Source organism: Perca flavescens, chromosome 19 (genome assembly GCF_004354835.1).
Source record: "Perca flavescens isolate YP-PL-M2 chromosome 19, PFLA_1.0, whole genome shotgun sequence".
NCBI lineage: Eukaryota > Metazoa > Chordata > Actinopteri > Perciformes > Percidae > Perca > Perca flavescens.
In genome coordinates, this window is record NC_041349.1 from 22,757,506 (window position 1) to 22,900,889 (window position 143,384).

Consider the following 143,384-nt stretch of genomic DNA (forward strand, 5'->3'; position numbering starts at 1 on the left):
AGCTGGACACGTTTGATATTCAATCTAATGACTTTATCAGTTGAGTGGGGTTTGCAGCTTCCAAGCTTGTAAGTTCAGCTTGTGAGTCATTTAGAGTGGAAATCTGTGCAGTGTCAGACAGTTGTATTTCCTTGAAACAAAGTGGTAACGAAAGTGGAAGTTAAACAACGCTGCAAGTTATGAACTTTCCGGAAAATTCAGTTTATAGTATAGTATCGCTTCTTAATTTCATAGTTTTGCCAATTGATTTTTTTGGTTTTGATAAAACTTGTGTTTTGGCTTTACTGCTTGCAACTTTACCCTTTTGATTCAATCAGAGCTCTCATCAGCAGGCAGTTAAGTTCAGCAAAAAGCTCTGATAAACCCTCGTTTGACTTCTCGTGCTTCTTGAATTCGAGGATGATCTAAAGCACCACAGGTCAGTAAAGGTAACATAACTGGCTGGGTGCTTATGTTCAAACGGGCTGAACCCTCCTGACAAAAACCTTCTTTGCCCGCTGTCTGTGTCGACTGGCCAACGATCGAGCGGCTCGCATCCCCTCCGTGTTGACTTTAGTGGTTCACCTTCAAACAAAATGGATACCCACTGTCACGCCAGAGTTTTGGGAAGAAAATGAGTAAAAGGCTGAGAAATTAAGCTGACAAGCAGGGGAATGTTCACACGAGATATATATATATATATATATATATATATATATATATAATAAGAGAGAGAAGCCACAGTGGTGCGTTTGTCAGCCTTGTTCAGCCTGGCAGCTCATGTGCACTGAGAAAGGTGGCTGAATATGCGCTACTGAAACGAAACGAAAAAAGGGAGAAAAAACTCAAGGCAAGGCAAATAATTGGATTTGGCTCAGCCTGAACGTGAGTGTGTGCTCAGCAATGCGGCTGTGTTTGCACAGCTGGAGCGTGTGCCCAGGATCATCTCAGCAGGGAGCAGGGTTTGGCACTGTCGGGCACAGCTACAGTACAAGCCTGCTGGAGAAACGCTGGACGCCTCTCTCTCCCTGCCCTGCCCTTTTCAGAAACAAGCGAGTCCAAAACGCTTACAGAAAAGTACTGACAAAACACCATTTCCGCTATGGGAAGACATTTTTATTATTTTTATCTTTTCCCATCCCAACTCTGGGGCACACTGACCTGGCTCTTGTGCCATTCTGGCATCATAATGATAGGTTTAAAAAAAAAGTGGTTTCTATCATATCTTGTTACTAAGCTCTGTAAGCCTCTTCCATTGCGCACCAGTTAACGATGTTTGATTAGACAGCATGAGCGTGTAGCTCTAAAAATATAATAAATGTAATCATCACACTCCATCAAATGCATTAAAAACATTGCTGATGGCTTTCTTTTGAACTTTTAGTGACAGACAGAAACTGCACTGATGGTATTACAGTATTAATGCCTTCCCCAAAGAGCGACTACAGTTCTACTCTCAAAAGGACAAATTTGACAGGTTAGCCGGCTGAGGCAGGTAGGTATCACCCTGTGATATGAGGGATCTGTCTCTAAAAACTTGCTGGCAGTTGCTTCAGTTTGTGTAAGAAATGTTATTCTTTCAGAGTGAAGAGCAAACCCCTGGTGGCATGAAACCTAAGAGCATCCCATGTGGTTGGAAGCCGTCTCTCAGCAGCGCTAAAATCGGCACAAGCTGAGGCGAGGTTCATTGTAAGGAGGAACAGGTACTGTGTACGACATGAGTGTACGGTGTGTCTGCAAACTTGCAAGAATATGCAGTCTTGGGCCGATAGATCATGCTCGATTTACAGTGCTAACACACACAAAGACAGGAGAAAAATCACATAAATCATTTAGTTTAGCCTGTGTTACTTACACGCAATCAGAAGTGGAAAATCTCATGTTAATATACAGTACGAATGGGAACGAGGGAGATGTAGCTACCAGACCTTAAAAACTGAAAATCAGAGGGTCCATTAAGTTTTGGACAGTACTCAACGGCAAACCAGATAAAATGAATGGAATAGTATTACACCCCAACATAACAGCTCATCTACTTATGGAAATATAATACTATGCTTCTTATCAAAGACATTCACCTGAGTAGCTTTGTTACAGACAACCTCAGAGTTAAAGACATACTACTTTAAATGCGGGAGACATTTGAGACGCTAAAACTCAATAGTGGCATCCTCCACTCCATTGTGATCGGGATTCTCCGGCCATGAAAGGGTTTCTTTTTTTCGTACATTAAGAAAGTGGCTTTCAAATAGGCGCACACCCCTCTTAGAAATTCCTGACAGCATTGACTTGCCCTGGCATCTTGAGTTTCAATCTGATAGCTCCAAAATTGCCTCTGCAACCAAAACCTTCAAAATGTGGTCCTAGCAGCCCTTCCATTGTTGTTGGCGTGTGTAACAGAGATGGCTTTGCATTCTGCGGGTTTCACATTGGCTACAGATATCCAGGTGACACGGAGAGATCCTGAGGGTATATCTCAAGTCGGGGGGAAGATGAAACCAATGAAAGCTTCAAGTACATCTTTATAGCGATCTGGTGCCGCTACCAAACACCCCTGCGTGCCTTGGAACAAGGGCACGAATTCTACAAAAACATTTATTGCCACAAATCAGTGCACAAGCCAGCCCCAGTTTGTTTCTTTGTCTTTTCACTTGAACAAAAGTGCAAGACACAATCAAGGTAAAATCAAGACAACGTTCACATCTCAGTAATGCCAAGAAAACACGATATCCAATAAGTTGCATTTGGCACAGTAAATTCTGATATTGATACAGGTGGCCTCCAAAGCTGAACAATGGCAGTTGCAATAACAGATCCCCTTGGAAAGTGAACAGCCTGCCCATTGACAGGCTCTCCATTTCGGTTTCCAAGGATTAGAAAACCAACTGGACCCGTGAGATTACCCTGGTGCCTGTAAATGTGATGCCTCTAGCAGGTGGACAGGTAGTGAGCCCCCTGTTAATCTTTAAGAGTTAGGTGGGCAGGAAGAAGGGAATTATGGGTCACAGAAAGGACAGAGAAGTAAATACATGTGCTGGGCCGGTGGGGTGTGTTGTGAGTGACGGCAGCGCTACCAGCTACAGTTTAGTGATGACGGAGGGGGAATGCCTTTCATTGCCTTTCCTCTTTTGATCTTTTTGTTTTAATAATTTCTGAGACCATTACAGATCACACATGCTACAAGAACTGCAGTCTATTAACTGATCTGCCATTATCTGGAATTTCATCAATGAAATCTGCCATTGATGACAAATATTTTTGTCATAGTTTTTTATGATCCTGAGTCAAAAGGCCCCGCCATCTAGCTAATTTTCTTTATACCTTTGTTCTCTATCTGATTAATTCTAAATCTAAAATGTATGTTGTACATATTTTGCCTTTGCTGTAACACAACTACAACATTCAAATTTTCCAAATTATAACTTTAGCTTTTTGCACACTCAAAAATGATTTTGCAGGGTGTTTTGCTTTTAATTTCTCCACTCTTGTCCATTTCTATCAACAACTGAAATGTTAGTAGACCATTTATGGAGTGAAAACTTATTTAAAACTCATATTCAGTGGTCACATTCTCTTGGATCAAGAGCTTGATAAATTTCAGAGTAATACATGTTTTCCATCTGATGAAAAAAAAAAACACTTTAATAAAACTGTGGAGTGGTTTGGCACCACAAACTGATATTTTCTGGTTCTGCTTTCTGAATTTTTTAACTATTATTACTCTGGGAAACCTACTACTTTACAGATTTGCAATTTTAACACTGTGTGTTCAACATTGTATGTACGTTTTTTTAATTATTTCAGTTGTTTTTATTGCATTTTTGTCGCCTGAACCGTGGTACCAGAGTAAATGTTACTTTGCTCTTCTTTAAAAGAGGACAGAAGAATGATAATAAATCATCTTGAATATCAAAACTGTAAGCCTAACAGAGTACAAGGGTGGGACGGAAAGATAGTTACTGCCACTGAGCAGCTGACCAAGTGTTTCTGATGAAGTAGGAGAGGTTAGAAGCACAAAGGGCCGTGCACACAGCAGTATTATGACAACAGCTGGGTGTGCCTGATATTAATGAGAAACAAGTGGTGGATCTACCCTGATTTACTTGCGTCATCCAGATAACTGGGGCATGCAAGTTACAGTAGGTGAGTGTCCAGGAGCCAAGCTGGCTTCTTCTTACGTACAGTAAAAATCCTTGATTTTGATTGGGAGTTCTGCTGTTCTGTGCATGTGTGTATATGATTTGTGGATTCTAGGGCTGGGCGATATAGAGAAAATCAAATATCACGGTATTTTTGACCAAATACCTCGATATCAATACCGCAACGATATTGTAGTGTTGACTATTAGTGCTTTCGCAAAATATTTACACAATGAGATTTCTGATAAATAATCATCAGTAATGTGGATATAATGACTAAGTGGGTAAAGGCAAATAATAGAACAGTTATAACAGTCTGGTAAGTTCAGAAAATGACATCACTTTACTGTAATGCAGCGTTTAAAGCCAGAAAAAGACAACAGACAAGAAAATAGCTAGTCTCATATCAAGATATCGATATATTGCCCAGCTCTAGTGGGTTCATTTGCACTCTTAAATCTGCTAACTAACTGGCCAAGCCTCTGCAAAAACCTGGATTAGAGCAGCGGAAAGAAAAGCAATCCTTCCTTTGCCCTGGATCGTCGCATAAAAGCAAGGACATGTCCATCCAAATGTATCCCAACAGTTGGAAACTTTGTCAATAAAAAGCTTAACGCACGTAGGCTGTATGGCTCGAAACTTATTGCACAAACACACACTCAATAGATTAAGGGCCAGGTGTAAAATAAGCATGAGTGCTCCTCACCCTCTTAAAAAACAAACTTGACATGAGAATGTGCACACCCCTGGGCAAACCGCTACCATATTTCTATTTCTCTGTCTTTTTCGCTTTCTCACTGTGGTGGAGGAAATCATCTTACCCTCAGTGGCCTTTAACCACACCTTCACTCTGCACCGCACTGCAGAGGAAGAGGCAACCTAGAGGGTGGGGTCGCTGCAGTGCGAGCACACACACACACACACACACACCTATGGCCTATGCACAACGTGCATGCATTGGTCATCTGTCACCCTCTTTCTCGCCTACACTTCCGAGTTTGACCTGTGGGGAGCAGGAAGCCTGGGAGCTGAAGTAGGCAAGAGCCAGGAAAAGGGAGAGGCTGTGGATGAACCCCCAGAGCCAGGAGCAGGGCTCAGCAGGAGCTAAGTCAGCCAGTGGGCATGCAAGGCCACACTGTGGAGCTAAGCCTAAACTATGAGTTTACAAAGACTAGCATGAGGAAATGAAACGGGGATTTAGTATATAAGAATACCTTTACCCGGCTTGCTGGGCGTTCTTAATTAGCATAAACAAAAGGAGGACATAAATCAAATATGTCAAGTAGATAAAAAAAAGACATGTAAGCTCACACTTGCAGATATACCTTAGGAGCGACCCAAAAGATAGTGGCATGTTGGAGCACGAATCACCTAAGGTTGCATTACAGACACACATGGATGCACAGCTAAAAGTAAAAAAAAAAAAAATGTTTAAAGTTAGAGACAAGCGAGACAGTTTTGGCACACATTGTTGAACATGAACCTACATCCTCCGCTGCACCTCAAGGCAGTGTGTCTGCCTGACACACCTGCACACAGCAACAGATCCAGTTACTTAACAGCTGGTACAAATAATAACTTTATACCTCTGCTGTACCTGCTTTGATTCATTGCACTTTTACTTTTTAAGTCGCTAAAATACTATGAAGAATAGCTCCACTCTACTATATTGCAAAACGTGCATAGCTGTCTTTCAGTATCACAGATGTCTGTAAACCTAAAATGTTTTGTTAGCATTGCCCAATGCCACATCTGTTGTATAAATTAGCGGTCTGCAAGCTCAGTCTGGTTTTAAGGAAAATATTCCCCTGCAAAAATATTTGTTGTCAGCATAGATTAAGCCACTGCAATTACAACCACATATTGTAATATTAACGCTGGGTTAGTGAGCATCCTTCAATATGAGGTGAGAGACTGGCATTTTGTTAGCTGTGGGCAAGTGCAATAAATTCCAAACCTGTTATGCAAAAAGGCGGGTTGCCAGTTACATTTAGGTGGAACTACAATGCGCTCAGACAAAATGTTGAAGTGATTGATCGACCAACTGTCGTGAATTTGGCTTCTCATTAACAGGTCGTGTGCTATGGGAAAATTCACTGGCCAATTTTTAGAGATTTATTCCAGTTACATTATCCAGTTTGTGTTTTATGAAGGTTTTATGTCACCTCTTCTGGATACATGGGCCTATTTGTCTTCTCTCTGCAGTCTGCAGAGCCAGTTCAAGTAAAACACTTAGGGACTCAAAGACTAAAGTAAGATAGGTCCAATGTAGTATGAAAAATATCAACCGAATATGTAAAAACATTTGCAGCATTATCATTCATCACGTTTAACTTGACTGAACGATAGTAAATACAGTACATACACTGCTTCCATGACCATTATCAAGGTTAATAGGCATGCAGGAAATGTGCAGATCAATGGGCAATAAACTTCACCATGGTTTGACTTTCTTTTAGTGTGAAGATCGTAGATCAGATAAGATATGGACATTAGTCATCGCATTCTGTGGGTAAATGTTTAACCACTGAGTAAGGATGTGTATTAAACATTTGTTTCTCTCCTATGTAACATTTGTTGCGCAATTTTGCTATAATAAATTTCATTTAAGATTGCATCCCCTTTTTTCTTTGGTAATCCATTGACAGATTAGTTTTTATACCATGTCTGGTTCTGTAATGGTGATGAACTGTAATCTGATGTCTGTAATCTGCATTTAAGTATTGATAAGGGTGTAGACTAGGGGTGGGACAAAATAATCAATTCAGCAATATATCCTTGTCCCTCTATGTCCGATGCGAGAATTGATACACTGGCGTCAAATATCGATATTTTAATTAATAAAATAAGGCATTCTAAATAGGTTTTTCCTGCTCCTAGCGTCGCTACTTCATGGCTCCTCGAGGTGGTGCTCAACACATGAATGAGGGAAACCTGAACGGAAGTTAACTAGCCGAAGAGGAAGAAGTTTGGGATGGCGGACAGCAGTTTGAGGAAAATAACAGAGGCCCCAGCCATGTTTAAGTCCAAAGTCTGTACCCATAGTTGCTCTAAAGTTCTGAAAAACTTGTGCTGCAGAATTGTGCTGTTTTCTAACAGGTTGGACTTGCAATGAATAAGAAAACCTGCACTTAACCTTTTCACAGGCATTTTGTATTCATAGACCAATACTGTGATGTATCATTATAGGACTGTCTAGCAATATATTGATTACTGCAGAACTGCTGTATCGTGTCCTGTGATTCCCACCTCTGTAAATCAAAAAATGTATAATCATTTAAATTACACGCTTAAAAAGTATTTTCATTTCCTTAACTAAATACTGCAATGAGTTACAGTACCTGTTACATTACTTTTGTCACTCAGAAAGTTCCATCTAAGGATCCTTAAAACAACTATTGGACAAATCCTCCATACCCAGGTGTTGCATTTTCTCTACTTAACATGTGTTGAAATAGAAAAGAAGACACTGTGGGTTAACAAACCGCTACCCTTCGTTCATTAGACAACTCTGGGGTTAACGATAGCACCTCTCTTCTCTTTTGGTTGAGGCTAATCCCTTTCCCACACCCCCAGCTCCTGTGCCAAGCTACCACGCACTGGACACAGTCTGTCCACTCATCGCAGAGACCAAACTCATCTAGGTCACCCTCCCACCTCCAATCATACCCATCCCCAATCTTCATCCTGTTAGTATCAGACATTCTTTCTCTCCGATTATGATCTCCCTTTCTCTCGTCATTCCCTTACACACACACACACACACACACACACACACACACACACACACACACACACACACACACACACACACACACACACACACACACACACACACACACACACACACACACACACACACACACACACACACACACACACACACACACACACACACCTTGAATGTTGTGCATATTTGGCACAGACTTGGTTCCTTCTGATCATGTAATGATTTGCCCGTAACCATTACTCTCTCATGCGATGATAGAGCAGTTTGTACCTGTCCCGCAGAGAGCTGTAGACGGGCACATTCCTGCTGCGCCCTCCTGCCAATCAACGTCAGCTAACAGACTTGTCTTGCGTTGACACACGTGCATCTTTCACCAACTTAAAACATACAAACGTCTCTTGCGCTTTGTACTTATGCACACACACAGTCTGCCATTGTTTGTCAGTGACAACAACCCCGTTTTCTCACTGCGTCTGGCAAAATCCAGAAAGCCTCTCCCTCATTCCATCTTCCTCCCACATCAACAACAAAACTACACTACACTAAATGTCGTTGATGAATGGCAGACATTATGTCACCTTGTTTTGCACTTTAATGGCATGACTTCATGAGGTTTAATCAAAATCCATTTGGTATTGTGATGTTAAGATGATGTTGCGTGCACCTGGAGTAAATATTGTATGAAATATTGAGCGTGACAGATGAACAGACAGATATTTCCCTGCAGGAACTCCAAATGTCAGCAGGTTTATTAAATGAGATGTTATTTCTCGGGGGTCAGGAGTAAGAATTCACTGATCTTCCACTCTGGGCCAAAAGTTTTTATTTTGACCAAAATAATGTCCAAGAATTATTCCAAACAATGAGTCCCAGAATAGACTTTACTTAGAAACCACTTTAAGTTGAGTAGAGAAACTATTAAGACCCTTTTAACACTTGGGTTTAAAATGCATCTTGTGCAATTGGATAACGAGCGGACAGCGCTTAATACAAGTGAAAACAACAACCAAGATGCATTGCAATCCGATCACTCAAACCACTAGCCAAGGTGGTCTGGGACGCATTTGACCACATATCTTTAGAATTTTAAATGCTAATGCATCCCTGACAGGGACATAACAAGAAAATATGTTGAAAGGAAAATCATTCAGCAAATTTTTAAATAAAATTTGTAATTTCGCAAAAACAGGTGGTTTAAAGGCTCTTTGACTTTTCGGTTGGCAAAAGTAACTATTTTAAGATATTTTAAAAATCAAAACCATAAGATACTGATCAAAAATGATATTCATCAAGAATGAAAATAATCATTAGTTGCAGACTTACGGGACATGAATACAGTATATCATTAGATAATGCAATTGATCACAAGATAAATCTGAGGGGGCTACGAGATGATTAACAGGGCAGGAAAGAAGAAAAATCATGAAATTTTTCTTGTGAAATACTGGATTGCTTTACCTCTTCAATCCGCTAACGGTTATTTAGATAGAACAATCTAAGGAGGTATAATTATTTGTAAAAATATTATTCTATCTCTGATGAGGGATCACTGCTTAAAAAATAAATAAATAAATAAATAAATAAATAAATAAATATATATATATATATATATATATATATATATATATATATATATATATATATATATATATATATATATATATATATATTATATACACATATATACACACACACACACACACACCTTTACAGTAGCCTTTCAACAAGCTCTTTAGTGCATCATATTTTGATATGTCAATGCTCGACTGGTCCCAGATTTAGATGCCGAGTGCGTTTAGAGACTTTGTCAATAACTTATGCTAGGTTTTTTTTCGATGTCACGAGAACCGATACTACCGACACCTACCGGTTCTAAAATGACAAAACACCGACGATGCCCATTTTTTGAAGCACCGTAGGCACCGTTAGCGACAATGCCAGTGTTAGCAGCATCGGTGCTGCGCCTCTCCCAGATCTGATGGGGGCAGTATACGCTTCAGAGTGTTCCAGTCGATGCATTCAGAAGCATAGACAGTATATAAGAATGGACCAACAGAGCCCGTTCCTCTGGACAGAGACCAGTGAAGGATATTAGAAGCACTTTTCCGGTGAGCGCTGAGCGTTACTGCGCAGCCTCTAACTGAGAGAGACAACGAAAATGTGACGTGAGCAACCTGTCTGAAAGTTGGAAGTCTTCTGGTAGCTGTGCCAAGAGAAATCTCAATCATTCAGAATCTTGCAGAGACGAAGAGCGTAGGTATATGTAAGGAGATAACATAGGCACAGGCTAATTATTGATCCCTAACATACTAGTTAACATTAGTAATTAAACCTAAACAGCTAACGTAAGTCAAAACTGCCTGCAAGCTTCTCCTGTACTAGGTAATGGAGCCTTTTATACATTGCTGTGTTTCTTTAGAAATAAACACAGACAAATAGAGTCTTTAAACGCTTCAGATGTAAAGTTATTGACTGTCAAAGTGACGTCAAAATTAATGGCAGTCAATGGAATGCTAACAGGAGGTGATCGCTTTGTAGCATCAAAATGGCGCCATAGGAGCTACGCGTTCCGAAGCGAAGCTTACCCCCTTGATTCAGAAGTAGGAGGTCACGAACAAGTGGCCGAAGTCATGCCCTCCTACTTCCGGTACATATTTTTTGAAAAAATATGACCGAGAGTCAAAGGAGAAAAAAAACGGCATGTTCACTGCAAACTCACAGTCCTCTCTTCCTGATTTACAGCCCCCCTCTCTTGGCCGTGGCCCGCTTGCCTGGTCCTCCGGTAATGTTAGCTAGCAGTTAGCATGGCGTCGTCAGCCACGGTTAGCCAGGACCAGTCGGGATCACTTTACTGGCTGTGTCTCAATTGTTTTTGCAAGTAAACAACACGGGTACTCTAGCTATATAATTCAATGTGAGTACCCAAATGTTGAAATTACATAAAATGCCTGTCCCTTGCAGCCGTGATAAATTAGCCTGAAGCTAATACTTAGCTACCTGTTCAGGAGGAAATTAGCCAACTCTGCGTCCTTTTGGGCTCTAAGCTGTCTCCATCTTTCAAATACATCTCCAATATTCACCCGGGGTTTGTTACGTCACTGGTCACGCAACTGTTATAAACACGGTTGTTGTTTTTGCACAGTACCTTTTGAAAAGATGCCTGGAAGTCTGGAATGTGTCTGAAGACACTAGTTGTTGCACTACGACCATTAATTGCAGTTTATTATGTTGTTCTATGCTCTATTGCACATGTTTTGTATGTATTGTTATGACATTTTGATATGTTTTAAATATTTTAATAAAGAAGTTCATGTTTCAAGAGAAGTACATGGAATCTTAGAAAATCCTTTTTTTTTTACTGTCGAAATCGGCATCGAGTTATTTTACTGGTATTGGCACCGACTTCTGAATTTTTGGTATTGTGACACCCCTGACCTGCCCTGCATCTTACTCTCAGCTAGTTCACTGTCTGTCTGTCAGTCCATCCCTCAACATTGAGCTTATATGATCTCTTCTGAACACACAGTTTAGTATCTTTCATACGGAGCCGAGTATCCAGTATCTGTCATATCAGCTTGGTGGCTTCCCAGGCCACCTGGTTACCGCAATCCCAACTATTCCAGCTATGAAGCAAATCCCGCTGAGATGAGAAGAAACTGCACTGATAACACAAAAAGCCTCATTTAAAAAAAAAGAGCGTTACTGTATATCCTGCTGATGTGAAGGAGGAGTGGAGAAAATGAAGGGTGAGTGACATGCTCAATGTCAAATGTGCACTTTTCCAGGTCATGGTTGCCAAATACTTTGAGCTGCATACGTGTCAACAGGGAGACAGGAGGAGAGGATGGGGAGGGAGCGCTGAGAGGACTCGGACCACGCAGATTCAAACAAGCTGGGCGCATTTGAGACTGCATTTCTGAGCATCGTACACCCCCCCCCCCCCCGAGTGAGATCAGAGCGAGACACCATTGTGGATGATGTCACCGCACAGAGGTATGCTGGGACAGAATTCCACAGTGGCACTTCAAATGCAACGCCAGGGTGAGGCCATCAGCGAGCCAAAGACCGAAAACAACCACGACCTGCGGGTGCATTTTTCACATATAGGGGTAATTATTTTCACAGGTCAAACATCAATCATTGCACAACATACAAATAACAAGCCTGTACAGGCGTTTTGAAAGCATACAAATTTGAATAAAAGGTCATTTAAAGTTCACAGTGAAGTTCACTCTTAGTTCAGACCTGCCCCTAATGTATCTTTAACCAAAAATGTAATCTTTGTGTTTGAAAAAAAAAAAATGTAATCAATTAGCGAGAAATACAAACTGAAATTCAACACATCATGGTCATGCACATTTCTGCTTGCACTGTTACAGAAATCCCGACATCACTGTTATTTCCCATGACCTCACAATTTCCACCTCACACTCTTACAAATAACACATAAACACACTTAAGATACACTTTATACTTTACACAAACATGCTCCAAAAGACCACAGGTTTCCCAGGCAGTGTGCTCACTCAAAAAGGGGAGACCCAGGCCTCTTTACAGGGGCCAGAAAGTCTGTGCTGTGGCCCGCAACATCTGTGCTGTGTCACTGCTCACCACAGTGTGTGTGCTAGTGCATTTCATAGAGGGCACCGTAGTCCTAGGTAATCCCTGTGAGCAGCCTGGGTATGGACACACACACACACACACACACACACACACACACACACACACACACACACACACACACACACACACACACACACACACACACACACACACACACACACACACACACACACACACACACACACACACACACACACACACACACACACACACACACACACACCTTTGGTGGAAACAGCCAAGTATATTTACTCAATTACCGTACTCAATTTACGCAATTTCAGGTAGTTGTCCACTTAACGAGGCTAGCTGTATCCCTGTTTCCCGACTTTATGCTAAGCTAAGCTAAGTGACTGCTAGTGGTAGCTGTATATTTACCGGACAGATATAAGAGTGGTAGTGATCTTCTAATCTAACTCTCAGTAGGAAGGTAGACAAATGTATTTATGAGATTGGCGATACCTGTCACCAACAATGTCATTCAACACAGTAATAATAAAATCTTTTGTGTTAAAATAACATGCATGCAATGGCTTTTGTCTTGCACAGTCAGTATGTGCATGCATTGCTTCTGAGAATCCCCTTTATTTACACAATTTGAACCCCATACAGATAATGCAGACTCCACAAGCAACGATGAAAACTACCATGAAGCAAATACAGAATGAAAAATGGTCGACACTGAAGCGCGCAGATCCACATGCCAGACACACACCTACTTTGCGAGCATGCACGATTACATGCTCATCAATCTGCTTCTGTGGGCGTATGCATAGTAATCCTAATAGCACATCATTTGTAAAAAGGGGTCTCCAGTGTTTAGTCGTGGCGGCTCAACGTTTACTCAAAGCACATGTGGCCACGGGGGGAAGCAGATGTGAGAACAGCAGAAAGCGTCATTAGCCTCACAAACATTCGCCGCAGTCAGCCGTGGAGACCCTGTCAGACACCGGCACTGCAGACCCTCAGTCAATCATGTTCCCAATGAATTTAACCGTTCGTCCTTGTCATTTTTCACATAACCTGTCTCACACTCTTATGCAACCTCCTTTTTTTTTTCCTTGTCCAAAAGGAGTGAGGTCAGCGAGAGAGATAACTGGCATTTGTTTTTCATGCCTGTCAACCAGTCAGTGGATCTGGAATTACTGCATCTCCATTTTCTCCAAGAAGCTACAGTTGAATATTTATGCGTTTTACTTTTCAATTTGATGCCTGTGGCTTTGTTCTACATTACTCCAGCTTGGCCTTTTGCTCTCTGTGCACGCTTCATGCAACCCTTTCCCTCTCACTCCATCAATATTGCTCTTTTTTTCCTCCCATTTCTACAGACATCCTTGTGTCTGAGTGTGTCTCTGTCTCCTCTTGCTCTTTCCTAAATCCACATCAATATCACTCCATTAATATTCCAACCTTCCTTTCTATCTTTTAACGTGGCACTCACCTGTAAACATTTTTTGTTTTACTGCGTTTTATTTAACCCTATTCATTGACAAAGATGTTATTCAATTGTATTCTTTCGCACCTGCTACATCTGTGGAAGGACTTGGCTTTGACCTGCGGATTTTCATATTAACACATCAATTCCTTTAATACTTTAAGACCATTTTTCTTGTTTCCTCTTTGATTCAATTACTAAAGGGCTAAAACATAATCATTGTCTTGGACATTTCTCAGATACCTTTTCCTGTCCCTCTCTTTCTCTTCCATTCTAGACTTTTAGCCTCCAATATCTTCCCTCTTACTTTTGCCTTTCCTCTTTCAATCCCTCTTCACAGTCCTGTCTGGCTTCTTCCTCTCTCCTAACGATCCTCCTCAGTACTGTTTCAACACACACACCTCCTACCTGCCCTCCCTTCTAATTAGGCGTCAAAAGAGGGGCTTGAGTGCTCCCTCTCCCCTCTCGTTAGCACCACTCCCCGGCACTCCCGCTGCAATCCCACCCTGGGACGGATCTGAGGTCAAGGCCGGGGCAAAACAGAACAGACAGAACTAGACACATGCTCAAGCCATGGCAGAGCAGCTCGGCTGTTGCTTATGAGATTGGCTGTGTGTGAAAAATGTGCAAGCCAGATGATGCACGGAGGGCCCCGGCTGCGGCAAATGAAGTTTGAGCTGGCGTCCAGGAACACACAACAGGATAAAACAACAATGCTCAATCACGCTGACGGAAGGGACGTGGGCTCACTACAGATGGAGCCCAAGATGTTTCATAAGAGGAACAGGATGTCCGAGGCTCCGCTTTTCAGCCCGGCAATGACAAATACACCTCATGAAGGGGCGCCAGAGGAAACAGAGAGGGGACGGAGGGCAGCCACCTGCAAAATCACAATAGAGTTGACTATCCGTGATGGGCATGGGACCTACAGAGGCCATCGTTGCTGAACTGGACACAAAAAGTCCCTCTGCTGTAATGTTGCCATCTGCTGGAATCTTTCTATCAATGCGTGACTGCAGCAGCCCAATATAAAAAATGTTGCAGAGTTTTGCAGTGTGTGTGTGTGGTACAATAAGACATACCGAATTCCCTAAGAGCCACATGAAACCACAAAAACTCATTATGCTTTTTGATATTGTAGTCTGAACAACACGCCCTCTTCCATACACTTTGGCATTACACTGCAACATGACTCCAGCAAGGTATGCCATTTACTGGCACAGGCCGCTTTGGGCAGTCAGTCACAGCATTTTATTAGAACTTGGCATCAAGTGATTGAAAGGCAAGCAACACTATCAGGTTCCACAAGATTTTGGAGAGCAAAATCAGCAAAAAGCCATATTCTCCGTTCCACATCTTTTCAATTTTCAAAAGGCCTGGTTTGTTAATCAACTCCTGATGTAAAGGAAAAATTTGGACATTGTGGGAAATACTCTATTTTGCTTTCTTACCGAAAATTCAATGAGAATATTGATACAACTATCATGTCTGTACGCTAAATATGAAGCTATGTCCAGGGGACCGTTAGCTTAGCTTAGCATGAAGACTGGAAATGGAAGCGAAGAGCTAGCCTGGCTCTGTCCAAAGGCAGAACATTCTGCATACAAGCACCTCTACAGCTGACTGACTACCACATTTATCTTGTATGTAAAAACAACACGACGTAGCCAGGCTGCCGGTTTCCATTCTTTATGCTAAGCTAAGCTAAATGTCCCCTAGCCTTAGTTTCATATTTAGCATGGAGACATAGAAGTCCTCTCAATCTTCTCATCTAACTCTTCGCCACAAAGCGGATAAGCATATTTCCCAGGATATCAAAGAATTCATTTTACTAAATAGTTGGTTCTGGAGTCAAAGACAAATGCACTCGGTCAGGTCTGGCAAGTGTCTGTCAACACTGGGATTGCAAAGATAGGGGAAAACTGTCTTTTAAAAAATGCAATACCAGAGACAAGCTCATCATCTGGAACAGCTGGCCAGGTCTATTATATATTCTTCTCAGGCCATGCCCCATTTGTGAAATCTCTGATTGGGGATTTTGTATTTCTACAATAGCTTCTTTGAACTGAAAGATCTTCAGGAGGATTTTCAATAAAAGTAAAAGAAAAAAATACAAATTGGAGATGAGTGCTCGACCTTAGCCATTCTATTGTAAATACTGTTGAACTTTCTTTGGGACTTAACATCCAATAGAAGCTGCCATGTCTTGTTCTGTTCTGCAGTACTTTTCCTTCCTTGGACTGCTGAGAATGAAGTGAAGCTACTTCCTTTTGGCAGGGCTCTATAGGGATGAATGCCTGCTCTCTGGATTTCTAGTATTGGAAGAGAAGCATCCCGGCACACCTGAGTAGGACACACAGGAAATTGCTACTGTGCCAGGAACATCAAGAGCATTGAATGAAAAGTGAAAAATTTTGCAGCGGGTACCAATTTATGCAAACATGAGTACCAGTGAATTTTTGGCCTTGGAGTGAGAGTAACATTGCACACATACACTTCCACACTTAACAGCCCTCGGTCTCACTCCGCAGATTAAGCCCATATGGGAACAATGAGATGAGTATAAAGGCTTTTGCAACGTAACTAAAAACAGTCGCTTTTGTTAACACACTCCAAAAACTTGCTCCATCCATCACTGGCCAGATGTTCTCTGAAGCCCTTTCCTTTTCTCCTCAAGTGGGACCAATCCCTCTCAAAATTAATTCCCTTCCCATTCCACTTGCGTCCACAACAAAGGCCCTCATGAAAGCTAATTGGATAGTTTGTGGTCTTTACGATCAGGCAATCAAGCCGAGGAGCGTGTTTCAGAGAACAAGAGATGTTGTTGTTGACGGACGATCACTTGGGACCATTTGAACGCCGTGACCCCACTTAATCCTGCCATTAGACCCGAAAGCTTCCCCATCCTGAGGACTTCAATACACGCTGCTCGCTGCATTAAGACTCTGAGAGGGACCATTTCCTTGAATAAACATCAAAATCTGTTGCTTTTGTGGCTAATGTCCTTTTGAATTCCAGCTGATTGCGGCAGCCATAAAATGTGATGAAGCCTGGCAGCTGACTTAAATCCGTCATGTGTCGAAAACCACCATGTAGTTTAGCAATAACTCCCAAAAGGAGAGCAATTTTATCAACTGTAAAAGATATTATGGCAGCAGTCTGCTGCAGTGTTTTATTTGAAGCAATGATATCAAGAGGTTTAAACTAATAACTTCACCCGAATTTGTGTCGGAAAAAATGATTAAACAGAGAACACACCAAAAGTTTTATCTCTGTCTTTAAAGGTCTTTATAAGTATGGATGTAGATACTGACCTCATTACACCGATTGTCGCAACGCTACCGTTGATATTTCTCTACTTCCTCCTTATTATTCTCAAAAAATGCACTTGTGACGCAGTGGCCTTTACTGTGAAACTAGTTCACGTTAAGCTAAGCTGGCGAACATTTCCAAAACTGTGTGAATGTAGACAGTGTCTGCATGTTTTTTTCAGGAGATTGGTTTGAAACATTGCACGGACAACATAATAATAAGTTTAACAAAAGTTTATTATTACCAACAAACTTTTAACAACAGGAATTTAAAAAGCACTACGGGCTATGTTGTTTGTTTATGTTAGCTTACATAGATCTTGATATGTTGCACACAGGAAATTACATTGTGGTGAGTTTGGGTATTGGAAATGGTAACACCTGTAAAAATAAAATTAGAAAAACTGACAAATACAAAATTAAGATTCATCACTTAGGAAATATTAACCTTTTAACAATAAAAGCACAAACAGCAAAAGCAAGAGAGGCAAGACAAAAAATGAAAGCATACAAAAAGGTTTTGCTTTGCTCAATCACCATGGCAGGTGCCAAATCGTGATTTACGGGCACTAACCTTTGTGCTCAGAGAGATGCTTTTTGTGTCTTTTAAAAAAGGGCACAGACTCTTGCGCACACAAATACCCATCCAGCAGAAAAGGAAAAAACTGTTTCTGGAAGGTTCCACTTTGCTGCACAAATCAAGGGAATAGAGTGAAACCAACAAGACCCTCCAAGAATCACTCGAGGTATGTCATTATGTCACCCACAAAGGAAGGCCTATTCCATTTAGGGTTGGAGCCACAGGCCATTTGGCCCACACACACGTTACACAACTTCCAACAGCCATACACACAAATATAGAGTCTCATTCTTCAGTTAAATAGTAATGTCGAGACTCTGACCTAAGACCAAGGATGAAAAGAAACGACCACCGCATAGCAGAGACCCCGGGAGGCGGCACTTGTTGATCCCTGGTCTCTGAAGCAAAACACCCGGTCACCCTGGTGTGTGTGTGTGAATAAAGACAAATGTCCAGTGCGGACTCATGCTGCAGTCACTTCTTGCACCGTAGAAAAGCTTGTCACGACCACTTGAGCAAAAAAAACCTACCAAGTCATTATTCAGTCTCGATGTGCGACACGAAACAATCAAACTCAAATCAACTTGTTGTAACACAGAAGTCAACGCTCTAGACACTGAAATGAACAGCACATGGAGTGGAGTACAATCATTCATAATGGACGCTCATCACAGACAAATTTCTGTTAATGTGGAAAGTTAACGGTCATTTATACTTTTCAGATAATCATGAAAACATTTATATATCAAAAAGGTCTTACATCAGCAGCTTCACACTGATGCTCATACGCATACATTAATGTGCCAATTCATGATTTGTTTCCCAATGGGCCTATTTAAACTGTAACCTAATGAGGCCAGCACTGGACAGTGGCCTGGAAAGAGTTGCAAAGCCCCAAGTGCTTCTCTGTCACGGACATTCACTGATTACAGTGTGGACGTGCTCGGCGGTGCTATACGGCAGCCAGGGTGTCTAAAGCCTGAATCACCTTGAAGTGCTATTAGCACCTGTCGCGCTCATTTACACATTCTGACAGTGACATCCCACCCCTCTGTTGAGACCTAAAATCTGTCTGCAGGACAAACAACTGCTTTGGGTGCCACTTAAAAGTCTTGCTCGGCTCTTGACGTGCCGTTACGCAGCATGCGTCAGCTTGTACACAACTTTGCCTGCATTAATTAGGCCTTTAAGGGATACCATGTAATCCAGTAGTGATTAGTGTAAGCTGAGTGCACTGATTTAAGAAGTCTGTCCAATGCAGGACTGATAAGCTTTGACCTTTCGGAGGATGACCTATGCTCTCTCTCCATTTAAATTTCAGGTCTGCCATTGCAAGGTAATAGGAAACTATCACTCAATTCAACTCTATGTCCAACTCAAATGAACTGACGTTTTATTACAGTATCGGAGTATACTATTGCTTGCTGTTGATACCTTATTACAAGATATTTGATCAATTCAGATTTGCAGACAATAACACACTGTTCCTCCTCTCATCCACTGTGCAGCAGCATTGGACCTGCTTCAGCATCACTGGAGGAAGAGGATGACCACTTCATCACATCCCAAAATAAAAATAAAAACCATCATTGTCAATAACGGCTCCTGCATATAGATAAATACCCTGTATATACCTGTAGGATTAGAATAAACCCTGTTATGAATTCTATACAGTATATTGATATAATACAATAACCAAAGCGCCTGGGTCCCCATTGAGTTACAATAGTGAGTTTTCCTTTAGAGACGGAGGACAGGTCAAATCTAAAGCAGTTGTCTTTTTGTCTGATTCTTAAAAGTAAAATACAATAAAATAGATCCAAACAACAGCGGTCTCGTGGAGCGCCAACTTCACAAACGCATTTATGTCAGACTGAAGTGACGCGCTTTCCTCTCACATGTTAAATGACTGAATCAAACGTTGCGTTGAGTGTGAAACGTACCTTCACACAAGCAGCGAGAAGAACCAGTCCAGGCGTCCACCAGCAGCCCCCTGTCATCTCTGACGCTGGTAATTCAATGTAATTTCAAACTGTAGAGAGGTTGGGATTGCCCGCTCTGTCGCAGTCTGCCCAGTCGCTGCTCTCCTCTCCTCTCCTCTCCTCTCCGCGCTGCGCTCCGGCTCCAGTTCACACACAGAGAGAGAGAGAGAATAAAAAAAGGTAATGTCAGCCAAGAACTGCCGGAGACGACATGACACCTCACTGGTCGCTTCCAGATATTTTGTTCCCCCAGCAAACACGTTGCTGCTAAATTTATGTTTGCATACCAGGCGTGCGTCAGGAAAAGGGGCTCACCCACCTTACATTCTTAAAGAAACACACTCCTGGGCCGCTGCGCGCTGATAGGCTGCTTACTGCACAGACATGCGGAGTTTTAAGTGATGCTTGGTTCTCAACTCAAGTCCACACACTGAAAAGTCAGATTCTTTTGAAATGCGGTCCCATTTTTAGGCCCATGTGAGCTCAGGTGTATTCATGTCCATTCTTGTTTTTTGGGTAAAAAGAGTCTTTTTGAGCCAATGAAGACTTTTAGACCTACTATCATTAGGCTAAACTGTATAGCACAAATAACTACTTCGTTCCTTCAGTGCTTCATGTAGAAAGTTGGAACTTTTGACATGGTTTGTCCACAGATTTCCCATGAAACCACAGCAAAATATTTCTAGAAATCTTGGCGGGAATTTTGATCCTGAGTTGTCAATATCAACTAGGTCTAGTATATGTATCCTATTCCTGCAGAATTGAACTGAAAATTAAAAACATCAAAGTAGCTTAATTGTTTTACAAATACAATTTTGTATTTGCTATTTTAGCGAGCGTTAGATGAGATGATTTATACCACTCATAAATCTGTACGGTATATTTACAGTAGTTTGAGCCAGCAGCTGGTCAGCTTAATTTAGCACAAAGACTGGAAACTAGGGGGAAAAAGCTAGCCCGGCTCTGCCCAAAGCTAAAAACATCTGTACCTCTAACGCTCACAAATTAGCATGTTAATGTTGTTTTTTAAATCTTAACAAGTGTTGAAATCACAATTTGTTGTTTTACATCTTTAAGCTACACAAACGGGGCTAACGTTTCTGGCTGGTGAGAAGACCAATAAATTTCATGTCTATACAGTAAAAAATGTAGCTACAGCCAGCAGCCGGTTAGCTTAGCTAAGCACAAAAACTGGAAGGGAAACGGCTAGCCTGGCTCTGTCCAAAAGAACACAAACTCCACCCCTCTGCACCACTAAAACTCACAAATTAACATGTTACATTCCGACAGAGCCAAGCTCTGTTTTCACTTGCTTTCAGTCTTTATGCTAAGCTAACCGTCCAGCTACATATTTACCATACAGACACGAGAGTGTCATCCAAGAATTGTTCAACCTATTATATTTGCTTTTAGAAAGCAAGTTGAACAGTTTCTTTTTTCAGTTTCAGCTTCTTCTTTCAGCCGCCTGATTTACAACAGTTGCCAATAAATATGAATTGTTCCCTTTGTAATAACCCCCCTAAATATGTGTCAATGTAGATTTCATTCTCTCATATCAAGCTGGCTGTGGTTTCTCTCTTATCTGACAAATGTAATCAACCAAAATGAAGAGCTAAACATTGGATTCTAACGCTGCTTTGTTAACTACTCATTGTCCTGATGGTAAAACAACACACAAGAAAGGACTAATTCTCTTCTTTATGCCCCGCTCGCTACACCATGTGGACCCAAGTAACATGGGCTTCAGTTGGAACGTGGACCATGTGTTGTCAGCTGTGCACCAGTTGAGGATTTAGCCTACTTTTTCACAGCATTAGATTTAGTCACAAGTATGAAATGCATTAGTCTTTCAAGTTAGGCACCCAGCGCTGCCAACCTTGTGCCATTTAAGGTCAAGAGGAGTTTTATCTGGGATCAACTGGATAGAATGAAAGAGTTCATACTCTTGGCCTTTGCTGGCATATGATTGAAATCTGCTGTTGTTTCTGATTTACCTTGATGAAACCCATGTCATCCCTTTCCGGCTCCAATAAAAATAGCGGTTCCCTCTGTTTTTGTGAGGATTGTATTTTTCATGCAATTTAATGAAGGTCTGCATTGTATCTTTGGACTTGAATGCCTCCCACACCTCCTAGATGTGTGTCCAAAAACAGGTCAAATGCATGCCTGACCTGGCGTGTTTCACTTCTGTGAGTCCAGTAGCCTAAATGAACTGTACTCACACACTGTAACAGAAAACCTATTTTGTGGTGATTCTATCATATTTAGAAATAAACTATATTTCTCAGTGATTCAATAAGCACTACAACAAGAATGTTCCGCTTCAGTGAGAAAGGAATTTTGTATTACAGTATAATTGATGGCTGGGGTCGGCAACTCCCCTTCCTTTTGATCCTATACCTTCATTAAAGTAAGATAAATTAAGTTATTTGAAGCTCAGCCCACAGTGCTAGTGCATTAGGACTTGCTTGTCGCTTTTGAAGCTGTCCAGGGTCACCATAATAACAATGTTCCTAGAAAATGTCATCTGCCCTCAGCCAAGCTCAAAGAGCTGAGGGAGATGCCCTTTGAGAGCTACACAATAGTACAGGTATGTATGGTATGAGCTACCTGAATTGCTGCCTGACATGCAGGCTTAAATTCATCTTAATCTATATTAATACGCTGAGCACAGGAATGTAAAGGTTTATTTCACCAGGAGAGGAAAAGAAATCTTTAAGACTGAGGTGGGGGTTGAAATAATTTCCTTTTTCCGCCTCAGGGTTAAATTATCATCCTTAATAGCTCCTTGAAATTCAAAGCCTACCTGCTCATGCCACTCATCATGAAATATCCAGTGTCTTTGAAAGAGCAGAACAAGCCCCTTGTTGAACTTTGACCAACCCCGGCACCCCAAGAGCACCACAGACACCCCACAAAGCCAGAGCAAGCAGTAGATAATGCTTCAAGACATGAATAGTTTACATTCACTGTGACTGGCGGTGCACAGCTAAGCCACTTCCTCATGTTACAAATGCTGTTGCTCTTGTTGATGGACATGTTCAGCGGGACCATTCACTCAAGGCTCCTATCAGCAGAGTTGCAAAATCACTGCCCCGAGCACAAATGTATTTTTAGGGACTCTACAAGCTTAAATAGCATCTGTCAGTTGTTTGCCCAACAGATCTTACGGGGACTTTTCCGCGTGGGAAGACAAATAAGAGGTTGAGGCAGCAGCTAATGACAGTCTTTTTAGCTGAGATCTTTTGTTTGACTGCAATGTACGGGCTGGATGCAAGATGCTCAATGACACTGTTTTACGCTTAAGGGCCTTATTAGAGGCAGCTACCACCTTTTTTACTCTGCACTTCATATGCATGAACACACAAGCATGTCAGTATGACTTTACAAGTGCAAAATAGGGCCACAGTATGTACTGTACATGTACATGTGTGTGTTGGTTTCTTAGCTAAACATACTTGCAGTAGGTCAGTGCCCCCCATATGAGTAACCTAGTTGTGTCCCTTTGGCTGACACCAAACATAGCTGTTTGACCAGTGATATTTGGCCTCAGAGTCAAAGCGCTGCTTGTCACATGTGTTCAAAGAGAGGGCAGGAATTTGACATATACCAGCTAGAGAAAAATACCCTTCACAGGACACTAGCTACCTTGTTTATTTTGCATTAAAAAGGCAGCTAACAGATTTTTGAGACGCAGTTTTTTTTCTCTCAAAGCTACGAAAACTACATGAATAAATAAATACTTTTAGGAAATGGATTTTTTTGTACAAGAGTAAGATGAAAATATCGATACACATACTCATGTGTATCTGTTAAATATGAAGCTACAGCAAGGTAGTCTATATCCACGACGTACCACTTCCGGGATTGTTCCGTTGCCGCCGGAAATTCAGCCGGATGCATTCTTTTTGGCCCAGATGTCCGTTACCTTCCTCTTTCTTTGTGTTGGAATTTTAAACTCCGGTGGATTTCTGAGGACTATGGTTAACTGCTCCACAGATCTCTGCAGTAAATCCAGACAGCTAGCTAGACTATCTGTCCAATCTGAGTCTACTGTTGCACAACTCAAACAACCTTTGAACGTACACATGTTCCACCAAAACGAGATCCTTCCTGAGGCTATTTTGCAGTGGCACTGTGGCTCCGCTCGGCACTTAGAGCCGCCCATGACGATTGTGATTGGTTTAAAAATAAAAATGCCAATAAACCAGAGCACGTTTTTCTCCCATCCCGGAATGTTGTGTGGACTAGCCAGACTCTCCTCCGCAGCGCTGTGGAGGAAGGTCTGGCAAAGCGAGACTAGTCAAAAGGTAACAAAACAACACACCAGCACTTTCAAAGCTTACTACGGGTAATTCTGCCAGGCAAACAACACCTCTGCTGGTTTCACGGTGAAAACACGACTCTACGAAGTCACTGCACCCGGATAAAGAAATAATGTAAAAGCACATTTTTACACATTGGTTTTTATACAAATTAGATATATCGTGTTAACTAGAGGTGGTGGTAGGGGGATTTTGTTACCTTTGGACAGAGCCAGGCTAGCAGTTCCCCCCTGCTTCCAATCTCTATGCTAAGCTAAGCTAACTAGCTGTAGCTTGTATCTTCAGGGTACGAGAGTGGTATCAATCTTCTCATCTAACTCTTGGCATGAAAAGCAAATACGCATTTCCCAAAATGTCACATAGATGTCACATGTAACATAGAGCATGCAAACACCTCAGAGTGTTGTTGTTGCACCTTGTTATTATGGCTTCCAGTCCCCCGGCATGCAGTTTACCGCCACTTGGTTGCCTTTCTCATCTGCCCCTGATTGCCTTTACAGCTCTGTGGAATTTGGCACACTATCTGTGTGTGTGTGTGTGTGTGTGTGTGTGTGTGTGTGTGTGTGTGTGTGTGTGTGTGTGTGTGTTTGTACGTGTGTCTGCTCATGCTTGAGACTACGGAGGAATCGAAAGCTCTCGCCATAGCTGGGCCACAGTGTCCCTGGGAATGCCAGGCTTGCTAAGGGTACAGTAACCTGTGTGTCTGTCAGCGCAGATCTGTTTCAGCTGCAGGCATCGTGTTCCATCAGGCATGTCATATCCACTGCGTGCTGTCTGAGGGCATCATGCCACAAACCGCCAGTCAGAAATGTAGACAGTGGGCACAACACTCTTCACGCTGTTGCCAGTGATCAGTCAGCTTGTCTGAGAACCCAAGGGTATAGCTTCTTTTCTTTCTTTCTTAAGGGAAGTATCTAATTACATACAAATCCTAGCTTACAGCTAAAACCAAATATGCTGCTGGATGAATATTCATAAATTTGACTTAACCATTTAGTGATAAAAAACTTTCAATGAGTTCCAAGTAAGAAGATTAAGGCATCGTACTACACAAATCCAGGATTTCCTGTCATCTGGTGACAGATTTAACCTGAGATACAGTATCTGATGTATCCTCATTAGATTTTCCAGTGATATTACAGCTCAGCAAAGATCTGAAGAAAATAATCAAGCAGCTGTTAAAAAAGAGACAGAGCAGCAGAAAAGGACACTGTTGTGTTTTTGGATTAGGGTGTTATGTTTTCACTAAATCCGCTGCAGACTGATAGCTGGCAGAAGAGTTGAACGGCGTCATTGGGGGTAAAGAGGACTAAACATCCCCTGGGATGACTTTCATCTACGAGGATCCGGCAAATAAGTACCTAAGCACGTTTTTCACATTTTCCTTCACCTTAGGTCTTCATGCTATTTTTATTTTTTTTTAAATACCATCTTTTATTCTCTACTACAAAGGCTGAGCAGTACTACAGAAGCAGTGAAATTACCAGAATATGGTTTAACAGGTCTTTGCAGGGCAGCATCTAATTGTCATTAGATAATCTTTAACTTTTCCCCATGTTGTATGAATCTCATCAGTTAGGTAATACTTGCATTGTAATTAGTCAGGTGTTCTGTAAGACTTTTGGTGGATGCCCGAAAAACATGTGTGCTTGATATTGTGTAAGTACATCACAATTCATGACTCATCTCCTTTATTTCCTGGAATATGAAAAAGAAAACTAATTGCTGAATGGAGATGACAAGCATTGAGGGTCATGCAACAGTTAAGCATAGCAAGCCCGGACCTCACATTCTGCGAAATTCTGCTCCCGTCAGTGTGGTTGATTTAAATGTCAGCGTTTTGTACTGTGCTGCAGACCACTGGCTACCCATAGAGACCACCTGGGCAGAGGTCTGGTTGGGTGCGTGTCTTCTGTTGACAACGCATGTGTGTGAAAGAAAAAAAGACCCAGCTGCCACTTGGTTCCCATTACAACTTGCCCATGTCCAAGCCCCGCTCCCTTGGTTTCTCCAAACTTATGCAGGTCTGCACGCCTCAGGTACTGTTTCAGAGGCCAGCTGAATCTCCGTCTGACAGAGAGATTGCAAAGGAGAAGCCGGGAGAGAAAGCAGAAATGTAGCAAGGGCCCATTTCCCACGTTGTTCTTGGCTCCCGTCTGCCCCCGAAGACTTAAGTGAACACTTCCAAAACAAAGAGATTGTCTGTGTAGGTGCCCAAATAGCCAACCCACGCATGTATGCACACTTGCACACAGAAAGAGACACACTCACGCTGGGACATGAAAAATGTTATTCTAATTCCTTCTAAGTGCCTATTTAAGCAGCTGTTTTCTGTAAACACTGGCTCGGACAGCAAAGCTTGGACATTTGGTTTTAGATCATTCTCAATTATATCATAATTACCAGCACTCGGTCCGGTTGTCAGCAACAGCACCCAGAAAATATAGCTGTGAATTGCTGCCGCGTTGCCAGCACAAACAGCCGGCCTGCTAATCCCAGCACGGCTCTGTGAAAACGGGATATTGTCGAAACTTGTCGGGGTCATGTGGGGAGGTGTCCGACCCACACGACGGTTAGCCTTCTGTGGTCAATGTCTCACCTTCCGTCTGACCGGCTTAGCAATTATATCTGTGCCTCACAAGTCAGCGGCCAGTGCAATGCTTTTCCAACAAAGCAATGCAAGACTTTTTTGGAATTGGAAATTGGAATTGGAAATTGGAAATTGATTTATTTGAAATAGGGACAATGCACAAATAAACATTAAACTTGTTAAACAAGAGAATATGTCTTGGGCCAGGTTATAGCAACAATTGCTAATTTCCACCTGTAGTCCCTGGGCAGGTATGACAAATTTAAAACAAAACAATTTACAATTTTAAATAGAAATATCACAAAACTATATATAAATGACATGATGTGCATATTAATTAAGAACAAACAGTTTAGTAAAAACAGGGGCGCCATCAGCCCACTCACTCTCTCTTTTCTGTCCTTCCTGAAAAAAATCATTACTGAAAATCATCGAGGTGGAAGTGGGTTAGGGTGTGTACACAGAGAATCTCATTAATAAGCATATACTGACCTTTTCCCACAGTTTTCACCTCGGATAGTTGCTGACTCATTTTCTGTCTTGATCCTCTCAGTGGGAAATGTAGACCGTTAACTTGGATGTCTTAGCTAATGAGCCGGAGTCATTATCTGAGGATTACATCGGACAGGTGCGCAGAGCCCTGCTTAAATAGACCCTTCTCTTGTCTATTTATCCATACTGTAGCTATACATCTGCTGTTACTGCCACGCTAAACACACATTGCTGCGTAGATCCGTCGTTTATTAAAAGCTGAAGTAATGGTTATTTCAAGAGGGCAGGCATTAAGATGTAATTTATGTCTGCATGCACAACCTCTCCAGCTCAGAGGTTAGGTTGAAGCTGGGAGGAACAACAGTGCCAAATTTAGCAGCAGAGCTACAAAACGTTTTGTGTCTATTTTGGTCCCAGATGTTGAAATTCTGGTGTTAATTCACTCTGACAATAAGAATACAGCCAATATCGAGTCCACCCTTATTTTTACAGTCTATGGTCCACCCCTACTTGATCAAAATGACAGCCAGACATTTCTCGACGGTCGCAGCACTATTCATTTCATGTCCTTTTTCCATGTTGGTCTAGTAATATCGGCTATAATTATACTGTATCGTGTTTTTCCATTGCCTTGTTTGCTATTGTGCAAATGTAATAAAAAAATGTTTTAATTATAAACAGAACAGAAAATGCATTCTTTTACTTAACACATGCAGAGATAAAAACATAATGAGTGCCTTTCAGCAAACAGCTGCAATCATGACTGTGTCTGCAAAACATCAGTGATATTAATTAAGATTTTTTAATCTTTCATTTGTCTTATCATATAGGCTACAACTAAACAGAAAACACACACTGTTGCAAGAGACTGTCTGGCTTCGCTTAAGGCTGCTATATTCAATAGTTTTACATTATCAATAGATCACATCGTGAGTAGTGAGTTCCCTTCAGCTCTACAGAGCTTTAAAGCAACTTTTAGGTCATTGTTTGGTCTTTCTGGGCCACAACTTTCCTGTTTTGGTTCCCTCTCATAGCGAAATATTTGTCCTTTTTTGCACAATTGTATTTTTTTTTATTGCAGTTAGCTACAATAGCTAATTCGGGTGGCTGGTTCCTGTGTTAACTTTCAGTCAGGCTGATAGAAGTGGTTAGAATACATTTTTTAAATGTATTCCAAAAAAACTTACTATTACTTTTCTGTTTGTCCTGATGTGTTGTTTTACCATCCTCTGCGTTTACCGAATCTCTACAAAGGAGGTGGCGAGAGCAAAGTTAGCATGACCCACAGTCAGACTCAGAAGCCACAGTTATGAGGCTTAGGTTGTAAAAATACCAAAATGTAATTTAGTGTGACTCATAATCCCACTGTATTAATTGAATCCACAGTGCCCTGTTACAGATTTGATGGACAGTCCAGCAGACTAGTGGCCAGTGCTCAGGCTACACTGAGCAGCAGCATTTGAGGGTTGAGTTAACCAAAGCATACCGCTGCACCAAAGACATGTCACTTTCTTTCTCCTCTGCTCCAAAGCCACATCTCTGCCTCTTTCCTCATGATCTAAAGAGCATGAAAGGACAGCCACTCTCCCACTGTCTCTCTCTTTCTGTCTGCGCTCTTTCTTCATGCAGCGCCTCTTACTGTGTGTGATCCGGAGGTGTGACACTTTCCCAGTAGCCCACAGGTATCCGTTACCCAGCCGGGAGCCTTGGCACACTGCCCACTGCCCTACCTGTCTCGGAGGGCACAATAGAGGGATGCCGTGTCAGGATCTCCTCCCGGCCCGGCCAGACTCTGTAACCCCTGCTGCCACCTGCACACCAGCGGGCCCCTTGGGAAACAGGAGGGCAGAGCATCCAGGACTGATCTTTTTTTTATTTCTTTTTTTATCTTGACTCTCTGTAGAATGAGAAACTTGGATCACATCATTACCGCCTCTGTCCTGTTCTCCTGGATGCATGTTGCTTCATTGCTTTACTTAAACCAATGCATTCCTAATTGTGCATGGTCATTCGAACCAAATAAAAAACCTTTAAAAAAATGTGTATGATATACAATATCTATGACTAGACTGGCCACAATTCTTGACCTGAAAACCAAAAATGTATCACAAGAGGTGACAAATAATGGAAAGATTTGGAGAAGACAAAGGCTATAGTGCCAACTGCTTCTGATGAGTGAGAACTTTCTCTACTTTGGTGTCATCTAGTGGCCTAAATCTGCAAATACAAGAAAGTACGCTCAGTCAGACTACATCAGCAATGGGCACAGAACGATGACTGGTTTGGCGATCAGGTAACCAGTGATACTGTCATAACTGTACATTGTTATTTAATTTACTGTATTTGAATTATTATATATGATCTTAAAGTCAGTTGCATTTATCAGCACTGAACTGGGTCCTTTAATTTCAATAAAATGACTATTGCTAATAGGCGATGTCTTCTAATATATGGAGAATAAGGGAAAAGCTAGAACTAGCATGCAATCCAAAAGCTCAGTTAAATAGATGGAATAATTAGATTTGAATACATTTCAGTCTCTGTTTTCATGTAAAAGGAGTAGCAGCATATTCATTTTCAGTCTTACTTCATTCATAGACACTTGGCATCCTGCACACAAAATGGTTTGTGATTGTGTATAAATGTGAACAAAGAATGAATTCCAACGTCGAATGATTCTATTGCGAAAGGATCTTCCCTGAGAGCAGACTCAAAGTGTAGCTGTGGTCTGATTTTTTTTAACCTTTTCACTTTCTCTGATAGACTGCAAGATTGTCAGGTGATTTCAAACAAGGCAAGTTAGGACACTGAACCAAAATGACCCTGACTATGTCACTTTAAATTGTATTTACACAAGGTGGTGGATCAGAGTACCGCTCAGCCACGTGCATGGACATATTTCTTAACTAAACTGTAGTGGTTTCATTTAGTTGTGCTGTTCAAAAAGTATATGATAACATCTGAACTTTGACATTACAAATATATATATATAATGTGGCACAGGTTGGAAGTAGCTTCAATAAGGGGCTTGTGATGGTGGAATCAAATTATACTATCTTCTCGTGAACTGGGACTAGTCTTTTTCCATGAATGTGTACAAGTAACCCTAATGTGTGAACGTAATCTACCCCAAACTAGATTGGATAGGCTTAATCTGGGAATTTTGCTCAAACAATTAACATTAGATTTCTTCAAACCATTGAAGCAGAATCCAAGTGCTCTATAGAATGGTCGATTTAGGAGACAATGGAGTCCTGGGCACAGACATGCTAAATGCCCCACCATATTTCCTTCATAGGAGCAAGACACAGACTTGGCGGTTCTTTGGCCCCTTTGTTGTAATTTTGTGTCTCTTTGTGGTAATTTTGTCTCTCTTTGTAGGTGTTTTGTGTCTATTTGTGGTTGTTTTGCAATTTGCAGGTAAAGGCCAGGGAGGCCCCTGACACTGTGAGGATAGGCCTGATCAGTAATCCATCCAAGCTCTAAAGAGAGTGATTTTTCTATAAAACTTCTTTTAATCAGTTTGAAACTGATTTCAAACACTAAAAAAAATCCATCCATCCATCCATCTTCATCCGCTTATCCGGTATCGGGTCGCGGGGGGAGCAGCTCCAGCAGGGGACCCCAAACTTCCCTTTCCCGAGCAACATTAACCAGCTCCGATTGGGGGATCCCGAGGCGTTCCCAGGCCAGCTTGGAGATATAATCCCTCCACCTAGTCCTGGGTCTTCCCCGAGGCCTCCTCCCAGCTGGATGTGCCTGGAACACCTCCTTAGGGAGGCACCCAGGGAGCACCCTTACCAGATGCCCGAACCACCACAACTGGCTCCTTTCGACGCGAAGGAGCAGCGGCTCTACTCCGAGCTCCTCACGGATGACTGAGCTTCTCACCCTATCTCTAAGGGAGACGCCACCCACCCTCCTGAAGAAACCCATTTTGTCCGCTTGTACCCTGGATCTCGTTCTTTCGGTCATGACCCAGCCTTCATGACCATAGGTGAGGGTAGGAACGAAAACTGAGCGGTAGATCGAGAGCTTTGCCTTCTGGCTCAGCTCTCTTTTCGTCACAACGGTACGATAAATTGAATGTAATACCGCACCCGCTGCGCCGATTCTCCGACCAATCTCCCGCTCCATTGTCCCCTCACTCGCGAACAAAACCCCAAGGTACTTGAACTCCTTCACTTGGGGTAAGGACTCATTCCCTACCTGGAGTAGGCACTCCATCGGTTTCCTGCTGAGAACCATGGCCTCAGATTTAGAGGTGCTGATCCTCATCCCAACCGCTTCACACTCGGCTGCAAACCGATCCAGTGAGTGCTGAAGGTCACAGGCCGATGATGCCATCAGGACCACATCATCTGCAAAGAGCAGCGATGAGATCCCCAGCCCACCAAACTGCAACCCCTCTCCACCCCGACTACGCCTTGATATCCTGTCCATAAATGTTACAAACAGGATTGGTGACAAAGCGCAGCCCTGGCAGAGGCCAACCCTCACCTGAAACGAGTCCGACTTACTGCCGAGAACCCGGACACAGCTCTCGCTTTGGTTGTACAGAGATTGGATGGCCCTAAGAAGAGACCCCCTCACCCCATATTCCCGCAGCACCTCCCACAGTATCTCCCGGGGGACCCGGTCATACGCCTTTTCCAGATCCACAAAACACATGTAGACCGGTTGGGCATACTCCCAGGCTCCCTCCAGGATCCTTGCGAGAGTGAAGATCTGGTCCGTTGTTCCACGACCAGGACGGAATCCGCATTGTTCCTCCTCAACCCAAGGTTCGACTATTGGCCGAACCCTCCTTTCCAGCACCTTGGAGTAGACTTTACCAGGGAGGCTGAGAAGTGTGATACCCCTGTAATTGGCACACACCCTCTGGTCCCCCTTTTTAAGGGGAACCACCACCCCGGTCTGCCACTCCTTTGGCACCGTCCCAGACTTCCACGCAATGTTGAAGAGGCGTGTCAACCAGGACAGCCCCTCCACACCCAGAGCCTTGAGCATTTCTGGACGGATCTCATCAATCCCTGGGGCTTTGCCACTGTGTTGTGAGTTGAAAGTCTGTCGGACATGGGCCTCCTCCAGACGTTCCCAATTTACCCGCACTACCCGTTTGGGCTTACCAGGTCTGTCCAGAGTCTTCCCCCACCCCCTGACCCAACTCACCACCAGATGGTGATCAGTTGACAGCTCTGCCCCTCTCTTCACCCGAGTGTCCAAAACACACGGCCTCAGATCAGATGAAACGATTATAAAATCGATCATTGACCTTTGGCCTAGGGTGCTCTGGTACCAAGTACACTTATGAGCATCCTTATGTTCGAACATGGTGTTTGTTATAAACAATCCATGACTAGCACAGAAGTCCAACAACAAACAACCACTCTGGTTTAGATCAGGGAGGCCGTTCCTCCCAATCACGCCTCTCCAGGTGTCTCCATCATTGCCCACGTGCGCGTTGAAGTCCCACAGCAGAACAATGGAGTCCCCCACTGGAGCCCCATGCAGGACTCCAGTCAAGGTCTCCAAGAAGGCTGAATACTCCGAACTCCTGTTTGGTGCATATGCACAAACAACAGTCAGAGTTTTCCCCCCCCACAACCCGCAGGCGTAGGGAGGCGACCCTCTTGTCCACCGGGGTAAACTCCAACGTAGCGACTAAAAAAAATGTTTTTTTTTAAACACAATATGTTCCTCTCTCCCGGTTTAAACAATGTTGACCCTTGGGTGCTTGGGTGGCCTAGTGGTAGAGCGAGTGCCCATATGTAGAGGTTCAGTCCTCGTGCAGAGGTTCGGTTCTGATCTGCGCAGTTTCCGGCACGTCATTCCCCTTCTCCCTCCCCTTTCATGTCTAAGCTGTCCCTAGTAGAGGCCTAAATGCCAAAAAGATCATCTTAACCTTCACCTAACTGGCCCACCTGCTTCTCTTCATAATTGTTAGATTAATAATACATAAAGTAGAGGGAGGCAGGCCAGCCAAGCCCGATCCGGCAGGGGGAGAGTTCTAAGCCCGAAAAAGCTACCTCTCCTCATGACCTGTCTCTCTTAGTTACGCTGTTATAGTTACGCTGTTATAGTTCTAGACTGCCGGGGGACTTCCTTCCTTCCTTTGACACACTGAGCTGCTCTCTCCTCTCCCTTTCTATTACTATTACTATTACTATTTGTGTGTATCCCGTCCCAGAAATGCTTGTTACTAATCCTAGCTTCTGGGGAGTTTACTTCCCGGAGTCCTTATGTTTTTTCCCCCAGCGTATTTCCTTGGAGAACGTTGGCACCAAGATCCTGGTTCCAGCTGTCACCGTGGTCCTGCTGAACTCCCTGCTGAGCTCAGCGGTGCCCTGCAATGTTATGCTGCTTCCTGCTGAACCCTGCAGCTCCCCGCTACATCCAGTCACTGTTCCGTTATTAATGTGACTATTATTGCCACTGTTCATCACACCCCCAACCGGCCCGTCAGACACCGCCTACCAAGAGCCTGGGTCTGTCCGAGGTTTCTTCCCAAGAGGGAGTTTTTCCTCGCCACTGTCGCACTGCTTGCTCTTGAGGGAATTACTGGAATTGTTGGAATTGTTGGGGCTTTGTAAATTATAGAGTGTGGTCTAGACCTATTCTATCTGTAAAGTGTGTCAAGATAACCTATGTTATGATTTGATACTATAAATAAAATTGAATTGAATAAAAAAAAAAAATCATGTTGACTAATAACTGTAAACCAAATATTATACCCCTGAAAACCCAGTAGAAGTATTACAGATTTCAACATGCAATCCTGATGAGTCATACTTTTTGATGACCTGGTTGTACTTTGCTTGCCATCACGTCACATAAAGGCAGATCAAGGCAATTAAAAAATAAGACGTGTACAATAAACTATGAGCAGATCAATGTCCAGGACAATGTGGTATCTGTGTGTGTGTGTGTGTGTGTGTGTGTGTGTGTGTGTGCACGAGCGTTGGACTGGGGGGAAAAAGGGGACTGAGTACCCTGGGCCCTCATGTGAGGAGGGCCCAAAAAGATGCTACAATGAATAGCTGTGGATGTGGGGAGAGGCCCATAGAAAATGCCTTTCTACAGGGCCCAGAATTTTGAGCTACACCTGTGTGTGTGTGTGTGTGTGTGTGTGTGTGTGCGTGCGTGCGTGCGTGCGTGCGTGTGTGTGTGTGGAGTTAGAGGCCTTGATCCTTTATATTACAGTGGGTTGTATGAATCACAACTAATTAAACATCTTCTTCTGAGGATTTCCTTTCGACAGAATCTTATTAAAAATAAGAGTCTCTGGTTTACTGCAGCCAACATTTTCATATGGGGTCTATTTGACTTATATACAAAGGCTGATAAATCTACAGGATCCAGGACTTCAATGTGTTACACAACTGCAGAATCTGAGCTAAGCCCATGTTTCCTCATCTGGCTTCCAAATGTGTAGTATAAAAGAGAATGCCTTAACACTTAATATACATTTTAAATAAGGCACAAATTCTTTGCAGAAAAGATCACTGACACATCGGAAAAAATATTGAAGCGCTCTCAAATTTGAAACAGAGTCACGCATCTGGCTCTGATGAGCAACTGGCAAACAGACCTGTTCCTCTGTGGGTACACCACTGACGTAAGGTACTATTCAGGCCATTAAGTTAAGTAATCAGAAATGTATTAAAGGAGGTGTTAGGTTGGTCATGGTTAAGGGGATCATTTCTGACTTGCCCCCTGTAACTCCTAACTCTGTCTTTTCAGATACACCTTAGAGTTCTGGGGGGGGCGGGCATGCTGCGGGGCGATTGGTGGACGGGGAAACTTCACTGCTTCATTCATACTAGAGATGTTCTGATACCAGTATCGGTATCGGCTCCGATACTGTCTAAAACGCTGGTATCTGTATCGGGAAGTACTGGAGTTTATGTACTGATCCGATACCACGTAATAAAGCCCTGAAGAAACTCTACGTTAAAGTAGTTTTTTTATGTTCTTTTTCCGTTATAACTGACTGTCAAACTGGAGAATAAAAGAAAGTTCTGTGGCATTCATTGTTTGTATTTGTTCATGTTTCACAAAGAGTTTAACCTGAGCCAGATCGACAACAAGGGATAGTAGTATATACAGTTGTTAAAACATAATAAAATATATGACACACTGGTATCGGATCGGTACTCGGTATCGACCGATACGCAAGTTCAGGTATCGGAATCGGTATCGGGAAGCAAAAATGGTATCGGGCCATCTCTACTTCATACCACTTTCTTTTATTTGCATCCTATTTTCACCCCAACCCACCACACTTTACAAAGTGCTGCCCTCCCTTTGCGTTCTTTTGCTGTGCTGTTTGCCACCTTTATCTTTCTTCTCTTTCTCTCTCTCTCTCTCTCTCAAGATTTCTTGCAATCATTCCCATAATGGCATGACAGCAAGTATACGGCTACTAAGTTCAGCATTGTCCTCAACTAAACATTCAATATGTGGTAAAAAAAACAACCAAAAAAACCCAATTGCTGTGTTTAATCAAAAACATAAGTTTACTAAAATAGCCTACTATGTTAAGAAATCAGACTGCTGTTATGTGTCATAACTTGTTGACGAGACGGCTGGTCTGAGGAATTCCCCCGCTAAACTTTTACCCGTTTCACCTTTACCCTAGAAACAATTACCGTCGCTTACGTCAAAGTGTTGCGCTACATCTCGCGATAATGATAGAATATAAATACAGCTGCTGTCCCCCTCACACGTCGTATCGGTCAGCTCACTTACAGTTCGGATACGCTTGCAACTATCGGTGAGTCTTTACCTGTATCTCTTTAAAGTTACTTTGTAAACGGCGTTATAGTCAAGTTGTTTTTGTAACACATTTACGGGACCTTTTTATGATGCTATGAGGACAGACAATACGGAAGTAGACCTATTTTTTGTTAAATCCTCGTGTGGGTTTATCGAGAAAAAGTTGCCATGTTTGTGTTCATGGAAATAGAGACGTTACATGTTTTGTCTTGTCTTTCTATAGGTTTTGTTTCAGCAGACATGGCAGCAGCTGCAGTGATCTCTAATCAGGTGAGTTAAGTAGCACTCCGATCCAACTATTTAGCTAATATTTGTTGGAATGTGATATTTTAAAAGACAAACTACTAGGCTATAGAAAGTAATTATACCCAGTCAGAATTAAGAGAACGTGTTTTACCCTTTTACTTTTAAATGTTTGGCTCAAAAGTCCACACAATATTACGTGTCTCTATTATTTCTCTAATGTTATTTAAAAACGAATTGGAATAGCAACAGTCCTTATTTAACGGCACAGTCACGTAAATCTGAAAGTATTCTATACTCTTTATTTCCTAGCAGAATGTGGTGGAGAGGGTGACCAACCTTCCTCTGGTGAGCTCCACCTACGGCTTGGTGTCCAGCATGTACTCCACCACCAAGGACCACCACCCTTACATCAGGACCGTGTGTGAGGCGGCGGAGCAGGGAGTCCGGAGCATCACCTCTGTGGCCCTCACCACTGCCTCACCCATCATTGGCAAGCTGGAGCCTCAGAGTAAGGACCCTTGAGCGTGAGGTTTTTAGATATGCTGCTAAATCCGTCTGTAGACGTGACCTCAAAGTTGATAGGATGTCAAAACAATATCCAGTGACGTCGACGTGTGAGGGTAATTACTGTATGTGCTGACCAGCTGAGTCACACAGAGCTCAAAACAGGAATTTCATGTCATGCTGCTGGTCCTTACTCATCTTGATCTTTCACCTACTTTTCACGTTGAATCATAATAACCCTAATTTGAGCCACAAAAAAAGTTTGATGTACAATTATCTCACTCAAAGGAACATTTAATCACCTTTCTCCCTAATATTTTCTGATCTAATCTTTGTTTCAGCTTGCATTATAACAGCTAATTTATTTTATTTTTTATTTATTGTTGTGCCTATAGTTGCCATTGCCAATGACCTGGCCTGTAAAGGTTTGGACAGGATTGAGAATACCTTGCCAATTCTTAACCAGCCACCTGAACAGGTATGTACTGGATTAATGTCTAATAGCTAGCACAATCATATTCTGTCAAAGGGTCAGAGCAGTTATTCTCAAGCCAAATTGCACAATGCCGCAACAGACAGTTGATGTGTTAATCTCCTGAGGGTCTAGTCATCATGACCTATGTCCTGTCTTTCTCAACTTCTGTTTTCTCACCTACTTTAAAGTCCTACTTTGCCAGTCAGTTGTAAATGTATTTGCTCATGACTTTTTTCCCCTCCCCCTTCCTAGATTGTCTCCAGCGCCAAGGGTGTGGTAACCAACGCGAAAGATGCCGTGACAGGCAGAGTGTCCGGTGCCAAGGACACAGTCTCAGGCACTCTGAGCAGCGCTGTGGAAAAGACTCGGGGTGCGGTGCAGGATAGGATGTACAGGACCCAGGCTGTCGTCAGTTGGAGCGTCAGCACAGTGCTGGAAAGCAGAGTGGCCCAGCTGGTGAGCAGCGGAGTGGACACGGCCCTCAGCACCTCGGAGAGTCTGGTGGAGCAGTACCTGCCTCTGACAGAGGACGAGCTGGGTGAGTGGGGCCAAAAGTTACACCACCTACATCTTGTGTAACACGCAAAACACAGAAATCCCATTCATCACAGGACTCCATTTAACTGGTGTGGTGATCGGACCACAACTAACGATGCATCTTTTTAAAGAAATGCTTGCCGTTTTGGCTTCAAATGATGTTTAAATAACTAAAATAAAAATGGGAAAGGCCCGTGAGATTAGGCCTGTTTTTTGTAACAAGCTGTATCAAAGGTCAGTTAATAACAGGCGGCTGGAGTATGTTAATGATGGATTTTGTCCAGTTTCCAGGGAAAACAGGACTGATTATGCTCTTCTGAGAATCTAAATTTGCATCAGTGGCCAGTTTTCCTCCATCATTAAGAGTTGTTTAGAGAACTTTGGCGTGCAAGTGTATGACAAACAATCCACTATGATAGTTTAAATCTGTTTTTAAGGGATTAACTAGTGAATAACTACATTTGTCACAGAATTAAGGTCTCCAGCTACTTTAACATGCATAACTCTGCAGCAAGTATAGAAGCAAATCTCATAACAGAACTCAAGTAATCATACGTTGTTTGTCCTCATTTTTAACGTGACGTTTCATGTTTCCCTCCCTTGTGACAGAGCTGGAGGCAAAAACCGTGAAAGGCTTTGACAAGAACGAGCCGAGCTACTATGTCCGCCTGGGTTCTCTCTCCACCAAGCTCCGAAAGCGGGCGTACACCAGGGCCGTGACCAAAATCCAAGATGGCAAGCAGCGTAGCATGGAATTAATTTCTGAAGTGAACTCCACTGTTGACCTGGTGGGTCTCTTTAGTCAATATTAGTAGCAACTAACATAACTTTAGACCAGCTTTACAAGAAGGTTCCGGAACATGAATAGGGGACAAAACTAAACAACTGCATACTAGTAACGTAGAAAGAAACTGACATTTTCATTAACATTCTACCCTAAAGTGGCTTATAAAAAGCACATCATTCATTTTACCGGTTACAGACAGAAAACTTACATTTAAAATGTTTGTTTTTCTAGATTGAATATGGCAGGAAGAATATTGACGGGGCTAACCAGATGGTAAACAACAGGCTTAACTCCCTGTTGGCGTGGAAGTCCAGTGGTCCAAACCAGGAGAATGGTCACGAGGCAGAGGTAAGAAGGTGGACAACACAATGCATGTTGATGCAATGAAATAACTTGATCAATACGTCAAGGAAAGATGAATACGTGGGTTACAACTCGAGATGGTCCGATACCATTTTTTGTTTCCCGATTCCGATACCTGAACATGCGTATCGGCCGATACTGAGTACCGATCCGATACCAGTGTGTCACATATTTTATGTTTTAACAACTTTATACTACTATCCCTGTATGGATGTGATTTCTATCTTTGTTGTCGGTCTGGCTCAGGTTAAACTCTTTGTGAAACATGAACACAAACAGAACTTTCTTTTATTCTCCAGTTTGACAGTCAGTTAACGGAAAAAGAACAAACTATAACGTAGATTTTCTTTAGGCCTTTATTACATGGTATCGGATCAGTGCATAAACTCCAGTACTTCCCGATACCAGCGTTTAAGGCAGTATCGGACCATCTCTAGTTACAACACACGTTTCTTTGTACTGGAAGTTTGTCGGGTTATTTCTATTTTTTTTTTTTCCCCATCTCCTCCTGTTAGGTTATCGAATCTCGCACCTTGACCCTGGCCCATTCCCTCACCCAGCAGCTCCAGACCACGTGTCTGGTCCTCGCCTCCAGCCTGCACGGCCTCCCCAACCACATCCAGCAGGAGGTGTTCTCCCTCAGCCGATCTGCCGCACAGATCTACAGCAGTTTCAACAAAGCCATGGCCCTGGGAGATCTGCCAGACAGTGTGCTGAGCAGCAGCAAAGTCCAACTGGGCAAAATTAAAAATTCCCTCGACAACGTCATGGATTACCTGGTCAATAACACGCCGCTCAACTGGCTGGTAGGGCCTTTCTACCCGCGGATGGAGCCGACTGGCGCACCGGCTTCTGCTGCCTGCAGCACGCAAGCTACGTCCTCCAGCTCTCCCTCCACCCAGTCACACCGAGAGGAGCCCATGGAAGTAGAGATGAAGTCACTACATTCCCAGCAGTAAAAGTGATCCATCACAGCTTAATGTTAAAGTTTTTAAGTAATGCACTCTGCTTTGTCAAAGATTTGACTATAAAGTCTCTATTGTAGTTCCATGTCAGTCATGCCGTTTTATAATCTGATGAGTTATTCTTGCCGAAATCACTTTTGTTAGCCAGGCAAAGCCTAGTCCTGTACTTTCTACATAAACTACTGGAATTTAAGTTTGTGTTTACTGTCTTCCCCCACACACACTTTACAAACTGAATTTGCTTTAGTTTCTCTGAAAGTAACAGCTTTAAAAGTAATGACAGTTTACTAAAAAAATCTAAGTCATAAGACCTTAATGGTGTGGTACTCTTGAAGAGCAGACAATCTTGTCCAGTAGGATACAATGTATACCTGTGCTATGCCACAGGTAACAGATTTTACTGAATTCCATAACTATTACATTAGTAATGTTACAGGGACAAATTGTAATACAATGTCAATTCAATCCATTTTTAAGATGTGATTGGTATGTTATTTTATAGACTAGAAGCAATAAGTAAAATACAAATAAGCTTTATTATATATTTTTTAAACCTGGACAGCCAAAGCACAACTTTATAAAAAATATTCAACTTCTGTGAAATTCATTTCAAAATATATAAACAGTTTTCAATCCAAACGTAGCATCGTGGTCACAGTGGCTCTTTACTCATTGATTGCAGCGACTTCGGCTTGCTAGATAGTCCATCAGCCTCTGGAAATCCAAAAAGCAAATTGTACATTAAAAAAATAATGTTTAAATATATTTTAAAAAAGCTTTTGCCAAGTCCCTTGTTCTGAAAATGAGATGAATACACAAAAGTCAGTTTATGAAAAAACAAAAAAACTTTGTATTACCTTGAGCTTCTGCATCTGGCACATTGCCACATCATCCAGCAGGTCCAAGTTAATTTCATCCTTTGTCTCTTCAGAAAAAGACACAGTCTAGGAAGGAAGAGAACCATAAGTAGAACACATACACGTTCAGGGAAATCTGTTTTTTTTAAACCCTTTAATCTAAATATTAGCCATAAGACTTTTAAATCTACAAAACTTTAATTTTGCAGTGGGGAAACAGTGTCCTTGGGTCTGGAAGTGGTTCACCGTTTATTCAAATGCCTATTTTTTTTAAAAATTCCCTTGCTTTATTAAAATGAAACATTGCTTAAGCGCTGGGGCCAAGTGACAAGGATAAAACTATAGAAATAAAAATCATTCTAGGTCTATGGATTCTATGTCTACCAGTACCTGTCCCTGTGCTGTGGTAACCGTGACGTGTGCAGCAGAGCCTGCCATTGAACAGTGCAGATCACCAGCAGAGACGACAGACCTGGGACAGCACAATATTCACACATCAATAGTTAAATATGCTCGTACAAGTACAATTCTTCAAAAATAACCATCCTTATGCACCTATCATAGACAGTTTTGTTTTGCTGGAGGGAGTAACCGACCTGAGTTTAGGTTTGGTCGGTACGATCTGGTCATTGGCCTTGGTCAAGCGGCCCCGAGTTCTTTTGCCAGTGAGTAAGGGCCCCCTGTAGCAAATAAGTGCAATGTTAAGGCCTCCATACTAAATACATTTACCACATGGATTACAACAGCACTTCCAATCTTACCCGAGATTTCCAGTGCTGTTACTACTACCTAATGTTCTGGTCGATTTTGTCCCCTTTCCTCCCTAAAAATTAAACCAAAAAAAAATCCATAAACTGATAACCTTTGATTGGGCAAACATTAACTGAGATATACTTACCTTAGTGGTCTTGGATGAGGACTTCTGGGCTGGTTTAGAATCAGTTGATTTTACTTCAAAATAAAAAAGGAGATTTATCACAAAATAATTTCAAACAATGAAGTGCCATGCATGCATTTAAAACTGATTTTCATGGTCAAGATAAAATGCAGGCTACTATCACGGTTTAATAAGTTCACCTCTTTTACTGCGTGCCCTCGCGAGGGGCTGCTGCATCTCCAGGGACTCATTCTGCGAAAAGGTGAGAAGGACGCCCGTTATTATAGAAGCACCTCTGGGTGGCAGCAGTTAGGACTTCAGACAAAAGGACTCACCTTCATGGCAATGGACACGTCACTTGCTGAGATTTCCTCCTCTAACAGAGCGGACAGACCGGGTGATGAGAAATGAACACTATGAGAAGGTCAGACATCCTTGGACGAGTCCGTCATTTTAACTTGTCTAAAAAGAGGAGGACTCACCTCTTATCAAATCCCCTATTAACGTGCTCTGAAGTGAAGGAAGCATCTTCATCAGTTCCACTTTGAAGACTTTGTCCACGGTTGACAGCATGTTTTCCAGTTTGGCTTCTAGCTCGTTCATACGCTCTTGTGCTGTCAGGGAAACAAAGTCCGCCATTTATTTATTTTAGGACCAACTGGTCCAGATAGAGCACGGGGAACGGAACCTGACATTTGACCTGCAGTTACTATCAAACCTTCTTTCTCAAACTGTTGAATGAAGAGAGCCAGTCTGCACCGTCGCATCTCCCAGTCCAGTTGTTCTTTATCGTGGGCTTTTCCGGCGTTTCTCGTCCGCCTCGGTGGCATCTTGTCCACTCAAAGTCCGCAGCGGGGTGCAAAAACGACTCCGGGTCCCTTCCAACCTTTAAATGCTACCAAACCGCACCTGCGACCATTTAACGTTCAATTAAGATACGTGCAATGCATGCGCGATGAGATTCCCCCCCCCAAGTGCTACGTTGCTTGGCGGAAGGATCTAGCTCTTTATATGTTAACATAAGATATAAACATCTGTCAAATATTAGCTACAAGGTACTTTGAGATAAAGGTTTTACGTACAAACTATAGAATATAGTCAGTTATGTAAAAATATATAGGCCTAGGATCCATTAATTTGATTATTCATCAAATTGTTGTTAAACACATATGCCTAATGTGTATCAAATTATCTTATTTCTTCTTTCTGAATTGTCTGACAAGTCATTATAAAATGTTACTAATTAGAACTGATTATTTGCTGATAGTTTGTGAGTTTATGTCAACCATATAAAATAATATATAAACATAATGGATGTCATATATTGCACATATGCTACATGATTCATCTTCACTATCTTAATGAGGCACATATGACACACAATAGGTAAGGCCAATATCAGCAGGACCGGATTATTCACTATTCACTATTATTCACTAATTAATTTGTTCATTAGAATATGGCTATGTATAGGTGTAATTACAGTATGTACATTTGTAAAAATAGAACAGTATGGGTGGGAACAGTGAGATGAACTGGTAATTTCCCACAAGGCCTAGCCTAGCCTATCATAGGCCTACAACATATGAAGTTCCTCCCGTGTTTACAAGCATTACTGATGTAGGCCTAACTTTAACTTTGATCAGTGAGGGAGTTTTACAGATGCTGATCAGCCTTCAACTCTGCAGCTGCACGTTTTATTTTCGTCACTACATGCCGCTATTGAGTGTGCTCCCTGATGACGTCACATTTGTAAATCCCAAAACCTCTATGAATCAGGAGAGCTCTCGCCGGGTGCGGTGGCGCGCGCCTGTAATCCAAGTTACCGGGAGGCTGAGGCTGGCGGATCGTTTGAGCTCAGGAGCTCTGAGCTGCAGAGGACTATGCCGATCGGGTGTCCGCGCTAAGTTCGGTATCGATATGGTGCTCCTGGGGGAGCCCGGGACCACCAGGTCGTCTAAGGAGGGGTGCACCGGCCCAGGTCGGAGACGGAGCAGGCCAAAGCCCCCGTGCCGCTCAGTAGTGGGATCGCTCCTGTGAATAGACGCTGTAGTGCAGCCTGAGTAATACAGCGGGACCCAGTCTTTTTACACTCTCTCTACTCTTCTACACACAGCTGGGATAACACACGCGCTTAACAACAACGTTACAGTATGTTTCAGCAGCTTCTTTATGTCCTTGTTCCCATGGAAACCTCCAGAAACCAGTTGTGTTTGTGTGTCCTCCACCGCCTCCAGCTGGACGAGAGCAGCGATGACATCATCACGCCAATTCATTCTCCGCTTTTCTTAGACTCACGTTTCCATTTACCTTTCTCCTTTCTGTTGTCTCATTCAACGGACAAAGCAACTAAATCAACTAAATTATATTGTGATCATGTCTCCATGTCTAGCAGACACACAGCAAAGACAGTGCTATTTGAATTGGCTTGTATTACGATTTTTACATTTGTTTATATCTCAGGGGCAAATGTATCTTTTACTCCACTCTCTATTTGACAGCTTGGCTATAGAAGGCTACACATTTAACAGGATCCTAGTGTCATCTCTGTAAATGCCTGCTTTAAAACCATTGTAAAAGCAGAATATGGATTAATTTATGTGGAAAGTGGGCCCTCCATCATTTTGGGCAAATAAATGCCCTTATTTTGGAGGGTGTCATTAAGGAAAGGAAGAGTTGGGAGGATATGGAGAAAATAATGGAAGAACGAGAATTTACTTGGGAGGGAATTTGATGCTGACCAGAAGATCAAGGTTAGGAAGATACCAAAGGCTTCACAGCATGAAAGTTATGAGCAGACATCAGCCACCATAAAAAACAAAACAAAAAAAAAACGTATATGTAAAATAACATAAATCACAACAGCTTCTCACTCGTGACACTGAACAAATTCTCATCGTCACAGAGACAAAAAAATGACATTTCCTTTTCAATCAGTTCACAAACTCATTTATTGCAGCGCACTCGAGTGTAGACATTCAATTTCTTTCCACAGGACGGTAAGATATCGCTTATGTATATCATCTGTTAAACAACAGTCTCTTCTGTACATCCTCTGCCATCAGGTCAAATTTACAAATTCAGTACAGAGTGGGATCCCTTGGGAAAGATTAAAAGGGAAAGGGGGGGGGTTGTTATTCATGAAAATGCTAAGTTACACTGTCTGAAATCCAAATGTCAAATGATACAAAAATAAATAACTGAGACTTTTTGTTTTGGAGGAAAAACTACGGTTTGTTCCTAATATTAAGAGGTGGTCTGATCTCATCCTCACCCTGGGTTAAGGTTAGGTTTTAATCTATGCAGTGCAAATGAAATATTTCACAATATTATCGCTTCTGTACAAGTCACTCTCCCAAGTCTACAACTGGACCATCTACACCCATTTCCCAACAGTTCATCTCAGCACTTTGCTTTCTTGTCTGTTTCAGCATTTAGTGGAATGTCATGTTCTAAAATGATTTATTTCTCAACATTGTCAGCAGTACTGAAGAAGCCTTTTTGCAGTGTATAGCTCTAATTGATACCAAGACCATCCAAAGCTACTGTGTAAACCATAAAATCAACCTCGTCCACAAATAGTATAGCCAATTAAAAAAAGAAAAAAACTGGTTTGTTCTATGCTAGAGTAAGAAATAGCCCCAGACCAGTACATGTGAGTTACAGTTCTAATTTAACATTACAACAAGGCACATTAGCTGAACAAGTAAAGTATGTTACGGTTAAAAAAATGCAGATATTAAAAACACAAGTTGGACTGACTGCTCCGTCACTGAGGCACCGAGTTGTCTTATCCTGCACGAGAACGTGGCTCTTTGTTTTAAAGTGTGGGAATCAGTAGTGTGGCATGCCTTTTCACTTCCCATTGATGTATTGGTTTTATAATCCAATCGGCTGGTTTTAATCACACGCGGTTGAGTGTGGTCGCAGAGATCAATAATACTTCTTTAAGACCTGTTTTGACTGCAGCGCTTCTGGAATGTTGTAGAATCAACTTCAGTGATTGATAATTAGTGATTGTCCTCAGTCCTACATCATTTACATGTGTGCTTCCAATGCATATTTACACAGACAGCTCGGAACCTGTACATTTACAATGGAACAAACTTCAACATTCATTAAGACTTGGATCACACAAAAAGTCTAAGCATCAAGACGAGTTACCTCCCAAAAAAAAAAAAAAAAAAAAAAAAAAGGCAACCCCGGTTTCAGATTGAACCCCCTAGGTAAACAATATGTACAAAAAAACAGGTGGACTTGAGTCACTGGTATTTTCTTTTATATTTTTTTCTTCCTTTTTTTAAAAGAAAGTGCACAAACTAACAGTCCGGTTATGTACACTGATCTAATCTGTGGACAGATTTAAGCAAAATGGGCAAAAGGCTACAAGACAGAGAAATGAACATGAACATGCACACACACACACACACAAAAATAGGGGCAGTAAATACATTCTGTACAGTGATTAATCATTCTATACACCATCTGTAATGAAACACACCTCAACTAGTCCCAAAAGATTGACTGCAGCTGTCCGAGCCACTGACAGAAACAGTCCCACCTTTAAGTAGCCTAAGAAAAGCATCATTAGGTTTGTTAAAAAAAAAAAAAGCAGACGATGGGGATCTTCCCAGACAAGAGAGGAAGAAGAAGTACCATGTTTGGGCGATGAGAGGTGTTTAAATACAAAAATCATTTTTCGCACTTCTGTGTCTGTGGTCAGATGACGGGGGTCCCGAAGCATTTCAGACACCACTGGACGCTGGGGCTGGGCGGGCGATCAATGCGGTGCAAAGACTTGAGCTGCTCGGCGCTCAGTTCGTCGTAAGCCAGGCGGTACTCCCTGTCAAAGGCCTCTGCAGGTGAGCAGTAGAGGAAAGGAGGGAGGATTCACAAAGTCAGAAAAGGGAGCACAAGGGTGTCTTTGATTTTGCATGTACCTCTCTTTACCTTTTAAGGACCGTTAGTAAGACATATTAAACCAGCTTCACATTTAATAACCCCCAAAAATGTTTCGAAAATGCTGGGGGGGAAAAAAAACATCAAAAAGACAACGTGATAGCATGCCTTCCCGTAAACATACACGCCACTTTCTAAAGCCAAGTGGCGCGTGTTATCTGTAAGGCATTATGAGCTACGCGCGTGTATGTCTACGCCAGAACGGGACGTTGCATTTGAAAAGAAGAACGGGACGGTTGGATTTACGAAAACAATAACAGTGGCGGGACAACAACAGCACGGTTGGGTTTAGGTAAAGAACAACAGGGTTGGCTTTAGTAAAAGAAGAAAGCAACGGTTGGGTTTAGGAAGCGTGACACGCGGGACGCCATCCCCGGTCTCCTGGGTGAAAGTCCTGCGTTTGACCCATCTGCCACCCCGACCAACCTCCCTACGCAGATTTTTGACCTTTCATTTTTCATGCAATCGCAAGGTAATTCAAGTCAATGAAGGCCAAACGGCGTTGATAAAGACGCTAAAAAGCAATTATGCGTCTTGATAACGCGCCAAAATGGCATACGAATTGGCGTGTCATACATACGCCACTTCATAAAACCTTGATTGATTTCACTCACCTACGTCGATGTTCTCCTTCCCCAAGGCCACCAGTGAGAGGAACAATATTTCTCGATAAATACTCCTGAGAGAAATACAGGACACAGAGAAGAGACATAAGGGGTTTTCATTTACATTACAAGAATATAATTGTCCAAATGCTTTGCAGAAAAATCTTGAACCAATAAAAAGAAGGAAAACGTGAGAGTTTAAATCAGACACACGTCTGAGAGGGAGGACAAAAGTCTGACCTCTGCCGTTTGACGCCATCAGGACGCCGCTTGATCTCTCGGATCAGCAGGTTGATTGGCCCGTAGACGTCGTTGGTCTGGATGTTGCGAACAATTGTGTTGAGGAGGGTACGAATCTCCTGGTGGTCCGTCGGAGCCAACGTCCCCTTCTTCTCCACTAGAAAACATCACACGCAGCATCAGAAAGACGGTTATTCGAATCCTTTTAGTAAGAAACCTCAAGTCTGGCCAACAGTGACATTGTATCCAAAGAGGTAGAATGACTATTTTTATTATTATGTCATTTTCTTGACACAATTTCAGCTAATGTTAAATCCATTACAGCATGCCCTTCCTGAAACATTCATATTTAGCTCAATTTGCAATACCTCTGCACACTTCCTTTAGGACATTGAAAATACTTTTTGTCTTTGTCTCCCCCTAGTGGTAGAGAGGATTTCTACAAATAAAAATACATCAAGCCATCTGAAATTCACATTCGCAAATTTTTCACATAGTGGCAGTAAAAGTGTATAACTTTTTTATTTTTTATTTTTAATGGTGGGACCGCTAAAATAATGGCTAATACAGGAGGACACTCACGCAAAGTCCTCCAGAGCAGGTAGAGGGGCTCTCCATGTTCCTGGTGCAGGTTAATGTTGTCCCACAGGAGCTGGACGTATACCTGCTTACTGTCCTGGGACAGTGACGTCAGGGGCAGCTGCAAACATAGAACGTTTAGTTATATTCCTGCCAAAGAGACCACAAAGGAAACATAGGACAGGCTGAGTCACTTGCTTGAGACAGAATGAGTTCCCTGGCAAAGAGTGAATGACAAATAAGTAAATACGAAGAAAAGCCATAACAAAAGAGACAGAAAGAATAAGGATAGATGACACGTTAAGTCTTTAACCTGTACTCCTTTGTTGCAGTGTTCCGAGGTAAGGATGAGACCAGGTAGGTGCGTGTGCAGGTCCAGGCGACGGAAATACCAAACCAGGTTCCAGAAGATGATGGGGTGCTGGCTGAGGAACTTGTGGGTGTAGATTACCTGGTTGGACATGACGGAGTAGCTGAGTAGCTGCGTGACAGACGTTTTCTATAAAGCAGACTGTGAGATTGTGTGTGCGTCTGCTCATGCTCGAGACACTGGAGATAACAAAAGCTCCTGCCATAGCTGGGCCAAAGTGTCCTGGGGAAGGCCAGGCTTACTGAGGGTACAGTGGCATCTTTGTATGTGCGTTTGTGTGTGTGTGTGTGTGTGTACCTGATCTCCCTCGTTCTCCAACAGGGTCTCCAGCTCCTTGCGCAGCACCAAGGGGCTGAGGTACGGTACGGACACAGGCTTGGGGTTCGGCCGTTTAGTCCCCATGCCATCCTGACAAAACACGCACAATCATCATTTTCACTCACTGCAGCTACAGCAGTAACAGCAACACTTAAAACACAATGGGGTTAGTGTTGTGACGGACGGTAGCACTGACCGACACCTCCTGCAGGCTGCAGGGCAGGCTGGTGGTGGAGACGCCATGTCCAGGTCTCTGGGAGTAGTCCAGGCTCTGCAGCGGGCCGCCGACACTGTTGCTGCGCGTCAGTGACGTCCCGCTGCATCGCTGCTGCTTCCCCGCTGCCTCATGCTCCAGGAGACCAAGGGGGTCCGACTGCGCCGGCTCTGGAATCAGACTGGAAACGCAACAGACAGAGAGGGCTCAGGAAGAGATGGTGCTACAAGAATCTGGGCTAGTATTCCCTTGCGTAGCTCAGCTTGCTTTGGGTGTTTCACATGAAGTCGCTTGGTGTGTACCTCTTATGTGTTCCAGGCAGATTATCTGACGTCTCCCTTGGTTCCTCTTCAGGGAAAGAGATAAGGTCAGGGGTCTTAATATCAGCTGAGCTGCTGGCTGTGGGCTGGGTACTGTAGCTGTGGATACTGTCTCCTGAGGCACTGGGATTCATGTAGAACCTGAGAAAAAAAAAAAAAAAAAAAAAAAAGAAAATCACAGAATAGTCAGTTTGCCTTTGTAAGGAACTACGTTTTTTAAGCTTGCACTGCAAGAAGAAGTTTGTATGTTCCTCTCTCAGTTTTATAATTCACCTAGCCTAGAAATCTAGACCCAGCCTAGCGGCAGCAAATGTAATTTGCAGCCAGGGTCAGTCTGGCAACTCTCCGTTGGCTTGCAAGCTAGAAAAACCAAATTCCACCCCCTCGGATTGAGCCCTGCCAATGGTCAGTTCCCAGACCCAACATCTAGATGTGGGTCTGGCTTGTCACGCTATAATTCACCCTAACATTACTTCATTACAAAAATAAGGACACGTGGAGAAGTGAATTCTAAGACGACAGATTCTTACCCGGTCGCTGTGCGCAAGTCATGAAACTCGACGTGCAACAAGGGAAGAAAGGCTGTGCGACAGAAAGGACAGTTGGTATTCAGGTTGGAGTCGTCAGCTGTCCAGCCCGCCATTATCTCTTCGTCGTACACCAGGGCTTCACAGGAGCGGCACTGGGAGCAGCTGGACATCAGCACCTGTCAGCAGGGAAAACATGGCCAACCAGTTAGGAGCTGTTCCAGTGTTCGTGTTGGCAGTGAGAGCACAGCAGCAGCAGCAGCAGCAGCGGCAAAGGGCTTGTTTGTGTGTGTATGTACAGTATGTCTGACCTCCAGTGCACAGTTCTGGTAAATGCTGGAGGAGGAAGCGTGATGTGAGGAGCTTTGCTCAGAGTCTGGACCCCTGCCTGCTCGTCCTGGGGTCGGATCTACAGATTCAAAAAAAAAAAAAAAAAAAAAAAAAAAAAAAAAAAAAGAATTCTTTGAAAACTCAATTCATAGGACAACTAACCTCATTAGGCCATTCTCTTCCGTTTCCCCTCACATATTTGTCCGACAGAATGAGGGCTTACGTGTCTGGTGGGTCCCTCGGCCTGTGTCACTGCTGCCACTGCTGCTGCCCAGGCTGGTGCAGCTCTGGTTGAGGCCGTTGGCCACCAAGCCTGGGATGACCCCTCTCTCAGGGCTGTCATCTATGTCATGTGCAGCCAGCATGTGCTCATCCAGATGGGACGGGAAGCCGCCACCGCCCTGAGCTTGTTCATCCTGCAGAGTAAAGTTAGATGGTAGAGGGTTGCTCGGAATCATCAACTCTTCGACCAGAATTGATAGGATTATTAATAATAATACCTTTACTTTTATATACCACTTTTCAAAACAAAGTTACAGAGTGCTTAACAAGACAATAGCATAGCAGACCAACAATGATGAAAAACTATTTAAAACATTAAAAAGCAAGCATACGAAGCAACACAAGAGAATAAGTATACTATAGAACAATAAAAACTAATTAAAATAATCGAAAGAAGGTTAAGAGAATGCCATTACATATAAAATAGGTTTTAACAGATAAAAGTACCTTCAGGCCACAGACCCTGTGAAAGAGCACTTATAAAGACGCGTTTTAAAAAAAAAGGGATTTAAAAGAGGATAAGGAGCTTGACAGTCTGATCACCTCAGGGAGAGAGTTCTAGAGGGTGGGGGCCTTAACAGAACAGCCTGGTCACCCTTGGTCCTCAGCCTAGACCGCGGAACAGCTAGCAGAGCCTTGGCTGAGGACCTCAGGTCGCGACCGGGCTCGTAAGGTATCAGAAGATCTGAGATATACTCAGGTGCAAGTCTGGAGCGGGCCTTCAAAGTTATCAGTAATAGCTTCAAATCAATTCAAAAATGTACCGGTAGCCAATGGAGAGAAGCTAAAATTGTATTAGTTAATAAAGCTAATGAAATAGAAGTAAAAACAATTTCCAGTTTAAAATAACAGGTTTCCTTTAATAACACTAACCTCGTCATCGGAGTAGGAGTAAGCTGAAGCAACTGCTCCCCACACTTTGCTGGCTACATTTGCCGCCTGTTTCATGCTTGACTTAAACACATCGATTTTAGGTCCCGACAAGAGGGTGTCCATCTTGATGCCTGAAATGGAGTTGATGACTGAGCCCAACGACCCTCCCTGGGAGGACTTGACCAGCGCCGTCAGTGAGGACGATCTAATACCCGGGCTACCCACGGCGCTGCCGGGGGTCTTTGTCTTTGCTGCAAAAGTCTTAGAGCGAGTAACAGTGGTGGGGCTGCGTTTGGGCGTATCGCCTGGGGAGCCAGCTGGAGTTTTTACAGGAGGCACGGGGAGGCTAGACCTGCGTTCCAGAGACAGTTTGGGCTGTGGGGAGTCAGTGGAGTCTCCCTGGGCCTGCTGGAGCTCCATGCTGGAGGACTTCACACCCAGGGGGCTTCTCAGGCTCATGTACAGTTCGATCTCCTCGGCCAGGTTGCGGGACACCACAGCGGGCACGGAGCGTGGTGGCTCCTGGCTGGTAACCGAGGCTGACTCTTCGCTCTCAGTCACCAGGAGGGAAAGTGGGTCGGCACCCACCTTCACGTCCGCCCTCTCCAGGGTCGGCCCGCGCAACCCAGAGTCCTCCTCGTTTGTTTCAGTGTGCTTCCTTTCTCGTTTCTCCATTTTTAACTCAGTCCTTTCTACCTTTTCATCACCTCCCTTCTTTTCTTCTGGCGCTCCTGGCTCCTCTTCCTCTGGCAGCTTCACCAGCGTCAAGCCCCGATCATCTTCAGGCTCTTCCTGCAGGTCTTTAAAAAGGGCTTTGGGCACACTGTTAGGGGGTGGACTTTGGCCTGCACAGAGCGCTGCAGCCAGGATACGGGCATCGGCACCCATCTGACTGGCCATGTGGTCCACGCCTTTCTCTAGGAGCATCCCAGCACGGGTTTCAACGCTGAAGCTACAGCTGCGTTCAGCAAAGGATTTCTGCCGCTGCTGTTGAGGCAGGTTAGCTACATCTCCTGATGGCAGCGAGGCATCATCGTCAGGGAGCGACACATTATCAGTCTTGCTGTGTCTCCTGAACAGCTTCCCTGTACCTGCAAAATGTGTACAGTTATAATCAGAGTTGTCCTTTTCAATTTATGGTTGCAATAATCAAACTTAAATTTATATGTAAAACAAAAGAATCTATCCATCATGAAAAGTCATAGGAGTGGCAAAATCCCATCCAAATTTCTGATTGCACTCTAAAACCATTCAAAAAATTTTTTTTTTTTTTTTTTTTTTTTTTTTTTTTAAATTGAACTTAAAGGCCTTATCTTTCTCCTCACCTGTTTCCCTGCCACCATCAAAGCTCCCTGTGGACAGCTTCACAATACTGGGGACAGACGGGAGCCCATCGACAGGACTGGAGGGCTCTGCTAGTGCTACAACACTGTCCACCGAGCTAGCAATGTCACCTCCTTGTTAGAAAAGTACATAGTCAATTGACCAACATTAATGTGTGATGAGGAAATGGGGTATTTGTGGCACACATAACCTTTAAATTCAGAACTAGAACTGGAATGGAAGTAGCTTTTTGTTACCATTATGCTGTGCTTTGGAATTGTTTCTCTCTTCCACGGAAAGGACAGCTGTATGTGAAGGCTCTGCCAGCACCTGGTGTAACTCATCCTTGGAGCCGTAGCCTTGATCAGACTGCCTTCCTGTGGATCACCAAATCACACAAACTGTACAACTATGGCCACTGGTGTCGCAGTAGGGCTGGGCGATATGGCCCATTTTTTAAATTCGATTTCCGATTTTTTTCCAATTTCCCCCTACTGAAGTACTTGCGGCTGGGTAGCTCATATCTGGGATCGAAGGTTTTAATCAAATGAATAAACCCCGTCTTCTCCATGGTATATATGGGTACCATGTCTTTGGCTATGTGCAAAGCGACCGCTTCGGTGATTGTTCTCCACCGTGCCCCTTTCCTGTCATATGTGGTGCCTTGTGCAAAGGATTCGGCTACAGTTAGCTGTTTTTTAGCTAAGGTTTGTTGGTCACTGCGGATTTGTTCGTCTCGGAGAGACTGGCATTTTTCATATTCGGCTGGATGTCTCCGTTTCAGGTGTTGGAATAGGTTTGTGGTGCTGCTGCCTTTGACTGCGATGGGCTTTAGGCAAATTGTTGCAGCGTGGGGTCTCTTGCTCCACGTCTGTCGCAGCAAACCCATACCAGTTCCAAACAACAGATGATTTTATTCCTTTCTTGGGAACAAACTTCCCAATCTCACCGGTAGCCATGTTGTCACTTGCTGTTGCTGTTTTGTGTGTTATGATGTTGTTGTTGTCGCTTGCCAAACTCATAGACAGTTTGGCCATACTGCTATGTGAAACTAACGCTACGGAAGCTCCGGGGAGCCAAAAATGCTAGCCTCGCGAGACCGTCCCAGATGGATATGCCGAGCAAATGCAAAGCAATCCATCTGGCGGAGTCAGGTAAAAAAAATGTGCCATTACACAATAACTTGATTTACTTATTTTTTAAATCGCCCGCAACAAAAAATTTGAATTAATTAATTAATTAATTAATTAACTCCAGATCTCAGCAATGGTCAGAGTTTCAAATCCATATCAGCAAACGTCATTTCTGACCCTCAGGGTGTAGAGCTTTATACTTAAGAGGATGAGTACCTGTGCTACAGCTGTTGTCGGTTGTGTCTTCCGTGCCGGTGCTGTGCGCAAACAGGTTGTGTTCGTCGCCGTTGACCTCACTTGAGCTGTCGGCACTTCCATGACTCAAACGGTCAGAGTCGGTGACTGCTGACCCACCTATTGTTGCAGACAGAAGGACACAGAAAGAAGAAAAGTGGGTGAGAAACAAGGAAACAGTGTTTAAGTGTCTCCCATTAGCCAGCCCTATCATCACTGTGTATTCCACTCCCACCTGTGGCACTAAGTGTGGGGCTCTTCTTGGAAGATGTTCGGTCTGGAGCGTGCTTGAACTGGGTCACTCCACGAAGCACGTTACGAAGCTTGGTCCACATAAAGAGGCCACTGCGGTTCCTGCTCGGCCACGGGCTCTCTAAGACGGCCTGCAGAGGGAACAGACTGAAGGATGAGGACATGCGTAGGCAGAAGGTAAGTCTTCAAATTGCTGCTGCTGTCGGTTGCACTACTTTCAGTCCTTTGTGCTACAGTAGAGATATGTTTAAGCAATGTGAAAGGCTGTATGTGACCTTGTTGTAGTATCCATATGTGATGGCGTTCGGATGTACTCCGGCTTTCTTCATCTCAACCAGGACTCGCACAGCCATGACAGGAAGACCCCACAAACCGCAGAGCTGCATCACCACTCTGTAACACACCTGGAAGCCAGAGAGAGATAAAAAAATAAAAAAAAAACTAAACATGACGCATTCATTAATCTTGGATTAGAAAAAGGTATTAACAATAATAAAAGTAGTATCACACAATGAGACAAACAAGTCTAGACATGAAGAAATATGAAAAAAACTTGAGTAGAATCACATAAATGTAGTAGTAAAATCTCACTGTACCTCATCCAGCACCTCCACCTCAGTGGTCCTCATCTTCAGGAGGACGTTGTACGCCTGCTGCATGGCACGGCTTTTAGACTTGGAGAGTCGCACGGCTGCCGGTAGGCAGATAAACCACAGGCTGTAGCAGTGACTGAACAGACACCTGGCCCACTCCGGAGGACTGGAGTAGAAGCGCTTAGCCATCTTGTATGCTAGCTTGATCTCCTGTTGGATCAGGCAGACATTTAAAGATTATTTTTTGGGCATTTTTAGGCCTTCACTGTTGACAGGGCAGCCTAGAAATTAAAAGGGCCGCAGGTCGGAACCCAAACCCGCAGCCGCCGCTTCGAAGAGCAAGCCTCCGCACGTGGGCGCATGCTCCACCAGGTGAGCTACCCTGGCGCCCAGGATCAGGCAGACGTTTAAAGCACGAATGGATTAAGAGGTTGATGAGGACGGAGGATAAAGTGTCTGATTTTTAGACACAGGTTAGGGTTACAACAACATCTGGTCCTTTTAGGCATGTGTGTTCCAGTAACAGGGTGTTGCTGCTACTTCTGCGGAGCGTGACTGCGTGAATCTGTACACACCTGCTTCGTCCTCTTCGCCAGCAGTGCAGGGCTGCTGGACACGCTGGCCCCGGCTGTTCTGCTGCTGAGTGCTGGGAGTAACTCCCGAGGACGGTCAAACAGCTCCATCTGCAGCCTGGGGAAACCTTTGTAGCTGGAGGATGAAAAATAGGATTGTTGCAAGGTCACTTGCTCCCGACTTTTTCGGTTTTGTCGTCAATCTTTTTCGGTTTAAAAAAAAGTCATAATAAACTGCGGTTAAAAGACTTACATGTATCTGGGGGCAGGTTCAGTTCCATCGCCAACTGGAGGTTCAGCGGGCATGACAAAAACAGTGTGTTCGCTCTTCTGGGACTCGTCCAGCTCCAACAGCCTCGTGTCCTCAGATGACTCCCCTTCAACCTGCAGTGAGGATAGCATCCAGAGCCTTAGCGATACTAACAGCTATGATTTGAGTTTTACAAAAAAAACACACTCTGTAGGTAATTTCCTGTCTGATGGCAGAAAGTAAACAATAGGGGCATATTGCAATCTGTCATACTTTTCCAATTAGGCAGTACAACATTCTTATTTGATTGTTGATTTAAGGATAGAAGAAAAGAAGGGAATGTCCAATGGGTCAATTTAACTGCCTTTTAATGTTAGTCACAAACATGAGGAACATGCGATTACAGTGTAAGCCTAGTATTACCTTGGTGCCCTTGTCGGTGATTTTATCAGAGGGAAAAAGCTGCAAGAAGAGGAAAGAAAGCAAAGGGACCAGAATGAATCAGAGGAAACTTTGACTTCCTTGCTCACCCAGTGGACACATGTTATTTTGCCAATAAAACATAAAACAAAAGGCCTTTACATGGAAAGAAACTTCCGGTGGAAAGGAAATCCAAAACCCCATAAAATCAGTGTGCGGCGTGTACATATCTGAGACCTGCCTGACGCTGGTTTGGTAATCACTTCAGTGTTTCCTTTAGGATTTTTTTTAGCAGTGGGGGCAGGTCTGAACAACCCCCGGCCGCAAAATGTTTTACGTATGATACAGAACTGACACTGATTATTTTCCTCACGAAGTGTAATGTTTATTGCACACATGAACCATGACAAAACAAATTGGCAGTACCAAACCTAGATTTGTTTTTGGCACCTATAGCACATTGCGCTACACCACAAGCCTGTAAACCTAGAGGCTTCAATGAATAGAGAAAATAAAATACATACTGGCCATTTAAGTACAGTAGGCTACCAAAAATAGTGACATATAAACACAGTGAACTAAATATGGCCCTGATACAGGCTCTATCTGAACTCCTTGAACATGTCTTAACATAATTAAAATATGTCAATGTCAAATGCTTTCAATAAATTAATTGAAGGAGAAAAAAAAAAAAATCTAAGTCATTTAAAAATTAAATCGCGAACAGGGGTGAATCGAGATCGCGATTTTATCACGATTTATCGTGCAGGCGTAATTCACACACAATGACGCATATTTTCAGTTGTGATTGAACTGTATTTTTTGAGGAACTATAGGGCACTTAACATCTACAACAGGTCTGCACTTAGAACGGACACACCGCGGTGACGTTTTCGGTGGAGCTGTTCGTTTAATAGTCAACTCGGAAGAAAGTGAACGTTTTGACAATAAACTAAATCAACACAACAATATGTGGACGGGCCCAATAACCTCTGAATAGTTCTACTTGTTGTTAAATTGCAATGTGAGCAACCACGACTACATGTTTTGTACAGTCCTATTTCTGATACCGTGGTGGCAGAAATTCTGCCATGGTAGGCCGCCACTACAGAATCAACATAGAGGAAACACTGCACCTTCTCGACACAGTCGTCAAAAAAGGCCAGGCCAGTGTCCTTGTCACTGACAAAGGTGCACTCCTCAATGAAGCGTATGAAGATCTGGGTCTTGGTGAGCTGGGAGTAGAACTTCTGGTGGGCTCGGTCTCTGCTTTTGAGAAACCCTGCAGGAAGGACAGATTGGGGTATCACTTCTTTAGTTTAACTGAAAGCCACATTTCAAAATTCACATTTCCACAATCATTCTTGTATTGACTTCAGGGAGAAATACATCAGGTTTTAATGTATTTTCATCCCTCTTCAAAAAACTAATGTGTAGCTTTTAAGACAAAAGTGGTCAAATATGCTGCGTTACAAGCCCTTTCCATCACTCTCTGTATCTAAAATTGATCTCCAACAGGGACGGTAAATGGAAATGAGGACCATTTCCCAACAACAAGTCTTTTCACAGCCAATGAGAAAGGCAATCGATTCGTAAAAACACTTTGGTTGAGTGATAGTTGAGATGCTCCTTGAAATAGAAATGCCAATACCATTAGGTGAAGCTATCTAAATTAAGGCTGTAAATGATGCATAGGTAACAAAAGCCAGGAAGCTATCAACACATCCAGGTTCTGCTGCGTATAAACAAAACCATTATCTACATGTCATTATGGTTTTACACATCATCCGCATGATTTTCATTGCTACAAGACAACTTAAACCCCCGCTGGTTTCCACACATTTGAAAAGAGAGCCGTCAATCCCTTGTTTACCTTGCAGGTCGTAGAGGGAGTCTGCGGCCGTGGCCTTTTCGGAGGGCGCCTGGGTGATGGGTTTGAGGTAGGAGCGGTAGCCCTTCAGGATGGAGGCCATGAAGCGAAGGAAGGCCTCCTGGATTTCCATCTCCACGGCTGTCCTCTTCTTGTGCCAGGTGAAGTCTGCCTCGATGGGGGTCATGTCCACTGCGGAGTTCTCCTGTGCTGCTTGACGTACTGAAAAAACTAAAAACGCACAACAAATTACGAGGTTAATTTGAACAGTTTTTTTTGGGGGGCGGGGGGCTCTATTTATCTTTCACTTGCTTATTTTATGGTTTTAAACTCCTTCATGTCCCACTTGTTTTGGTCATGGCACACATTTAGTTATTTATCTATTCCTACACTCAAGACGATGAAGATAATGTTACGAAAAAAGAAGCAAGATGGGTGTGAAGTAACTTGTTTAGCATTAACTTGCTGGCTAAAATGCTATAAAAAACGGACTTCTACGAATGTGCTTTTATCGTTCAACTAGCTTAACTTACCTTACTTTACCTGATGATGCTCTTATGTTTTATTCCTTTATGTTGTAATTGTTTTGCATTTGAATAAGTTGTTTTAAGTGGTCCATTTACATTGGGTTTTTGTAAAGCACTTTGTAAACTATAAAAGTTTATGATTATTTCTTTTTACACTCATTTTAATGATTTGACTAACAATATACTATCTACATTTTGTCAGTTTTGGGGCTCCATATATAACGACATGGGGTGGATAATGATAATCTAACGCATAGCCAAAGATTTTTTTCAGCTGTGATACAGATTCAGCTCTATTTTGGTCCAAGTTTGTGGTGGTTGTTGTATTTAACTAAATTGTTCTTGAGATTTCATCCATTCCCAGTAAATTCATCTTCATCTTTTGAGAAACAAGTCATTCTCTAAAGTGAGGTTGTGCTACAAGAGGAGGTGAGATGCTGTGTGTACCCGTGGCCAGCTGGTGGTGCAAGTTGCTCAGGGAGTTAACCAGACTCTTGCAGGGCTTCTTTGGGAGGTTCTTCCAGTTGCTGTGTCTCTTTTCATCAGAACTGTAACACACAATACCACAAAGGCAGTTAGCTGAAAGTAAAAGGAGAGCTGCACAAAACTAATCTGCTATGTGCTCCTGCTTGTTACTGCAATAGTGGAGATGGTTCCACAATAGGAGAGCTGTAAATACACAGTACGAAGCAGGCAGCGATGTGGGTTTAGTATTAAAGCACAGCATACAGGTAGATAGTGTTGGTGTCCAGATCCACACAGACAACATCTGGCGGGGGGTCGTAAAGGTCAAAGTAGCGGGAGTCCACGCCCACTATGAATGGACAGGGAGCGTTGAGGACGCCTGCTAGAGAGAGCGGGCACAGGGGGATGTAGGGACACTGCCACTGGAAGGGGAAGATCATCTGAAGAGAGACCAGAGAGAGGCACGATTACTACAACCAGGCTGACAATGAACAGGAGTTTCACATCACAGCCTCTGAAGGTAGAAACATTTAAAGTGCCACCATTATACCAAAATCTTCCCGTATGTTCTTAAAAAGGCTCCACTTGAGTTTAAAAAAGAAAAAGAAGAAAAAAAACCTAAACCAAACTTCAGAATTAAATGTGGGCAATTAGGACACATTTTAGGGCATACAATTTGATTCTTTATCATCGCAACTGATTTATTGTGAGACTTCAAATGCATTCGAGGGACTTTTGAGGATTGTGACATCCTGTGTATTCAAAGAGACATGGTTGGTTAAGTTTAATTAAATTCAAGGAGCTGCAGAATCAACAACAAAGCTCAGTGAAAAATAAGTCAAAAGGTCAAATACCTGGAGGAGCGGCAATATATATTTTTTAATATTAACTATGATGTTGATTTGGAAATGGCGGCCCGCCACGCCAAAATATCTGCTGCCAGGGTATCAGAAATAGGCAGACGCACAATGTTGTTGCGGTTGCCTTTTAAATGAGCCTGCCTGTTGGAAAGCCTGTCCACGCCCCCCGCAGGTTGACGGCGATGTGGCACTGCGCTTTGATGTCTGTTTTTAGAGAGGCAGCGGACTTTAAATTATTCCTTTTCTTCATTCTGTCTGGTTTGTGCCTTCGTGAGGAAAACGTGAGTATTGTACATGTGGAGTGTGTTGTGCGACACCATACAGGACAAATATATCTGAATGGTTTCACCATTTAGATCGAAGTTATGGCAGGAGTTGTCATGAAAGCCTTATTTTCCTTTCTCCACGGCACACTCGTTAAGAGTCTACTTAGCTAATCAGCCGTTAATATGTGATAACGCTGCTTTATATCACACTCTGTGTGTGCTCTGAGTGTTCATCTGTTATCTGTTTGTGTTGCAGTGAAGAGTGTCATTTCCGTTTCAAACGTAAAACATTTGGCGGCGGTGGATGTTGTTCGGACAGACCTGCCCCCACTGCTAAAAAAAATCCTAAAGGAAAACACTCCACTGACTTTGAGATATAATGGTGGAGTGATGATAGGTATGACTATATAACTATAATGTTAGAAAGTGCATCTTCATGGCATTTCAATCTTTGTCATCTCCAATTCACTTTGAGGACTGTCAATTTATTTTTGAATAGTTATAATGAATTTTGGAATAAATAAATTCTCTGTACCATCTATTATGTGTGCATGTTGTGAGTGGCACATGACTAGGATGATCACTATGACTTGTGTAATTGTCTGTCTGAAGAAATGTAAACTCTGGATGACATAATGCATGTAAAACTGATCACGTTACTGTTGAACATCTAAAACATGTTTCTCCAAAAAACGCTTCCTCTTCTCACGGCTCGTTTTACTGTTACACCCCATTCTACCAGACTGTATATGAGTCTATACTATGAGTAAAGCAAGTCAACTGAATAGTCTTAATTATGTATATTATGTATTTAATGTAACATCTGTTTTAATATTTAAATCCTAAGCCGATCAAAACGCAGCAGATGTTGCCAGCAATACTACTGAAGAGGTTTGAGTATGGCTTGCATGGTGGAGCATTACTCACAGCCACCACAGCCTCGGCCACTCCGGTGAGCACAGCGGGCCGGAGCGAGTGCAGCAGGATCTTGCTCTCCAGCAGGACAAAGTGCAGCAGTGTGGCACAGTTCTCTGAGCCCAGATTCATCAGCAGAGTGCCGTAGTCGGCCCCGCTGAAAGGGAGGGAGAGCACACAGGAGATGAGTGAGTTGATGAGTTTGGGCAGAAGACGGAACACAAAACGGAAAGCAAAGGGAGAGGAGATATAAGGGATGGAGCAAGTGTGAAAAGAAGAGCTGATGGAGTAAAAGGCTTTATAGCCGGGTTTGTAACTAGAGACAGACACAAGTCGGGTTAGGGTGAAAACAAAAAGGTAATTCTAAACTTCTCCAAACAATGGTAGACAATGAAGATCCCAGAAGCAAAACATTAGGTTGAGTGCCATTTTAAACTTTTTTTGTAACAGTTTGAATTATTGGTGTTTTTATATCAACACCGAGATCTCTGGGCTACACAAATCACACCGAAAAACACTATCACCTTACAACAAGATACAACCCTGCATGTCATACTCGCTTTGTTAAGCTCATAATGGAAACCATGGAAACCATGTTGAGACTCAGGCTTTGATTCAATTTGACAGACATTTCTAAGGACCCACAGTAGTTTCTAATGAGGTTAAGACAATATGGCCATTAGGTTTCATTTAGTCAGTGTTGCCAAGAGACTTGATCTATTTGCTGATGCGGTTTTCCTGTGTTTACATATTCTGCCACGTTGTTGCTAACATGACCATTTTGATTCTTTGAAATTGTGACTGTAACAGCAGTGAGTCACATTAAAGTTGAATGCTAATTTGCGTTGGTTTAACAATCTGACAATCACCATTTTTGTGGGTTTTCAACATAAGGCAGCACGCAGAGGCACAAAGAAGCCAGACAGCCACTGCTTGAATTGCACACATTGAATGCAAACATGGCAAAATGATGCAACATAGTAGTGGAAAAAGTGTCAAATATGATGACGCCTGAGGCTGTTTCCAGTGTAAGGATTTGACCTGGAAAAAAACTAACATGAATGAATGCGTTATGCTTTTTCTTTCAGCCTGATCAGCTTCATTTAGACAAAAGCACACAATTTGTACTGAAGGACAAATACATTTAGCTTAAAATGGGAACAAAACTGTAAAGTACCACCCCAAATGATTTTAACAAAGTAACTGTACATATTATTTTGTTGTGAAACTATGACGTTAAGCATTGCAAAGCTCGTTGTACCTGAGGGGTAAGGGTGTACACACAGGCTGGGAGAGGATCAAGGTGTCATGTGCCGAGAGCTGAAAGGAAACATTTTATAATGTGAATATAAGGAACTACAAAAACAAAAGTATACATGTTAAAGTATATTTTTGATTGAATTATTACAAAATGTTAAGAAGAAGAAGAAGAAAAAAAAACATTTCACCTGGACCAATATTCTTGGCCTTTGAGGAGAAGGAAATGACACATTGTGCATGAAGTGTGAGATGTGCCTATTCAGAGAAATACACAAAATGTGGTCATATGTCGTCAAACAATGTTCAAACATATGCAGCAACTACGTTCCACCTATCATAATGTGAACTTTGAGATGTGCACAGTGCTCAGCATTAATGTCCCCAACAAATGATATAAAAATGTCAATCGTTGCAGGCAGATTCTTACTTTTCAATAGGCAGCGGGTGTGGGCCTGAGACGGAGAGCTTGTAGAGGAACATCAGGAACTTGAGGAAGGACTCAAAGAATGGCCAGCGGGAGAGCAGGCAGATGCATTTATTGGTGTTCACAGGACGGTTGGGGATCACCTTCTTCTCCACCGTGGTGAGCAGGCCCAGCTGGATCTTCTGCTTCTCGCTCAACTGATCCACCGGATGTGGCTCGTAGAACTGGATGGCTGCTCCATACACCTGGAACAAAATGGACCAATTCCTTTAGTACCGTTTTGGCTTCCTAGCCAGTTTAACCTTGAAGGAAATCTTTTCGACTGTAGCCCTCGTTTTTATTTTTTTCATCAATGCCAGCTTGCTCTTGGTTGCTGCATCTCACCTTTTCACCGGAAGAGATGGTTAAGACGAACGTGGAGAAGACGGGCAGAGGATCAGGTGTGTTTGGTGCCCAACACTCGATCTTAGCACCCATGGGTAAACAAAACAGAGGGACAGATTCTGACAGAGGAAATGACTCGTAGTCTTCTTCTGGGTAACGAAAGATGAGACCTGGAAACAAAGAATACAAACAAATAATAGTTATGTACCCAAGTGTCGTTATGACGTAGTAGTGTTAAACAAAATACATCCAAAAGTTTGACAATTTATATAATAACTCAAACTTCCAGACAGGCTACAAGTATGGCTTTATTTCTCTGCAAGGATTAAACAAAAGAGGCATTAAGAAAAGGGAGAGCAATGTTTTTTAATTGTGATGAAAAGTAGTATATTCTGGTTTCTTTTTTTTCTTTTTTTTAAAGGAAAAAACTGTTCTGCTTCACAGTGTAACTTGTTTGATGAGATTTCATTCTCACAAGACACACACATTCTTATGGGAACATGCCCATACACAAACAAGCCTGCAGTCACAATAATAATGGGCGTGGCAGGAAGTGCAGTTGTCTGAGATGAATAAACAGCCGCCTCACAGGAAAAAGGCCGGCCAAAAAGATAAAGCCAGCATGTGTGTCTCGTGGGTGTGTGTGTGTGTGTGTGTGTACACACATTCATATGAACATTTACTATATGCGTGTTACACAACGAATTGTTCCAAAGGCCAAGCTGTTGTGGAAGCATTCAGTCAGTGAAAATGTCACATAAACCGTTCAGAAATGCCAAATTCTGCTGTCTAGTGCAAGATCAGAAATACACTAAAGGTGCCGCTCGCCTAAAACAAAGACGTAACAGAGGCTGATTGCAATAGAAACACAAAGCTGCACCATTTCTAACGGCACTGCATTTATCATATCAAAACATTGCATCATTTAACAGAAAGACTAGTTCTTACTATTGCAAAACATTTTCAACACCAGAAGCCTATTTTCGCCAGGACAAAATAGATGACATTGTTAGAAAGAAAAGAAAAAAAAAAGAATACTCAACTCAAAATTATGAGGAAGTGGGTGAAAATTTTGAATTACTATATCATAACTCTGACTAAGCACCTCATAATGTTGATTTAGAAAGTAATAATGTTAACTTACCATCTTTTTCTGAATTTGTCTAACTTTACTTACTACTGACCATTTCATAATTTCACCTTAATTTAGGTCTTCTTATGTTGATCTTTTTAAATTCTTTTATTATGGCTTCTTGGCTTCAGACACAATATTCTACGTACTGCGAACTGTATACAGTTTTGCTTTAACTACTCGCTGTATCCTTTCTATACAATAGTGGCCTTAGAAACTCTTATTTTCACTCCACACCTTCATTTTCTTTTTACAAATTTAAAATAATAACTATTAATAAATACTCTATTATCTAACGTGCACAATAATAAAATCAGGGTAACTGCAGATCTCTGATGACACTGTGAGTTTCTAACATGGTAAACCATCAGAGACGTATACTCACCAGCTTTGTAACTGATGGAATTGGATGCAGAGACTGATTTCTTGTAGCACAGGAACACATTGGAGCCCCACTGAAAGGTTTAAAACAAATGTTCATGAAATGACTTATGATGCACAAGTGCTAGCTTAGGAATAGAAATCAGACTTACCATGCCACAGTTGAGGTTCTTGTCCACCTTGCAAAAGGTATGTGGTGGTATCTCGCCTTTGCTCGTGACAATAACGCAGATGTCGGTCACTGCGAGGGAGTTCTGAGGCTGGACGGGTGGCGCTCGGCGTAAGGTGATGAAGATGCGCTGCGAGGTGGCGGAGCTGTTGTTGACGTTGGCGCAGCGGCCGTACGGCGTGGCCTGAATGATCTCACAGCCCTGGATCAGACGCTCCTTACCCTCATACAGCACGCTGATGAATATAACAAACAGGACGTGTAGATATTAGCTTGGCCCTTAATGAAACGACCCATATTGCGTCTCCATCAAGAATCTTAATATATCATGTACAGCTGTCTTTAGCGGAATGAAAAAAGTGATCGAAATGGTGTGGAAATTAAGATGGCATCACAATGACTCATGCTCACACATCCTACAAAGCTCGCGTAGACAATGAAGTGGCTCAGAGAGTGCTGTCCTGGAATTTAGTTTTGCTGTCAGGCATGGCTTTCATTTCTTAAACAAGCCTCGCTGCCAACAGACACATAACTCACAATCTAATGACGCAACAGTTAACACTGCAGAACATAAGGACATTCAAGTTTGAAAGCTCCCAACCAATCAAGAGGATGAAATAGACATCAAGAAAGAAAGAAGACTGTAAAATTGAAAAATCCACCATTTCTGTAAGGTGCACAAGACAACAATGGACATATAGTAATAGACATTTTCTGCTGGCGTGGTTTTGCCAAAAGTGAAGTTGTCAACCACAAGCTGAGTAATGAGGTAAACACCCTCAAGCAAAGGCTTCCAGAGAATCCTCCAACAATATCAAAAGGAAAATATGCGTTCCTACTATGTCTAGTATATTTTTCATCAGCCATGGACCAAGTCATGCTTTCTGACAGTATGCAGACAATAGAATATTTGGGACAGTGACAAATACAACACTACAGTTTTTACATGTGCTGAAGTGGTTGATGTTTTTTTATAGACTATAAAGGTGTCCACCAACTCCTGAGGGAAATATCTGTCTCTTTAGCTGCCACATGCTTCGCTATACTAACTAGTCGCTGACTTTGTCCGTGTGCAGTTTTTTGCTGGGTAGGTAGTGTACAGTGGGTTCATCAGAACGTTCTTTTTGCTGAAAACAACAGTGATGAGAGATGTGAGACTCAAAACAGTAAAGTTGCAGGCACAAAGAAACAAAGAGCTGAAAAGCCACTGAAATGCTCCATAGAGCAGAGGGGAACCGCAGAGTCGGGTGATAATTATCTGTAGGTTCATCACTATGAGCGACTCCTAGTCATTTCATCTATTGTTAGTGTACAATTTGATTAATGCAGCTTTAAATAACATTATGTTCACAGAAAAAGACACACCTGAGCTCTCCCTTACGCAGACATGTGAAAGAAAACTTCAAGTATTCTTTAATTTCTCAAAAAACTATTTTATCCATATTAAATAATGTGCAAATCTGACAAACAAGTATGCATAATGCTGCCATATGAACATACAGATGCATATTCAGACTGATTTGGGGGAAAGTGCATTCTTGGGAGACAATAAGCAATATGCTGAAGTGAGGTTCCATGGTGAGATGAATCTCTGGTTCTGCTGTTTTACACAGTGGATCAAATGTACAAATGTACATGGTAAATTAATTAGTGGTATCTTTATGACCGATGTGAGTGATCATCTCCCTATATTCATAATTTATGAGAAACAATCTTATGATATTGTAGTACAAGATGAAATTACAACATTCATTCGAGATAAATCTATTAAGGCTTTAGAGGCCTATAGAGAAGATTTGAAAAAACAGAGTTGGGATAGAGTGTACACAGATAATGTAAATACTGCATATGAGGCTTTCATGGCAACATTAATTAGTCTATATGATAAAAATTGTAAAATAACCAAAGTAAATACTCTTATCAGGAAAAATACTGTTAACAACCCATGGATGACAAATGGACTGAAAAATGCCTGAAAGAAAAAAAAACTATTTGTACCGATTGTTCCTAAGATCAAGAACTAAAGATGCTGAAGATAGATATAAAAAATATAAAAACAAATTAGTGGGAATCATAAGAAAGCAAAAACTACTACTACTACTACTACACTAAATTGTTAGACAAAAATAAAAATAGTACAAAAGACACATGGAGCATTATAAATTCTGTTATGCAAAAAGGCAAGGTAAAAACGAAATTTCCAAATACGTTTACAAGGAATAATGTTGACATTTGTAATAAAACTGAAATTGTAAATGAATTTAATAATTACTTTGTAAATATTGGCCCTACTTTGTCACAACAAATTTTAGATGGAAACATCAATGGTGGAACAGTCCCAGACAATGTTAACAGTATTTTTCTAGAAAGTGTACAAGCGAGTGACATATTGACAATTGTCCAGAAGTGTGCCAACAAAAAATCAAATGATTATACTGATATGAATATGGCATTGATAAAGCAAATTATAGATGTAATTATTGAGCCTTTTACCTATATCTGTAATTTGTCATTTATTTCAGGGATATTTCCAGATTGTATGAAAAAAGTAATTCCATTGTTTAAAAAAGGAAATAAATCTGAATTCTCTAATTATAGACCAATATCATTACTTCCACAGTTCTCTAAAATTATGGAGAAGTTATTTGTGATTAGACTGAATAAATTTCTAAATTAATTTAAGATTTTAAGTAATAGCCAATATGGGTTTCGTCCTGATCACTCAACTGCTACAGCAATTATGGAACTAACTGAAGAAATCACCAATGCTATAGACAAAAAGCACTATTTAGTAAGTATCATTGTGGATCTTCAAAAAGCGTTTGATACGCTGGACCACAAGATATTGTTGCATAAATTATATAAATACGATATCAGAGGTGTGGCACACCAATGGGTTACCAGTTATTTAAAAAACAGAAGTCAGTTTGTTGAAATTGACAATATAAAATCAAAAAATTTTAATATAACTTGCGGGGTAACACAAGGATTGGTCTTAGGACCTATACTTTTTCTACTGTATGTAAATGACATTGTGTCTGTGTCACAGTTACTTAGGTGCATTCTGTTTGCGGACGATACCACTTTATTTTATTCAGGAAAAAATATAAAAGATGTCCTACAAATTGTAGAGAATGAATTTCAGAAAATTATGAAGTGGTTCAATGCTAATAGATTGTCCCTAAATATCAGCAAAACTAAATTTATGATATTTTGTAGTAAAGGGAAGTATGTTGAAACGTCATTGTTTATTAATGGATTAGAAATTGAAAGGGCAAATGCGATTAAGTTTCTAGGTATTATGATTGACGAACATTTGACATGGAAATCACATATTGATAATATCAAAGTAAAGGTATCCCAAATAGCAGCTGTGCTGTATAGAGTTAAAGATTCTCTAAATAAGAATGCATTGTTTTTGTTGTACAATTCATTGATTGTTCCATATCTGACTTATTGCATTGAAGTGTGGGGAAGTGCCTGCAAAACATACATTAATCCAATTATACTTTTACAGAAAAGAGTGATTAGAGTTATCAGTGGAAGTGGATACAGAGATCCAACTAATCCTTTATTCATACAACTAAAAACACTGAAATTTAATGAATTAGTAGAATATAACCTTCTAAAAACCATGTATAAAGCCCATCTGGAAAGTTTACCAAATAATTTGCAAAATAGATTATCTAAGAGGAAAAGTAGATATGAACTAAAAAGGTACTGAGGTTTTAAGAAAACCCAGGTTCCAATCGCCTGTAAAGGAAAAATGTGTCACAATCAAAAGGAGTCAGTTTGTGGAAGGGTCTTGATTGTAGAATTAAAACTTCAAAGTCCATCTATGTGTTTAAGAAGTGTGTTAAATTAGCAGGTCAAATTTATTGATGTATTTTGTGTTGATGTCGTAGAAAAAGAGACGGCTGCATGAGGCAGCTCAAATGACCTGGAACTGTAAATGATTTTGTGTTGATAAGGGGCAGATATTATAAGTTTTACTTCTTTCTGCTCCTTTTCATTCATGTTAAATGCTGTTGTTGCATTTGTTTTTAAATGAATGAAATAAATGAATAAATAAAATCAATGTGTGGTCATCTTCAGCACCACTGACTTTCTTCCTAAAGCTCTGGTTGCCCTTTGAAGCCTCGATGAGAAGCCCGTCTTTAATGGGTGATGTGATTCAGACATATTTTCCTGCCGACTCATTCAAATCCCAGACAGCAAGGCAAACTTTCATAATCAAGATTCTCATTACCAGCTTTGTACAATACAAACCCTTGAATGAAAATAATATATGAGTATTACTGGTCTCGGCTTCCTTATCACTCCTGCTGAGTATCACACAGCTAAAAGTTGCAGCCAGGAAAGCAATCAGTGTCCCACTGTGTTGATTTTTTTTTTGCATGACTGCAGGGCTTCTATGGCAGCATGCTCCAGGATCTCCCTTTCCATCTGGACAATACCATGTGGGAGGCCAAAAGCTGTGATTGCTGCCCTCTTTAAACTATTACAGAAAAACATTTTCTAATGTTGTGCAGACTACAGGGCAGCCATCGGGGATATAATAGTCCTGAAACACTCCGTTTCTTCTGAAAAGAATGCAGGACAAACCTAAAGAGGCCAGGAGAACAGTTGCCAGCAAATTCTCATTTAGGCAACAAAAACAGAGCCCTAATGGGCACAGTGAGTCGTGACGCTGTGGAGCCCCGGGCTGGGAATGCTGGCTTCACTGACAGCAGAGGTGGCAGAAGGAAGAATGAATGATTTACAGGTTGCACGTTTTTCCTTTATTTTTCCGGGAGATGAAGACTAGCAGGTGGAACAGAAAAAATAATGTGAAGGGAAGATACCGGTGTTGCAACGTGACCAAAAAATATTTACTGACGTTCTTTGTTGTAGCTCAACCAAAGAAGAACCATCAGGAAGGGAGCCATTGCTATATTGATATATACTGATTTGGTACTTCAACCTAGGGCTGGATGATATGGAGAAAATCAGATATCATAATATTTTTGACCAAATACCTCAATGTCGATGTTGTGACGATATTGCAGACACAATGTGACAATTGGTGCTTTAACAAAATATCTTCACAATGAGATTTTTGATAAATAATCATCAGTAATGTGGATATGATGAATAATGCAGCCTTTAAAACCAGGAAAAGACTAAACTTAAGCCATTTACGATATTATGATCTTAAATCTAAAACGAGGCCCGCTTGCCTGCTCCTATGGTAACGGTAATGTTAGCCGTTAGCAGGGTTAGCATGGCAGCGTTAGTCACGGTTAGCCAGGACCAGTCGGGATCACTTTACTGGCTGTGTCTCAATTGTTTTTGCGCGTAACCAACTCGGGTACTCTAGCTCTCAAAAATGTCTCTCAAGGTGAAATTAGCCAACTCAGCGTCAAACCTGTCTCCATCTTTCAAATACATCTCCAATATTCACCCCGGGTTTGTAACGTCTCTGGTCACACAACTGTTAGAAACACGGTTGTTGTTTTTGCACAGTACCTTTTGAAAAGATGCTTGGAAGTCTGGAATGTGTCTGGGGACACTAGCTAGTTGTTGCACTACGACCATTAATTGCACTTTATTATGTTGTTCTATGCTCTATTGCACATGTTGTGTATGTCTTGTTATGACATTTTGATATTTTTCAAATATTTTAATAAAGAAGTTCATGTTTCAAGTTAAAGTACAGGGAATCTTCTTTTTTTTTTTTACCGTGGTATCAAAATCGGCATCGAGAATTGTGTTATTTTACTGGTATTGGCACCGACTACTGAATTTTTGGTATCGTGACAGCCCTAATAACATCAATATATTGCACAGGTCTACTTCAACCTAAGAAAAAACAAACTATAAAGCAGCTTGACAATGACTATGAATCCTTGAATGTAAGTTTTCTTCCATTTTATCCACCCCATATGTCTGGTAGCATGCTAAGCAGGGTTGCGCAACCTCTAAAAGAAAACATCCCTTGACATCTGATCTTCTGTTTGTGACGGCTGCAGGGTTTCATAAGGGTTTTACGTTGTTCTACAGTTTTAAAGCTACAGTTAGCAGAAGGGACATGAATAACACGTGAAATTAACCAAATTCAGCACAGCGCAAGTGGAATACAGTCAATGTGTAGCAATTTTTATAGAGCAACACCAGCTTTAATGAAAATTTTGCAAGGGGATTCTTTCAGAGAGTGAGCACAGTGTCGTCTCATGTAACTGGAAACTCCAGTTTGTTAGTGGCATACACCAAAAGGCTTTGGACAAAGACTATTGGTACCGACACGTCAAGAACTAGTGGTGACAAAGGCCGACCGTGGCATCACCTGACGTCTCCTAGGTGACGCCACCTGTGTCTTGGCAAAAAAGTTGCACTTGAACACACCGCAAAGACTACAGTCGACAGCCAACTAGCACGAACGCTCTGCGCCTGCGTGAGAGGAAATAACTCTCCATGCCAGAATGAATGATGAGTGAAACATAGCATTGTTAACTTTTACTAATTTAGTCGTTTGCTTGCTCTCCTCACTTCCGTTTTGCTTCTTGTGCACTTATGCTTTTAACCTAAATTAGATGGATTCCTCTCACTGACGTCTCCAACACATGTTGAATTGGCCGGGAAAAAAAGCAGACCCAACTTGGACCGATCTCCTTGGTGTGTTGGCACATAAGGTATGTAAAGAACTGAAGTGCATCAGGCAATTGCATCATTGTTCTCAATAAGGCATAGTTAACACATACAAAGCACTGGGGATGTTTTTGGCTCCTCTGGGAATAAGTAAGAACAGTTGTAGCCTTACTCCGGATTTCCACAGGATGCAGAACGGCTGCGGACTGGCTCCAAAATTTTATTTTGAAAATCAACCGGATGTTTTATTTTGCTTCTGTGCTCGACTTCCTGTCCCGCACTATCTGCCGTGTGCTGAATTGCTGTGGAGCTCTCTGGCTTCTGGCAAAAATTGTCTGCGTGTCTGCTCCGGAGGGCTGCGGATCGCCGGAGCTGGGACACAGCCGTTATACAGTCAGTGGAAATACACACACTGACTTTAATGGAAACCTAATGACTCCGCCGCTGCCGTTTCGGAGCCGTTACGCAGCTGGTGGAGATTGGGGGTTAGGCTTACTGAACTGGAAGAAGTGAAACATGACGGAGTAACCTCTCTTATAAGATGATAGAAGAGAGCAATGGATAGGAGCCAAGAGGTGTGGCTGAGAGGGAGAACTCCGTGATGCAACATGGGTGAGTGAACGGAGTAGTCAACAACACACCTACTTCCTTTCACCTCTGATGGGTTGTTTTGTCATGCCATCAATGTTAAACTGAAAATGCCATGGGACATAAAAGGAAGACCAAAAATATTAGAAATACATTTCACTATAATACATCATAAAATATATTACTATATTACTACTGGGGATAAATAAAAGATTATCTTATCATAAAAGGTAGGAAGAGTGGTGTCTGCAAACTAGGCCTTTATAACAGCAGACATTTTGACCTGTCACAGTGATACAGCACACACAATACCAGGATCCTGTTACTAAAGCAGCTAAATGGAATTTACTCATTTTATAATTTACTGTGTCAATTTTTTTTCCATGAAAGACAATAATGAAAAGAATTTGCACGTTGTTTGGCTTATTTGAAGCTTGTGTACCTTTATGTGATTCTTGCTGTTCTTAGTTTGTACTTTAATGATTGAATGCATTGATTGGAAGTCGCTTTGGATAAAAGTGTCAGCTAAATAAATAAAATGTAATGCAAGTCAAAATATTTTGCGTGTGAAATTCCGTCGACATGGTGACTGGTGATTAGCCCTGCTGGAGGACACTTTGGGGATCTTTAATCATATCTGTAATTGCTGTAGTCATGCGCTTGATTGTTTTTTCCCCCTCAAAGTGTCTTCCTTCTTCCAACCTGTTTCCATCACAATAACGCAATGAGCCTCTGAATCTAATGTGGTAGTACAGAACAGCAGAAGAAAGGATTTAAGAGTTAACAGGCTAAATTAAAGCTAAATCCAGTATTAGCTCACTGACCAACTACACTACAATGTTGACTTTAACTTCTGCTGTCTGGATTAATGATTCAGACCAAGCCGTTATCAAAAACAGACTCTAAATTGGTTAATGAAGTTTTTGATGCACTCTTATGAAGAGTTTCAGTGGAATCCAGCTTCAGTAACTGATAAGTGAAGCCACTTATAATGAGTCTCTTTTTGTTGCAGGCATGTGAACATTCCAGATTACAAACACTGACATTTAAACAAACCGCTGACTCACCCAACGTCAATGAGAGGAGACTTCCCTCGACCCCTCTTGTAGCACAGAAACAGCTCGGGGCTCTTAAGACTGCCATGATTAAGGTTGGCTGGCTGGCCGCTGTAGGTGCTGTCGATGCAAGTGAAGCCCTCGGGCACGGTTTCTCCCGCCGACCTGTTAATGACGGCCAAGTCGGTGATGGGTGCTTTGGGCCCGCTGGACTTGGTCTCCGACAGGTCCTGCTCCAGGGGCGTGGACTTTTCTGTCAGCCCGGCCACCACAAAGTAGTCGGTCACACGGTGACCCTTGTCCTCGATCATGGCTGGACGTACCGGGAAGTAAGAAAATAGAGATGAGATACATTTGGAATGACATTCATATGGCATGCAGTCATTTTCTTTTGCCTAATAAACAATAACCCCTCCTGTACCACATTCGTAGAAGACATCAAGGTATTCTATTCTCAGCAGTGGTTAAACCCTTGCAAAGCAGTCTACTGCTTAACATTTGCTACATAATATACCGTATTTAGGCTATAGCCAAGGAGAACACTGCATGTTCGTGAAAGCTCTTGCATCTCACTATGGAACAGTGGAAAGGATTACACATGCAAGCATACACAGAATGTTAAGTAATACCGTGGCAAAGGCAATAATCGGATCCTTTAAGACTGAGGCACCACAACGAAGCAAACAAACTCGGGGAACACAGAGGGTAATGACAAACACTCTTGTCATTGTATATCACCGCACTGCTCCAACTATGTTGAGAGAGTTAAAGTTCTGGTGGCTACAGAGAGCCAAGGAAGAGCAGCCGGGCCCGGAGGAATGCTCAGAAATGCCACCGGGAGTGTAAATCAAGCAGACACCAAAGTCTATAAAACATGTGAAATATGGTCACTCGCGAGCGAGTGACCAGTATTCATAAATATGAAAAGTGACACCCAGTTTAACAGTTGGAGCTGCCAAAATCTGTCGCTTGTCATTTTTTGACTGAATATAGTATGTAAGGAATTTCTTTAAATTTTAAATGTTTGGTTTCTGTTTTCTAGTTCATGTTTGAGTCAGGACACCAAATCTAGCAGTTGACGACTCAGTTATCGGTTACATTGGAAATTGAGCTCTTATTTATGACATTAGGTTGCCCAGTTTCCATTAAGCATTTACAAGAAATCAAACTGCTGCTCATCATTTATACTCAGAAATCATCTTTCTGTGCATATAAAAAGCACTTGACTTATCAAGTCTCACCACAAACAACAGAAAGCAACTGATTGTCTGGAGAAACTTAAAGCAAACATCCACGTCGCCTTCAAAGGGCTGCTAGGGACCTACACAGGAAGTTCAATTTTTCCAGTGGTGAGTCAGCTGTGGCAGGAGTGGGAAAAAGCCTCTTTGTACAGCAACAGCCCTGGATTTCATGACGCAGAATACTGTTCATTGTATTGGTTTCATTTTTATTCTGGACTTTTCACCAATCAATATGATAACAGTATGTTGCTAAAAAAAAATAACCGTGAAGCCACAGTACAATCATCTTGAAAGGCAACAATGTTGTCCTGCAAGAAAAGGCTGAGAGAATCTAAAAGAAAACGTGTGAAGAGGTTTCTAGCAGTGTAGTTGGAGACAGGAGTGCATGCGAACGTCTACTGGCCGCAATACAGTGCAGGACATCCGTTGGCTTGTGTTGTGGAAGGAGTGGCAGGAGGCAGACTGACCCTGCCTGGGAGGAAAATTATTCAGCCGCTGCAAGACAGCAAACAGCTGACTGTCTGACACACGTTACACACATTTTCCACACTAGACTTTGAGCCTGCTTTTTATATTTTCATCAACCATACTGCACGTAGTCTTAGACAACAACGGCATGATGTGTGAAAAATAGTTGCATTAATGTTCATTCTTCTGAGTATATAAACCCTTATCTGATTGAATGATGAAGGCAGCTATGCTCTTTTAGTTAGAAACTTGGCATTTTGCCCATGCGAGCATGCCAAAATTCATTTGTTTCAAGTATATGGCCAGCCTTACAGTCCAGGTAGCTTTAAAGAATTTTAGCTGGATATTTGCCCAGAATATGGCCCGCTTTTTCTTTCCTTTTTAAACAATGTCGGGAAATCAAAGAGCAGAGTGTATGAACACAAGCCTCGAGCAGCAAAAACAATACAGTTTCATGTCATATCCAAGCAGAGGCTGAATGACTTCAACTTTTCCACAAACAAATAAAAGTGCATTAATGAAGATGGGATGGAATAGCAGGCACCCCTTCCACAATTCTTACAACAGAGTCAGCTGTTTAAGAAATGCAGGATGGAAAAACTGATGGGTTTCATAGGTAAGGCAAGGAAGATACAGTAAATATCCTGATACAGGATCAGCACTGTTTTGCTATAGGCCAGTGGGTTTTAAATGGAGACCAGACCTATGAATTCACATTATTTCAGTATTCTCCCTCCAATTTAGGACATTTACCCATTCTCATGAATGTCAGACCCTTTTGTTCTTCTAGATGAAGTTCATAAAAGCCTAAATTATTCCTCATGTGGTTTTTCACAACACAATGAATAATATTTGTCCTACTCCTTCAAAAAGCATGTTGGATTCAGCTCCTAATTTATGATGATGTACAACAGCAATCTAGAGACATAGAACTGTTTTAAGACTTATTGCTCTGAAGAGATTTACTGCACTGTATCCATGGTTACATACATCTCACTGGTCAAAACCCTATTCAAAAGCAAAATGCTGTTTTCAGACTTTATTTGCTTTCTAACAAACCACACTGTTAAATGTGTTCTCAGCTAAGGCTGGCCAGTAAATGTACTCAGATGCTCTTCATATGTGCGTACGTGTCGGTGAATGAATGTCCGTTTATAGCTACAACAAAGCTCTAATATTCCTCACAAAACTGAACACACCTGTTTTATTAAAATAGATTAATTAATCAATAAACTATTGCATTCATGTATCAGGGTCTTTATGAGATTTTGAAGCTGGTTGTTAAGTGCAGATGTCTATGCATGGAATATAGTCCAACACTTACTACATTACTGCAAATAGAGGAGCCCACAAACCAAACCATATGGTATATATGCCAGCCAGAAATGCACAACAATTGGCTAAATGTGGCTCAAAGCTGCGTATATCTCACAGCTACAGATGAGTAGAATGTTAAGTATCAGTGGTTTAACACAAGTGACCCTTTTAAATTACACAAAGCCATTTTAAAACATCAAATTTGTTTGCATACAATACAAATAGTTTTGAAGCAGTCAGCTACTCATTTGAGTTTTTGTTAGAAATGATCTCTTTTATCTCGTGGGAGTAACACCAGACTGTTAGACAGACAGACAGACAGACACACACACACACACACATAAATGAAACCCCAAGTTTTACAAAATCCATCCATCCATCCATCCATCCATCCATCTTCGTCCGCTTATCCGGTATCGGGTCGCGGGGGGAGCAGCTCCAGCAGGGGACCCCAAACTTCCCTTTCCCGAGCAACATTAACCAGCTCCGACTGGGGATCGGCGTTCCCAGGCCAGGTTGGAGATATAATCCCTCCACCTAGTCCTGGGTCTTCCCCGAGGCCTCCTCCCAGCTGGACGTGCCTGGAACACCTCCCTAGGGAGGCGCCCAGGGGGCATCCTTACCAGATGCCAGAACCACCTCAACTGACTCCTTTCGACGCGAAGGAGCAGCGGCTCTACTCCGAGCTCCTCTATGCAGGAAAAACCCTGCAAAGGTCAGCAGGAAAGGATTGGATGTGTGTGCACTCACGTCTCGCTTTCGTTGATCAGCAATGTTTGATCATTTCTTACTTTAACAACTCTGTTTTGCAAGAGTGTTTTCTTCTGAGTAACTTTCACATTTTAACTTTGTCACAAACATTAGCCTATACAATTCATCTGCTCCAAAATGATAAATCTGTATAAAACCATCAAGGCTGTGAGTCATGCAGCTTCCAGACAGCATGGGCACAGATCACCACAGTGTCACAGCAGGGAACAAAGCAATGTCGAGCTGAAATAAAAAATAAAAATAAAAATCAAACACAATCCTGGGCAACCAGCAGGTCTGTTAGGTACTGATTGGGCTTTGAGAACTGTCCCTTATATTAATTGGGATGAGGCTATTACTTGTGCTTTTAGATCATTCGTTGTTTTCAAAAAACATAATTTGAAAATTCTTCACTGATCCAGAAACTAGGCTGCCAGTGTACCACTTCAAGTCACACATACTGCACCTGCGGTCATCTTTTACACATAGCTGCTTTCATATAAAACCCCAACCAGAGAACAAAATCAACAGCTTTTTTTCGTCAAAATGTGTATTTTACTTACTTCACTTCTGTCTGAATGAGGATTGTGCTGTGATTCATGTGTGGGGTGCAGGGTTTAGTAGTGAAACTAAGTAGAGGAATATGACGTGTTGATATTTCAGGGACTTTACCATGAACACCAACAATAACTTTAATGCTGTCATATCATTTTCTGTTATTATTAAAAAACGCGGGGGTTGGTCACGATAGAAAGGCTATTTGTTGCAGATAGATTACCATTACAAGTTTGATTGGTCTGTAATGCTATATCACTTATGTGCAATAGAGAGGGAACTACAACAAAGTCATGATACACAAAGAAAATGGCCATTTTTATATATCATTGGTGATATCTGCCATATTCACATATTACCACCACTGATATTGAAATGAATAATCATATTTCCCTGCAAGGCCAACTAGCCCCTGATGTTAGGTCTGCACACAACTGCTGACACACTCTTAAGGCTAGAACCATTTGTGACAGTCCCCTCTGCCTCCACCACAACCATACAAATATCTCTTTGTGACAGTCCATGATAGACAAACACTGACGCTGCCATGGCAACCCAGGCCCAACAATGCCAGGCTGCACATCCCCTGAGCTGCGACTAGTGTTACCCTAGCTGAGGAAATTGATCTCTAAGTCTTTCAAGGTTACATTTAGTATAGCTGACATGTTTTCTGTAGATTGCTGTCAGCCTCGAAGCACGGGGAAATTAAGTCCACGGTCTCAGTTTGAGATCTAAAAATGCCAGAGAAGGCTTGTTTTATTGTGCACTTTTATGTCTGGCGGGCAAATAAAACATGGCAGTGGCCATAAACAGCAATGGTGTTGACAGTGAATTAGACTAAAAGCTTTAAAGCTATTGTAAACAGAAGTGAACATAGCATTTAGGATTTTCTTCTTCTGTACTTGTGACAGCATGCAGGGGTGGGGGAAAAAAACTTTTAAACCCCAAGGCATAAATTGTGAAGCTTCTCAGGACAAATGGTAAAATGACTGAGACAAACTGGTGCACTAAATTTCAACCGTATTAAGTCCTGTGTAACTCGAGCCCCTGCTTCTCTAAAGGTTGTGCTCTGCCCCTCCCGTCCCACGTGAAAACCTGTTCCTCTGTTACCCCTGAGCCCTGATGATCGAGTGTCACGCTCTTTGTCTGGGTTGCACTCAGGGTGTAGGGTCACTACGAACCATGACAAAAATACTATGACGCTTTAGAGGACACGTATTCGGACCAGTTACTAGCTGCAGTCTCCAGTACACTTTAACTTGTAATGTATAATGCACACAGTAGATTCTGTTCACTGTTTATTCATCACCAGAATTAGCTCAAGCTAGGTTTGGCACGTAATGAGCAGGACTATTTAAAGTTAACTAACTTGATCTGTAAGATATCCATTTTTCATGATATTGATCCACAATGCCCACTTCTGGCTCAAACCTTGGCCCTAACCCTTTGAACTGATCGATGTACTTTGCTTCAAAAATATGCACACCCTCTTTTCAGAACAATATTCTTAAAACACAAGAGGACATAACACTCTTGGAATTACAGTAGTGTGACTTCCTCTTTCCAGTGATAACAGTTTTGCTGATGTCCATATATTGCGGATAAATGTCCATTAATCCACTTATAATTTGAAGTTGACTCTTAGCTGATTCTGAAGTTGTGTAAAACGTCATTATTTCAGCAGGTTTACTAAAACCGACATACCAAATGACAGCATTTCTGAGTATAACTTTAAATAACAACATATGGCATGACTAGGTGCCACAAGCCTCTAAATAAAAGGGAGTGTAAGGTAAGCAAAAACAGCAGACGGTTCAGCTTGTTATAAAGTCCCCAATGTAAAACAGGTTTTGCCATTCAGGCCTCACTGATGTGATGGGACCACTCCCCACTTTTAAGTTAGTTTCTCTTGCCTGGGCTCATTGTCTTACCATGTTGAGAGCACTACAGATGCTCCAACAGGCTAACATTCATTCCAAATTACTTGAATGGTGGTAAAAAAAAAAAAAGACATTGATCAAATATCTCAGACAAATTAATAAAGCCATCAAAATCGCAATCTCCCTGCCTCATAATCCATCATTTTAATTTCAAATACGTGGAAATCTGTGGAAAGTTCATCGTTCACTGTTATTGTCAGTTGTGGGAAAGAAATGTACAAATAGCCAACCGATTTGTAATTTATGTAATTATCTGATCTTTGGAGCTGCTCTGTGATCATTCAGAGAGGCATGCAGCGGAGGAAAACCTATTCATATTTTTAAGATAAGAAAACAAACAAATTTTGGAAGGTGCAATAGAAAACAATGAGATGTAATGATTCACTGCCTCCAGTACAATACGAGTAACTAGTAACTACTGTAGTACTGAGGAATATATTAACAATTTAAATTAGCAAATCCAACTGATTGGATTAAGGGTATCTTATATAATAAAAGGGTTATGCTGGTTAAAAAAAAAAAAAAGAAAAAAAGAAAAGAAAAAAAGGACACAATTAAGGATCAAAACTAAATCCATGATCACTCTTAGTTCTAAAATCCTGAGTGGATCATTCCTTGAGGCCCCTAATTTCCCTGCACTGGAAAGTCCTGTTCTTTAACGGTGGCACTGGTCTTAACTTGCTTGCAAATGTGCCAAAGGTTGGCTATGCAGCCCAACAACCCCTGAGGGCAGAGGAAAACTCTTCTACTGCCATAAATAAAACTGGGGAGGTCCTAGTCCTCACATATGCCAAACCTGATGTTTGTTCACTTGTAGCACTGGTCCGGTGTTAATGGCATTCACCTGGCCAGCCCCTTCATTTCTAAAGTACCATATTCCACGGGAGACAAAAAGATGAAGAGACAGAAATCGAGACAGACATAGAAACAGAGATTTTTCTATTCAAGTACACAGAGTGGAACCCCTTCCTCCATCCCCCCGTGATCTGCCCCACAATGATCTCATCCCTTTCACACAAAAGAGCCTGGAGGCTTGTTCCCCAGGGGTGAAAGAGCCTGCCCGCGTGTCTGCGCATGCACAAGTCTGAGTGTTTGTGTGTAATGTGGGACAACAGACAGTGCTGTGTCTATCTTAGTTACAGTATTTAAGCGGTAGCCCCGCCATGCAGATCCGCTCATAGCTTGACTCAAACAGCAGCTGATCATCGTGACACACACTATTGTCATGTACTGAACCTTGAGCGCTGCAAATGAGCATAAAAAGCAATGTTTACAGAGGGTGTACAGGTGCAGTAATTACACGAGGGAGTGGGTGACCCTTGGTTATAAATAAGGACTGACCCTTCGCACCAACCCCTTCTGTTGTGACAAGTGCCCTTCTGTGCATGTTCTACTTATTCATCTGCACGCAACAGGACTGCTTAAGTGTACTTTAAATCCTTTCTGAAAACTCAGCTATGGCTCCTGACACAAAAGCAAAATACCTGCAAAGGAACAGGGAATTTTATTTCAGCTGTAGCTCCAGTGGCAGCCGGCTGAGCCACGGTTTGTCAGCTTCTACAGCATCGGTGTGTGCTTTAAGTGCCACTCTGTAGCTCTGGGCTCTGGATGATCTGAAAAGCAAAGTGGCCCTCCCTGCCATCTGTCATCACAGTGTGCTGTAGGTGGTGAAGGCCAGGCCGAGTATAAGGTGCCAATGAGCTGACGAAACTTCCACTTCACAAGGCGATGAAGACCGCAGGAACACAGCTAAAAGCTATGTTTTTTTTTCTGAGGGGGGGGAAGATGAACTCAAATTGAAGCCAGTTGAGTTGTTGTCTGATTGAATTCATATGGTGCAAGCCACAATGTGTATGTGTGCACATAGTTGGCGGCCTGTAAATACGTCCCCCTGCTAATTAATCTTAACATGAGTTGTGTTGCGATGAGAACAGTCTAACTGGGTGGAATAAGCCATCAGTATACGATACAGAAAATAAGTCAGAATGCTTCAAAAACATGCTCAAGTGCACTTGATAAAAAGGCAGGGAATATATTTAACTGTTCAATATTTGCTGTTCAGAGTGTGTGAGAGGTGGAGCATTCACAGTCTATCTGCTTTTTGGCTCCAGATAAGCCCGTGCGATAGCCTTGCATTATCATACGCATATGCCAACAACCTCTCTGTAGCGCCGCACGGCCTGCACAAAGCAAAAGACCAACGATGAACTCTGTTCCTCACTCGTGTTTGTTTAACTCTGGCAGCTGTTTTTTTTTTTTTTTTATACACAGAGGCAATACATAAAAATCCAATTTCATTTAAGGACTGACGATAGCCGTCAACACGCTTCTCAGAACAGGTATCTGACTGCCAAATCACACAGATAACAGATAATGTTTGTTTCCACAGGCTATTTTGTTCTTTTTAGGCACAGGCTGTTCTGCTTTACTTTTCTAAGCTCTCATTGAGCATTAATAATATGGCAGACATATTACTGAAATACTGTCCTGACATGTGCAAGGTGTAACTTCACTAAACAAAACACAGTGTTTCCGCTATGTTGATTTGACCGTGACGGCCCCCCCACGGCAACATTTCTGCCCCCCACGGTATAAGAAATAGGGCTGCATTGTTAGAGTGCATGTCGGAGAACGTTTGTATTTTAGGTGTATTTTTTTTTTACATGCTGAAGTAGTTACACTGCATTAAGATCATGTAATTAATAGTGGGTTTATTGTCATTTGCTACAGAATGCTTAGCCTATATGTCAAGATCAAAGTTGGCCTATATAGTAATGCCCATTTACCAAAGCCAAGAAAATGACTTCAAATTGCTTAGTAAATATGCTAGTCAAAAAAAGAACACAGTATTTTTTCACATTATAGGCGGTGTAATCAGCAAATGTCTTCTTTTTTTTTTTACTGGGTACTTAATTATCCAAACTGTCCATTAACTAACTGACCACCTGTTTCAGCACTATAACAGTCATCCACTAAAGCCTATTACAGAAGACTCAGGCAAACGGTATGTGGCCCTTTTAGTATTGTATCCCTGTGAATCTTTGTTTGTCAATCTATGTAATGTAATGTTTTATCAAGATAACATCAAAGTGACCGGTAGCAACCAGTGACTACTGTAATAACTGAAGCTGAAAGTTTCCCCTTTCTTCTTCCTGGCTCACCATGGGTGGTTAGTTACACTCTACAAAGACCTGAGCACATGATATAAGAGGCAGGTGTGCTTTCAAGAGAAAAAGGGACACACTTAAAGTGTTTGCCGAACTGTGTCAAACACAACTGTTGCCTGCACAGCCGACGGCAGCAGGTATGTCAAGCTTCCCACAACACGACACGAAAGGGTCGGACAAGGACAGCGGCAACGGTTATTCAAAGTTTGCCGTAACATGTGTCTTTGTACAACTAACAACAACCTGGGTGAGTTAAGACGACGAGAGGCAGCTCAGAGCGAGGCTAGGCTCTGCAGAACCCGTCACAAGACTGCCTCCCTCCTGGAGCGTGACACCCAGCGGACACAGAGCATTCTTTCCACTCTAAGGAGAAGGGAGAGAGGGCAAAGTCATTGCCTTTACTAACTAGCTCAGCTGGCCCTATTATAGCTCAGACCCCGAGGCCTATCAAAAGAAGTCAACTAAAACACTAACTGGCACATCACACCAAAGTACAAGGGTCAGAGGACGGAAATATGTTACCTGAGAGGGTTTTTGGCTGGCTTACAAGATCCTTGTTGCCCTTTGGCTCAAAACAACTATCTGGAGTTAATATGTCTTAAAACATGCAAACAGGCAGCTTAACAAAATGCACAGAAGTGTTTCAGGTAAGTATTGGCTCAAGAACTTGCATTGTCGGTATACTCTGCAGTTAGTTCTGGCAAATGAAGTAGAAAACACCAATTAAATACATTTGGAACAGCAAGAGCAATGGTGAGAAAGAAGATCAGGGTTGCTGAAGGGTTTCTTTTTTGTGACAGACAATGCCTCCCTACCAGCTATGTAGGGTTGCTATGTTTTTTTTGTTGCCAATGAGCCCAGACCTCTTTATGATGGAAGACCTCTTTTGCATTAATAATGAAAAAAAATATACAGTTAATAATTACTTACTAGAAAAGACTAGATTTACAATGTGAAAATTTCATGGCATGAAAATGTCACTTTGAGGTTTTTTTTTAACATTAATATGCGTTCCCCCAGCCTGCCTATGGTCCCCCCAGTGGCTAGAAATGGTGATAGGTGTAAACGGAGCCCTGGGTATCCTGCTCTACCTTTGAGAAAATGAAAGCTCAGATGGGTCGATCTGGAATCTTCTCCTTATGAGGTCATAAGGAGCAAGGTTACCTCCCCTTTCTCTGCCCAGAGAATTTGGCCAACCCATGAGAGAGAGACATCATGGCTTTCAAAGGAGCAAAGTGGCAGTTGGTGAAGCCCCCCCTCCTCAATAGGGTTAAAAGCTACAGACACAGAAATGGCACAATACTGAGGAAAGCTCATTGTGGGACTGGCTCTAGTGGCTGTAATTCTGCACCAAGGCTGAATTTTGTGAAATAGACTTCAGATACAGTATTAGGGGACCACTAAGGTCTATATAAAAGAGACTTCAGATACAGTATTAGGGGACCACTAAGGTCTATATAAAAGAGACTTCAGATACAGTATTAGGGGACCACTAAGGTCTATATAAAAGAGACTTCAGATACAGTATTAGGGGACCACTAAGGCCTATATAAAAGAGACTTTAGATACAGTATTAGGGGACCACTAAGGTCTATATAAAAGAGACTTCAGATACAGTATTAGGGGACCACTAAGGTCTATATAAAAGAGACTTCAGATACAGTATTAGGGGACCACTAAGGCCTATATAAAAGAGACTTCAGATACAGTATTAGGGGACCACTAAGGTCTATATAAAAGAGACTTCAGATACAGTATTAGGGGACCACTAAGGTCTATATAAAAGAGACTTCAGATACAGTATTAGGGGACCACTAAGGCCTATATAAAAGAGACTTCAGATACAGTATTAGGGGACCACTAAGGCCTATATAAAAGAGACTTCAGATACAGTATTAGGGGACCACTAAGGCCTATATAAAAGAGACTTTAGATACAGTATTAGGGGACCACTAAGGCCTATATAAAAGAGACTTCAGATACAGTATTAGGGGACCACTAAGGTCTATATAAAAGAGACTTCAGATACAGTATTAGGGGACCACTAAGGCCTATATAAAAGAGACTTTAGATACAGTATTAGGGGACCACTAAGGCCTATATAAAAGAGACTTCAGATACAGTATTAGGGGACCACTAAGGTCTATATAAAAGAGACTTCAGATACAGTATTAGGGGACCACTAAGGTCTATATAAAAGAGACTTCAGATACAGTATTAGGGGACCACTAAGGTCTATATAAAAGAGACTTCAGATACAGTATTAGGGGACCACTAAGGTCTATATAAAAGAGACTTCAGATACAGTATTAGGGGACCACTAAGGACTATATAAAAGAGACTTTAGATACAGTATTAGGGGACCACTAAGGTCTATATAAAAGAGACTTCAGATACAGTATTAGGGGACCACTAAGGTCTATATAAAGAGACTTCAGATACAGTATTAGGGGACCACTAAGGCCTATATAAAAGAGACTTCAGATACAGTATTAGGGGACCACTAAGGCCTATATAAAAGAGACTTCAGATACAGTATTAGGGGACCACTAAGGCCTATATAAAAGAGACTTCAGATACAGTATTAGGGGACCACTAAGGCCTATATAAAAGAGACTTCAGATACAGTATTAGGGGACCACTAAGGCCTATATAAAAGAGACTTCAGATACAGTATTAGGGGACCACTAAGGTCTATATAAAAGAGACTTCAGATACAGTATTAGGGGACCACTAAGGCCTATATAAAAAGAGACTTTAGATACAGTATTAGGGGACCACTAAGGCCTATATAAAAGAGACTTCAGATACAGTATTAGGGGACCACTAAGGTCTATATAAAAGAGACTTCAGATACAGTATTAGGGGACCACTAAGGTCTATATAAAAGAGACTTCAGATACAGTATTAGGGGACCACTAAGGTCTATATAAAAGAGACTTCAGATACAGTATTAGGGGACCACTAAGGCCTATATAAAAGAGACTTTAGATACAGTATTAGGGGACCACTAAGGTCTATATAAAAGAGACTTTAGATACAGTATTAGGGGACCACTAAGGTCTATATAAAAGAGACTTCAGATACAGTATTAGGGGACCACTAAGGCCTATATAAAAGAGACTTTAGATACAGTATTAGGGGACCACTAAGGCCTATATAAAAGAGACTTTAGATACAGTATTAGGGGACCACTAAGGTCTATATAAAAGAGACTTCAGATACAGTATTAGGGGACCACTAAGGCCTATATAAAAAGAGACTTTAGATACAGTATTAGGGGACCACTAAGGCCTATATAAAAGAGACTTCAGATACAGTATTAGGGGACCACTAAGGTCTATATAAAAGAGACTTCAGATACAGTATTAGGGGACCACTAAGGTCTATATAAAAGAGACTTCAGATACAGTATTAGGGGACCACTAAGGCCTATATAAAAGAGACTTCAGATACAGTATTAGGGGACCACTAAGGTCTATATAAAAGAGACTTCAGATACAGTATTAGGGGACCACTAAGGTCTATATAAAAGAGACTTCAGATACAGTATTAGGGGACCACTAAGGCCTATATAAAAGCATCCAAAAAGCAGCATGTCATGGCACCTTTAAGCTCTAAAAAGGGGTTGAAATGTCGCTCAGTGCGTAGATGATGAATTGAACAGAAAGTGTCAGTTAAAGTTTGAAATTCCTAAAAGACATTCAGTTCAAATATATACATTGAAAGACGATGTCAGTTAAAGTGTGTCGGTTGAAGAAGTGTGAAAGCACAGAAAGCAGTTGGAGTGTATGAACAGTCGAAGTTGTGGGAACTGAAAGCGATGGAATTTTTTTTGTTGTTGTTGTGGTTGTTCAAAAGGTAAAAACCTGAGACCTAAAAGAGTTTGTCAAAATGTAAGTCATAAATGAAGTTGACGTGTCAATTTAGGTGTACAGTGTTGAAAAGGGTTAACAATTCAGTGGAACTTCAAGTCGCAAAAGTAATAAGACAAGTCAGTCAAAGTGTGGGTGAAAATTGACCTGAAGGTGTCAGTTAGTGCTTAATGAAATTAGTGACAGTTCAATGATGGCAGTTGAAGTGTGAGCTAAGCAGTAGAGTCATTTGAAGAGTAAGAGATAAAAGCAGTTGAGATGGTAGTTGACTGGCTTCACTGAAAGAATCTGCACTGATGTATCACAGCAGACATTTCAGAAACGGTCACATTTGTTGCTCTTGGGAGAAATTCCTCTTACTGTACCACAGAATGAGTTACTGGATTTTCTCACACTCGTCGAAATCCAAATTTGACTTTTGCCTAGGCAACCACTGAGTCCTTCAACAGTCCGTTGCAGCTCCCTTGGCCAATCTACTTCCTTTCCTTAGTCACCTGACAGAGCCTTTGGAAGACCAGCGGTGACAAAGTGCAAGTTCAATGTACACAAAGCCACAGTGAAGCCATGACCTACTTTTATACCTGCTGCTGGCTGTAGCAGTTAGTAGGAGGCAACATTCACTCCACTCCCCTGCCTGTCAGGCCAAGGCAAGGTCAAGAAAGAGATTTTGCTCCTGCATTTACACTTGTCAACGGCTCAGGGATGATGCAATTATGCAGTAGCATTATTTCCATGATTTACTTCCTCCACAAGACTTGATTATTCCGTTTTAGTCCAACATTCCATCTCAGGTGGCAAACACATACAGTACAATCTGAATGCAAGAAGTACAAGAGGAAGTGCCATTCTCTGCTGTGCTGGGACTTGTGCTATGGCTGTCATAACAGGAACATCACATGCATGCCATGAATCACCAAAACGGTGTTGGGAAGCTGAAGCTGGGAGTACTCTGCTGCCCTTGGGGGGAGACTGCTGCTGACTGGCAGACTGTCAAATGCTGAGGCATAGATATGTGAGCATTTCCTTAGCAATGCATTCAATGGCATTTGTGCTCACCCAACACACACATCCACAATACCAACAGAGGCATCCAACACAACTTTACGTCCTAGGTTGAGGGTCACATAAATAGTGACATGGCATATTCTGAGAAAATGTCCCTTGATAAAAAGCAAGCCACATGCCTAAAAGGCAGTCAGGTTAACAGTTCCTTGTCTTAGGTACAGTTCTGTCTTAAACTGCAAAACTCCCTCGCTAAAGTCTTCTTTTTTTAATCAAATATATCTCATTTTTTAAGCAGGAAACGCATTTTTTGAGTGTGGCTGAGAGCAGACACCTGCAAGGTTAGACAGGCTCCAGGAGAGCAGCGTCTGTTTATCTGGCTTTAAGGAGGGCCCGGGAGGAGAGAGGAATAGGAGTGGTGTTATATTTCCAACTGTTGCATCCGACCGATAATTAGGTCAACTTTTATGCAGGAAATAAGCATCACCAACAACACATAACAAAAGAAATGTCCCCCTGTGATCCGCCTGTGCAGTGATACGTGGCTGACTCTCTTTCCGCGGTTGGAGAACACAAGATGAAAAGTGTAGAGGGCGACCGCAGAAGCACAACACCAGGACAATGTCTTTTCAGCGGGCGACCTTACTTCTACACAGCTAAAGTCACCTAAACATAGTTAAACTACTATTTCTAATTCCCACGACAAACTCCGCTAAGTAAATTGAAAAATAGAAGCACTTACCAGCTGTTTACACTGCAGCGAGAGACAATGTTGACATGTAGGCAACTTGCTGTTATTTACCCGCTTGATATAGTCCGTATTTCTATGTATGCAAACTGCTACAGGTTAAAAGAGGAAGGCGCGCAAAAAGAAATGCACTTCGAAATACTCCTTTGAGACTTTGCTGTCCACTTCTTCGCCACACTTTCATCTGAAGTTGTCAGCGAAGGCAGGCGCCATGTTTGTGTCTGCGCTGATAGTTTTGTTGCTGGGCTTTCTTCCTAAACGTTTCTTTGAGACTGGAACCGCCCAAAGAGGAGAGGCTACGGTCCCTGCTGCAACTGACATAGGCGAGGCTGGGCTGGCCTTGGGGAGCGGTATCAAGCTAGCTAATACACATAAAACCAGCACTTCCGGTGTGCTTTTTTTTCAAAGTAAAGCCCCTCAGTGGCGAACACGTGTTGCAGTTTTCAGAATAAAGCTATTTTCAATTGTGTCAATAAATTCTTAGTAACAGTAGCATATTTAACATGGTTAAGCATTATATATATATATTTTTGTTATAGTTTACGTTTATATTTATAGTGTATAGCATATATACACTATGCTGCTTTTGTATAGATTTTGTTTTAACTGTTATACACAACCATTTTACATATAAATGCCAACTTCAGTATTGAACGAGCCACAATTCTACCGTACATGGCAGGACCTCAGATCTAGTCAGGTCTTGTACAACCGATTGCACATTTAGAGTTTTATTGTGAAGGTTAAAGGATTTGACATCCCGACTTCGCAGAGTTTTTAATTACTGCCTTGACCCACTTCTTTCTTTTGCTCCATGGTTTTCCTTTGCCTCTGGCGCCCCCATCTTTACACCGAGAGCCGTTACATGGATAAAACAAAACCGCAACAGGTGTGTGTGGGGAAACATTTTATTGCTTTATCGGAAAATGAGTAGTGGCAGCAAAAACTGTCCTGTCCCGTTAGTAGTGTCCTGTGAAGTGTGCTGTGACTCCCAGACAGTCATGGAGTCACTGGAAAGTTTTTGTTGCCACCGCCGCTGGAGAAAACACTAGCAGCCCCAAACCTAGTCTGACTAATTTTACATTTTGAGACTCCCATAACTTATCAATGCATTGAAGGTAAGTTCGAAGTGATGAAAACAGGGGCTTGTGTTTAATATGCAAGTCATGAAAATAAAATTTAAAAAAAAATCCCTTTCAGACTCATTTGTTTCAGTCTGCAGTTAATTTATACACTATTTTTTTCAAACGTTTAATCCGACATTCAAGAAATTCTTCCACTTTATTCAACCTGACAGAACATTGTCGGTCACATACATAAAGACATTAACATCTTGTTCAAGACATTGTGTGGTTAGAAACCATGCTGATAATGCAATGCAGATGTTAGAGGCAGAAAAGCTTGTCATTGACAAACAGTTACCCAACCAATTTCTGGAAATTAAAGTTCCAAGGTGCTCTCCTATACAGGTATAACATTTATATACACAAGTAAACAAGGAAATAAGCAATATCTTACACATTTTATTAAGCAGTTCATGTCTTTCCATTTTAAATGTACAAAAAAAAAAAAAAAAAAAAAAAAAAAAAAAACAGTGACAAAAGTAGGTTCTTGTGCAAATTTGTTACAGGTCTATTACAATTAGGGAGAGTTTTGACAGTCAAGGATAAAAAGTAGTCTTGATATGAATGTAGTCAACACTTCATGTCATCTATCGGGGAGAATGTGATCAGTTTTGGAAGGCTGTACTCCTGCTTCTTTGGGGGTGAAGGAGTCTCCAGTGCATCTAGGTCCAGAGAGAAGACCTTGTCTGTAGCTTCCAATAATTTTGCAGGCTCCATTAGCCAGTCTTTGTCCAAACCAGAGACTGTGTGTCCCGACCGAGGACACTCAGGTGTCCTCTTCCTGCCTTCCATGAAGGAGCTGTCCTCGTACGCCTGCTGGATCTGACCCAGATGATGACGTGGGGTTAGTGCCGATTGCATCACCTCAGTCTTCAAAGAGGGGATTAGGAGCTCATCATCCTCCTCACTCTTCAAATCCACCGCTTCGTCGTCGAGGCTCAGCAGACTGTCGCAGCTCGACATTTCAGGGAGCGTTTCATGATCGAGGCTAAACTGGACCGCACTGCTGCCAGTGCCGCTATGGCTGTCGAGAGCCTCAGCATTAAAGGTGTCCCAGAACAGAGTGGATTTAAGAGAGACTCCCTGCTGGCTAACAGGGGGGCTGCTGTGGCTTGTTAAAGGAGGGGTGGTACGGCAAGAGACACTCTGGGAGGGAGCATCGGGGCTCAGCAACACACTGTGCTCACCGAGGGGAGTGAGCCGCCCTGCTATGCTGTCGTTAAACTTGGCCAACCGCCCCATTTTCTCAGCTTCGTCTTCCTCAACTGCCTTGCGCCAGGAGCTCTTCACATCCAGTACTTGAAAAAAAAAAAAAAAAAAAAAGTTAGTTTTATGAGGCCACATTCTTTGGTTTTAACCATCGTGCCATCCTAAATAAGCTCTGCCATTCAGGCATTTGCACAGAATTCACAAAAATGCAATAGCTCACGACTTACTCAAGCTCTCAGGTGTACGTGCCAGCTGCTTTCTAGCAGAGAAGGGACCTCTATGAAGAGTGCCCAGAAGGCCATCCAAGTCCATAACCTTGGCCCTGCCTTCCGGAGGACTGGTTGTAGTAACAGCATCTGCAAACTAACACACACACCCCCCTTTAGTCAGGACTGGGTCTCCAAGCCCATTTGTGCATCTCAAGGCCACTTTCCTCCTCATTCAAGACCGACAATTTGTACAGCTTTTAAAAAAAATAAAAAGCGCTCCAACGATTGTTAAAATAGTGTGTTATTCTGAATTATATAAACGAGACAAACCATAATTTTAAGCTCCTGCATTGCAGCCTTTGACACTTCCATTAGTTTGAAAGTCAGCACTATACCTGATCAGCGAGGTTATCACATTCCATGTCTAATATCTGAGTCTCGTTCCTCATGGGAGTCACCTTCTGATCAACATGGGCCGTCTTCCTCACACTAGCCTGAAAACAAGTAGAACTTCGTTACATACAGTTTATCAGAAGAACTGGTGCTCAAATTCAAAAAGGTGGTATTTATTCACTAAACAGGAGTTTAACTCAAAACAGGTTAGCTGAAATACACTAGCCTGAGGTGGTGGTACTGATGGAGCCCTCAGAGGAGGGGATGGTGTGTCAAAAAGCCAGTCCAGAGAAGTGTTTGCTTTTGACGACGCTTGCGTGTTTACAGGACTTTCAGGCCTTTTAGCCGTTGCAGGGCTAGAGCTGTTTCAAAGACAAATGGTTTGATTTATTATTCAAACAAGTTTGTATAGTGTAACCAATTACACTTTCCTCACAATGCAGTGGAGCTCAGGTACAGTGAAAGCAACGAGAGCATCTTAACGTAGCCAATAATGGCTCATGTACTTTTACCTAAGGTATTCTACAACACTTCCAAGTCAACTGTAGAAGCTTCTATAATTTTTATAACACATTTAATAATCAGTCCATGATAAGGTTGGTACTTTAGACAGTGTCTGCTCCGTATCTGTCCGTGGCGATTTCTCTCAATTCGCCGCGGTCATCAGAGAGCATGGATGCTTTAGGGAGGACTAGTGACGGACAGAGCACTGCTCGGGACTGCCCAGGTATCTGCCTCCCAGCAGAAGCCAATACACCAAACATTTCAAATAATTCATTTTGAAAAAGATATTGTTGACTTTAAGCTTACATTTCCCTCAAGAGCTGTTCAAATATAGGTTTCATTACCTCTTCGGTTTAGAATAACTAGGGGGGGCACCTTCCTGCGATTTACCCTCTGCAGGCTTCTTGTCTGAAAAAGTGTAAGAAGCATGATTAGAACAAAACTGCAATGTTGTGAATACATTGCCAACTATTTATGTAATCGAATTTTTCTCACCGAGAAGTTTTGCAGGGTAGTGAGAGAAGACACTACTCCTGTAACTAGCGTCAGCTGCCGGTTCAAAAGACAGTGGCGCCATTGGTGACAGGAAGCCAAGAGCCTAAAAAAAAAAATTAAATTAGGATATGAAACTACAGTGAAACATTTGATACTACCAAAACAATAACGTGACAAACATTTCTCGTTCCCCTTTAAAAGTACACAGACTATACTGTTATGGTAGCAAGCAAAGTTCAAAAATCCCAAGGACCACTCACAGGATCTTCACTCAGAAAAGATACTAGGGGTGTGTCTTTCAGGGTATCCATCCACTTCCTGTCCCATGCAGCTTCCAACTCTCTGATGGTACTCCTGACCTCAGGAATTTCTTCCTTGGATATCCTCTCTCTGGGACACGGCCACACACACCAAAATTAAAAACATTGTGATTAATATCAATACATCAAGTCATTGTGCTGAAGATCAGACAGGTTGGATAGAGTGCATTCTGTCAAGTGTGTGTGTGGGTTACTGTATACCTGAGTAGTTTGAGGTTCTGCAGCGCACGGCCCATCTGCTGACATTTCTCCTGCAGGTGCTGAGGACTGAGCTGAGGCTTGGGGGCATGAGAGACCTGACATTGCTCCTCCCTCAGGAGCTGCAGCGCGTGCTTCGTCAGCTCCAACACACACAGGATGTTCAACTGGCCAGCCTCATACACATTCCCTGAACTCAACTGGAAAACATGCATGAGGTTACAGTGGGGGGGAAAAAAAAAAAAAAAAAAAAAGACACTATGGACTCCGAGCCGAATGAATAAAAGTAATGTGCCTTGTATAGGAATTAACAGGCCACCAGCAACAGAGTGACCTGTCGCATTATCTTTACTCTCACCTCATGTGGGAGCAGTTCAATTCTCTCCAGCAGACTGCGAGGAATGTTGAGGGCTCGATCGGTACCGTCAAGGACATATTGATCCACTTCCCCCTTCAAAACACTTTCCACTGCATGCTGTTCCTCTTTGATAGTCAACAGCATTCTATCAATATCCGACCACAAGGAGCGCACCTTAAGACAAAAAGTACTAACGTGAGCTCTTAAAAATCTCAGTACAGTGCTTCTTTCCTAAACTCCTCTCAATATAAGAATGTCACCTAACCTCTGGCAAATTGGCAGAGAGGTATTGATTTTTTGTATTATTAGGCAGGAAACTTGCCATAAGCAGCACTGTTGAAATGTATTACCACAAGACGTACAAATCACATCTCATGTTTTACAAACAAAATGACATACCAGTCGAGTCTTCTCAGCTGAAGACTCTCCCTCCTGTGTAGATTCACAGCTGTGAAGCCTGGAAGTAGATAAGACAGAATGAACAATCTGGACTAAGAACATTGAAGTCAGAAGTACTGAGAGAAGAAAAAAAAAAAAAAAAAAAAAAAAAAAACACATACTTAAGTAGCTCATCATACTTGGGACCTTCTGCTCTGATGTCCCTCATGGACTTCACCAGGAGCCTTGAAAACAGGGATAACAAAAGACTTTGTACCAATAATAGTAGAAACTGACTTCCATGTGCAAAACAAAATACCATAAAATGACCTTAAGTTCAAAATGTAAATTTCTTTTCCACAGGAGACATTCTGTATTTGATAGCAGGAAAAGCCCAGGTCTTACTGGGACACTGCATGTAACAGAGCCATCGTTAACTAAATTTGTTTCACCTGTGGACACTGACTGAACATCCAATAGCTGCCAACTGGCCTCGTTAACCATAGGGTTACTAATTAGATCACTAGATACAGGTGGGACATGAAACAAATGGCCAATGAAACATGCAACATCAAGAGCAGTGATACAAGATTTATAAAAAAAAATAAAATAAAATAAAAAAAACTACAAGAACAGATGAAGAAATTGAAATAGTAAAAATATGTCCACATACTGAGAGCAACAGGCTACATAGCTAATACATTAAACATGCTTTATTAAATTCCCACAACATGTTAGGTCAGTGTGTGAAAAAAGTGACAAAATATTTTCCCTTAAGTGTCATCATGGACTACTGCTATTTACAGAGCTCAAACTATTATAATGAAAAGGTATAGGCAATGCACAACACATTTGCAGCATGGTTGCTACCTCTGAATCTAGAAAATAAGAGTAACAGTCACATTACTTTAATTAGAATTTCATAAAATGTTTTATTTACAATTTTATTAGTTTTAGTAACGGTTGTATTTACAAACTTACTACACACTTTTCATTTTTGGTAATGGCAGACTTGAATAAGTCAGTTGTTTAATTTTGTTGCCATAACTTCAGCTAACAAGTGGAATATTTATTAGGTTTACCATTGTAGTTTTGTAGAAAGCTTCCATATGCTGATATAAATGTAAAACATTTAATCCTGTCCAGCCTCCAAGATGAACTGCCAACAAAAGGACTTACTGTGCTTGTCTCTGGTACTCGTGAAGAAAGCGGTCTTGACTCACTCCAGCTTTCAAAAAACGGGTTGTAATCAGGTTGAGTCTCTTCACTGCCATGGCCAGGGAGGAAGCGGGATTTGCTGCAGCCTCAGGAACCCAGCTGTCATCTGACAATGTTCAAGAATATTTGATAGTCTTTTGAGTGCCAACTCCATGAAGAATTAAATTAAATTAAGTGGAACACCTGGCTATTGTGGTCTCATTCTACACTGTGGGATTGAAGTCAGATTGTGAATGTGAGGTATTGGTATAGAAAAAAATAAAAAAAATTCTAACTAGACTCACCTGTAGGGAATGTCTTCATTTCCTGCAGCATTACGTGACTGGCCAAATGAAGCATCAAGCTGATAAACTTGGGGCCTCCGGGTGAGAGGAACAAGGATGCTACCACTTTGGATCCTGAATTTGCAGTTTCATCCTACACATTTCAAAACAAGATGGGGATCACTATATTATGTAGTATACCACAGGACAGAAGCAGCACCTGTGACAAATTTATTCTCTTTATATATTTTAAGCATTTCATCAGTGATGCAAAAAAAAAAAAAAAAAAAAAGAACTATGTAAAATTCGACTGGAAGTTATTTGCTTTAAAAAAAAAAATAAAAAAATAAAAATATATATATATATATATATTTAAAAAATAAATAAAAATGGGGGGTATTTGTGAAATGCTGGACAGATGAAGATGAACATAATAGAAAAACACTCAAATTCTTACCATAATTTCTCGCAGCCAAGCGCAGGTAACTTTGCGAAACTCAGCATCTGCTTTGTGGTTCAAAACAGGCCAGCAGTGCCTAACCCAAAGCAAGTGTTTTATTGTTTTGACAATGAACCCTACACACTTCTACATATGAATGGCAAAAGTTGATCAGGTCTAACTTTACCTGTATGTCTCGTTAAATCGTGTCGGGTTGAGTCTCTCCAACAGGAAATGGGTTACTATGTAGAAGGCATCCTTGTTTGGTTTGTCGAACATATTCCTATTGCCAATAAAACATTTAACCTTGTTAGAATAAAGCTTAACGTCAAGAGTACTGTGAATGGCAACTTAAGGTTAAATGTTACTTCAACTGAAAGCAGCCACATTAACTAAGTAGCTAACATTATTCAGTATTAATAAGTTTTCCACGACAACAGCAGACTTACGGTCCCAGGTTGATGTGTTTAACGTTTATGTTGGTTTTGCCGGCGATTAACGACAATGCAGTGTCTGGTTGAAGTCCGAGTCCGAGAAGAGCAAACCACAGATATTTTCCATTCTTTTTCTGCAACAATGCCGGGTTCGCCATTATACCCAGTTGGATAAAACAGTGGGAGAGTGTAACGTTACGGTGGCGACTGGTCAAAAACCCAGCCGGGATAGCTTTAGCTGCTAGCTAGCTAACACAAAGTTCACTGTTGGCTAACTTGTTTTGAGTTTGTCAAAATACATTTAACAGACTTATTTTAATCAACAAAAGCTGTCGAGGGAGTGTTACAGAAGTTACAAAACATACGTTACGTTTGATTTCACATTTGTTAAACTAAATTCACACATTTCTGTCAGGGAAACGAAACCGCAGCAGGAACACAAACCGCCAATTTTTTTCCAATAACTACCCGGATGTTGTTAACAAATACTTCCGGTGAGCGAATAACATCAGCGCTATCTTTTGTGTAACCGAGGATTTATTAAGTTGCCTAGACTCAGGTTCGACCATAAAATAAACACGGGCTTCCCATGCCGGAATAGCGGCACTGCAGGTCTTACTTTATGGACCTTTTTTCACAGCAGACATTTTTGACTTGTCATAGTAGGAAAAGCACAGCTGAAATTAATCACCTTTAACGATGGCTCAATTCCATCAAGTGTCCCAGTAAGCGGTTTCAGTGAGTCAGCATGCACAATACCAGGGCCTCTCCTAAGTGGAAGGCAGCCATCATTAATGGGTTTGAATACAACTGTGCTTTTTCTACTATGACATGTCAACATGTATGCCGTGAAAAAAGTCTATTAACCCATAGTCAACTGAGAAGTAACACAATAAAATACCTTACATTTGTTTTATGGGAGGACCTCGTGATACAAAGGACTCATTTTATTCAATGTTGGACAAGGGGAACTGGTTCTAGAGTATGTATCCAACAAAGAAGTGAAGAAACATACAAGCCTCAGGCTTCTTTTAATAGTTTATATAAACCAAGACCACCATTAACAAGCTTTAAAAAAAATATTGCATTGCATTGTAAATAGACCTCTTTCCCAGAATGAATAGTCTGCAGGTTAGCTATCTTACCTGTCAGGACATTGAGCAATTAAAATATCCATCACCAAAGTTGTTTTTCCCCCAGCTACAATTTGCATTTCACTTGCCCTGCAATACCACATTTTAGTGAGTTAAAGTCTAACATGGTAGAATGAAATACAATTAAACATGTTTAATGACGGGATATATATTTAACTTTACACAGTGTATTGTTAATAGTTTATAAATATTTATAAGCCATTATTACATACATTTACCCAACAAATTAGTCTAGGGGCTTTGGAAAGGTGGTGCAGTAATAAAAACACAGGCTAAGCATATGCAGATTTAATTTGTCCTTTTTTTTTTTATTGCAGAACATACAAGTATTTAAGTCTCCACTACAACTGATTAGTCAGAACAGAGTGATAGTAAGAAACAAGTGCTCTTTTTTTCTAATCATTTACATCATTGTAGTTCTTTTAAAACCAGCTGGCAACACTCGGCCACCTTAGATGGATCAGACACTGATGAGTACTTGGAAATCTGAGAGTTGACCCCCAGGGAGCGAGCCAGGTCCTGGGCTGTCTGGTCTGAGGCCACAGTGGTTCCCAAGGCCACCAGCAGCCTAAACACAGCCTCCTTGTCTTGTACCGTCTCCAGAGCTCTACTGGCCACAGACAGGCACTGGGCCTTGGCCTCGAGATCGGGTTGGCTGTGCAGGCAGCCAGCGTAGTTAAGCAACAGAGTGGCCAGAGCAACGTGGATGTTCTTATTGCAGATTGTGGCCAGGTCGGCAGCATGTGATAGCACGGTTTCACGCTGGGCCATGAGGAGGGCTCGGCCGTGCCTGCCGCTAAAGCAGTTACATAGAGTCCGCAGCGCCAGCATCTGGTTGGCAGGACGCCCCTCAGGCCTCATCAGGCTCAGCAGGTGGTTGCACAGCTGGACTCCCTCTGCCTCTCCACAGAGAGTCTCGTTAACCTGTGGGTGGCGCACTGCCAGCCTCATAATGTCCAGGATAGGAAACACGAGGTCTGAAGTCCAGGGGGAAGGAAAGGAGAGTTTGGTTAGCGAACATTAATGAACTAAAGAACCTTAAATCATGTTAAGCTTTCTGCTTTTGATAATTACTTAGCATAAATAATAAAAATCAATCCACAAACATTAAATGGAAGAAACAAATCATAAATTGGGTTGGAATGCTGTTGTTATACCTTCAGGCCAGTGAGAAGCCTTCCACAGCACGTTGATCTCTTGGATGCTTAGGGGAGACATGGAGGAGTTGGGCTCAGAGACAGACACCAGCAGCCTCTGAAGGCTTTCCAGAATCTCTTCGGAAAGCTTGTGCTCCGGAGGGGCACCTCCATTTAGCTCCTTTACCTTGGCTGGTGTGGAAAGAACAAGTCATTGACCCCGACACAGTGAATAAGCTTTAATGAACCAAGTGAAATGGCATTTTGGTACAAAATCTTCATGACAAGAAATGAATTGGAAAGGTTTACTTTTAAAGATGCTTATATTTGCTATCAAATCTTAGGCTTTTGAAATAGTCATGACTAAATAAGCAACATACAAGAAAAAAAAAAAAGAAAAAAACTCATCTTTAGATAACACCTAAAAGTTATTCTGCTTCATCAGGATGGTGTTGGTGCGGTTTGATCAGATTTTATTGACAACGCCCACCAACTGTCATCAGATTCTGATTCATTATTGCTGAATCACCTTTTCCCAACTGAGCGCCACCCACTACAAACTACAGTTAGATTAGATAGATAAATACAGAAATCTCTAATGTGACATAATCAAAACTAAATTAGGCAGGGAAATAATGTGTTTACATAGGGCCCCATTACTCAGTAAAAAGCTGAAAAAAGGTTTTTGGGGCTTTTTGAGAAAAAGCTCAAATCCATTAATAAAGTTCTTAGAAATTTTGTCATTCACAACTGACACGTGTAGACTGTAGAGGCACATCATCAAACCCATACTTGAAATGCTCACCAATGATCTGCGAGGAATTGGCTTGCTCAAAGGTCACACCATCAGTCTTGGGGAAGTAGATGTTAGTTGCCGTCTGTCTGAGGGCTGCTGAGGAATAGGCACCTCCTCCTGCAGAGTAGAGGAGAGTATGATCCAATGAGGAAAACCCTCAACATGTCTACATTCGTCTGCCACTGAACAGCTGTCACAAACAAATCCCTGGTCTTTCGCTCGACACACAAGCAGTATGACCCCAATATCTCAGTTGTTCAAGAGAGTTGGTTTAGTTTGTCTAATGTTTACACTGAGCTGTCCACAATTCCTTTGGTTAGTAACTCACCTGTGAAGGGGTCTGCCACACCTGAAGGAGCACTTGGGTTCGGACCCGACCCTGGGATGTAGCGACCGGAGCCTGTGGGGGGAGAAAAAAAAAAAAAAAACATTTAAAAAGAACATCTCTGGTGATTTTCAGTGAAAAAAATCTTTAAGTAAAAGTACTGTACCTGTGAAAGGATCAGCTCCAAAGCCGCGTCCATCATCAGAAGCCCCGGGGATATACCGAGCTCCTCCTGTCGGATGAAGAAAACACCTTTAGGAAAATACAAATTCAGTCTAATAATCTTTAAATATTGTAATGAACATATAAAACATGCACAGTATATAAGCTGAAAGGGAGAAAAAAAAGAGTAGCTATCTAGCTAAATATCTATCTTTTGGCCTTACCAGTGAATGGGTCACCACCAGCCGGCTGGGCTGGTCCCACCACATGTCCTTTGGTGTTCTCTATTATAAAATTGGCGACCTGGTCGAGGAACATCGGGCTGAGGTCATTCTTCTGCAAAAAGTTGTGCGCTGTCAGCCAAGGGTCCTCTGACACATTGTAAGGCAGCTTCATGGACGGCCCTCCTTCATTCACGTCAATGGTGAAGACGTAGTCGTATTCCTGAGGGGAGGATCCAGGGTCATTCTCTTGACTGTACTCATGCGTGCATGCATAGTTTGCCTTCTCAATAAGCTTGTGGTCTTACCTTTCCTTCATACATCACATTCTTGGAAGTCTGTTGGTTTGAGCCTCCGACCACATCTCCGATTTTCATCCAGCGGTCATCACTGACACTCCACTGATACGCCTCAACCTTCTGTCCATCTTTAATCAGACGCGTCTGTCCGTCACGATTCCCTGGAAGAAATAAGCAAACAAATCTTGACGCAGAAATAGCAATGGCACTTATTCACTATCAGACTGAATTGCGCAATCTCGGGTGTGTACAGTATGAACCAGAAATACCAGATACAGTATGATCAAATTTTCGTACCAGGCTCAACAAGGTGTTCCCTTCCAGGAAGGTCCTCCATTTTAATGTCTCCATAGTCGCCTGTCTTGGGGTCAATGGTGGTTTTGGCGAGTTCATCCTCAAAAGCCTGCAGGTCCTCTGCACTCGCTATGCGGTCCTCAGCTTCCGTAAACACGCGGATAATGCCATCACTGTGGGCAGAGGAGCAGCATCCGGGTTAGCCACAAAACTACTTACTGTACTGTGTATGTTCATCGATGAGTCTCCACCACGTTGTGGAAATGCAGGAGTCAGAAATGAAAGCAGTGAACAGTGCTGAAGTGTTAGAACGCCAAATGCAGTTCTTACCTGGCCCCGATAGCTATATCACCATTAGGTAGAATGCAGCAGCACCAGACAGACTGGGCAGGCAGACGGATTGTCTGAGAGCACTCTCCCTGCCTCCATATCCTCAATGTCCTGTCCTCTCCTGTGCTTATGAAATCTAAGGAGGAAAGCATCAGTCTAAGGTCAGGGAGGGTGAGGCAGCTACCATCTTACAGCAGGAAAACAAATGGATGCTAGTCACACACACACACACACACACACACACACACACACACACACACACACACACACACACACACACACACACACACACACACACACACACACACACACACACACACACACACACACACACACACACACCTCTTTCATAGGGATGTAAATATCATATATATATATAAATAAACAAACCTTGGCTATTGGGGAAGACAGCTAAGCTGTAGATGTAGTTGGTGTGGCTGGAATAGACCTGTACACATTCGCCTGTCACCAGCCACCTTCTGATACTCGTGTCATTGCTGCAAGAGAAGAACTCATTGTTGCTGATCACTGCCAGTCCCCTTACACAGTCCTCATGGCCTAAAAGGGAAACAAAACAGGTTGGGTCTTAATCATGGATTTTAAAACACATTGACCATCAGACAAGTGTTTTGAATTATTATGGTTGATTAGATTAGCATGATTAGCCCAAATAATGATACAATTTACTATTTTAATTTTTGATCTGACATAATTTCATTTATTCATTCACATTAGTTGTTTGCTAAAATCAGGTAAAGTTAAAAGGACTGTGGGTGGACTGCTTACAATAACCATGTTTAAGAGGCAAGTTTAAAAACAATCCTACTTATCAACAGCCACAGTTACACTTTTATTCACACGCTGGGCTAAAAAAAAAAAATCAAAGACAAAAATATTTTGTTCACTTATATCAACCACCTGCAAACCCTCACCTGTAAATGTCTTCTCACAACGGCCAGCTTTCCAAAGCTTTATGGTCTTATCTGCTGATCCAGACAGCATAAGGCCTTGTTCAGGTAAGATGACCACTGCCCACACTGCTGCAGAGTGGCCCTGTAGCAAAATTAAAAAGCCAAGATTTTGCTCCATCACACCGCCCTTTAATATTTTTGCTTGTTACAGTTGCATACATGAAATCAATATCAAAAGTTATTGTAAAAGTGCAAATGTCAACCACAGTCAGTGTTAGGGAAGACATAATTTGACAAACTGCCTCTTAGTGAAAACTCTCCCAAGAGAAGTTCAGAGTAAGATCACAGAAGCTTCAGCATACCTGCAAGGTCATCATGCACTTCTCATTGAGCCAGACTTTGGCTGTGGTGTCCCAGGAACCGCTCAAAAGTGTCCCAAACTTCCCAGAAGACAGAGTGCAAACTGTGGAGATTGAACATAAGAAAGCTGGAATGAGCACACTGAGGCAATTTCCTAACAACTAAGTATAGCAAAAATGATTGAATCTTTAAACCAGATAAACTACAGATGTGCTAGATAAAAGCAGAACAAATTACATTATTAGAACGTCATTTTCTGGGAGTGTACAGTGAGGCACAACTCACCTGTGTTTTTGTGACCAGTGAGAGTGAACAGGGGCTGTGATTGGTCCATTGTGAAAACACATATGTTATTATCATTTCCACCTGTGGCAATGAGTCCTCGAGGATATGTTTCACTAGGTGCAATGATGCATACACAGGATACAAAATTGGAGTGGCCAGACATACTATGCATCTCTGTGAAACCTTTATCTGGGCTGTCAAGAGAAGGGAAAAGAGAGAACGACATCTTAAGAGAACGGAGTTACTTGTGTTGGAACCATAGACCGTTAATATTAACGTATATGGTTGGAACAAGTGGTTGACATTGTGTGGCTGATAATTGCAACAAAAAAAAGGTCAGTAAATGAACTGACATACCAAAGACCAATCTAACGATAAATCTGGTCGACTTTTGCACGCACTCGATCATCCGCGCTGTGTATATTGAGAGTTGCAGTTGAATGAATGACAAAGCTAATTTGAGTAAACGTTAGCAAACAGCTTACTAGCTAGCTAACTTAGCTAACGTTACCAATGTTAACACGGATGTATTAATAGTACGTAAATTCCCTGGGGGTTGTTAATTGGCTTGATACTTTTCTTGGTCAGGGCACCTTTCCTGGTGACATATTTACTTGTAAACTGAACTAAATCCTAGCCAACCACCACAATTAGTTAGCCAATAGCAGGCTTATGCTAGCTACCTTGAGTTTGGGACCCAGACTCTTCCGGTTCGGTCTCTGGACACAGACACAAAAGCTCCCTCTGGAAAAACGGCAGATGCGAGTCCCCTGACGTCCATTTCGTGGCCCGGGATGGAGCAGCTGAGTCTGTATGAGTTCGATGATGCCATTTTGACCCGACAACACGATGAAACTACCACAGTAGAGTTATGCTAAAGCGGCGTTGCTGTCAACAAACACCGGCCGCTAATGCTAGCGGAAGTTGAATTACGTCACTGACATGTCATGTCAGTGAACCCGACTCTGAGAGAAAAAAAATGCTAGAACCTACCGTCTTTGTTAATGGAATACATATTTCAAGTCACACATGTAGTAATAAACATGTAAGGAATTAATGTTAGGCTACTTCTACTACAGCAAAAGCTAAATTCTTCCACGGGGAAAATTTGTGTAATTATTATACATCCATGTGTGAAACTCTCGTTTCCTCAATGTTTAATGGAAACCAAAATGGCTTTTAATTTTTAACCCCAAAACATTGCAATAATTCCAATATGAAATTGTGCACAATATTTATCCCACTAACACATTTGTTTCAACACTTGTGGCTGTAGATAAATGTGAATTTTATCAAATTGAACAAGAAACTAGGATACTATACATTTTTGGAAAGTCAGTAGACCTATACATTGGAATTCTGAAACATAATTGGGAAGTAGGCCTACTTTAACTATCAAAACAATCACTCAATTGAGCTGGAAGCCAAGGATGTAGTATTATACTATGAAAACAAAAACAAGACAGTACAAATATTAATTCTACTGGGAAAATGTCACATTCTTTCAGAATTGAATTTTGAAAATATTTTGAGTCTATCCAAATTATAAATAAGAAAAGTGTTCATATTTAATATGCTACAAGATAATTTTTTTTAAAGAAATGTAATAGTATTGCCTACCTTTTAGTTATTATATTTATTTATATTTATAATTTTTACTACCGTTATTTTTATTTATTTAATTATTAATTTTTCTTGACATGTTACTGTAGTAGGGTAGGCTTCATTTATTTTATGTCCTAATAATATAAGAGTGTATCGCCTTGAGAGGAGAGGCAGTGGCAGCAAAAACTGTCCTGTCCTGTTAGTAGTGTCCTGTACACTGTCCTGTGACATGACTGTCCCGGGACAGTGTCTTGGAGTCACAGGACAGTGTACAGGACATTGTTTGACTGTCCCGGGACAGTCATGGAGTCACAGGACATGTGTACAGGACACTACTAACAGGACAGGACAATTTTGCTGCCACTGCTGCTGCTTGAGAGTAAGACAGGTCTTGTTTGGCTCTTTAATGAGTATGCCGACCTTTTTTATAATTCATGTTTTTGTAACCTGTTGTATAATAATTTACACATTAGTGTTAATGGAGGCGGGGAATTAACGTCAATATTGTTATATTTGCTTCAAATCAAATTATATAATAATAATAATAATAATAATAATAATAAAGTGGTGGTAAGTTGTAAGCCTTAATGTTGTCGACAGAGTGTATTCACAAATTCGTTTTTTTTAAATCACAGAAGTGAACGAAGCCTGTACATAGCCTACTTCACCAGAAGGCGGCAGCAGACGGTATTTTCCCTCTTGCCGCTGGTGCACTGCGCTCTTAAGTCCCCCGCCCACCTGTCCACGGCATCAGCTGCCGTAGAACAATACAAACGGAAACCACAAATGTTGTCGTTCAAATAAAAGCCTAAGGAGTGTACTGTATATTAACAGTCTATGGGGTGTACACATAGACATAAAACAATGGATGCACAGTTAAATCAGAGGTCCAGCATTCAGCAGCTCCCACCCAAAGAGTAAAACATTTTCTCTAAAGATTTTGATTATCTGGAACAATCACCCGTACCAAACCACCACGATTATATGTGAACCCAACAAAATATTAGTCTGTTAACCAGCATTACATGAAGATAGATAGATAGCTAAATAGATAGTATGCCTACTTTGTTATGTTATAGTACTCATTCAACGGTATAATCAGTTGTCAATTAGTCCCAATGGTGAATTATGATATTGTAGCAGCCATCACAATAAAAAAAAAAAATTGGCAACATAAGGAGACTCAAATAGGCAATTAAGAGAGTAAGTAAAACAGAAATTAAACAAATTGCTTAATTGGAATTGCATGGAGCACTGAACTATTTAATTAACCTAGGTTAATATATAGATACAGAAGCTCAATATTTGCTTAAAAAGGGATTGCTTGAAAGGCCAATATATCGATTATCATACTTGCTCATTCATTTTCCGTCAGCGTTGGTTTTGTTTGTTTTTCATATAATTACTTTGTAGCAAATTAAAATACCTACAAATCAACTAAAAAAAAAACATAAATTAAATCTACCAAATACGCCACTGTTCAGATGGCTAGGCTACTTGTTGTTATTATTAAACGTGTTTTATGTATTACTAGAATATAATCCAATGAAAAAACGTGTTTTATTTTTTAAATACAAATCAACCGGAAATGTATTTTTTTTTGTATCGCATCCTGCAGGTAGCAAACCAGTGTTCCTGTCCAGCCGGTCCAGCAATAGGGTCCATCCCACAGACGCTCGGATGAGGAAGTAGCTCCACTGATACCGGATACCACTGATACGTGCGTTAAATAATACAGCAACTGGAAAGTATGTATCTTTTTATTTTCGCGTAGGAAATCGTGACTGACGCTACACACGTTGAATTATGTAATTTCGAACGCGAGTTCATTATATCACGCTAGCCCGCTGATGTTACATAGTAACCATAACGTTAGAGCCAAGCCCCTCTCTGCTGCCAGTGCTATCAGTTGAATGATGGAGCAGGCGAGGTTTTGCAGTAACAAGGGCTTGAATAGGTTTATAAGAGCTGCTTACAGTATGGTAATTTAGACTGGGTTATATTAGCAGATAATGTAATGCTAATGTAAGAAATCTGTGTAGGTTTGTTAGTTAAGGTTGGGCTTGTTTCTAGACACCTGCTTTATAGCAGAGTAGTGGCAGTAGTAGGCCTGTGTTGAGGTTTCATCTCATGACCTATTTCAGGGGGAGCATGACCCAATGTGCCCCTCAGTACATGTCAGATCATGGTGGGATCTCGATCCTATTATTTTGCTGTTGGTTAGTCATCTATACATAATATCTTTCACTGTCATGTCACAGTATTTGGGGCAAAATCTCACAGCTTTGTGACGCAAACTAACACTGATGATGATGATGGTATCATAGAAACCATACAACAATGTCAGAAAAACATGTATGTCAAGTTTATTAACTATGTGTGAGGGCGCAGGCAATGTTTAGTCAGCCAATTCCTGTCTGTTATCTGGAGATCTATTTCCAACCATCAAATGAAATGGAGATTTTGCATCTGTTGGTGTGTTGGGGGTACACTGTAGGTTTCCCCCGGAGTTCCAGCAGCCATGAAGCTTCGACTACACTTTGTGGTGGACCCCATGGGCTGGCTGTGTATCAGCGTGGTGTTTGGGATCTGGCTCTACAACACTTTCTTCATTCCTAAACTGGTTCTACTTCCACACTACAATGAGGGACACATCCCATGGGCCATAGTTGTTTGTGAGTTGCCTTGTTCCCACTGTAGGAATTTCTTTGTTGACACACATGAGAGATTAATAATAACATTTCTCAACTATTTTGGGCAGAACCATTGAAAACAAGTAATTGGAATTTCTGACTAGGCTGTATGAATCACATGCTTTAAGTCAAATTAACCACTGTGTATTCCCTCAGGTTATTACATAGCATCAGCGCTCTGCCTAGCAGCCCTATTCAGAGCTTCCACGGCAGATCCCGGCCGTCTTCCTGTGGACCCCAACATACCTCACTCTGGTATGGATACAGAATCCAGTGTGTCAGTTTGTGCACATTTAACTGTTTATCCATAAATCTTCATTCCTGTAAATAACTGAACATAGTCGATCTAGCATTTTCATTCTCTGCCAGTTTTGTTCCTCATATTAATTGATATCAGCTAATACTTTCAACAGTAAATAGGTTTGAATATGGTATTACTGTGTCACTTTGTCTGCTACTAATGCCACTTCTACCAGTAGTAACCAACAAACAACTCATTGTTGTTATATGTTACAGAGCGAGAGCACTGGGAGTTGTGCAATAAGTGCAACTTAATGAGACCTAAAAGGTCCCACCACTGTAGTCGCTGTGGCCATTGTGTACGCAGGATGGACCACCACTGTCCTTGGTAAGGACACACACACACACACACACACACACACACACACACACACACACACACACACACACTCACTCACACTCATGAAGGTGTTACGTTATTAGACACCTATTAAAAACAGTGTTGGAAAGTAGAAATAAATAGGAATACAACAAAATGCAAAATCATTTTATGAAGTATATAGTTGCTTTGCAGGCTTTTGCTGCAAATATAATTCTGGGAGAACATTTTTTTCATGGACACATCTTAAATCCTGTTTATTTACTTCCAGGATCAATAACTGTGTGGGAGAAGACAACCACTGGCTCTTCCTGCAGCTCTGTTTCTACACTCAGGTTCTCAGTTTGTTCACCCTGGTGCTGGACTTCTGCCAGTACTATTACTTCCAGCCACTGACAGGACTAGACCAGGTACATAATATTCTCAGCAGAAAAATGTTTTTTCTTTTAGAGCTTACAGACTGCATATTTCATACGTGCATGTGTAGCAATTTGGACTGCTATTCACTGTATTTATGTAGTTGTCTTAAGTACTGTGTGACAGTGCTAAAAGCTTTGTTTCATCCTGTAAAAATCAGCTACAACACCAATATAAAAGTTAATCTTTTACTATGAAAAAGTTATCACATGACGATAAGAGGATTTTACAACAAAGGGCTGACGTGTTTTTCTTCTGCAAGGAGAAGTTTACAACACGCCATGAACTGGCTCTGCTGCGAGTCTCAACACTCATGGGTTTGGTCATGTTTGGTGGCATGTCTAGCATGTTTTACACTCAGATGGCAGGCATCCTCTCTGTGAGTACTGAGTAATGACTAGACGTCTCATTACCTTGTTTTAAATGACATTTCCTGCTGTAATTATGTAATGTGATTATGTCTTCTCTTAACACACTGCAGCAACCCTTTCCAAGCTAATGTAACTGTTTAGTGTCACTTTGTAGGATCTATCGAATATGCATGAAGGGTACTTATTTGCAGTGTAATTTAGCATGTTTGTCTTATTGAAGCAAGTTCTGTCTCTTTAAGAACAATCTCGCAAACTAGGCAGCAGCACTCAGCTGCGGACAGAACCAAAAGACATAATACACAAAAATAAAACAATCAATGCCAATAATGGAGTGATCAATAGAAGAAAAAAAAAGCGAGAAAGTCTGGGGGTCAGGCTGTTTGTGTTAGATATGTGTGTTTACTATCTTGCAGGTAAAGGGTTGACATCGTTTTATTACAAGCCAAAGTGATTTACAGGCTTTCATCAAGAATTTTGTCAGAGCCGTAATGTTAGAAACGTCTATACGTATTTAGAGAATAGTGTTTAATAGATGGAGCTGTCTACAGGAGCAATAGATGAATGAATCCTCTCATTTTGCATTGTTCTCTCCTTTTTTCTCCCTTACAGGATACCACCACCATTGAGAAAATGGCTCTGTTCTCAAAGGAAATGTGAGTCTGTTTAGCTCTGTTTGTCCTTATGCCCCCCTTATCCACTTTCTTGCCGAGAGTTAGTTTAGAAGATTTATACCACTCTTAACGTCTGTCCATTCTCCAAAGCTCTCTAAAAACATTATATCTTGTTTGTTTAATCTGTACAGAAACTAAGTTGTGGTTTTATGGGGGATTCTGTGCTGGACCGTTTCTTACCTGGGCACAGTGACTTCCTGGAGTTTTGACATCACCTTGAGGTTGTCAGGCAATCAACAGAGACTCCAAACGAGAACATGATTTGTTAATTAGTGAGCTTTGGAGCTGCTTGTAGGCGGGTTTTGTTACCTCCGGACAAAGCGGGGCTAGCTGCGTTTACAGTCTTTATGCTAAGCTAAGCTAACTGGCTGCTAGTATCACTCTCACACAGTCAGTTTTAACATAAAAAATTGGCTTTTTTTTGTATCTTCCTTTCAGATATGGCTCAAAGAAATCTTGGCAGTGGGCGCTAGCCGAAGTTTGCGGCACTCGTTGGAAACTCCTGTGGCTCATCCCGCTCCGAAACAGACAGCCGCTCCAAGCCAGCCACCACTTCCGCACCCACGTGTAGGCCGGTAACTCTACAGTTCCTCCTGCCTGCACAGATGTTCTAGCGGCTGCCATGATGAAACACTGTATGCACACTTAAGAATCCATCTGTTCGCCTTCACCGTCCTCTTTTGTGCTATGGGAGCTAGGCAACAGTCTTGGTTTGTTGATACTCTAAGCTTTTTTTTGCCTTTCTCTACAAGGCCCAGACTGGCAGTAAACAGGGTCAAGAAACACCTAAGAGAGTGACGGGAAAATGTTGCTTTTTTTTACTCACTGTGACTGCTATTTTTAGCATTTGGAAACCACTTTAAATGGCTAATTGCATCAGAAGGATGGCAGTCTTCACCTGAAAGCAGCTGGCGAAAGGGACCCCTCTCAGGTTACTTTAACAAAGAGCCTTTCCTACTGACCTTTAATCAGCTACAGACAGAACAAGTGTGTCTATTAGAAAGGCAGGTTTTTTTCATATAAGGTTTGTGCCTTGTTTCTTTAAACTATGTTAACCTTTTTATTTGTCAGGCATGAGCTGTGTTTTTGTTTTGATATTTTCTGGTTGGTGATGTCTTGTGAATAGTGCAGGAATCGGCCGCCAACTGCATTGCTTTAATTGGTGATCATTTGATGATTCATGAATGTTTTATTACATTGTTCTATGAACGTTTTATCTATGAAGTGATGTTTTATGAAGCATGGCGAAAGAACAAAGTTCATAACTTGAAGGCTGATATGTGACACTATTATGACACAAAATGACAGACGGTTAGCAGTTGACCATGAAAATTAGTTTATGCTATCAATCTTAGGCTGTATATGTTCTAATCAAACGTGCCGTATAATCAAGTTGTTTCTTTGAGTATAACAAACATTCCACAGCCAATTCATATCATTGCCTGATCATAATCTGTTGTGAAATCCTTATTAATGGGGTTAGAGTGCCACACACTATCCTCAACGATAACTTAAATCACGCTGTTTATCTTAAAAGAATGGTTCAACATTTTGGGAAATACACTTTTTTGCTTTTCCGCCAAGTGTAAGATGAGAAGATATATACTCTCATGCCAGAAAGTGTAAATGATCTTCTTATCTAACTCATGGCAAGAAAGCAAATACATGTAATTTACAAAATATCGAATGATTCCTACAAATCGCTGTCATAGTTACGTCTTAAATGTGTCTGAACTTGTGGCTTTATAAATGCGTATCTTTATAAGTAATTCAAAAACTAGCAGATTAGTCTACATGTGGTGACATACAGCTAGTTGACACTTGACACAACACTGAGTTATTTATGGTGTTTTTTTGCTGTAACGCTATGGTACTGTTAAGAGATTTGTTTGAATTATTTAACAGGATACTTAAGGAGAAGATAATACAGTGCATATTAATACTGGCATAGCGTGGTTGTCATGGTATATAATACTTTGCAATCCCATAGCTAAACCTGTACAAAAACAAAGCTTACCATGTGTGGTAAATATATAACAATATCGTAGTAGTTTTAAGTGCCTTTCTAGGTCTTCTTTTTACTTACGGTACATAATCATCATGTTGGTCTCCATAAAAGCCAAAGACCTGGGGAAATGTTGCAATAGTGTTTTAGTAAATGCATGTTTTACCAAATTTCTGAAAGTAGCCATTCAATATTATGCACTGATTTACAAAATATCGCTGTCTTGTTTCACTGCATCAATGGCACTCTGAAAAGAAAGTCTCCACTTAAAGTTATTGTATTTTATGTGTATCTTCTGTTTTAGTCATATCTTCAGTCAGATTGTTTGTATTCGCATGAGTGTGTTGATCACTATGCTCAGTGGTTTTTATAACTCAGATTCAGGTTCTTGGATGTTTGTGTGAATTATTATTTTGATTTCAGTTTGTTTGGTGGTGGGCAAATGTGTGTGATTGACAAATAAGGGGGTACTGATAGTTTACATTCAATTTATTTTACAAATATGTTTTTAAAGCAATAAGCATTACAAGTAAAGCCATCTATATTGTTACAACAGTAGTGAAAAATCTGATATGTATTGTATCTGTAAGTATGTAAACTGGGTTTCACTTATTACTCACTAACCAGTGATTACCCAACTTACACGTGTCAATACTTCAGTAACCTCAGCCACGATTAGCACTACTGTAGCTGCTGTGTACAGTTTTACAGTATATTGTTATTTAACATGTCAGCCTCAACGCCTCATGTTGTTAGGAACAGAATAACAGACAGGCTTGAGTTTGTTTGATTTGAACCAAGAGCTGTGGGAGACTGGAGGTGGGGGCAACTTACAGATGGGGGAAAAAGTTCTCTGCGGTTCTGCAGACCACAACAATCCGGTGCAACCAAGGCAGGAGTTGGCGTCCCCCAGGGCTCTCAGTTTGTATCTGGGCAGTTTGCTTCACATTGTTCCTTTGCTGTTTTTGGAATGTGTTTTTAAGCATTTTTTATTCATACCTCAAACACTGGAGCAGTTAAGTTTTGTAAAATAAATAATTACACCACAAATATGTTATCCATTTCTTTATGTGTAAAAAGCCTATGGAAATTTGAGCGTATTCTTTTCTTTTTTTCAGCTTGCCATTTAGACACCTAATTTTCACTGCAGTTGAGGCTTTCATTTAATGGAAATAATTAGCTAAATTAGGGTAACACATGATGTCAGTATTTTCAGAAACAGCATTATCGGCATTTATATTAATCATTCATATACTGTACTGCATAGTGCTCTAGCATCACTTTATAAACTTGTAACCGTATATATAGCATTTTAGCCGAAGAGCTAACACTAACAAAATTAGTTAGCTAACCTAACACCACTTAGTTAACAGGCAGCATGTTTCTATTGTCATAACATTATCTCAATCTTTCAGTGAATGTCTCTATTCTTCTTTTTTTATGATCAATCTTTTATTATTTTTATATTTTTCTTGGTTGCGGTTGAGCTGGCTAGCCAAATTTTCTTCAGTCTCCCAAGTAGGTGTAATTTAGAGTCATCATTAAGTAACAAAACAATCATGTCAGTAGAAATTAGACATCCTATCACATCAGATATTATTGATGTTGTTTTATTCCAAAACTCATGCACCTGTTCACACTCCCAGACCATGTGCGTCTCTATTCTTCTTGAAGTAAATATGTCTTGACATGATTACTATATTTTGTCAGGTTTGGGGCTAGAGACTCTTTCATGTCTTGGAAGCTAGATATGACAACAGTGGGTGAAAAAGACATTAATGCTACCTACTTTTGAAGAGCAATGTGTTAATATAAGTAGATGGAGCATATTCAAAGACTGCAGATAAATTGCTTCCCTTTGTCTATTAAGTGATGTAACCATCTGTAAAATGTGTAATGTGATGACACAGAGGCCCACACTCAGAAATGACAAGATGGATCCTTCTGACCTGTTGAACACACACAACAGGCTATTTCAGAGAATATCTACAGTATTAGCTGTTTAAACCTTAAAAGAGTAGCATTTGAATGGACTCATAATGTTTTCTGCCATGGACAAAATATCTACTTTAAACAAACAGACAAAAGTTGTATTCTAATTCTAAATGGTCATTTTCCTGAATAGTTCTTAAGTCCCAGTGAGGCGTGTGTAATGTGTGCATGATCCGTGAACATAATCTATGTGTATTGTCTAAAATGGTTACAGGTTTAAACACGCACATAGGCAAATGCAGTGACGCACACCCATTTTATTGCCCTCAGCAACCCCAACTAGATTGTCTTGACCAACCAGAAACCTTGATTTGTTCCCAAACCAGTTCATCATGGAATAAATTGGACGATGAGGATCAAGATTGTTTTTATTATGCCACAGGTTTCTCAGTATTAGCATTTGTGAGCAAGAAATTGATAATTTGTATCGTAATTTGTAAGTCACATTAATAAATCCAAACTGTTTGTCCTTACATTAACAACACCATGGTTCTTAATGTTATCAGGTTACCAGCCACCAAAATAAGACCACATAATAGCGGTGAGGGTAAAAATGTATTTAATTAAAACATTACATTACGCTATTCATGAAATTTGAATATCCTCCTTTTCTAAGGGATCTCCTCAATTCTGTAAAGGACACCTCATGATCCTCAGACCACACGTTGGGCACCTATAAAATACATTATCAGGGTTAAATATTACAAAGCATAGCTGTCCTCAATTACCTAATATTTGTATGTCATCCCTCTTGCAGTATTATCGCTGATGCTTGATCTTGATGGAGATGCTTCACAATATCTTTGAAGATATGTCAATTAGTACAGATGAATTACAAAAACATATTGTCCTGGTCTGTTGTTTTTCAGAACTAACATCTTAACCAGTTTCTGTACAAATATTATTAACACACACACACACACACCAGTGTGTTTCCATGAGCCTAGGGTGAAATTTAATTAGTGAGTCTGGGCTTTGGGACAGTAAAATTGAAGGAGTCCTGTCTAGATAATAGCAGTCTGCAGCTGCCTGGGTTAAATGTGCTCTTAATCTCTGGTAATGGTTGGTCAACTGGACTAATTAAATAAGTGACCACCTGCTACTTACAGTCTATGACATCTGGCTGAACAAAAGAAATAATTAGCCACATGCTTGATAAACATAAACTATGCTCGGAACAGTTATCTCTCAGATGCAAGGCTGTTTACCTGTCTAGGATTGGAGTTAGTGGCTTGGCGTGTTCTGCTGCAATTTTGCCAAGCCGAGACAAGGATTAAGTCTCATAGATGGAAGATAGAATTTATGATCGGATCACAAAAATTATTGGTAGCATGGTCATTTTTAGATTTCTATCCATATGGGCCATATATCCTTTATGACTTGGTGATTAGAGTCATCCTCAACATCAGTTTTGCTTTGCTTAGAATGTAGTTCTTCTGTGAAGATCCCATATGTTTGACAAGCAACAATTTGTAGTTGTTGTTGGTGGTGTTTCTTATCATTCACAAACTTTTATGTGTCCATAAAATGCTACATAAAACAATCCAATCAGCTTTTCAAGTCTTTCAAATAAACCTTCTCAGTAACCTTATTCTATATATTGACATAGTAAGAAACTTTTATTGTATTCTTTTACACTGTTCATGAAGGCATAATTAAATTTGTTAGACCTCAGCGAGTCATGTGGATGGGTTGCCAGTGGCAGGTGTCTGCTACATTCCTCCATTTTCAGCTCCGCAGCTGAACTTCCTGAACATGGAGGTATTGATTGGCCTATTGATTTTCAAATAAGCTCTTGTTAGAAAGTAGAAATCCAATTAAAAGTTGAACTTGAAACAGTTAATCCAATCAAGACGTTGAAATGTATCGATTTTTAACCTCAAAATCAATAAGGTGCACGCGGCTCTCGCATGAACTCGGCCCTGAACATTTTCCTTTCTCCAAAAGAATGAAGAACACATTTGAGTCAGATGAATAATACAATTTCCTGACAAGGAAATGTACTATAGTTGATCCTACATAGTGATGTTACTAATGTTTGGGGTCAATTCAACTTCAGAGGATGAACTCCCTGTTTGACTCCTAATGAACACATGTAAAAAACTTTGAAAAAAGTAAGAGAAATTCAAATAGACTAATTTGCGATTCAGGAAGGGTACAGCTGTGTATAATGTGCACCAATTGCACATGAAAGTCCATTATTTTTAACCTTGTATTACAGCTTGCTCTTCAAACAGAAGTAAGGAATAATTTTCTGTAGTGGATATCTGAAACATCAGTTCAAAATCATGTTCATAAGCAATAATCTCATAAAATTGGAAAAGGTCTTTAAGTATGATAATGGTGATAAAACAATGTTAAGTATGTTTTAAGAGCTGTTAAAGAGGGCCAAATGTTTACTGCAACAGAACATTAAAATAAACCAGTTATTTTTGAGATGCTAAATAATGTGTAAAGGAAGGAATACAATGTAAAAACATATAACCATAAAGAAGAAATGTTCAAAAGCCTCACACAAATGAGAATATAAACAAGATGACATTTGCCTTTCATGATGACTGCTGAATGTTTTATTGTCTTATAAGAACCAATTAAATTAGCTAGCTCCAAATTAGGCTCCTAAGTAGTGCTTTATTAAAGTCAGGTGGGCTGAAAAGGTCAACTGTGAACAGTCACTTATTAAAAGCCGCTATGCAGTGCAAAAATACATAATCTTGTCTATACTGCAGGTGCCTAATTAGAGAGTATTATTACCAATTAATCTCCATCACATTTCTATGAATTGTCAATTGTATTTTGTGAGATGCAACCATAAGGGCTAAAATCTAGTATTCAATATCTTCTGACTTGAGTGTATATGCGCCAAAAAAAAAAATTCTCTTGCGCTGTATTTTCCACTTCATCTATTTGTTGTAACCAATGCTAAGTAACTGTTGCTAAGTCCACCCACCATCCCTGTGGGGAAATCCAGCTGCCACCAAACGGCCTCAGTGAGGAGGATTGGAATGTGGCAGGAGAGAAAAGGTCTTTTCAGCTGGCATTCAGATAACATTTACATGGACACGCCAAAGGTCTTAATTCATGGATCAAAATACAGTTGGCTCCAGTGAACCCTGACATTGAATGCAACAGGTCTCTTGATCTTGATCTTGAGCTTCATGACTGCATCATAGCTTATAGATTGGACCGCCTTTGAATGAGAACAATCATTTTTCAGTGACAATAGAAAATCCTTTAACAAAGTCCTCACACTGTGCATTTTTCTATGCAGAAGTAGTTAGACGTCTCACTGGACCTTTAGCTCAGTGCCACACAGGGATATCAAGCTGCCCTGGATAACTCCCAGCACTGGTGAAGGGGGAGGAGGGGGGGGAGAGAGAGAGGGGGAGGAGGTTGATGTAGGAGGGGTGGGGGGTGGTGATAGGGGCTGGTGAGGGTTGCAGCGTCACGGCTCTTGTAATTACCACAAGTCAGGTTCAAGTCACTGGTCAAGTTGTTGCTGATTTTTTTTTTTTTCTTCCCATGATGCAACTTTGTCAAGGACTGGCCTAAATGTGGCACAGCATGCCTCCACTGGTGCCCCTTTGATTAGGTGTCTTATCTTCCACGGGGCTGCGTCCGATGACAGCCAGGAGCGAAGTGATGGCTGGTACACTGACAGAGAGGTCCATTAAATGGCAGCTTTGTTATGACATGTCAGCAAGGACATGGTGGATGGTAAGTGGAGCTCTTTTGTCTTTACGACCACCATTGTTAAGGACATCCCTATCAAGCAAAATCATCTTAAAAAAGCTATTTTTTTCATTGAATACCCTGTCTTTAATGTTATGATGTCTTCTGAAATTGTGTGGGAAAGTACATCTGTAATTAGCCATGTCTAGTCTCCAACTGCAACACCCAAATACCATGTTCTGCTGATTACCCTCTTGAAATATTATTTACCAGTTGGTACTATCATTTTGTGTTGCTTTTGGGAGTTGCTGTGTGTGTCTTTGTGTGTCTGTGCCCAGGTCAAGATTGACTACATTGGCAGAAGTGAAGGATATTGTGGAGGAGGCTTTGTAATATGAAAGGTTTTGAGTGCAGCACTTTACTTTTACCGTCACATTCAAAGGAGATGTGTTTTTATTTATTTATTTTTGGCTTTTATTGAAGAGATAGCAAGAGCATCCCTGGCAGGCACTAACATTCATTTCTGAATTTATGTGATCCTCAAGGCCAGCAGTTGAATCGTTGATCATTGAACTTTTTTAATACCAGGTATACTGCAAGGAATCAAGGTTTTTATAGGAGAGGAGTGGTCCAAATGGGCTTTTAAAATAGCATTGTTTAGTTGCCGAGATGAATAACTAAAGGGACTATTTAGCTTCCCTTCAGTGTAAGAGCGTTCCTCAAGTGCACCTCTCTGTGCACCCTCTGCAGTGTTAATTTGATAGTGTCGGACAAAGAGCTCTTTCTCCAGCCCGCGCCTTTCCCATGCTGAAGAGGCAATGCGGGCTGACATTTCTCTCTGAATATTTATTTACTTGTCCGACTACAGTCGCGCTTTTATTGTGCTCCATCACCAGGGTTTAAGTTAAAGATGGTTTGTCTGTCTCAATGCATATGAGCTCAGAGCTCAGGCCATGCTGCTGGTGTTGCTTGCTATACTATTTTGTCCTGTTTTCAGTCATGTTCTATGTTCAATATATACATGGCAAAAATGTATGAATTTAATTCTAGTGATAGTCATTCTTTGCTCTTGCTATTGCTACGGGAACATGTTTATTCTATATGCATTTAAATTATGCTGCTTTAAAAGAAGACATCAAATACAATCGAATCAGCTTCAACTCTTATATCTGCAAGTTCATGTTGAGAGAGAGCCTTCGTGCTTTTTAGAACTCAGAGGGGATTATAAGAGCAATTTCAGCAAGCAGGGACAGAACATGATGTGAAGTCTGTCATGGTCAGAAAAAGCATTTAATTCAAAGTTCATACCAAAGATTAAAATATAATAAGGATTGACCAGCTGAACTGCTGTCGTGAAAAGTTACCCACATCTGTTATGAAAGGCCTATAGGAAATGGTGTAATTGGTAGGAAATGGCATGATCACACAGTGAAGTTCCTACAACATTTTTGCTCACTCAGGTAATAGAAGCAGCAGTAGCAGTAGCCTTGTAGTACGACTATATAAATATATACATATATATATATATATATATATATATATATATATATATATATATATATATATATATATATATATATATATATATATATATATATATATATATGTATATTACAGCTTATTACAGCTTATTTGGATACCACATGATTTTTTTTTGGGAATCAAAATTATATTTTGTATCCTAGGCGATGACCAGTCTTTACTAAGATAGATGTCCAGCATATTGATATGATAATAGATTATAACCAGATGACACAGGAGGTAACTACGGTAACAGCACTGGTACATCGCCACCTAATGGTGTAAAAAAAAACAAAAAAAACACTGGTATTGTGCATAATGGCTTACAGTCACACTGGCTTACTGAGACACTTAATTAGAACATACCCTTTGTTAATGGTTTTAACACATGCTTTTCCTACTATGAATATTTGTTCTCAACATGACATACGTAGCCTGTTTTGTTTTAATCAAAGGTGTTAATATTTTCAAATTTGTCTAGAAAATATATAGCATGTAATAACTGAATGGTGCTTAATAGCACTGTTGCTGTGCCAATTCTCTGAACATGGAGACAAACTTCTTTACAACTCTCCTGTAGGCTTGTGTTTTAAATTGCTTAAATGAGACAAAAACATCTCTACGTTTAAAAACGAATTTGAGCCATAAGATATTCTGCAACTCAGTTTTAATTCTCCAGTAGGTCCCAGACAAGCAACTAGCAGTTCTGTTTGTGGCCACATGGGGGTGGTAGGTCCGCATTCAGAGGTGATGAATCTGTGAAGGCTCATGCCATGTGCACCAGTAAACTGGCATGATATAATGCTGGGTAAATGGAGGCACAGAGAATATGGAGTCAGGGGATGTGATAATGAGTTAGCCTTTGATGGTATCTTGCCCATTAACAGAAATTAAAAGTAAAATACACTAGATTTAAAAGTAAAACATTGTTGGAAATAAATACTGTATAGATACTGGGTGTATTAAAAAAAAGTATTCTAAAATGTATTGAGTGTGCTTGAAATGATCCATTTAGTAGGGGTCTAAATGAGTGGTTTTAAAGACATAATAGTCAAAAGGAAAAGCTCTATTCTGCCTCAAGTCAGCATATAACTTTGCTTCAAGGCTGCCACAGTATAAATTGACACATCAACAACATCAGACTGAACTTAGCCTTGACATGACCATTGATTAGCAATTTATAGACATTTCTTCTGCAACTGAATGCACTTATAAATGCTCTAATTATTGTTGGCAATGAATCACAACTGATAACTAGGTGTTTGTAATGCACTGGACCCACATGACAGCACTGACATTGTTAAATTGTGTGAATACTGTGTTAATGTCGTGATAACAGTAATGAGAGAGCAGTAAAATCTGTTGTCAGACTACCCATTCCAGTCATATAATCATATTGTCTGCTGTGATTATGCTGGAATGGTGTTATGGGCATCCATTACCTTTTTTTAAATCAGTCAACTGCATTGGCATTGCTACACCATTACTACTATACTCCTATTACAACACTGCTTACCACTGCTGCTATCACTGCTGTTATACTGCTTTTCTTATTACGTAATGGGCACCATACCACTTATGCATTACAATGCCATTATATTACAATTCTATTGCTGTACAACAGTACCCATATCAGTGCTTCTCATGCAATTTTTGTTGTTAATATTTTATGGATTAAAGAGATTACTATTTTATAATAGATAGGGGAAAGTGTGGAAATGCTATTTCAAATCACAATTACCTAAATATGTCTTTATCATTACACTATAGGGCACATGTGAAAATCTGAACATGTTCTGCAGCTACATGACTTGTAAATGTATATTGGTGTTGCTAGATGTGTAGATCGGTAGTGGTTTATACTGACACTTTTCCTCTTATAACTGCAAATAATAATAATAACTAATAACAACAATACTAATACTACTACTACTACTACTACTACTACTACTACTAATAATAATAATAATAATAATAATAATAATAAGAAGAAGAAGAAGAAGAAGAAGAAGAAGAAGAAGAAGAAGAAGAATCATAATCACAATAATCGTAATAATCATAATCATAGCGATACTTATAATCATAGCAATACTCTTATAATTGAATATGAAATAAATATGATCTAATCTAAAAACTGCATGTTAAAGAGCAATAATTACTGCAGTGTTTTGATTTCCACTATCTGTCGTTGGCCGCAAACAGCACGTCAGAGGAGCGGAAGTGAGGGGCCCAGGGTAGAAAGTAGCCTGGGCCACTGCTTCTGGCCAATGAGAGGCAAGAATGTAATCACTGTTACAAAACGGAGCTGCGTCAAGCTACAGGAAAAGAGCTAGACGATACCCGGGAAACGTTGAGTTTTTGCTTTCAAAATAAGAGGTACAAGTTGTCTACGTTAACACACATTACTTAAACATTTAAACTACACTATTCAGTGGAAACCATTGGCTGTCTATAAGTTTTGGTGATGTTAAGGCTTTCAGATAAACTAAATTAAGGCTTACACTTTTGTGGGTTTAGATTTAAAATGCGTTGTCACGAAGCTAAAACAAGTGCTGTTCATCGTATTTCATGAGAACTTGACATATATTTTTTTTTTTTTTTTTTAGATATGATAGCTACAAACTTGCATTGGGCAGTGGAGTGCTTTAATATGCATAGCCTAGGCCTACTACAGAGCCATGAAAATAATATGTATGCGTAATAGGCTAAATGTGTCCATCTTCCATCGAATACACATGATGTGCACGTATTAACTAGCAGATACATTGCTCAAGCAGTTTCTTTAAACACGGGTTTTATCTGAAAAAGTGGTACCGGAAATGGTTTAGTTGAAATTCTATCCGACTTGACAGTTCCTGCTGAGAGCCGACGGGTGGCAGTCAGTCAGACAGACAGTGAAAGTGAAGGCGGAGACCAGCCCAGTGCCGAAAACTCAGCCTCTTCTGGATCACGTTCAACTTCACTGAACAACCCCAAAAACGATCCAAACAAGTAAGACTTGAAGAGGACGGAAGACAAGAAAAAAAAAAATAGAGAAAAAAAAACCGCGAGGTGCTCCCAACTTCTGTTCACCGCTATCTGCTAAAAATTGTCTTCCGGTGTTGACTTTTTTCTTTTTTTTTTGGTTGCGATCACTGCCAAGAGAAAACCCTCCAAAGCACAAAGTTGAACGTGAGAAATGTGAAGCTACCGGCTTGTGTGTTTTTGAACCAGGCTCCAGGATTCCCTATTAATCCATGCAGTACAGTGCAATGGTACGTGAACATGGATTATTATTGCTTTCAAATGTTGTGATAACGGTGATGTGACCACTGTGATACATTTGTTTTTCGCAATAGGCTACTGTCCTGTCTTTGCGACGATTGAGAAATGTAGAGAAGTGGGTTAACTTAACACGGACCACAACACTGGCACGGTCGGGCCAAAATTGTACTCAACTTGGCACAGATTCTCCGGCAGCCTATGTTAACATCCCATTCCACTCTTATGTGGACTGGTGACAGCTCTGTAGGACACACACACGCACACACACACACACACGCATTGCAGCAACAAAGTAACAATGTTTAACTTCCAGTCCTTTCAGCATTATTGCTACACTGTTACACACCTAGCTTAGTTATGAATGCTTAACGGTCTATTACAAGATTTTCAGGTGTCCAGGTAGTTTATATGCCCACGGAAAGGCCACTATTTAAGGCAATTTAAAAAATTAATTTAAAAAATGTTTTCCCTCTATAAACCAACTGTAATAAAGTGTCAAAGTTTCAAGCTATGTATATATATTTTTTACCTGTCGTGTGTAGAGCATATATAGGCTTATATCTACCATAAAATGTGTCAATTATCATCTTCAGTTGACTTTTTTGCCTTAAAAAACTGTAGGCCTATTAAAAAAAAAGGCGTAGGATTCTAATACAGATTTGAGTTTTTTTCCTATGAATTATTTCAGCAACTTCCAGAACATTTAAGGCGAATGAACTGAGTTCATATATGTCGGTTTCCTTTACAGTGTGACTGACAGTAAAAAACCAAAAGTTAGGCTAGTTTTATACCGTAAACTGATAAAGGAATGAGCGCACGTTGTCGACGCAGAGCTCGGGGGTAAACGGTGCCACAGCTGCGGAGGGAAATGTCCCTTTTCCTTTTCTATGTGACCGAGGCTGCGGTCCAAAGTCCCCAAAGCACACAAAAAAAGTGAGGGGTGAAATATGCTGTGTTTTCAGATAGCCTAGGAGGAGAAGAAGGTGCTGGATGGTTGATAGAGGTTGTGTGTTTGGAGGAGGAGGAGGAGGAGGAGGAGGAGGAGTGTGACTGTGTAATTACGTGGGTGAAAAAAAGTTGGGTCTGATTTGCTGGAATCGCGCAGGACCGAAGGTGCATCGGTTGATTTCATATCAAGTTTGGTTAAAGCAGGGGTGAACATCACACACTCGGCGCCCTCTGAAGCTTCCCACAATGCTTTTATGAACGAGATATCACAGCACCGAGACGCGCACACAGCCAGTGTAGTAGAGGAGGACGCAGCGACCGTTTGCACCGGCTCTACGAGTAGAATCTGCAAGTGCTAACCGTGCATGTCAACTTACTAAAGACGTCTCCTGCATAGAATCTCCCTTTTTTTCCTCTCTGCGGAGACGACAATCTTTGGATCGCACAAATCCATGGATGTTCTTGGATAATCTCGTCTCGTTTTACGCGGATAGCTGCTCCACAGTCTTGCATGGTGCACATCGGTCCAGGAATGGCGCGATAAAGTGATCAGAGGAACCAGTCCAAGTACATTCACTTTTTGTGTATCCGTCTCGTCATGTATTCTCCGATTTGTCTTACTCAGGTATTGTGTGCGGTTTTTTTTTTTTCTCTCTCTCTCTATACATTTAAATATGTGATTTGGATATTTGTAATACTATTGTTACAGACAGTGGCCAGTAATATGAAAGTTTCCGTGCATGCGTCAGGATTGTGCCGTTTCAGCTCTGCTTGGTAAATACTTTCATAATTCATATAATTCATAACAACAATGAAGTGTTGCCTTGTAGGTGAAAATGTGGCGTTAGAACTAAGCGAAATGTAAGCTGTTAAACGAAGTGATCGATTTTGTGCCACAGTCGTGGTGATTATTTTACTTTGGAGATCCTAGATTCCACCGAAAGCCCTAACAAAAAACCATTTAACAGTCCACAGGCACATCAAAAGTCATTGAAGTGCCTATCCTCCTCCTGTTTGTGTGCGTAAAGTTATGCGTAAAAGTAATTTATTTTTTATTTTTTGTGTGATAGCATTACAAGACTATCGTTTTAATAGTCCTGTATAATTGGTGCAGGTATGCTCATTTTCGCTCAGGTTTAATTAGGTTATTTGCGTCCTCTAATAACCTCTCTCTCTCTCTCTCTCACACACACACACACACACACACACACACACACACCTCCCAGCCTTGCTTGAGCTGTGTTTATATTTTTTTCCACGTGTATATTTTTATTTCGAGTAAAAACCCTTATAGTTTAGGGAGGTGAAATTGGAAGGAGATAAAGACACTTTCACTGCAGGAAGATCAAACGCACGATAACGTTGATTCAGCGGTTGGACAGAGTAGCTGACTGTTTTGGCTAGATCAGTTTTACTGTTTATATTTTACTTGGCATAAGTAAGTGATTGACTGAGATGTGGTTTAGTTTGTACTTAAGAGGATTGTGCTTTTATGGCCCCAGCTGAAGTGCACTGCATAGGCCCCGGCCAAGTCATTTATCTTTACAGCATTTGGCTTTAGCCTGGTTGACAAAAATTAACGGAATATTTAAGTGTTTTTGAACAGGAAACCAGAAGTGAAAAAGGATTTCAGAAACAGTTGCTTCCGAGCACATTTACAAGCGTTTACTGCTTGCCTTTGTCAGTTTAATGGGCAACATTGTAGTGAGGAGATGACATTTAAAGGAGTTCTCAATTTATTTTATCTTTTTTTTTTCTTTTACCTATCTAAAGGACTATGAAGAGATATCATAGCCATAGTAAATATAATACATTTCAAAACGGATTTTAGAGAATTAAATGTTTATTCAAGCTGTATAATAAATGATTATAATTTGACATTACTGCACTGGAGCAGAGTTTTATTGGCCCGAAAGAGCTCACCAGAAATTTGGCTTCACAGAGGAGCACCAGCGGCAGGCGCAGATAGGGAGTGGGTTTCTGTGGTTTCCTATAGCCTGTCTGGCTGCCTACAAAAAGAACAATATGTGGTTTAACTCTTCAATCACCTGCTCAAAAGGGGCTGCTTATGTTTATTACATTTGACATTTGAATGACCTAAAACAAAGTTTAAGTTAATGTTTCCACTTGTCACTCACAGCTGCAGTAATTTCTGACAACTCCTAAAATCACCCCCACACCATCCTGTAACCCTACAGAAAACAAGCATTAAGAGATCACTATAATTTGAATGAGACTTACTGCGGTGTTATTGATGTAAAATGCCAGTCAACTGCTGTAGAAATGTTGCTATTCAGCTTCTTTTTTTTTGTTGTAAGCAAAATTCTGTCAAATATATATTGAAAAGGTTTTCTCATATTTGTTTTATATTCATTTTTCAGTTTAGAATTAAAGATAACGTGGTATGAAGTGTGCTATGGAATAATGCAAAACACACCGAAAACCCAGACAGAATATAACATTTGAAAAAGTAAAATTAGTGTTGAAAATATCTCCACTAATATTAATCACATTCTTTGATAATTTATCAGAAAAAAAGTGAGGTTTCCACGTCACTTTTTTTTCCTTTTTCTTTTATTAAAAGGGAGGTGGAACATTTTAAAAGTAGGCCATGATTTTAATATCACTGACTCAGGTTTTTTGGAATGAAGCTCTGCAAGTGTCAGTCTATGTGTTTAACCTCAAAACTTTGGCATGACCTTGGATCGAGTCCTTTGCAAATACCTTTTCACACGGTTGCTTTCACACGTTTGATATGCCGCCCTGTCTCCTCTGCTTGTGTTTTGAATGTATTTTGAACGTGCAGACAGGCTGTATACGAGGCTGTTTGTATGTGCCAGGAGAATGGAAATCTCCATAACCTTCTATTTTGTGGCTGCGGCCACACTTGGCCCTCCAGCTTAGCCTGCATCCTTCGTAAACATGGGATGAGTTCACGTTGGAAGGGGGATAGTTTGATAAGAGAAATGCAACTGTGAGGAGTGTATGCTCACCCTGTAGCAGCAGCAGCAGCAGCAGCAGCAGCACAGGAGTCCCACTCAGAGTATGTTCGGGAAAGGAGAGCAGAGACGCGAGTGCATTCAGTCACCGGGCTTGGTGCTATTGTAGTGCTGGCAGTTGGGATAAACAGTGGACTGTCCTTGTTAGGGCTGTCCTCGACTAAAGAAATTCTTAGTCGACTAACACTTATACGATTTTGTCGACTAATCGATTAGTTGATTTATTTGACAGAGCTGTGCGCTTTGAGAGGTGGTTAAGACTAGAAAAGCACAATATAAATGTAGTTCATTAACCATCTGTAAAACTGAGTTTCTCCACAATTAATCCTGCAAAAGCACCACTTTAAATCTTGTGTTTACCATAAATGTGCTCAGAAGTTTCTTGGAAATAAGTAATTAAGCATGAATAAGCATCAAAAATGACTAATCGACTAAAGAAATCTTAGTCGACTAAGACCAAAACGACCGATTAGTCGACTAATCGACTAAGAGGTGGCAGCCCTAGTCCTTTTCATACCTGCAGTATGCCTCGATACATCTAGGATGGTAAAACCAGTGTTGCTGTGTAATGAGAAACATTTCGCCTTAAAGCTGTTGAAACTGCCAATATGATATGATGTGACTGATTATAAGGACATGTTTAATTTGTGATCTGACTTTCCCTTCTGCCTCACATTAGTAGCTGAATATTTCTTCTCCACGTTTAACGGCATGAGTTTCTGATCACATTTCTATCCTTCTCTCATCCCTCTCCTCGCTGTGTCCCTTGGACACTCCAGGATGAATTTCATCCCTTCATCGAGGCACTTCTTCCTCACGTCCGTGCCATTGCCTACACGTGGTTCAACCTCCAGGCCAGAAAACGCAAGTACTTCAAGAAGCACGAGAAGCGGATGTCCAAGGACGAGGAGCGCGCGGTGAAGGACGAGCTTCTGAGCGAGAAGCCCGAGGTTAAGCAGAAATGGGCATCCAGGCTGCTGGCCAAGCTGCGTAAGGACATTCGGCAGGAGTACCGGGAGGACTTTGTCCTCAGCGTGACGGGCAAGAAGCACCCGTGCTGTGTGCTATCCAACCCGGACCAGAAGGGCAAGATCCGCCGGATCGACTGTTTGAGGCAGGCCGACAAAGTTTGGCGTCTGGACCTGGTGATGGTCATCCTTTTCAAAGGCATCCCTCTGGAAAGTACAGACGGGGAACGCCTTGTCAAGTCTCAACATTGCACCAACCCAGCACTTTGTGTCCAGCCACACCACATAACAGTATCGGTCAAGGAGCTGGACTTGTTTCTAGCATACTATGTCCAGGACCAAGGTAGGTTCAAGCTCATACTGTGTGTGTTTGTTTTACTGTGTGTGTGTGTGTGTGTGTGTGTGTGTGTGTGTTTGTGTGTGTGTGTGTGTGTGCACGCAAGAGAGTGTGTGCGTGTGTGTGCGTGTGTGTGCACAAGTGTGAATAATGGCTTGGCAAGGTCAAGGGTCACATGTGTTACTTTTTGGCAGTCCTGCCGAGACTGGCTGAAATCACCACTACATTCGCATAGAGACAAATAAACATTGGAAACTTGATAGTCAGTACCGTATATATAAGCAGCATATATTATTTTTTTATATGGCTCAAGTATGGCTCATCACTTAACCAAAAGACAGTCCGTAATCAATAAATGTAGAACATGTTTTAAATGTGTCCTTGCTCTGCTGTACTCCCGCAGCAGCTCCTGCTCATGTTCAGTCGTTTCTCAGTTTCTATCATTTGGACAGGGTTTATGTTTGATCTTGTACACACACAGGCTTGTATTGCACACACACTTTACACCTATTCTATTTGCCTGGATATTAACTCGTGACAAATGTAGAAAGTTGCACTATAGACTGGTTAAATTAAAATAAACACAGTAGTAGTATATTTTGTCCATGTACCAGTCACACAGGATTCTTGTGATGTTTATTACAAGCTTTTTTTTAACTGTGGTTGTCCTTACTATAATAAAAGAAAAGAAAAACACTGCCGTATCCACATAGTCCCCATTATGCAATGTAAAATTATGTAATTTTAAAATTCTTCTGTTTTCAATCAAAAATCACATTAGAACAATTTTGTTTTAATATAAGATTTCCACCATTAAAAAAGGGCAGCAGCTACATAATCATATGCTGATAGTAAGTCACTTTACAGCTTAGCATTCAAAATATGAGTAATAAAGTAGACCTTCTTAATATTACTTCTTAATATTACATTTCAGTATAATAAGATAATGTGTAAATCATGCGTGTGGACATGGTTGTGCTGAAATCTGTCTTTTCTTAATTCCCGAAAAGCTGGTTTATTTTGTGACGACAGTGTTGAATAAGAAGTGTTGAATAAGAAGTTGTGTTGCCAAGTCCTGGAATAGGTTTTAACATGCACATTTGAGAATGGAAGTGTCGAAGTTGTAAAAGTTAAATTTTATTATTATAATTAATTTCTTCCACGTTGATACACAACCAAAAGACTGCCACACACTACTGAAATACTGGCATTTATTCCATCATTTGAGATAATGTACAACACTGACAATTCAAGCCAAAAATGTATCACTACAAATTATTTTTGGAAAGCAGCTTGAAAAACCTCTGTCTTCCAAACTGTAAATTAAAAGAAAGTAATTGTGAATTTTTTTAAATACGACATTTCACATTTAGGACAGACAATGCACATGTTCAACAGAAAATATTGTTTAGATAGATGTTGTAAATGTTCTCATCAATGCTATTTTTCATTCTTATTTGGACACCAGATCCACACAGTTTTTTGTTGTTGTTGCAAAATGTTAACAGTCCTTCTTGTCCCTCACAGTGATCTTCCCCCCCTTTTATCTGTTGGTACCATAGGAAGCCCTCCTATAGTATTCCATGTTGAAATTCCCCTGTGTTAAACCTATTGCAGCAACTGCGAATAACCACCAATACTTTGCTATTGAGGGAGAAAGGGTGGTATGGCTAGCTCATTATCATCAAACCCTGGGCGCCATTTTGTGTTTGATAAGTGCCAGCGAAAGCAGAAGGCACAGCACACAGACAATAATGGTTGCCACTGGCACCGGGGTTGGCATCAGACCCTCTTTTGTGTCTTTTGTAGGATGCCACCGCTTCCCTAGTTTGCATCTGCTGCATTTTTAACTGTTCATTACCAAGTTGAGAATGGCTCTTTCGTGCTGCTTTTATATAATATACACCATTTAAATGATAAGTTAGTGCCTGTATTGTATAATATTGACGGCATTTCATCAGCTTTTATTTTGGGAAAATGTGTTCGCGATGGAGGAAGACTGTTGGCAAGAAGATTCATTTCAGTGTTCAAAATAAATGGTGAACATAATGTTCTTTATCACCGGAGAATAAATTCACTGTGATTCAGCATCGCGTTGCGGATCAGAGCTATTATTTACCGAATGAAACTTTGGCAAATACAAAATAGCATTCTTTTCCCGGGATCACAGAGACAACGTGCTTTTTCTCCATTCCTCTTTCGTGTTTTTTGCAAGCTAAAGCGTCTTTTGCTTTTCTTCAAGTTTCCAAGCAGTGCCCATCTCCAGACAATGCAGCCATATTGTGGTAGCATGTGGTGCGGCGCCATTTTGTTTTGCACTGTGCCAGGGAGGCAGGCACATCACCAGTAATGGTTGTTAGAGGTTTGGAGGTTGGCATCAAACCCTCTTTGTCTGCCTGCAGCATGCCTTTGATTCGTTGGTTGGCATCCGCAATGAAGTGGGCATGTTGGAAAGTTTTTTGACAGGGGCAGAATGGAAGCCGCTGCCCTTTGTTCTGCTGCAACTGCACGAAACAAACAAACACACAATCAAACACAAAGAAACTAGCAAACGGCTCCGTCTGAAACAGAATCTGGTATTTGTGCTAACTGCGAGAAATAAATGGGTCCGGACTGTGCTTTTAATACGGTTCTCTCGGTCCCGCTACCTGGCAGCGGCTCCCTTCTGCTGTGTCGCTTTAATGGATAACCAAAACAAAATGTGTTGCTCCCGCTATTTACACAACGGCATTTTTTTTTTTCTTGTTATTTATGTATGCAAAAATCAATAAGTTCAGAGTGTTTTTTTTTTTTTTTTATTCTGGTAGGTTGCTGCCTGAGAAAAGGTCGGTGGGTTGGCAGCGAGTGTGCTGGGTGAATTTCGAGAGGGCACTCAGCCCCCTTGTTCTGGGGCACAGACGCGTTTAGCCAGGCAGGGCTCTAGCACCCATGTGCATGCCCAGATGAATGCCCGCTGGGAAGTAGGCTGTGGGGGCTGCGAGTGGGGGTTGTGGCATCCATTGTGCCAACTGGCAGGCCGTGTTCAATACAGGGCCCTGGCTTCTCACACACACACACACACACACACACACACACACACACACACACACACACACACACACGGCTGTTGTACACTAATGCACTTTTGTCGTTTTTGTTTTCTTTGAATCATCGCCTCTCCCCACCTGGATTTATATTTTGCATATCCAGTTTTACAGTTTGACGGCTTCGTTGTAACAAGGCATGTATAATGGTTGTGTCAAGACATGTTGGGAGCCTTGTTTGTATTTGGCTTTGTTAAGCAGCGCACCACTGTTTCCTCAACATATTTAGGACTGTAGTTGATAAAGTCACTAAAAGCTCTCTACCATAGTTGAAAAATCTTGGAAAATGTAATTGAAACGACGAGCTGTACATTCTCTGCCTCGATTAAAATAGGAATTCGGCAAGCGGTGCTTTGGTGGAATGAAGTAGGAATAGTAGTAGAAATTACTGCAAAGAATTCTGAGCATTTTTTTTTTTGAAGGTTGTCAGTGCCTTCTAACCAGTGACCGAAGAGGATTGCCGAGGTAGACCAATGGGAGACTAAAGAAGTCAAGGCCAAGCGGCTTTCCCATTACTCTGGTGCCGAAAGTTAACACGGCCATAAAACATTACCTTGACACCCCCCCCACACACACACACACACACTTTTTTTTCACACTGTCATGATAGTTTGTGGAAATGGATGGATTACCACTGAATACACGCTGCCATGTTAATGGAGACCTAGTTTTACGAGCGGCAGACTTAACCTCTGCCCCCGGGGTCGGGACCTTTTGCGGAGAGATATGGCAGGGTGTCCTCTGAAGTTTAATTGAGCAAAACAGATCAGTGAAAACACGCCGTTGTAGGCCCAGGGCACGTGGAGGAGGAAGACTTTTTGCCTGGGGGTCGGGGGGTCAGGGGAGGAGGTGGGGGAGCCGCTCGTAAGCCCCCCCCGCCCCCTCGTTGACCTCTTCGATCGGGGTCAAATCGCGGCGGTCGCAAGATCACCGGTGGTCTATTGGCAACTGTTTGTCTCCACTCCCCCGCCACTACTTCTGGTCCGGCTGGTGGTCCCTTGGTTCACTGGCCTAAGTGAGGGGGAGTAGGTACCACTGACTCTGACCCCCCCCCCGCACACTTCTCCAGTCCCTCAGGCTGGGTTGTCTGGCTGGTCCCTATCTCCAAGACTGGCTTTTGCCTGCTCACCACACTGCGTGGGGTAGCTGCTTGCATCTTGTTTTCCGCCCGGCTGCCTCAGAGGCTTTGGTCAGGCGGCCAGTGCCGAGGCCTGACCTTCTGGGTCACAGTGGAGGTCTGTGACTAAGCACAACATCTATCCCTCCCCCCCATTATCCCCCTTATCCTCCTCTGCCATCAGGAATCACCCCTGCGGCACACTGCCTGGCCAAATGACTCTGTCTCTCTCACTCCTTCTCTCTCCCAGTCGCTTTTCTTTTCTCACTCCCTGGCTTTCCCTCAAGCCCCGGACCCTGACCATGACAGCTGTCCCAGGCCCAGGCGCTTGGCCAGAGAGAGGGTGGCTGGGTTGCTGCCAGAAGTGTAAAACAAAAGTTGTTGAAAACAGACAGCGTAAAGGACACTACTGTTTGTCTTCCATTTTTTTGGGGGGGTTAAGTACAGTTATTCAGCTGCCTTTTAATTTGAAATTTTGAGATGATACTGGGAAAAGTCTCAGGACTGGGGATTCTGGAAGTTGAGTGGAATTTTGTTCTTGCACATGGATTTTAACAGCGAACATTCTGAACAAAATCAGCATGACGGTAAAGTGCAACTCCTGGGAAAAACCTTAACCGATGACTCCAGAGCCATATAGAAAAACTCTTTGGATTGAACTGCACAACCCTGTGCTCAGCTTCCATTCTGGCTTCCTTATTAGTATGCAATAGAGCCTGCGGTGTCTGGCTACCGCTCTGTCAGAGCCATAACCTATCGAACACATTCTCTCAATCTAATCCACTTAGAACTCCCTCCCAGCTTCACCGCTTGCCTTATTGATTTCCGCTTCCCACTAAATGTCCTCCCGATCCTTTTTCTTTTAACCCGGGAGCTATTTATGTTTTGCAGTGGTCTTTCTTTCTTTCTCTCTCTCTTCTTTCCTTCCATTCTTTTGTGCTTACTTTCTTTTTTTTTTTTTTTTTTAATGGCTTCACTCCCTCTTTAGGATCTTTGGTTGTTTGTGATCTCCATCTGACTTTCCTCTGCCTTCTTTCCCTTTCTGCTCCTTCTCAGACACTAACCTGGGTGCTGTGCAGCCAGGTTGCCTGGCTCAGTATGAACCTTGTGTTATTAGCAGCGGGGTTTTGCTCAAGCAAATACCTCGAGGCTTAAACAGGCCGTTTTACCTCCTTGGCCCTCTTTTGTGCGCCATGTGTACATAAATCTCCATGGAAACAAGGCAACTCGGAGCAGAGGCCACTGAGAAATGTGGATGCCTTCTTTCTCAACAAAATTTACAGCTCCGTCCTTTGCTCCGCTACAGTGTTTCATTTGCTTGTGTCACAGTTTACGCTGTTGCATCCGTCAAAAAAAAAAAAAAGAAATAGGACGTGGCCTTTCTTTGGCATTCTACGGCACAGGCGTTGCGTTGAAAAGGCTTTTCTTCAGCAGTAGACTCAATTTTGCGTTTGTGGTTACACTTGGTTAAGGACTGCAGTTTGTGTCATTAGTCTACGGTTAAGATCTCAGCTTCACCACACTTTCCCAGGCTTTTGGGGCAGACCCCAAATGCATTTCAAATCCCCCCGAGGCCACTTGACTGGAGGACCAGCACCTCCCACTCCTCCCGGATAGATTCCCCACCCCCACCCTGTCTGCTGGTCCTCCCAAATGAAGACAAATGGGTACATTCACCCCCTATCCCAGGCACTACACTGTACCTCACTGTCCTGCCTTACAAAGCAGACCCTCCCTGTGCCCTGAGTTTGTCCATCCAGTGTCCGCTCTCTCTTATTTGCCATCGCACAAGCACAACTGCAAGAAAAACTTAGCATTGTCCCATCTGCGTGATAGACTGGTCGCGTTAGACAGCAGGGTCTGTAGTGGAAAGAGGGACAAGAAGGTTCAGAGAGGAGAATTCATGTGAAGATGTTTTTGACCACCCATTGTTTCAAGTCAACCAAGAGAAAAGCACCCTCAAGTACCAGACTGAGACATTCATGTAGAAGCCAGTTCCCGTTACCCAGGAAGAAGCCTTGTGAACGACCAATGAAGGGAAGAAAAAAAATGGGAAGGGGTAGAGGTAGGTGGGGTGCGCTGGGGAACTTTGGGCAAGGGCAGACAATCAGAGTGGTTGCCCAGGAGACACTAACTTCTGTGTGCAGCACCCCCCACCCTGCTTTGCCCCATCAAAGTCTTTTCAGTCCAGACAGGGCCGATCAGTGGCCCAGAGTGATGGTTGTCTCTTCTTTTGTCTGGCGGTACAGTACAGCCCATCACTGTGACGGCTCGACAAGACCTGAGCGGGACAGAAAAAGAAAGGGCCGCCATAACAGCGCAGTGCAAAATGTACTTTTGGGTGGGCGAATCCCCAGAGGATTTCTTTCTTATGTCAGTGCAGCAGGTCAAAGAGGGGATATGGTGTCTGGGGCTTGGGAATAGCCTGCTTGGGACGGATTCATCAGCGCCCCATTGAGTTGTCAAAGCTAGCCACTCCTCCCTCACATATGTCAGGTTCACTTCTCAAAAAGCTCCCGAATTTTAAACCAACTCTCGATCAGCAGAAGATGCCATATATTCAGTGTCATAAACAATACCAACCCCAAGATGGTTGTTTGTTTTTATTGACTCATACAGTAAGAAAAGTTATAGAACAGCGGAGAAGGCAAGGAGACTAGGAAAGTAAGTCATTTACATTTTTAGCACTTACATAAACATGCAGTTTTTTACGACAGACAGCATCTTTGAGCAGTGTTGTATGTGATTAAAGTGAGCTGTATAAAGGGAGTGACAGGATGAGAGGAAATATGGACACCTTGGTGGTGGCAACAACATGAAAATCTCACATCTCAGGATCACCAAACCAGCAGGTGTTCAACAGATTTTTTACAGAGGTACTTCCTCCTCTGTGACAGACGGATCTGGTTTTCACACTGCGTCTTTACATCAAGTCATTAAAACAACAAACTGATACAGTGAATAAAAGGTAAAATAAAAAATGCACCTTTCACATATTTCTTTAGAGATTTCTACATAGATATTTGAGAATTGAAGGCATGGCATGAATACAACATGCACAACCAGCAACTCAAATCAGAAACTACATTTTGCTAAATTTAATTTGATCTAAATATAGATATCTGGATAATGTTTTTAACCAGTATTGAACACTGAGTCTATGGGTTTAGTAATGATGACACCGTTTGCCACTGTGCAACTACTTGTGTTAGGAACAAACTAGTCCAGTGCTGTCTGGAACCTGTGAACCTGTGATTAAAGCCTGCTGCAGCACTATCAAGATGGTTAATGAAGCCCGTTATTTTTACTAGGGAGGAACGGGGCTTGTTACCATGGTGCCTTCTGAAAGCATATATGATCTGGCTCCAGAAAGCTCCAGAATTGGCCCGCTCTCTCCACTGGCACAAGGCTCCAGCTGGTAACTTTGCTGCACTTTTAGAAAACCCTTCCAAATTGTTATAAGCAAACACAAAAATGCAACCATGGGTACGCATGTTCACACGCCCATATACATGTGCGTGTAGAAAACCATGAAAAGAGTATTGCTCACCGGCACTTTAGCTCAAAAGACTGCATTTAGATTCAATGAACACGCAACTCCTCAATAAGAACAGTGCTCTAGCGTCTTTCGAGCGAAAATTGAAAGCGAGAGTGCTTTAAAAGCTTGTTCCGGATTTACCAGGTCAAGATTGTAATTAGGCTTCCAACATGTGCGTAGACCTACAACCAACAATTACACTGTGGATTCTTACCAAAAAATAACTCTACTGCACCATCCCTCTCTTAAACCTCATGGTGTAGACTACGTTACCAAGGAAATTTGGCTAACAAGCGGTGATCAGGCTATAACAGTCACTTGCCCTCTTGTTTTCTCTGTTGCCTGTCTAATAAAACACTAATTTGAGGGCCATGATGTAATAGCTGATCTTCCCTCATTGTTGTCACAAAATTGTTTGCAACCTGTGGTCTGGGATTTCTACTGGCAGTTATGATAATGACTGTAGCTGACCTACAGATGGCTAAATAAGTAATGCTCAAACTCATCATCTCTTATGGGATCCCAGCTGAGTCTGCTTGGTGTTTCCCAGGAACATCTTCATCAGCTTATGCAGGTCTGTTTCACAAACTATTAGATGCTCGCCAGACATTTTTCTCCCCTTTTTCTGTAAAACCTCTGGCTGTAACTTGAGTTGCCATGTGTGTCTTGTTAAGGGCAGTTATGACAAATGGCAGCAGCTGTACAAACTAATCTCTCTGTAGCTTTCACACATGGCGCCCAATTAACAATGGACCACTGTGGGGCCCTAATCCACGGTGCAGCCATCCTCTGGACCTGCTTGCTGAGCCAACTGCCCCAGGAGACTCTTCTCCTCTGCACTCCTGTTAGCCAGCCTGTAACTCCATTCAGATGGGAGCCGGTGAACACGCTCGGGTTGGAGACACGGTAGCCATCTTGTTTGTTTCCATGTTGGGAAGCCTGGTTCCCGACGCTAAAGAGCCTGGGCTTTATTTGACACGTATGAGTTCTCTGGGATTGCAGCCCTGAGAGTGTTTGGATTCAGATGCTCACATGCACATACAAACTCAAAAGCATTCAGTTTGTGTGCATGCATTAAAACACATGCACGCGGCAGCTGATAAACTGAGCAAAGTGGTTGGGGTGGGTGGGAGCAATGTGTGTGTGTGTGTGTGTGATATAGCTTTCCTGTCAGTGGGCATTTTTCCAGTAGTTGTATGATGATAAACTGCTGTTTCTTGGGGCCTCAGGTAGTTGAATGCACTGTGTAATACACTTAAAGTGTGGGGAGGACACAGTGCATTTACTACCTCCACGGTCTTAAAGGATAATATACTAGGCTATATGAAGGCAGGGGGATGTTAGCCCACACTTACTGGTTCTTTTTAACTTTGGATTTATCCCAACACTGCTACTCACATACACAAACAATATCAATCCACTTTCCCAGGAAAAGTTTCAGTGTGTGAAGTCTTTCTCCTCATCCAAGAGCACGTCAGAAGTTATTTACATGGCATTGCTAAAGCATCTTCATTTCAGTTTTAGACAACAATTAATTCCAAAACTGAAAGAGCGGGAGACAATGTCACGTTGATGCACACCAGTGTGAATTGTTGTTTCCACATTTTCGTCACTCTGATGCTAAACAAAGCCACAAACGGGAGTTTGAGACTCAAAAGAAGGGTGTTGAAGGGTCGACGGCCATCAGGAAAACGATGCGGGCCCCTGCCAAATCTATGACATGAATGAAACAAATGGATGAAGGAAAATGAAAATGGTTGGGGTGTGATCTCTGGCAGGCAGTGCGAAAACCAGTGCCAACCGTTATGAATGGGAAGCTGAGCTGAAAAAAAAAAAAAAAAAAAAAGAAAAAGAAAAGAAAGAACTCACTTTTTTTTTTTTTTTTTTTTTATCTGCCATCCAAGAATAATTAACCAGTGTGCAGGCCTTCTGCTGAGGGTGGAGAAAGCCACAAGACACTTGACTAACATCTCACCGCAGAGGAGGACAGTAAAACACAGAGAGGGCGAAAATAGAAGGAAAAAAACTTTTTTGTTGGGGGGACAAAGTAAAGTTCTTAGCCTTGAAAAGAGGGCAGGTAAAACCAAAAGTGGACTGTCAAGAGGTGCTTCTTAAAACTTTATTAAAAAAAAGTTAGCAAAAAAATATATACATATATAAAAATACTTTTAGTGTTACATATTCATTGAATCCAGATCACATGTAACATAAAACCTTTTTTATTCACTGAAAGTATACAGAAATGCACATCATTATTTCTGGCATGTCCTACCATATCCCTCTTGAACTAACTTATATACACTCCCACACTCACATTGCACCTAGACATGAACACACTTTCAACTCTTAACTTAATCCCTGCTCGAGGTGTTTGGTAACGGGGCTTAAGGAATCTACAGGGATCATGTACTGTACTGCACTGGAGTGCCCGGTTGATCAACGCAAAGTTCAGTTCAGTTGTGAAAAACAATCGCCGGGGCTTTTGAAATGGGAGGATTTGCTTCTTTTTTTGGTTACGCTTTACTTCAAGATATCTACATAAGAGTGACATGACACTGTCATGAACGTGTCATAAACATGATAAACAAGTCATAAATGTTTATGACCTAACACTTCGGTTTTTGTCATGACAAGTTAGGGTTAGGGTTAGGGTTCATGTGTCATGACAGTGTCATGTGTTCATGACAGTGTCATGTCACTCTTATGTAGATACCTTCAAGTAAAGTGTTACCCTTTTTTTCTGTCTTTATATCTTTCATAAATTTTATATCTTTAAGTAGGACAAAACAAGCAATTTTGAGTCGTCTCCTTGGGCTCTAGGAAGTTATGATAAACATTTTTTTTTATAATTGTCAAGATTTGTTGGGTCTTAGAATAGGATCTTCCCAGGTGTCAGGATAGATTTAGATTTTGTATACTGAGATTAAAGATTTTTCACATTGGGACATTCAAACCAAAATTTCTTGCCAAGGATTCATTCCACCACACACTAGCACCAAGCCTACATGTTCTGAACTTTTTTTTTTTTTTTTTTTTTTTTTTTTTTTTACTATTTTTCATACATGTAGAATAAAAAATAATCAGTCAATCCATAATGAGAATAATAATTTGTTCCAGCTCTGCTGTAACATAATGTACTCTACTGTACTGTACTGTGCTTACAGCCTTCTCTGTAAGATGACATGATGGAAAGAGCAGAATGGGGGCCAGATGTACGTTTATATATAGGATCTGACAAGGGTTAAGAGCAGGACGCAAGGCACAGGCGTTGCACATCATGCACCCTATCACGTACTCCACATGTACTGTTTGTGAAGCAAAAAAAGTGTTAGTGATGCATGATGGCCGGCTATATGATACCAGAGGGTTTAATAAAAAAAGAAAGTGAAGAGGCTAATTACAGGAGCTAGAGGCTGTAATTAAATAAGACCGAGAATGAAGTGTAAACTCTTAGTGTTGTGAGTTTTTCAGTGAATGGAGGGTTAAACTTTGCGGTGTTCTGATCTCTGGGTTAGTTGCATTGCTTTTTGTCACTGAGGGCCCCCATAGGCGCAGACCTTATTTTAATCCATTATCAACTCGCCCTGTAGCCAAGATCAACAACAACGTTTTTGTTTTACCGTTAAACCTTTTTTTAATCGCCATCTTGTATGCCACGAACATCACCCAGGGCTGACAAAGCGCGCACTGTTTAGAGGCAAACGCTCAAAACAAAAAGTGGTTTCCCCATTATGGCAATCAAAGAAACGTTATCAGCGATCAACATATTCTCACCCAGGGACAGAGAGGAGAAGAATGCCCCATTGACTGATACTGCTTGCTAGGCCGGTCGCGTTGATCTCCTGAAGAAAAGACCAGTGTCACTGGTGGACCCCCCACTCCCCCCCAAACTGCCTCCCCCACTCTTTGCCTTCTTCCCTCTATATATGTCTCAATACTTGGGGATCTTAGAAGGGGGGGATTTGAAAAGGGCTGCGTGTGTGTGTGTGTATTGTCGAGGTGCTGCCGAGCGACTCTATCCCATGCTGGTGGTGTAGGGGAAGGGGGGCTAAAAAGACGGAGCCGTCACCTGCCAGACTGCTGGAATGTTAATGCCGTGGCTCTGATAATTGGATTTTGTACACACCGTCTGTGAGGAACGTCCAGCAACTTTCCCCCTCTTATTGTTCGACCCAGCCCCGGACCCTCAATAGGGCTTGGCTATGTTTATACAAGCACTCACGTCTCAATAAAGACTGTTTACAATGTGTGTGTGAGTGTGTGTGGTGTTGGACTTCTGAATCACGGCGCAATTGTATGTGACAGAGAGGCTGAAATTAAAGCAAGAGAGTGTCAGATTATTGAGGTTTGGCAAACATTTAAGATATTAAGAGATTTGTTAGGTCTTAGAATAGGATTTCCCCAGATTTTAGGAGTGATTTTGTACATACTCGGATTAAAGAGTTTTCACAATGGGACATTCCAACCTAATTTTTTTTTTTTTTTTTTTGCCACGGATTCATCCCACCACACTAGCACCAAGCCTACATGTACTGAACTTAATGCAAGAGTCAAAGGTAGGCACACCCACTTTGACGTCAAAGGTGAAGAGGAAGCTCTCCCTATTGGTGGGATGTATCCGAGGCGTATATGGTCTGGGATCATTAGGGAAGTTATGGCTCTTGTTTGCGTCGGGGGGGGAAGAGCCTGGACTCGGGCCGGGAACTGTGACGCACTGGTTTCCCTCTCCCTGGCCTCCCATGCTATTTCCACCCAGGCTGCAGCGGCTTGAGCTGGTTAAATGTCTCGGCTGCACTGACCTAAATTCCTCATATTCACCTCAGAAGACCTTTGCCTTAGCCAACCAACCAATTTTTTTTTACATTCCTATAGTCTTCCTATGCAATGAGCAAAGGCTTTGTTTGTGTTTAAAAGTTCCTTCCTGTACATAAGGAAGCTACGTTTAAAAAAAAAAAAATCCTCCCAGCTGTAATGCCTCTGAGCAGAAGTGCTCGAAACAATGACAGAGGTTTTTCTTTTGGCATAGAGACTTGTTGTGGTTAGATAAACAGCATCTAATTGCATTTAATCTGTGTTAAAGTAAGGTATTTGGAACAATTACTTTTGTCTACCAAACAGCTGGTGTGTGGATCTTTTTTTTTTTTTTTTTTTTTTTTCCCCTCTCTGAGATGTAATGGATTTGGTTTACCTCGCTGGTTAGTAGGAAGATGAGATAGGCGCTACATTAACTTATGCATGGCTTCGTATTCAGGCTTCAACTGTGACAGAAATAACAGCGTAAAAATCTATTTAGTTTGGGTAAGATTAAAGTTTAATGGCTTTGGTTAACGTGCCAGATTTCCATTTTGTATCACCGCAACAGCGTGCCACTTCTTTTAGAAACAAACACAATCTAAAAGCATAGGTCATTACCTCCAATATAATATGAATTAACAGCATTATTCTCACAGAGCAACATGTTCAATTAAACTGTTATCATCAGCATATTACAATAGAGATGACAATACTTCAAATGTGCAAAGAAGCGGAATTAAAAATGTTATTTCCGTCCTTTTTTTTGTGATGGTGAAAAAAATAATCTTTAAAAAAGATCTTTTATGCATGTGTAAAAAATCTATGGTTTATTAATAAATGTCTTACTAAGCTGTATTTGTATGGGAAGGATTAACAGATATCATAACTCCATTACAGGCGGGAGCCCTGCATATTTATCAGCTGTCTTGCTCTTTTCCCTTTAACTTTAACCTGGCAGTAGTGTGCTGTTGCATAAACAATGGTCTGGGCAGCCACCTTTGGGCTATTGTAGCCTTCCACGTGGGTTGAACTCTGGCCAAGTGGATGTTGTTGCAGAGACGGCCCCGCAGCCAAACACACGAGCCAACCAGAGGCCTCCGTTCCAGGAGGCGAGCACTCACTGGACACTACCCGAGGATAGTAGTGTTTGACAGCTCTTGGATCGCGTGAAGGAACTCGACTTTGAAATTCAAACAGAGACGGGTGAATTGGCCGCAGCCTACAAAATGACGCATTCCCTGCAAATGTCATAACTTAAACGAAACTCAAGCCACTCTCATTTGACATGCTGCATGTATTTAGTATTCATAATGAGGTGTTGCAAAACGCATTGCTCTCTGCATATCTTGCTCGACTCACCCGCCACCTGTATAAACAACAGTGCTATTGCGAAACGGTTCCAGGGAAAGGCTCTTCCCGCGCTTGTTGTCAGAATGAGGTCAGCGAACACTACTCTTTTCTCTCTCATTTTCCCTCCTTCTTTCTGCCTCCCTCGCTCACTCTCTTAGGCATAAGGCCACTAGATCAACTTCAAGGCATCTGTATCTACACACTAACTGTGCATGTGTTGTTGGGTGGAGAGGCTTAGTTATTTCCATCAGTGCCATTGACAAGCAACAACTTGATGATAGTTTTCTTAGTATCCAAAAGTGTGTTATTGTACTGCTAAGTGTTTTTTCATGTTTAGATTCGGGAATGTTTTGAATCTATGAGAATTACCTGGTAAGTTTTAACAGGCAGAAGGTGCTTGAGTAATAATGCAAATATTATAGCAATCGGCGCATGGACTATGGGGAATCCTGAAGCACTGTTGGATGCACTTGTATATTTTCTTTGGTTGGTAACTGGGATGGGAGGTTGCTATATCTGAATGCTCGCAGCATGACATCATTTGCCCCCCCCACACACACACTGATCATTTTACCCCATCACAGCACAAAAAAAGCACTCGGAGACGTAAGAGGAGTGCATATGTCTCATATGCTTGAAGTCGAGGAAGCACCTAATTGCGCCGCCCTCGCCAAACGCCATGCTCCCAGAGGCAGCGCTGGTGGACCGCGTCCTGTCTGGAACACTGTAACAGGATCTCCAGAGAGGAGCACAAAATGGGCGCTTTGTGTTCAAGATTTGTCCAGGCAAACACAGATAGGGAAACCCAACAAGGGCGAGCCGAAAGGAGCTGCCTCCGTGACTTGAGCAAATAACCTTTAATCTGCCTCATGCAGCCAGGTTGGGAGTTTTGTTATTTCTAAAAACGGCCTGAACCTTGCTGCTACGAATGAACAAGCACTATTTGGTTGATCCCACACTCTGCGGCAACACACTGATTGCAGCGGTGGCCCGACCGATCCCCCAATTCTCATTGCAGTCACAACAAGACCTGTACACGCCCCCCCACCATAATGTGGCCGGCCCCTGGGGCTGTGTCTGTCTACTTCTGCCCACATCACCCTGCATGTCCCAAAACTATCGATGGGGGGGGGCGCAGGAATAGATCGCTACACGGACCATATGTGTCGGCAGACCACAAAATGCTGAAGCCATTACTTGGGCCACTCTAGTGAAATTGAAAGCAGGAGCCAGTAACAGCAGCAGCAATAGCTAGTTTTGGCTGAGTGTATGGGGGCAGTGTAAGGAAAGCCCAGTCAGATGGTAGTGCTCATGCTGACTTGTTGACGGCAGCAGGCTGCCGACGGCTGATGTCTCGTTGTCATAGCGCCAGCTCCTCTCTCACATGACCTCCCAGTGATGATGATGATGATGATGATGATGATGATATACTTCTTTGTGTATGTGGTTATTGAATCCCTCATGTGGGCTAATAGACCTTTGCTAACACATACATATTTTAATCATTTGGAAGCAACATTAATAAAGTGATATGTTGTATTTATTTTTTTTATAAAGAACATACATTTCATTTGAAGGCTTTTCTGTGAAACCTCGATCCAACTGTACCCAGAAAATAATTTCCCCCAGTCAGTCCGACTACAAATGGAAGTTTACCAGATGTAAGATTGCATTACATGTGCTGAAAACATGTATTTAGGCAACGCTCTCTCATGTTTATATAATATATTAATGATGAAACATTTGTCCAACCACCGTGTCATTGTGGGCTGCAATACTACTCTTGCTCTTGGCATTTTAAAAAGGCACAGTAAGAACAGTATCCCCTTGGCATTAGTTGGCTGCCCCTGTTATCCAGCTTTCCTTAAATCTTCATGCTGCCATATGCCTTGCATGAACCGCATGCATCTGATGCATTAGTTCAGGGTATTGTGTTACACGCAGCATACATCATGCATTGTGATTGTCTGTAATTTATGAGCAAGAAATTTAGCCAAGTTTGACTTTTTTTATTTTTAAGTATTTTTTCCTCATGTAAAATATACTGAACTTGGAAGCTGGTTGATTTTATTAGTGATTTATTGTTGTGTTCATGCGTGTTCTGTACCTTAACAGGGTTTTGTTTGCTGTCTTTCGTTGCTCATTCACGTTTGAGTCTGTGTCTGTCTTCTATTCTCAACTTAATTCTATTTAGCTGAGTTACCCATGGTGGCTCGGCCACTTAACTTGGCCTGTCTGGTGCTACGGGTTTTAGGTATCATGTCAAGGCACTTTGCTGTAAAAGGGAACATCTATTTGCAAAATACTCTCTTCACTTCCTCATTGATGCCTTCAAGGTGGGATCCCACTCCGTTGTATTAGGCGTTTTGTAATCTATTTCTTTATTTGGTCGGACGGCGGGTGTTGGTAGGATAAGGGCTCATGGAGAAGACTTATCTTCAAGCGCACGTCTGTCATCTGCTGCTGCAGACAGAGTGCTCTTTCATTCGCTCCAGTGAAAGAGGGTTCACAGAGATTTAAGGGCCTGCATTGTTTGTGCTCTGCGATGCTTAATCACTTTTGATTGGACACCATATTAAAACTTGGGCTCTAGACGGGAGAGAGGCTCTTCGGCTAAAACGAGTACCCGTCCTCCACAAAAAGGAGCGGCGCTGCCTCACGGGGTGGATGATGCGGGGACAAAGACACGCTGACAGAGTTAAGCCAAGAGACGGAGGAGATGAGACAGATGAGAGCGAAGGTCCTCAGCAGAGTGAAAGTTAACACCCAAGTTACCAACAATACTGCCTGCGTTAAAACTTGCTGGATTTATTCTTTTTTATTTTTTTAAATGCATCTGTGGATTCACTCAAACTGTTTTTTCCTCCTTTAACTGAAAAAAAACCCCACCCTGTGTACTGTAAAAACCAACATATAGGCATAGAGGTTCTGCAGCTTCAATGTCTTTCCCCGAGCTCAAGGAATAAGATGGCGGCTTATTCCTAAAGCACTTCACTTTCCCACACACCCCCCTGCACTCCATTTCACTGCAGCACTGATTACACATAGTGTTTACATATTCCATAGAGCACTGTGACAGAGATAAACCTCTCCTGATGCTTATCCCCTGGCCACAATGTGGAAACCACTAAGATATAATGTAAACCAAACGTCGCAGCTGCCCTTTCATGTCTCAAGTGCCAGTTCTGTGTGCCGAGCGAGAATTTTGAGAGCTCGGCATTAAGTAGCATTGGTTAAATTGAAGTTAAAACCATCATGCTTTTTTTTTTTTCTTCTTCTTTTAATGACGTTGGCAAGCTCCTTTCATAAGTGTGTTTTCAGTCTTTTCACGTGGCGGCACAGAAATACTTGTGTGGAGGTACTTCAGCTGAAAAGTATCAGACTCCAGATTTGGATGATTTTAAAAAAATAAAATACACATTTTAAAAAAATAAAATACACATTTTAAACGGTTTTACCGTTCTCTTGATAATTGGTTGTGAAAAGTTTGAGTAGCTTTCTCTGGTGAAGGGGAGTATTTGACATACATAGCTTTGAGTTTGGGGAATGAACATTTGTGGCAAGGGATAGGCATTTGATACCAAATGTGATTAATGATCCACCCATCAGCGAAGGAAGGGAGCGTTTGCCATAAAGTGGGTTGTGGGATT

At 41.5% G+C, this 143,384-nt stretch overlaps 8 protein-coding genes and 1 non-coding gene across 21 annotated transcripts in view; 3 read left to right on the plus strand and 6 right to left on the minus strand.

Annotated features, from left to right (window-relative positions):
- LOC114545734 (ADAMTS-like protein 1) overlaps nt 1–20,080 on the minus strand; it is a 95,459-nt gene extending 75,379 nt beyond the window's left edge. For all 3 annotated transcript variants that reach the window (XM_028564209.1, XM_028564208.1, XM_028564211.1), the window contains exon 1: nt 19,741–20,080. In XM_028564209.1, the coding sequence (XP_028420010.1) occupies nt 19,741–19,797 (57 nt within the window). In that variant the 5' untranslated portion in view covers nt 19,798–20,080. The remainder of the gene's footprint in view (nt 1–19,740) is intronic.
- A 15,794-nt stretch (nt 20,081–35,874) lies between these two features.
- Nucleotides 35,875–40,034, plus strand: plin2 (perilipin 2). Of its 2 annotated transcripts, none has more exons than XM_028564612.1 (8): nt 35,875–35,962; nt 36,188–36,234; nt 36,520–36,718; nt 37,110–37,192; nt 37,442–37,727; nt 38,336–38,514; nt 38,745–38,861; nt 39,392–40,034. In XM_028564612.1, exons 2-8 carry the CDS (start codon nt 36,205–36,207, stop codon nt 39,833–39,835), a joined length of 1,338 nt encoding a protein of 445 aa, XP_028420413.1. In that variant the 5' UTR covers nt 35,875–35,962; nt 36,188–36,204; the 3' UTR covers nt 39,836–40,034. The 2 variants fall into 2 exon arrangements, with proteins under 2 accessions (XP_028420413.1, XP_028420414.1); XM_028564613.1 differs by having other exon boundaries at nt 36,523–36,718.
- A 324-nt stretch (nt 40,035–40,358) lies between these two features.
- Nucleotides 40,359–42,477, minus strand: cdca9 (cell division cycle associated 9). The gene is made up of 10 exons (XM_028564614.1): nt 42,294–42,477; nt 42,058–42,189; nt 41,911–41,951; nt 41,776–41,827; nt 41,597–41,649; nt 41,460–41,521; nt 41,295–41,378; nt 41,089–41,170; nt 40,699–40,785; nt 40,359–40,555 (listed from the first exon to the last, which is right to left on the minus strand). The coding sequence occupies exons 1-10, from the start codon at nt 42,403–42,405 to the stop codon at nt 40,511–40,513; spliced, it is 750 nt and encodes a 249-aa protein (XP_028420415.1). The 5' UTR covers nt 42,406–42,477; the 3' UTR covers nt 40,359–40,510.
- Nucleotides 42,478–44,508: 2,031 nt separating this feature from the next.
- dennd4c (DENN/MADD domain containing 4C) lies at nt 44,509–88,293 on the minus strand. 2 transcript variants are annotated; one of them, XM_028563886.1, is made up of 34 exons: nt 87,950–88,293; nt 72,905–73,205; nt 64,606–64,858; nt 64,458–64,527; nt 62,941–63,110; nt 62,560–62,801; nt 62,321–62,387; nt 62,134–62,192; nt 60,885–61,029; nt 59,096–59,271; nt 58,814–58,914; nt 57,843–58,070; nt 57,106–57,251; nt 55,973–56,011; nt 55,553–55,683; nt 55,303–55,435; nt 54,731–54,937; nt 54,410–54,538; nt 54,118–54,265; nt 53,865–54,002; nt 52,773–52,892; nt 52,518–52,649; nt 51,193–52,283; nt 50,261–50,453; nt 50,019–50,116; nt 49,711–49,886; nt 49,163–49,321; nt 48,843–49,041; nt 48,626–48,736; nt 48,272–48,409; nt 47,962–48,079; nt 47,380–47,536; nt 47,149–47,213; nt 44,509–46,431 (listed from the first exon to the last, which is right to left on the minus strand). In XM_028563886.1, exons 2-34 carry the CDS (start codon nt 73,201–73,203, stop codon nt 46,295–46,297), a joined length of 5,775 nt encoding a protein of 1,924 aa, XP_028419687.1. In that variant the 5' UTR covers nt 73,204–73,205; nt 87,950–88,293; the 3' UTR covers nt 44,509–46,294. The 2 variants fall into 2 exon arrangements, with proteins under 2 accessions (XP_028419687.1, XP_028419688.1); XM_028563887.1 differs by lacking the exon at nt 55,973–56,011.
- Nucleotides 88,294–88,847: 554 nt separating this feature from the next.
- On the minus strand, nt 88,848–96,110 carry haus6 (HAUS augmin-like complex, subunit 6). Of its 2 annotated transcripts, XM_028564701.1 has the most exons (17): nt 95,966–96,110; nt 95,513–95,631; nt 95,251–95,346; nt 95,082–95,160; nt 94,646–94,778; nt 94,323–94,467; nt 93,326–93,388; nt 93,165–93,222; nt 92,766–92,939; nt 92,411–92,607; nt 92,150–92,279; nt 91,890–91,992; nt 91,739–91,802; nt 91,117–91,252; nt 90,893–90,991; nt 90,516–90,651; nt 89,206–90,377 (listed from the first exon to the last, which is right to left on the minus strand). In XM_028564701.1, the coding sequence occupies exons 3-17, from the start codon at nt 95,340–95,342 to the stop codon at nt 89,650–89,652; spliced, it is 2,337 nt and encodes a 778-aa protein (XP_028420502.1). In that variant the 5' UTR covers nt 95,343–95,346; nt 95,513–95,631; nt 95,966–96,110; the 3' UTR covers nt 89,206–89,649. The 2 variants fall into 2 exon arrangements, with proteins under 2 accessions (XP_028420501.1, XP_028420502.1); XM_028564700.1 differs by having other exon boundaries at nt 88,848–90,377; nt 95,513–96,110.
- Nucleotides 91,501–91,631, minus strand: LOC114546264 (small Cajal body-specific RNA 8). Its single transcript, XR_003691009.1, has one exon.
- An 824-nt stretch (nt 96,111–96,934) lies between the features above and the next one.
- Nucleotides 96,935–102,752, minus strand: plaa (phospholipase A2-activating protein). Its single transcript, XM_028564110.1, has 14 exons — nt 102,454–102,752; nt 101,771–101,964; nt 101,488–101,588; nt 101,147–101,267; nt 100,605–100,772; nt 100,215–100,350; nt 99,888–100,057; nt 99,600–99,751; nt 99,295–99,514; nt 99,075–99,140; nt 98,912–98,983; nt 98,593–98,700; nt 97,809–97,979; nt 96,935–97,628 (listed from the first exon to the last, which is right to left on the minus strand). The coding sequence occupies exons 1-14, from the start codon at nt 102,600–102,602 to the stop codon at nt 97,060–97,062; spliced, it is 2,397 nt and encodes a 798-aa protein (XP_028419911.1). The 5' UTR covers nt 102,603–102,752; the 3' UTR covers nt 96,935–97,059.
- On the plus strand, nt 101,870–111,201 carry zdhhc21 (zDHHC palmitoyltransferase 21). Of its 4 annotated transcripts, none has more exons than XM_028564114.1 (9): nt 101,870–102,105; nt 104,994–105,123; nt 105,851–106,050; nt 106,225–106,323; nt 106,585–106,696; nt 106,959–107,097; nt 107,367–107,483; nt 108,085–108,128; nt 108,585–111,201. In XM_028564114.1, the coding sequence occupies exons 3-9, from the start codon at nt 105,897–105,899 to the stop codon at nt 108,715–108,717; spliced, it is 798 nt and encodes a 265-aa protein (XP_028419915.1). In that variant the 5' UTR covers nt 101,870–102,105; nt 104,994–105,123; nt 105,851–105,896; the 3' UTR covers nt 108,718–111,201. The 4 variants fall into 4 exon arrangements, with proteins under 4 accessions (XP_028419915.1, XP_028419914.1, XP_028419913.1 ...); XM_028564113.1 differs by having other exon boundaries at nt 105,859–106,050; XM_028564112.1 differs by having other exon boundaries at nt 105,873–106,050.
- Nucleotides 111,202–120,226: 9,025 nt separating this feature from the next.
- Nucleotides 120,227–143,384, plus strand: part of LOC114545662 (nuclear factor 1 B-type) — a 62,204-nt gene continuing 39,046 nt past the window's right edge. For 4 of the 5 annotated variants that reach the window (XM_028564083.1, XM_028564086.1, XM_028564084.1 and 1 more), the window contains exons 1-2: nt 121,705–122,173; nt 125,327–125,858. In XM_028564083.1, the coding sequence (XP_028419884.1) occupies nt 122,147–122,173; nt 125,327–125,858 (559 nt within the window). In that variant the 5' untranslated portion in view covers nt 121,705–122,146. Of the gene's footprint in view, nt 120,591–121,704; nt 122,174–125,326; nt 125,859–143,384 lie in introns of those variants that run through there. The other variant, XM_028564085.1, reaches the window with a different exon arrangement.

Excerpts from the sequence above, each read along its gene's own strand:
- plin2 (XM_028564612.1), top strand. The coding sequence starts at position 36,205 with ATGGCAGCAGCTGCAGTGATCTCTAATCAG. Across the intron at positions 36,235-36,519 it reads CTGCAGTGATCTCTAATCAG|CAGAATGTGGTGGAGAGGGT; the intron begins GTGAGTTAAGTA and ends TTTATTTCCTAG. Across the intron at positions 37,193-37,441 it reads TTAACCAGCCACCTGAACAG|ATTGTCTCCAGCGCCAAGGG; the intron begins GTATGTACTGGA and ends CCCCCTTCCTAG.
- cdca9 (XM_028564614.1), bottom strand. The coding sequence starts at position 42,405 with ATGCCACCGAGGCGGACGAGAAACGCCGGAAAAGCCCACGATAAAGAA. Across the intron at positions 42,190-42,293 it reads TCAACAGTTTGAGAAAGAAG|CACAAGAGCGTATGAACGAG; the intron begins GTTTGATAGTAA and ends TTTCCCTGACAG. Across the intron at positions 41,650-41,775 it reads GAGGGCACGCAGTAAAAGAG|TAAAATCAACTGATTCTAAA; the intron begins GTGAACTTATTA and ends TTTATTTTGAAG.
- dennd4c (XM_028563886.1), bottom strand. The coding sequence starts at position 73,203 with ATGATCGAGGACAAGGGTCACCGTGTGACCGACTACTTTGTGGTGGCC. Across the intron at positions 54,003-54,117 it reads CCCCACACTTAGTGCCACAG|GTGGGTCAGCAGTCACCGAC; the intron begins GTGGGAGTGGAA and ends CTGCAACAATAG. Across the intron at positions 49,042-49,162 it reads CTGCCTGGAACACATAAGAG|TCTGATTCCAGAGCCGGCGC; the intron begins GTACACACCAAG and ends TTGCGTTTCCAG.
- haus6 (XM_028564700.1), bottom strand. The coding sequence starts at position 95,655 with ATGGCGAACCCGGCATTGTTGCAGAAAAAGAATGGAAAATATCTGTGG. Across the intron at positions 95,161-95,250 it reads CGATTTAACGAGACATACAG|GCACTGCTGGCCTGTTTTGA; the intron begins GTAAAGTTAGAC and ends GCTTTGGGTTAG. Across the intron at positions 92,940-93,164 it reads CAGCTGAGAAGACTCGACTG|GTGCGCTCCTTGTGGTCGGA; the intron begins GTATGTCATTTT and ends TTTTGTCTTAAG.
- plaa (XM_028564110.1), bottom strand. The coding sequence starts at position 102,602 with ATGGCATCATCGAACTCATACAGACTCAGCTGCTCCATCCCGGGCCAC. Across the intron at positions 100,351-100,604 it reads TGTCTTCCCCAATAGCCAAG|ATTTCATAAGCACAGGAGAG; the intron begins GTTTGTTTATTT and ends TTTCCTCCTTAG. Across the intron at positions 98,701-98,911 it reads TGTGGCAGACCCCTTCACAG|GAGGAGGTGCCTATTCCTCA; the intron begins GTGAGTTACTAA and ends TCTACTCTGCAG.
- zdhhc21 (XM_028564114.1), top strand. The coding sequence starts at position 105,897 with ATGAAGCTTCGACTACACTTTGTGGTGGACCCCATGGGCTGGCTGTGT. Across the intron at positions 106,697-106,958 it reads ATGGACCACCACTGTCCTTG|GATCAATAACTGTGTGGGAG; the intron begins GTAAGGACACAC and ends ATTTACTTCCAG. Across the intron at positions 107,484-108,084 it reads AGATGGCAGGCATCCTCTCT|GATACCACCACCATTGAGAA; the intron begins GTGAGTACTGAG and ends TCTCCCTTACAG.